The sequence below is a fragment of the Tetrao urogallus genome, assembly GCF_951394365.1.
Source record: "Tetrao urogallus genome assembly, chromosome: 23".
Taxonomy (NCBI): Eukaryota; Metazoa; Chordata; class Aves; order Galliformes; family Phasianidae; genus Tetrao; species Tetrao urogallus.
In genome coordinates this window covers 304,213-444,746 of record NC_136836.1, presented here as the reverse complement: position 1 = coordinate 444,746, position 140,534 = coordinate 304,213, and the positions used below count along the sequence as shown (strand labels likewise).

The 140,534-nt window shown below is 49.7% G+C and overlaps 9 protein-coding genes across 9 annotated transcripts in view; 7 read left to right on the top strand and 2 right to left on the bottom strand.

Moving 5' to 3' along the window:
• Positions 1–35,406: 35,406 nt before the first annotated feature.
• On the top strand, positions 35,407–49,351 carry LAPTM5 (lysosomal protein transmembrane 5; the record flags this gene model as incomplete). Its single annotated transcript, XM_079546026.1, has 8 exons — positions 35,407–35,487; positions 40,440–40,533; positions 45,100–45,176; positions 45,803–45,931; positions 46,417–46,542; positions 46,618–46,713; positions 48,608–48,700; positions 49,277–49,351. 8 exons carry the CDS (start codon positions 35,407–35,409, stop codon positions 49,349–49,351), a joined length of 771 nt encoding a protein of 256 aa, XP_079402152.1.
• Positions 49,352–57,529: 8,178 nt separating this feature from the next.
• MATN1 (matrilin 1) lies at positions 57,530–73,048 on the top strand (the record flags this gene model as incomplete). Its single annotated transcript, XM_079546019.1, has 8 exons — positions 57,530–57,617; positions 60,159–60,505; positions 64,934–65,156; positions 67,349–67,474; positions 67,746–68,159; positions 69,340–69,492; positions 70,053–70,151; positions 73,005–73,048. 8 exons carry the CDS (start codon positions 57,530–57,532, stop codon positions 73,046–73,048), a joined length of 1,494 nt encoding a protein of 497 aa, XP_079402145.1.
• A 3,300-nt stretch (positions 73,049–76,348) lies between these two features.
• Positions 76,349–77,405, top strand: ZNF593 (zinc finger protein 593; the record flags this gene model as incomplete). The annotated part of the gene is made up of 3 exons (XM_079546029.1): positions 76,349–76,545; positions 77,015–77,077; positions 77,188–77,405. 3 exons carry the CDS (start codon positions 76,349–76,351, stop codon positions 77,327–77,329), a joined length of 402 nt encoding a protein of 133 aa, XP_079402155.1. The 3' UTR covers positions 77,330–77,405.
• Positions 77,406–79,725: 2,320 nt separating this feature from the next.
• On the top strand, positions 79,726–85,642 carry CNKSR1 (connector enhancer of kinase suppressor of Ras 1; the record flags this gene model as incomplete). Its single annotated transcript, XM_079546017.1, has 21 exons — positions 79,726–79,777; positions 80,093–80,253; positions 80,898–81,088; positions 81,166–81,250; positions 81,442–81,483; positions 81,560–81,826; positions 81,903–81,962; positions 82,330–82,398; positions 82,564–82,683; positions 82,812–82,891; positions 83,219–83,331; positions 83,407–83,552; positions 83,716–83,746; positions 83,839–84,011; positions 84,092–84,165; positions 84,268–84,339; positions 84,421–84,494; positions 84,658–84,722; positions 84,797–84,899; positions 85,149–85,330; positions 85,405–85,642. 21 exons carry the CDS (start codon positions 79,726–79,728, stop codon positions 85,603–85,605), a joined length of 2,361 nt encoding a protein of 786 aa, XP_079402143.1. The 3' UTR covers positions 85,606–85,642.
• A 971-nt stretch (positions 85,643–86,613) lies between these two features.
• CEP85 (centrosomal protein 85) lies at positions 86,614–97,164 on the top strand (the record flags this gene model as incomplete). Its single annotated transcript, XM_079546136.1, has 13 exons — positions 86,614–86,668; positions 87,441–87,593; positions 90,688–91,403; positions 92,015–92,148; positions 93,016–93,133; positions 93,497–93,682; positions 94,030–94,182; positions 94,444–94,598; positions 95,092–95,212; positions 95,628–95,678; positions 95,764–95,871; positions 96,510–96,738; positions 97,001–97,164. 13 exons carry the CDS (start codon positions 86,614–86,616, stop codon positions 97,162–97,164), a joined length of 2,343 nt encoding a protein of 780 aa, XP_079402262.1.
• Positions 97,165–99,408: 2,244 nt separating this feature from the next.
• Positions 99,409–100,521, top strand: SH3BGRL3 (SH3 domain binding glutamate rich protein like 3; the record flags this gene model as incomplete). The annotated part of the gene is given in 4 exon segments (XM_079546030.1): positions 99,409–99,466; positions 99,469–99,575; positions 99,894–100,061; positions 100,456–100,521. Coding segments are annotated over 4 exon segments (399 nt in total).
• Positions 100,522–102,989: 2,468 nt separating this feature from the next.
• Positions 102,990–112,461, bottom strand: UBXN11 (UBX domain protein 11; the record flags this gene model as incomplete). The annotated part of the gene is made up of 12 exons (XM_079546020.1): positions 102,990–103,155; positions 103,741–103,887; positions 104,553–104,620; positions 104,831–104,931; positions 105,749–105,869; positions 107,157–107,234; positions 107,944–108,161; positions 109,520–109,631; positions 110,126–110,202; positions 111,154–111,208; positions 111,975–112,075; positions 112,440–112,461. The coding sequence occupies 12 exons, from the start codon at positions 112,459–112,461 to the stop codon at positions 102,990–102,992; spliced, it is 1,266 nt and encodes a 421-aa protein (XP_079402146.1).
• A 5,983-nt stretch (positions 112,462–118,444) lies between these two features.
• On the bottom strand, positions 118,445–125,601 carry CRYBG2 (crystallin beta-gamma domain containing 2; the record flags this gene model as incomplete). Its single annotated transcript, XM_079546135.1, has 18 exons — positions 118,445–118,533; positions 118,621–118,780; positions 119,125–119,283; positions 119,604–119,727; positions 119,813–119,952; positions 120,110–120,239; positions 120,349–120,461; positions 120,577–120,609; positions 120,713–120,839; positions 120,922–121,064; positions 121,180–121,306; positions 121,432–121,595; positions 121,674–121,800; positions 121,881–122,020; positions 122,096–122,252; positions 122,470–122,588; positions 122,668–122,715; positions 123,265–125,601. The coding sequence occupies 18 exons, from the start codon at positions 125,599–125,601 to the stop codon at positions 118,445–118,447; spliced, it is 4,437 nt and encodes a 1,478-aa protein (XP_079402261.1).
• A 7,469-nt stretch (positions 125,602–133,070) lies between these two features.
• Positions 133,071–140,534, top strand: part of LIN28A (lin-28 homolog A) — a gene marked incomplete at both ends in the record, with an annotated part of 10,179 nt that continues 2,715 nt past the window's right edge. Inside the window, 2 exons of the mRNA XM_079546028.1 lie at positions 133,071–133,101; positions 133,812–134,002. Of these exons, the coding sequence (XP_079402154.1) occupies positions 133,071–133,101; positions 133,812–134,002 (222 nt within the window). The remainder of the gene's footprint in view (positions 133,102–133,811; positions 134,003–140,534) is intronic.

Here is a 140,534-nt window from a genome sequence, read left to right as displayed (position 1 = left end):
CACTCGGGCTCTTGGCTGCAATTCTACAATCACGAGTTTTGACATCTTGGAATTTTCTGGAAGAATTTTTCCTCTTTTTTTATGCTGTCTCCAATCAGCGCCCAGATTAGAGGTCAGGACTTCTGCTCCCAACCCCACTCTTGCTTTGCTGTGTGTAGAGCAGTAATCCTCATCATTCTTGAACCTGGGCAGCTCCCCCCAAAATACATGCGCTATTTTGCAGGTGAGCTCTCGTCAGCAGCACTCCCAGGATTTTCCTCCTTGCTCAGAAATCATTTAGGGTAAGAATTCCAGTTCTCAGCCTCTCAAATGCATGGACCTTGTGCTATTAAATGACGTTCCATCCCTATCTCTGTATTTCTTGAGGACATCCAGTGTATTTCAGATTTCAACAAGTGACACTGTGGCTTCTTTCTTGCTCTGCATGTATCTGAGTCAGCTGCAGTGAGGGAAGCAGGTCTGAAATGCAGCTGGATGAGGTCTGTTGTACTCAGTATTCACTGTGATCTCTTTACAGTATAAATGATGGCGCACACATGTTGGAATTGGGGCACGTGAATTTGTCTATGCTCCACAAGCGATGCTGAAATAAGCCAGCTGACGTCTGTAAAAGATTGACTTTAAATCGATTAACTTCTACCACAATACTTTTCTCTTTTTTAAATGTAGACGAGCCTTTGTGTGCCTAACTGCCCCTGAACTCAAATGGCCAGAGGGATTGTGTTCAGATTATCCATTAAAAACAATCTCCTTGCAGAGACCAAGCATGAAAAATTCAGTCCAAAAGATGAAAGGTTTGGAAAATGTTAGGAGTTCATGGCAAGAGAGGATTTATAAGGGTTTGCAACCTATACTGTAGTTGCCATAAGCAATATATACCCTAGCACATATAGGGCCAAAGCTTCCATCGACTTTAAAGGAAAATGGATTAAAGCTTTAAGCAGAAAGACTCGTGACTAATCATCCCTGTGAGTAACCCACACATCACAGGACCCTTCAAGTGGCTGTGCGCGTTCAGAAGGAGCTGCTGCTGGAAACTCTGGATTAATTCCTCAGCTCAGGTGGCAGAGATGGGAACTTTGAATGGGAAAGGTCTGATATCCAATCCCTACTGGAAATCCAGGTGTAGCTGTGGTGCCCATCCCTGGCTGTGAGGTGGGCAGCACTCTGGAAGATGCTGACCATGATTTTGAGCTGTATCCATGCTGCATTCCTTCATTTTGAGCTGTATCCATGCTGTATTCCTTCATTTTGAGCTGTATCCATGCTGCATTCCTTCTGGACGGCACGCACAGGGACGGAGAGCTGTTTTCGGAAAGCCCTCCCACCACAAAAGAAAAAGAGGTTACAACAATTAATAAATGTTATTTATAAAGCACTTCCCACCCCAAGAGCCTTTTGGGAGCAGCATGAGCCATTAAAATGAAATCCAATTATAGAACCCAATCACAAAATCATTCATATCCCTCCGCGGGAGTCCTGTCTCAATCAGTCACTCTGTCTCTCTCCTATGGCCCTGCAGCAGAGGAGGTTCGTCTCATTTGTTTGTGGCACCAACAAGAGAACCCTCATTAGCTGCGTATTATAAAGCTGTACGGGCTAAAGTATTTAGATTAATACGAAATAATTAGCTCTGATGAAAGTCATACCTCACTCAGAACAGCTGGGACTTGAATAGGATGCAACTGAGACTTGATTACTATGTCATTACAGTATTAGTGCTGTGTACAGTCATTGTCATACAACTCCAAAATGTCTTTGATACGATTACATTTTAATTGAATACCAGCCATGCTGGAGCTCGATGGCACCGCAGCACTGGGGGTGGTAACTGCCTTGTGTGATGACTTTCCTTTTGTCTTTACAAGTACAGCAAACTCCTTAGCGTTCAGAAAGCCACCTTCACAGGGGCATTTCCCTCCTGGGAAAGCCTTAAGACATCTCTCGATGTTGTCTCTGCTCACCTTTTCTCAAGAAAATGGCAGATTTGGGATTATGATGGATTCACACTCAGCCACCGGAGAGGACACGTGGCCATGCCATCCCCTGGTTGATTTTGAAAATGTTTACCTTCAGAATTACTACTAGAAAAGGAGACCTTTTAGCCTTTGAAAGCAGATTTTAAAACAATTAATGTCAGATGGTTTAAAAAATATCCTAATTAGGAATTGCCCTTTGTAATGTCTGACTGACCGAGGCCTGGAGGTTTAAGGTTAACTCAGAATTACGCATAATTCATCCCTAGGTGCTGTTTGGAGGACAGTGGCTAAGGTTATGTTCTCACTGATGCATGCAACTGTGCTGTGATTTGCATACAGAAGTCAGATTTATAATTGTTTGAGGGGGGTGGGGGTTGGGGAGTAGTGCCTTTCTGGCAGAATACACCAAGCATGAATGGTCTTGGGAGTGGGAGGGGAAGAAAAAATGTGATTGTGACTAATTTAAAATGAAATCGAGAAAGATGGGCATATTCAGCACGCCCTGGCACTAATTAACTAATCCAGCTCTGGAGCTGAATCCCACAGAATTGAGGCGCTCTTGACTGCTCATCTCGAGGTCCCTGGAGGTTTTCAAGAAAAAAGTTGATGTGATGCTGAGAAACGTGGATTGCTGGGCATGGTGGGGGTGGGTTGGACTTGATCTTAGCGGTCTTTTCCAACCTTAATGATTCTATGATTCTATTGTCCCTGTTTGAATTTGGGAGCTGGCCCTGTGTAATGTTCTGCCTGAACTCCTGTTTCAGACCCTCAGTACAAAGGAGGCTGCACACAGCGCTCCAAAGATCCCATATTTGCTCTCAATGTGAGTCATCAGGAAGCATAAGTGCCACATGAAATGACATTGTTTTGTTTTGGTGGAGCCAGGAATAGAGCTGTTCCTATAAGAGTGGTCGGCTGCTTCCAGAGGGAACAAACCATGACATTATCAACTCAATTTTATACATCAAATAATTTAATTTGAGCTCAGATTAATCTTAAGCAGGCAAAGCTGCTTCCCTCACTGAGCTGAATAACGCAATCCAGCCTCTGTGTTGCTCTCCTGCATCTTGTTTGCCCATCACGTGAGACCACAACCTCATACTGCAGGACTTGTGCCCAGTCCCACATCCCTGTGGGATTGTGATAGAAATGCACATGTGCCCCATCCCATGACTTGCACATGATGGGAAGACCCACATCACAAAGCTCTGCTATTAAATCATCTCATTTCCTCAGCTGCAGGAAAACTGCTTTTAAAACTCATTGTTTAGAGGGCTGGGAACCAGGTGTTGCTTTTTAGGCCAAATTGTTTCGTGCTTGCTTTAGCCTGTGCCGTGAATTCAGCCTCCATCAGCCTTCACCAGCCTTCACCACCAACTTGCACACATCCTGTGTTTGTCTGCTTATCTTTTGGGTGATGGAGAAATGAATGTGGCAAACCTCACCCAAAAATAACAACAGGGAATACCCTCCTCCTTCAAAAGCCAGAGCAATTTTCAGGTGGTGCCTTCTGCCAGGATTCAGATGGTTTATAACAATGCCATCATCATTTTTGAAATGGGGTTGAAATAAATGTGTAGAGGTAACAACTCAGGAATGAACAATTGGGTTTTCTAGAGGCAAACACAAGTTATGAGTAAAATTTACTGCTTAGCTGGAACACTTCTGAATGCTAACAGTGCTATATGGACAGAGGAGGCAGACCACGTGTGTTGGTTTATTAGCTTAAAAATGAATATCTAGGCTTCCTGCACTCATCAAACATAGCCCAGAGGAAGATCAAACTCTTCAGCTTTCCAAACATAACTCAGCTGATGGGTAGGTGCAAACCCATAGGACTTTTCAGTGCAAAAAAAAAAAGAACCACAAACCTCACTCCAAACTTTATTTAGCTCATTCATCCCTGGATGTATTGGCTTCAGCAATTTTACTGCAGACATAGCAAATGATGCTTTATCACACCAAAAAAGATTGTTCTCTGAAGCACCAATAAAGAGTTACTTGATATGGTCAGCAGAGGGAATACTTCACTCAGCAATAATAAAGCAGTGAGGCCAAGAGGAGCAGGGCAATGGCTCAAGGAAGGGAGGCAGAGCTCTTGAGCTTCCCCCTTCTCTTCCCTGGTGCCCCCTGTGCTGTAATTTAATACATATCCTGCTCAGAAATGGGCTTAAAGATTATCCACAGAGCTGTGCTTTCCAATGCAAAGCAAGTGATGCTCTCCCCTACGGCTAAGCCATGCTTCCTGACTGCGTAGGGAAGTAGGGAAATAGACTCAAAGACTGGGAGGATTTTATTGATGTGTATTTTTTTCTATTTCTTTAGCTTTTTCCAAAGTCAGTCCCATTTAACGAACACAGGTTTTGCACAATCCAGCTTCAAAGGCAGAGAAGGGGAAAGGAATTGATTGACGTGGGAAATTGCAAGCTCTGGACTTTTTGCATTGATTGGAAGGTGCTGACCATTGCCCGGCCAGCAGCAGAGTCCGTGGGAGTGCAGAACAGCCTGGTGCAATGGGGCAAAGGCTGGATTCACAACAACATCAGAAACCTGAAGCCAAAACCATGGATGTTTCTTTTGCATAAGACTCTGGGTGGCTTTATTTGGAGTCCAACAGAGATTATGCAACACAAGGAGAAAAGACAGTCCCTCTGCACTCAGTTAACACGCTGACTCATTAATCATTTTTGCCACAGCAGTTTAGGGAAACATATGCAGTCCTTCTCCTAGGATACATGTGCAACCACGAGCTGTTGAGCCTTGATCTGACTCAACAGATGCGACTCTGTGCTCTTCCCACTGTGCAAATGACACCTCTAGAAACGTTTTCAAAGTTTCTGTACCTCCAGCTCTGAGATTTCAGAGCAATGTTCATGGAAGTGAATACTCATGAGAGCAGATGCTGCAAAATTTATCACTGGAAATGCACAGAGCCACCGTGGCCCTCGGATTGAGCTAAGCCCGCAGAAAAGCTGCAAATCTGGAGAAGTGATTTTTAGGGTGATGTCTGGAGGCATCCCCTTCCCGAAGGCTTTGGGAAGGGGAAAGCTGGTAAGCAGCTCCTCAGCTCGGAAGCTGTTAGTGGAGATGCTGAGATCTGAAGGGAACAGAAGATGTCCATCTACAGAAAGATGAAGAGAGACAACTGAAGCACAAGGGACACGCTTGCTTGGATAAGAAGCATCTCCAGATTAAGGCACTTTAATATACATTCTCTATACATGTCTCTGTGTGTGCTGAGCCACTCTCCTCCCATCAGAGCCAATAGAGATCTTGGGAGCAATTGAATTACTTAAGCATAAGCATTTTGTTTCATTTGGCACACGCTGGGGGCAGCAGTGGCCTGGAAAATGTGACACAGGACCTCAGGGGACCAGTAGCCTTCTGCAGGGACATTACCAGGCCAGGAGAGATACCACAGGGCAATTACTGTTGTAACCATGTATCACATTGAGCTCCTCATCAGTAACCAGTGGAGACCTGGAGAACCTTCTGCTCACCCAAATAGACCTGGGACTTGATCACCTCTGCTTTGCTTGTGTCCTGAGCACATCTTCATGAGCAGCACATTGGCATCTGGGTCTCAGGGTAGAGATGGGAGTGTGCATAGGGCTGGACATGGGCTTAGGCACTTGGATGTGGGCTTGGGACACTTGGGACATGGGTACCTATGCCATTTTTTTTAATGCAAACACCACAAGCAGCAAAGCAAACTGACGGCCTGCAGCATGCTGCCCTGCCTGCAGATGTTGCTGTGGGTTTTGGCTTGCTCCAGCCCAGATCCTGGTCTACAAGTTGAGCAAAGCTGGACCTCAAAGGCTGTGGAAAACCCACTGCCTGTGTCTTTGTAGGGGAGGCAGCAGTCCTAAATCAGTGCTTGCTTCTTAAGACTCTTTCTGATTTTAAGCAGCACAGCAGCCATCCTTCTGGTGCTTCCATCGGAGTATCTACAGCTCCAGTTTGCAGTGGAGATTTTTACCCTTTTTCCTCATCTGAAGTTCTCTGTATAGGAACCTAAGTGTCCTCCATGGGGAAAAGAACAGGGACATTAATGAAGGGATATTATGAAAGCACACGTTTGGTGAAAGAGATGGGGCCCAGCCAGTACTCCTCCTCCTGAAGATTTTGCTTCAGTCATGAAAAAACACCCAGAGACAGTTTGTTCTCCTGATCAGAATCCAGGTGCCATATTTACATTTTGTCTGAAATTAATTCAGTCAGATCTTTCAAATGCAAATAGCTGGGAAAGAAATAGCCCCAGATTATGGGGGAAACGATATATATATATACACACACACATATATATATTTATACATATATGCCTTAATGATGTATTGCAGGCAATTGCTTCTGTCAGAGAGCCGCTGTTTGTAAACAATCAAAAGCTATAAATTGCCAGGGTAGCAAGAGGTAGAAACGTTCTTTCCTCTCTTTAATCTTTAATAAATACTGAAAACTGACATTGGCCAAACCTGCTAATGCTGCTCTTAAGGCAGGTGCTTACTCTCATTCCTATTTTTCCTGGTTAGCTGCTCATATAATAATATGCCTGGGACAGAATTAATCAAATACCAGCAGCGTGTTTGCAAAACATGCCTAAAATAGGGCAAGATCTCCTTATTAGCTCTCTATACTAAACCCTGCAACAGAGCTCATCAGTTACAGGCACTTGGCTCACCCAGGACGCTCAGAGCACAGCAGTGTGGGCGTTGCTGCTCAGTTGGATGTGATCTTCCATCAGAGTCACACACACACTCAGCAGCAGATCTGAGTGGTTTGGAAAGGTGTAGGAAAGGCAAACGATCAGCCATTTTCCACACACAGAAAGTGAGGCAAAGGAAGGGGAAACAACGTGCTCCTGACCATCCTATTAGGAAGAATCACTGCCTCTGTGAAGACTGTTTTCTATCTTCATTCACCAAAAAATGTTGTGAAGCACAGCAGGAGCTCCTGCCTGGATGTGCTTTGCTAAGCAGATGCGTTTTAGCCCAACACAGCTGTAATTGCTGGCAACCAAACAAGTCTCACGTTCCTCAGTGTAATGGGATCGTTAGTGGGAAGAGGTGCCTTGTACTTGGCTGCTCCAGGGACAGCTCAGGGCACGTAAAGATCCTTGTAGCTGGGAATACCTGGTGCATTTGGCAGAGAAACAGATATGTTCTACCTTGTTGTTTCTGCCCTCTTGGTTCACAGCAGCCATTTCAATGGGCCCTGACTTTCAGTGAGAAATCAATCAGCTTATGGTGAAATCAGTGCATTTCATTTTTCTTGGCACAGGGCTGGAAAAGAAAAGGAAAATCTGGGCCCTGCCAGGAACATCATGACTTCACTCTGCCACTGAGGACCCGAATTCCTCAATGTGTGACAGTCCAGGCAACAACCCTCATCATTAACAGCGAAGGTAAGTCCCAGGAGTGCAGCATTATTCTCATAAATTGCTTTGCTGAGCAAGATGTTGGTAGATGCAGAGTTTTGGCTCAGGCTGACTTGCAGGCTTTCCGTGGTGCTGAGTGAAGGAGGGAGAGGGGACTGCTCAGCAGATTAAATCACTCCAAAACAAAAAAGTAATTAAATTTTAAAAAGGACCTCAGCTGGTAAACAAAAATAAATGTTTTGTTGTGCCTAGAGACTTAGTGAGGTCCCTATCAGGTCTGCCCTCAGTCTGAAAATAAACAACAGGCATATAGTTTTCCTCCCTATTGAAGTCAGCAGCTACTTGATGTTGGCTTTACCCATGGATGATAAACTTGATCGTGTTTGCAGCCATTCAGAGGAAATCTTTCCCCTCATGGCATCACCATCCCCAGAGGTGTCCAAGAAATATGGTGATATGGCACTGAAAGATGTGGTTTAGTGGGCTGATAGTTGGACTTGGTGAACTTAATGTTTTTCCATCCTCAGTGACTCCATGATTCTGTGGTGTCAGTAAATTTGGTGTCTGGAATAGCAGAGAGAAGGAACAACCCCAAAGCCATTTTCTTTTTGGTCATTTCTAAGACCACGAGCAATGCCTTGCAAGGCCAGACCAACGGCCCATGAAGCCCAGTGCTGATCCTAATGATGGCAAGACATCCCATCCATGGAGAGCAGGAGATCCTGACTCCTATCAAGTGGTTGTGAATGTCAGGGCCAGGTGGTGCCAACTGCTATCAGGGACAGCTTAGGGCCATCTGTGCCATGTTTGACATCTGGGCACTGGCAATGGCCCCTGGCAACTCTGATCAGGCAGAGTTGTCAATCTCTAGTGACTCCATTGGGAATTCAAACACCGATGTGTGGACATGTATTTTTATGATCCTTCTGAGAAGAATTTAGTTAAAATTACACCAGTTGAAGGTATGCAAAAGGATACCATGAGATCCAGGATTTTCATTTCAAGACTTGCATTTCCAGGATCTCACTCTATCATCCCAGGCTGAGCTGTGTCGTCTGGCACTGACTCCCAGAGTACTCACCTCTATTCTGATTTCAGCCTTCTCTAGTGATGGGTTTTGTGTTATGCTCTTTCCCTTCATCACATCCCTTATTTACGCTCAAATCCCATGCATGCTCAGCTCAATAGTGGGCCAGATCACAGGCTGCTTAAGACATCTCTGAAAATCTGCAAGAAGCAAAAGTGAGATTTGTTGATACATCTCTATCAGGATCTTCTCTGCAGCTAGACGAACAGGACACCATAGGGTCACAAACAATTGTGTGCTTTCTGTGAGCATAGGGCAACGTTCTCTGCTGAGCAACTACTTCAAAACCCTTTGTGTCCCAGTAGAGGCTCTCACTCTCCAAGGACACTGGCTGCCAAATTCAGGGTGAGCTGAGGTGAAGAACGCTTGATCCAAGCTGACCCTGGCATGAGTGCTTTGACCTCCCCAAAGAAATAGAACTCAGTCCAGCGGTGGGAAGAAAAAGTCTGGGAGAGGAGCCAGGAGTTCTGCAACAGACTTAGCATAGAGGCTTTGCTGAAAACAGGTTTTCTTCTTGTGCTGTTGTGTGCAATGCCTGCCCTTGGAACATGAAGCCCAGAATGTTTAATGATATTATTTTTCCTGCTGGAAGGAGGACAGGCAGTGCCATTCCTCTTCCAGGCCTTAGATACTAAGTAGTCTGTAGAGTTCATGGGATTCCTTTCTCTTGATTTTTGTCTCTGTAGAAACCTGAAATCAGCGCATTAACAATGGGTCTGCAGAGATGGTAATGGAAACAGACCAAAATCTTTGGTCCGTTTGTGTTACACATGCCCAGGACGTGATACCTGCCCTAACACAAGCACCAAACTTTCAGACAGGTTAAGTCAGGGAATATGAGTGCTATGAAAAGATATTTCTTAAGAGAACCTTTTGGGTTTGAGAGACGACTCCTAATGATTTCATTATGATTTCATTAAGACTTCTGCTTCCTTTCCACTATTATTTTGGTATCTTTGACTTCTGCCAATATTTTGCACTTATTTAAAAAAAAAAAAAATCATTATTGGATCATTTTACAGATATTAGGAGCCTGTGGCCTCACGCCATGTCTCAACCTTTACATCAGATACACTTCACTGACTTCAAAGTAATATCAGGCACCCTGCTAATTTCATAATGACTCTGAGATCGCTGGATGCTGTAGGGCCCTTTCTGCTGTCAGGGCTAATTAGGAAGGGATGGGACTGTGTCAGGTCTGTACCTTCACTGAAAAGCCTGAGGTTTCCAAACCTGAGCTATGTTGCAATATTCAGTGTAATCATCTAAATTTAACCACTGCTGGATCTGTTGCATGGGCAGAAGAGACAGCCCGAAACATGAAAATGCTAAAATACAGAATTTCAAGTAAATCTGATATGGTGCTGATGTAAGTTTGGGGGGAAAAAAAGAATTAAATTACTCATGCAGCTTCAAATGCTGCCTGACATCTTGGCAATGGATCTTCAGCAGCCTCTGCCTTCCTGCACTGGGGTGTGGGTATGACCTCCAAACTTGCTCTTCCAACAGCACAGCTGTCTGAACTTCTGCAATTCTGAAAGTGCAGAAAATCTCGATCTAGATTTGGATTTCATGGCTTAGCCCCAGAAGGCAGCTGCTTGGATTCTTCAGCAGTCATGTTGAGACAAATGTGAGGAGAGACAGAGCTGAGGTAAAAACAGGTAAGAATTTTAACGTAAGCTCTTGGGAAAAGAAGCCATCAGGTTAGTTATGTTCTTGATTACAACTTCAACTGAAGACAGAATTAAAACACAGCAGAGTGCTTAAAATACCTTGCCTGCTCTTTGTTGCAGTTCTTCTTTCCACCCAAGTGTATTATAGAGAAATGTGGCCCAAAAAAATAAAGAAATGAAACCTCTACCCAAAGACAGCTCAAGGAAATAGTTTTACTTGTGTATTGAAATTGCCTCTTCCATGGTGATGAAGTGGATTGTCTTATGCCTAGTCAGAATTTCATCATGTGGACTTCAACCCAGCACTTGGACCCTGTCTTTGCTTTACAGGAGTTCATACTTCCAGTTCATGAAGCCTCCAAGAACATTTTAACTGGGGAAGCACTTTGTGTGGCTGAGAAATGGGAATCTCCAGGGGTGCTGAGTAGCTGCACATGAGAAATAGCAAGGTTCTACAGGAAAGCTCTGATAGAGGTGTTATGCTGTGATCCTCCCTTACAGGGAGTAAAAGGATCCATGCTCATGTGCAGGCGAGCAGATGAGGAAGCACAAAGCCACCACGTTTGGGCTGATACATTGCGTGTGCTCACGGGTTCCTAAGGAGCTTTGTCCTGTGCTACAGCCCACTGGAGTGTAAGAACAAGTTTGTCTATTCAGCTGTGTCTCTGACAGTAGCCAAAACAATCTCCCTAGGAAAGAACGCAAGAACAGAATAACATGGCATTTTCCAATATTCAGCCACTCTGAATGTCCCCCCTTCCTCCTTATTCCCCCCTAGCTTATATAGATGAGCATGGTGCCATATGATAGGGGATGTCTCTTTGGTCAGCCTGGGCCAGCTTGTTGGCTGTGTCCCCTCCAACCCCTTGTGCAACCCCGGCCCATCACTCGCGTGATGTCTCACGGTTTCCTACTGAGCAGGCAGACAGACAGACACACCTACACCACTCTTGATGTAAAGGGGTTCTGACCCATCCCAGCAGTGTGAGCATGGTCTGTCACTGGCAATGCTAGACAGTTCTGTGAGAGTTTGGGGATTTCGCTGAAGAGTCCTTGAGACATTACATAACGCGTGGAGTTGAGGACAGACCAGCAGGAATGTGTTCCTCTCATGCACAGGCAGGTGAGGTGTTAATTCTTTAAGCAGATTTAGTATGGTAACAAGGTGTCCAGAGCCCCTTCCAAGCAAACACGGTGACTGATACAGATTCTCCTTTGTGTAAGTGTGAGCTGGTTGTCAAAAACATCTTCCTCGCACGTAAGGAGACTATATCCCCAGGAGATGAGTGTTCTTGGACCAGAGTTTGCATTTGTAGGACATACTTCTCTTCCCACAAATCCCTCAGAGAATGTAGATGTGATCTGTTGGGATCCCTACAGCCCCAAGCATTAAAGAGACCAGTCCCATACAGGAAAAAATAAACAGCCCCTCTCTGAGGTTTCATTCATCTTTCTTCAAATTCCTGTGAATGTGCAAGCAGCTTTGAGGGAAGGGCTGTTGTTTTCCTTTGAGTGCCCCAGAGAGGCTGCTGATAAACATTGGCATCTCCTCCTCAGGTCAGAGCCAGCAAACAGTCTGTACCTATGGTCATGATGCATCAAATCTTTGGGACTGGAAGGTGAAGGCTCACAGGAAAGCACAGCACCCTTCCTCAGTTGCTTAGAAACCAGTGTGACTTCCAAGCCACGTTCACTCTGGTGAATGAGGGCAGGAATCCCAGGACATTGCAGTGTTTGCCTGGAGATTTCGGGGTTCCGTTTCTTGCTGCTTTGGGTTTGAATCACATAATGTACTTTTTTAATGCAAGGAGTAGACAGGAAAAAAACACGACATGCTTAATGACTTCATATGAGCACAGTGTGAGTTAACTCTGGAAGACAGAGTCTGTAAGGGTGGATGGGGCAGTTTAAGAGGCTGTCACCCTGATATTGGTGGCAGCTCTCCTGGAGGTCGTCTCTTCAGTAGATGAGCTGATGGAGGTGGCTGTGCCATTGCTTCTCAGTCATTTAATTACAAAGCCACATGAGCCCTTTGCTTGGTCAAGTCAACTCAGTGTCAGCACAAGAAAGGCTGTGCAAGACAAGAGAAGCATTCCACAAAGTAAAGAAGTAGAACCCTTCTTCTCTGGTGTGGATATCCTGGGTAGGAAATGATTTTCCTTAATGTTGTATTTTTTACATTAAGCTCCTTATCAAAGCCAGACATTTATTGTCAATGGAGGTGCCTCTGGAGGGAGATTCATCTTCATATTTATTTAAATCTATCAAAACCTACATTCAGTATACCTAATTTGAACCACTTTTTCTTCATAACCCAGAAAGCCCTTGATGAATGAATGATACTGGGAACTTTGTCTCACATCGCTCTCACTGATGACATTTTCCTGACTGCAGGTGATGCACAACTGCTGCCACTTCCATATATTTGCATTTATGCAGTATTCTCCCTAATGAAAGGAGCCTAGACGTAAGACTTAGTGTCACTTCATGTCTACTGTGTGTTAAAACAGAGGTACTTCTAAGCCATAAACACTAATGCAAAAAGACACAGCAGAGAAAATGTATTCATTATATCATTGATTTATATGTTGCTTTTAGGAGAAGTATCCCATAATCTCAATAGTAATAGATTTATTTTTGATTGCTATGTTTGATTTTTTGCTTCATCATACCAAAAGGAAAAGAAAAATGCAGCAGGCAGTGCTTTGTAACAGAGTCTCTAGATTCAGTGCAAAGTGGGAAGGCATGATTTGTTCGTTCACTAAAATGTAGACAGCCTGGAAGAAAAACTCTAAATCTAAAAACCAAGATTTTAAACCTTTCAGAAACAATGATTTTGAACATAAAAACCTCTTCAGAAAAATACTGAAGCAACATTATTTATTACTCTGGCAACAGCCTTTACTAGCAGTATTCAGGATATGAACAGAAGAGCCATGCTTTAGCTTAAAGGGCCACGATGTAGAGAAGGGAAGAAGTCTCCAAGGCGTATCTGGCTGCACAGCAGGTTAAACTGCACTTGCAAAGCTGTCCATCGCTTGCACATCTGTCTACTGTCTTCCACTGAGAATGTATCTTTGTAGTTTTGCCAGGTCAAATGCGTAATCCAGCAAACTTTTCTCTCTGCAAGTCAAGTAGCACTTCTCAGAATGTGCCACACAGCTCATACCTCAGGCAGGAGTTGAATAATCTTCAGAGATGTGCTGTCTGCAGACGCAGCAGACCAAGCATTGCCAGGAGCATCCCAGTCCAAGCCTTTGGCCACCTTGGGAATTCACTGTTCAAATGAGAGCCAGGTCTGCTCTGCATTCCTCCTCTGAAAGTGGAGGATAAAAGGACTGGGTGTGGGGAACGATAGCCTGGAGACCAACACCAGGCGCTGGAATGTTGGACATGGACTTTCCAATCAAGCCACACACTGTCCTGCACAGTTCTAATCATGAGGAGACTGAGTGCACCCTCAGTAAGTTTGCAGATGACTCCAAGCTGGGAGCGAGCGTCGATTTCCCTGTGGGTAGGAAGGCCCTGCAGAGGATCTGGCAGGCTGATCACTGGGCTGAGGCTGATGGGATGAAGTCCAGCAGAGTGCCAGGCCCTGCGCTTTGGCCACAGCAACCCCAGGCAACACTACAGGCTTGGGGCAGAGTGGCTGGAAGACTTTGTGGCTGAAACAGACCTGGGGCTCTTCATTTACACTCGTCTGAACACGAGCCAGCAATGTGCCCAGGTGGCCAAGAAGGCCGATGGCATCCTGGCTTGTATCAGCAACAGTGCAGCCAGCAGGAGCAGGGAAGATCATCCCTCTGTCCTCAGCACTGCTGCGACTGCACCTCGAGTGTTTGTTCAGCATTGGGCCCTCATTACAAGAAAGACATCAAGGCCCTGAAGCGTGTTGATAGAAAGGTAGCAAAGCTGGTACAGGGTCTGGAGCACAAACGTGATGGGGAGCAGCTGAAGGAGCTGGGATTTTTCAGTCTGGAGAAGAGGAGGCTCAGGGGGGACCTCATTGCTGTCTAAAACTCCCTTAAAGGAGATTATAGTGAGGAGAGGGTCTACATCTTCTCCCGCATAACAAGGGATAGGATTAGAGTGAATGGCCTCAAGTTGCACCAGGGGAGATTGAGGTTAGGAAAAACTCATTCTCCAAAAGAGTGGTCAGGCACTGGAATGGGCTGCCCAGGAGCGTGCTGGCATCACCAACCCTGGAGGTGTTCAAGAAATGTTCAGATGTGGTACTAAGAGACGTGGCTTAGTGGGGAAATACTGGTGGTAGGTAGACAGTTGGACTGCATGACCTTGGATTCTATGATTCTGATTGCTTTCTCTGTATAATTATAATACCTGCCAGCCTTCACTCCAGTAATAGCATGTCATTCTGTCTGGCACTAAAATCAGTCAATCTGGTCCACTTAATCAAGATGCTGATAGGTTAAAACTATACCTAATTTACACATTGACCAAGTCTTTCATTTGAGGATGAGTCCCTGACTGACACTAAAGCTTTTCTCCAACAGCTTTATACTTTTTTGGTCTGCCTGTCTATTTATTCTACTTGTTTACAACACTATCCAGCTATCTCCACTATTTCTGAATTATACTTCTCAATGTGTAATTTTCACGAGGAAAGAAATAATGGCACATAATTTGAAGTGGATAAATTATTTTTAACACTCTCTCCATCCCTATTACAGTAAGGCTATATCCTGTAAGAAAACACAATTCACAAGAGACTGCTTTTTAACCCCAGAGGTTTTTAAAACAAAGTTATGAGGTGTTACCGGTGAACCATAGTTTATTTCAAAGAATCAAAAGAAAAGACCCAACGTCTTTCTGAAGTGACAGAGAGATCTCTTTGTGGCCACTGTGGGCTCATGAAAAGCACAGAAGAAACACTGACTCAAAATGCATCTTTAACACAACACATTGAAAACACACGAGTCCCCCGTGCATGAATTACTGAATCAGAAACTCTCTGTGTTGCATCACAGGAGCCCACGGAGTGCCTAATAATAACAGACCATTTCTTGTACTTGAACCTGCTGTAAGGACTGCCATGAATCTGGCAGTTAAATCAGTGGGATGACTCCAGTACAAATAAAATCTGAATACTGTGAAATCTGTGTGAGCCTAAATTTTGGTTGCACAGTCTTGTTTTGAGCAGTAGTGCTGATGTCAATGGAAGGAATTGTGATATAAGCCAGAGCGAGTGAGATTGGAAGTAAAAAGTGAAGTAAATATGCACACTTGAGTCAGTTCAGGACAATCTGCCTCATTTCTGACCATGTTCTGTCCACAGACAGACTCTTGGAGAATAATCGTCATTCAGTCTGTGATGCATCTGTGCACGCAGAGGTAGCTCTCATGTTTTCATACCTTTGTTATGAGCTGGGTATGCAAGATGAATTTTCAGCTGGAGGTGCAGAAGCAATGAAAGCTGTGAGAATTCATAGCAAAGCCAAGAACTGATTTCCAAACCTCATTACTTGAGCCCTTGTCAGTTGTTCAAAGCACATCAGGAAAGTCTGCAGCCAGGGCTCTCACCTCAAACACTTGCAAAACATCACTTAGGTGTTCAAATTCAAGGTTTTTGGTGCAGTGTCTAAGTGTGCCTATAAACCTGCAGACTGCACCACAAATGAAGTGCTTTGCTGCTCTCTCTGCTGTATTTTTCATACATTTTTCCCAGCGTGGGGGTGTTGCATGTCCATGGGATACCAAGTCATACAAGCAAAGAGTGTGATTAAAGGCTCAATGAAAAAAACAAGAACGAGGAGGAGAATAAACTTAGCAGCCTTCTCAAAGACAGTATTTAAATTTAAGATTTCTACAAATAGGAGGAAAGAGTCCCTCAGAAAAATCTCAGCAGATCTTAAATCTCTGCTTGAGTGAATGGGGAAAGTTTGTAGCCAGAATTAAAAAAAAAAAAAAAATGGAATAGAGGAGAAAAAGTGTCCATCGTTACTGACAAAAGTATCAAAGATGTTGTGGAGAGGGATGGAGATAGCACAGCTGTTGGGATCAAGAGCCAGGGTGACAGGAAAATCAGAGAGGCAAAGATCTCACTAAAACTGCCACCATGACATCTTTGCTTGTGTCCATGGGCAGAGCAACACTACAGACATCCACCTTTCCTGTCCTATCTCCAAAACTGAGAAACTCTAGGCAACACAATCCAGACCGTGATAAAGTGGGTACATGATTCCTTTTGCCTCACCACCCTGATCCATTAGGATTTTTCACCAGGATATGGCATGTTTCCAGCTTAGAGGAAGGTTCAGCATCGTAGGCTGTTGTGTAAGAAGTTTCAAGAAGTATGAATCTGAATGCGGGGTACCAAATTTTCCTTCGATTTCCAAGCTTTCTCCAAATCACTGTGCAGGCCAATGCTCACCACTCACATTTCTCATTGCTCCAATGTTGAGGTGACTTTGAAAGTTCGCTTCCAATGCAATGCAGTATTAAAATTTCATTATGCTATCTTCGCGGTTCTCCCTGCCAAAAATGCCTTACCTGGATCGCTATCAGTGATCTCTCATTTGTGAATCTAGGCCTGTTCTCTTTAATTAAATCAAAACTTTTTTTCTTTTTTTTTTTCTCGTCTGTCCCTCATCTGTGTTCCTTAGAACCTTTCCCTTTGGCAATGTCAAGCTTTACAGGCCTGTCGTCTTGCTTTGCTGTTCCCTACAGCATTTTCCTCTGGCAGCTGGTGTGCACACATCACTTCTGTCCGCTGTTAATTTTCCATTATCCGAGGAATTTTCTGATACACTGTCTTGCTAGCACTAGCTGCTCCCCTAGCACCTGTAACACTTTGCTTGGAGTCGGGAGATTTGACCATGTGCTGGTTTTCAATCCTACATTCTGAACAGTCTTGTCTCTTGACCAGCTCGATTTCAGGGTTGAAAGCCTCATTCCATGGCCTCCCATTTCCACACAAACTCTCATGTTGAGTGCTCAGAGTCCCATTTAGTGGCCCAAAACTTAATCTGTGGCTCCAACACCACCTTGTTAGTCCAAACCCCTCTTTAGAAGGCTCAGTGCCTCACTGTGTGATCCAAAGCCTCGCATGGGGGGCTCAAAGCCTCATTTGAAGGAAAGCAAATTTTCTTTTCATGTGGCAAAGGTTTCATTTTTGGGTCCACATCTGCCATTTTTGGCCCCAGACTCCTCACTTCTGGGGTTCACTGAAGAAACAAAAGCCCCATTTCAAGGGTCAAAGTCCACCATTATTAAGCATCAACTACTTTCTCTCTTGGACTACATCTCCCTGCATGTCTTGGAGAGCTGCACATGGCCAGTCAGCCAAGGGGAAGGGGAAATGTGCTTCTGTGAAGCAAAAAAGAGTGTCAGGTCCTCGTGGCTGTGTGTCAGCTCTTGGTGAAGCCTCTTTTTAGGACCCAGCAGCTCCTTTTGGGGATCCATGCCTTGTCTTCAGAGTGCAAAGCTTCCTTCTCGAGTCCACACTTTCACTTCCAGGGCCCAAATCTTAATCCTTACATCCCAAAGCATAATTTCAGGACCCAAAACTTAATTTGATAGTTACAAGAACACTCTTGTTGATGAGCAGCAGTTCCTTTTTAGTGTTGAAAGCTTGATTTGTGGGCCAAAACCATTTTCATGGTCTAAAACCTCTTCGGAGAGTTCAAACATCCTTTTTTTGAGGGCCCAAATTTTTAAGGTACAAATGATCATTTTTAGGACACAAACTCGCCGTTCAGGGTCCAGATTTCCCTTTTTGCAGATCCAAAATGTACCTCTGGAATGCAACCCCCTTTTTTTTAGGGCCCCAAATATCATTTGTGGGTCCAGAACCTCATTTTTATGTTATTATGTTCTAAATCCCAACGGCTCAGGCTTTTTTACAGGTGCAAAGACTCATTACAGAGATAGAGACTTTCCCAATCCAAAACCTCATTTTTACCATCCAAAGCCTCGTTTTCAATCAAAACCCCATTCTGAGGGCTCAAAGCCTGATTTTGAGGGGCCCAAGGCAAAAATCAGGGTGCAAAACCTCCTTTTTCAGACCAAGTGCCCATTTTGAGGGCCTCATTTTGATCAGTGTAGGGCTGATGGAGCTTCATATAAGCATGGAGCTCTAGGCTGTACTTGGGGAGCACTGGGGTGCGGTGGGAGCAATGATGGAGCTCTGGCTTTGTTTCAAATGGCTCTGGACCGGCAGTCGGGGCCACTGGAAATCTCTATGGTTATGGATGGCACTAGAGGGCGCTGGGAGTCTTTTCAATGTCTATAGAAAGCACTTGGGGGAATTTGGGGGCCTTTTAACTGCCGCTGAACAGCATTGGAGAGCACTGAGATTGTTGGGTAGCAGTGGGGATCACTGGCAGTGTTTTAAATGGCTCTGGACCATAGCGTGAGGGCTTGGGAGTCTTTTAAATTTGTCTGGACAGCAAAGGGGTGAAGGAGTGACGTGTTTTGAATTTCTCTGAGTAGCTCTGAATTATACTGACTGGCTGACACTAGCATAGTTTTAAATGGATCAGGACAGCACTGGGTGTCACTGAGAAGGAAGTGGGGCTATCCAGAGAGCACTGGGGAGCATTGTGAGTGTTCTGTAAGGGTCTAGATAGCATTGGGTGTCACTGGGAGTGATTCAGAAGGCTTTAGAAAGCACTCAGGGACACTGGGGGTACCTCTAGACTACATTGGTGTCAGTGGGTTTTCATTAGTCATCTTGAGACAGCGCCCTAAGCACCCTCCCAGTACTGTATAGAACTCCTCAATAATCTCCCAGTGCTTCCAGTATTGCTGCAGCCCTGAGCAACCTCCCAGTGCCCCACAGCACTGCCTCCAGCCTCCCAATATCCCCAATATCCCTAAAATACCTCGTCTACTTGACTCATTTGGGGTGGTGATGCCTTTCCACTGTATCCATCCACCTTCCTCAATCACAGAAAATCATAATTAAATAAGTATTGACACATGCAAACAAATGTTTCGGGAACATAGAACTATGACATACGATAAGAAAGACATTCTCTTACACCAAAACCTCGCTGGGCCAAGAATGACTGAGGTACAGATCTGAATCCTACTTTTGCCTTCCAGCTGCTGACAATGGATCTTTAGAGGTACAACCACTGCACGGTAAACGTCCACGTGAGGCTGTTGGCCATCATTGCCAGAGCATCCACCTGTTTCTTGCTTTATTTCTCCCTACTTCATTCAATAATCTCTACCCTAGAAGGCATGTATGATTAAAAGGCATTTATCTGGAAGAAAGCTTTGTTTCTTGTGGTTTGGTGTTCAAGGAGAGGATGTAGTGTTTTGCAGATGTAGAATGGGAGATGGCTACCATCGCTATGCACGCCAGATTGGGAATTATTGAATGATTAGTAGTCATCAAATGAAACTGGGAGAGAATCCATCCTCTGGTTCCCGAGAAGCAGACAGACAGCCTTTGAAACTTGACTCATCTCTTCCTAAATCAGTCACTGGGGTGGATGGGGCCAGTTGCCAGGAGATATCCATTCCTCTCCAGTGGGGATTAAGAGAGACAACAGAGCTCAGACTTTTACAACCAACAAAGACACCTCAAGATTCAGCTCTGGGTTATGACACTTGAAAACAGGTATCAGTGCATAATCTAGGAATCCGGAGCCTATTCATAGTTGGTGAAAATCCAAGACTTGATTCTACTTCTGATTCCATCCCATTCCAGCTCTTCAAGGCCCATTTCACAGTTTATAGAGATGTTTGGCCTTGTTTTCCTTCCAGCAATGGACAGATTTTGGAGTGTAGGATTTGTGGGTGGGGATATTTTTGCATCCAACCCACAAAGCCTTTGTTCAAGAATGTTTGTTTTTTTGGTTTTTTTTTTTTTTGTGCAATAAGCACAGCACGAAGACCTGGACACAGACAGCATTATTGAGTTGCTATTTATAGAGCTGTTGCAGTTTAGTTTTCTGAGCAGACAAAAGCCCTTCTGTGCTGTGCACTGCCCCTGCTTATGGCACAGAGTCCCTAATCTAAAGAGCTACAGCTTTCTTGGATATTTTTAATATTGCTTCATTTAATTTAAGAGAAACACATATCCACATGGAGGGATGTGAATGTGTAAGTGATTAGAATCTACTGAATAGTCATGCAAGCTATATCCAGACACAGCAACTTCTCAGAGTGCAAATTGCATGAATATATATGAAGTGACTTATTTAAAAGCACTGGTCTTTATTGCCACTTCTTTCAGCTCACTTCACACAAAAAGAGGAGTTTTAAGGTGAAAATCTATTCTTTTATGCTGCCATAAATCAAGATAGTTAATTCAAAAAAAAAAAGAAAAGATGAAGTCAGACCCTCGGGTTGTGATTCACCTGGGTTCTGCTGCAAAGCATGAAAGGATACACGAGAACAAAAGGTTGTGTGTTGTCTTTCTTTTTCATCTTTTGTTTTTTAATTGAAAAAAAGGAGTCAGGACCTCTGAATTTCAGAACCAGATTTCTAAAATTGCTCCATGAGAGTCTCAATGAGAACAGCCTGAGAAATCTGATTCCAGAAGTTGAGCAACATTTTCAAATTAAAACTTGCTTTTGTCTTTAAGTTCTGTACCAATTTCCAAGCAAGCAAAAACATGAAATAACTAGGAACGGATGTAAAGTCATTTGTTTCAAGATGAATAGGATGCTTCAGTCTGATAAAAATCCGAGATGAGTGATTTTGGATGGGGTAATGATCAAAAATACTTGACAAGTTTTCACCTTTCAATTAACCAGTTAAAAAAAAAGGGGGGAATCTTGGGGGAAAAAAATGATGTCTTTTGGTTTTTTCATAAGTGAGAGCCCAAGAACTGGCCTCCTTCGGGAATTAGTTGGCTCTGATGGTGCAAGTGATGACCTCTTCCTGAAGAGTCCTGTTCTGTTCCATTCTGCAGGTGGGAATAGCACCAAAGGTGCCTCTTCCTGCCAGGGGACATCCAGAGACAGGGACGGGGAGGTGTGACATGCATCAGGGTGGCAAGCATCCCCACTGACCTGCCATCACCCTGCACACAGATGGCTCTGTGTGGTGGTATTGTAGGATGCACAAACATCTGCCTGGGATCTTGCCCAAACCACCAAACGCATTTTCCAGCGTCGAGTCCCTGTGGGGTGAAAAAGGAGCATGGTGCAACCCACCTTCTTGCCACAGTTATTTGGAAAATGTTTAGTGGGCCTTATGTTTTCCTACAGCCAAATTGCCGTGGTTGCAGTTGGTTGTGGTGGGAATGTATGTACATACACACAAATATACATATATTTATATATTTAGGCATACTTAAGGCAGCATCTTCAAAGCACTTCTTGAATAGGGGTGTAGTAGGGGGTTCAGTAAGGGGATACAGCCAAGGGAAGAAACACATAAATTCAAATCATAGAATCACAGAATCATTTGAGTTGGAAGGGACCCTTGAAGGTCTTCTAGTCCAACTCCCCTGCAGTGAACAGGAACATCCACAGTTAGAACTCTCTGGTCTTACAGTGGACATACAGCCAAGGATATACGGATGTTTGGTGCAAACATGCAGAGAAAATCTGTTCTCAATGGGGAAGTGAGTGTGTGAGGAAAGTGGAGCTGGAGTTTTCTAGGGAAGATTTCTTTGGGAATGCCTCTCTTAGCTGGAATTTAAGGGTTTTGGCAAAATCCAAAGATTAAAAAATCTTCTTGGCTTTCACTGTTGTAACACTTCATCACCTCGTGGAAGTTTCGTGCCTGGCAAAGACATTCCAGCAAAAGGCTGGAAATTGGGAAACGGAGTTGGAGAGGGAACCCAACACTCCTTACCAGAGGTGAGACATTAGTCAGGGTTTGAGGAACACCATCTGGAGGAGGTCCAAGGCAAAAATGTTCTTCAAATGGACAAGAGGCAATGGCCTTAAGTTATGGCAGGGAAGGTTCAGATTGGATATTAGGGAGAATTTCTTCTCCAAAAGAGTGGCAATGCATTGTAACAGGCTGCCCAGAGAGGTGGTGGAGTCATTGTCCTTGGAGGTACTCAAGGAACACGGATATGTGGTACCGAAGGGCATGGTTCAGAGTGATCAGTGGCATGGCCTGATGGTTGGACTAGCCAATCTTATTGGTCTTTCCAACCTTGATGACTCCATGATTCTGGATAAAGGTGATCTCCGCTATAGAGGATCAGAACAAATCACTGCCTCAGGTCAGTAGGATTTTCTGAATCACTCCCATCCTAAAACTCTCCCCTTCCCCTGCTGAAGAAAAATCATCCAGTCATAGAAGCAAAGGGGAAAAAAATGAATGAAAAGCCTTGAAGCCAGCACACAAACACACTGTGTAAATGTGTATTTATATAAGCAGATGGGCTAAGGGAGCTAGAATCACTTTTAGGAAGAAGAATTCACAGGGGAGTCTGCCACGGATCTCACAATGGTCCCCAGCACAACGCCAGGGTCTGTGTTACCCAGCCTGAAAAACAGCAGCAGTGTTAAAAAGGTGTGCGGTGGGATTTATGACCTTCAGCACCTCGTCTGCTATGAAACAGGTCTTGTTTTCCTACAGCTGCAATCACAGAGGAGGGCTGTAGGCTGAGCGCGACAGACACTGCGCTCATGGAGATTGCTGCAAATTTTGTTTGTGGAAAAAAAAATACAGTGATTGTTGTGTTTAACGATGGAGTACTAAAAGCCATTATGTGTTACAGGGTGGGAAATGCACACAGCATCTCTCAGGTCCTTGTTCCAACCCTCTGGTTCTGTGCTCAGGTGCTACAACAGCATTTGAAATGCACGTGCACTTTTAATGGGATTAAAAGTAACAGTGGGAATTGGTCTATTGACGAGTAAGAGGAGGAGGAGGAGTACTTGGGAGAAAAGGATATAAAATGTCAATAATAATTAAAGAAACATTACCCTTTGCATTACCCTGGCTCTTGGCTACAGCTTGTTGCGAATGATCCATCACAGCTTTTTCAAAGGAGAGTCTTTTTTCAGTGAAATACAGATATTTTTCTAGACATCCTCAGCTTTCTTGAAAAAGCTTTGTGTTTGTTGGGTTTTTTTTTTCATTCAAACCAAAAGTGCCTGGATTCTCCAGCTGGAAACCTTCTTTCAGTGATCCAAGTGCAAACTGAGATCTGGGAATGGTAGACATGTAGGGAACCTCAGCCCAACAGAGAGAATGACAGTGTGAGATCTGCAGCAGAGTAGTGCTAGCAAAGCCCAGTATTTCTATCTTACAATCAAGCATTGAACAACCCGAGCTGGAAGGGACTCATAAGGATCACCAAGTCCAGTTCCTGGACACATCAGGCTAGGAAATACTTATGGAATGGGACAATTATGGGCTGCTTCACACGCATGGATTGGTGGGAGGTTTGCTTTGGCTCGCGATGCTGGGCTGACCACAGCCCCTGTGAGCTGAGAATTGGCACTGCCACGTGGAAACAACAGCTTCTCACTGCGTGCTCACTGAATTTGCTAAATTTTTAGCAAAGGTAGCGACATAGGTATGATAGAAATATGTATACAGTGTTTACTGTAACACAATGAAATTAGTATGGCGGAGTAATGAAAGCAGTTAATCTTGCATTCCACTAGCTATTAAATCTAGCGTGTGCGCAGAGGAGATAATACGCGATTGCAGCACCGAGTGTTTTTGTGAGCCATCAGCAAAGTGAGGCTGCGATGAAATGAGCATTCCTAATATGTCTGCAAATTCTGCCAATGATGCATTAGGCAGCCTGAATGCCACTGCCAAGGTGAAGGCGGCACGGATGTAACCTGAGCAGCAGGATGAGGCCTCACTCAGTGCATCTTATGGGATGGTCTGCTGCATCAGTAGTAAATTAATGTGTAAACTGGGACAGTTTCAGGAGATAAAAGGGCACATTGGAGGGCTGTGATCTGAGAGCTGTTCTCCTGAGATAAGGTCACTAACAGCTGCCATGCTCCTCCTCCGCTCAAATCAGCCTGCAACAGGGATCAGCAGAAGTTTCACTGTTTTAGAATTACTTCATCGCTTCAGAGTACAAAGGTGCTAAGCCCAGGTCCTGCCTCCTCCTTCTTTATTGCTTTTTTTTCAACAGACTTGATAATCTTCTCATGAATGTAGAGAGAAACCTGTATTTAATTGGCTTATGTTTTCTACCAGCCAACTATGGACTGAGTAAATTGAACCACGCACCATATGCAGGGATTTTCACAAAGTCCCATTTCTTTAGTCAAAAAAATGCAGTAAGTGTAACAATTAGAACCTGACCTCTTTGTGCACCTGGCTCATCATGTCCTTCAGCCCCACACAGCACTGTCCAAACACAGCGATGAGATTTCCAGCTTTGTGCAATCAAAGGGCCAGGAGATGGGGAAAAGAGGAGAGGCAGCACTGCCTTGTGGAGAACGAATCCCAGATGCCTGTCTGCATTCCTACATTGAACTAGATGATCTTTGAAGTCTATTCCAACCTAAGCCATTCTGTGAATCTATGATTCTACGTAGAGTGACTTAAGGCAGGGAACCTATTCAGCACCTCTTCCTCAGTAATTTCATTTTGCCTTTGTTTCTGTTACTGGCTGTGGTTAGAACTTATCAACAAAAAGGCAAATTAAGGATGAAAATGAAAGAGCAAAGGAGCTGAGGAGAGTTTTCTTTTGATGAAATGGACCCTTTTCATCCAATGGGAGGTGCAGTCTGGGGGTCACCCCATCCCTGCGTGGGGTGAGTGGGACAGATCAACCCCTGGCAGTATTTGTCTCTTCTATGCCTTTTCCCAGAGCTTAGGTACCATTAGGATTAATTAAATGCAGGGTGCTTTTAATAGCTAGGTAGGACGGATGAATCCTGTCCTTTGCAGGTGTAATTAAGACCTCTTCTAATGAAGATTTCTTTGGGCTTCTGGAGCATCACAAATCCTCTCCACAATCGTCTGTTTTAAGTGTCCCTTTTTCCCAGCGAGCCCTGAGAAAGGAAGATGACACACTGTAAAACATGAAGGACTTGGCATGGCAACATTATTCTTTGTTGCTTTATTTTGGATTTGCTTTTTGGAGTGCAACCTGGAACCAGGAAGTCTGACTGGGAACAAAACCTGTTTCATTATTCTTTCCATAGCCAAATGAGTTATGTTTATTTCTCAGCACCTTAACAGGCTAATTTATTTTTGGAGAAAGTTTGGAGAAAGAAAGATGTTTCTTTACACTGAGCTACAAAAGAGTGCCAGTCTAATTTCTTCATTTTAAAATCTAGCTCTGTGCAGCCAATATCACTGTTACCTTGGAGTAGGTTTCTCTGCTATTTCCCACAGCTGCAGAAGAGCATTATAGATATGAAATCGTGCTGGGCAGGAACTAGGGAAGAAAAGCTGGCCAGGAATATAAATTACTTTTCCTTTCATTCAAACTGAGTTTGCAGTTACTCTGCTGTAAAACTGGAGCAAAACCATCTTCATCAAAGGGTTTTCCCCTTTGAATCAAGCCGGGTTTCTTTGTGTTCACAATACTGAATTCAATGGAGATGGAATATGTCCAATAAAAGCACTACAACAACATCAATTAAAAATAGCAGGATTTGGCCCTTTAGGTGAAACCGTTTGATGGGTTGCAGCCCGGTGTGCAGGGAGCAAACGCAGCATTGTCCTCCTGGCTGGGAGCTCGGGGATATGCCCCAGTGGGAACCACTTTGCCCAGAGCTCCTCTCCGAGAGCTGTGATGTGGTTTCCAACCCGAGGTGTCTGTGGGGAGACCCAGGAGTGTCCTCTTATGGGGTTTTGAAGCATGACGCTGGGATGGGTGGTGGTGAGTCTGAGGCTTCCCATGCTCAGGCAATGATTTCAGGCTTGGCAGAGAGGCAGCTCACAGAGCAGATGCTCCTCTGACTCACGCAGGTGTAAATAAGGATTTCCTCCAACAAGAATTTCCTCCAAGGAAAGCTGTCTGTACACCCATCTGCCCTGTTGCATTGCTGATTCATGCTGGGAAAATTTGGCTCCAGGACCCAACCACTGCCCACACAGACCGTGCCCTTCCCCTTTCTGCAGCTCATACACAGTAAAGCACTTGTAAGGATGGGACATGTTTGCAGCAGATGTTTCCCATGTTGGTAGGATGAGCGAGCATCCAGACCATGGCGCTGCCAGAGAGATGTCTGCTAGGCTTGGACCTTGCAGGGTTGGTCCCCAAATGCAAGCAAATCCATCATCTAGGGAGGCTGAGAACTCTCCCCAAACCCAATGCAGACACATAAGTAGCAGTGGAAGAGTTATTTCAAGGAGATCTTTCTGTTCTGAAGTCGAATAGCCAAAGGATTATGGGGAACACAAAAAGATCCCATCTAGATATCATGGAGGAGAAAAAAATCCCATGTAGACATCATGGAGGGGAGGAGAGGGAATATCCCATCTGGGCATGGAACACAGGAAAAAAAGCTTTTCTTGCAGAGTAATTTTGTTATTAAAAATTTAAAGAGGTTTTCTAAACTTTTCTTTTCACTCCATTTGACAGCAGGTGTGAAGGTTGGGTGGTGATGCCAAGTGCTGTTAATCCCGTACCCCTCCTCTGCTCCAAAGGGGACCCTAAAGAGGAAGTTTTTCATCAGTGGGTGGTGAGGCACTGGAACAGGTTGCCCAAGGAGGCTGTGGATGCCCCATCCCTGCAGGCATTCAAGGCCAGGCTGGATGTGGCTCTGGGCAGCCTGGGCTGCTGGTTGGAGACCTGCACACAGCAGGGGTTGGAACTGGATGAGCGCTGTGGGCCTTTTCAATCCAGGCCATTCTATGAGTCTATGATTCTATGATTCTATGGTTCTATGGCTCTATGATTCTATGATTCTATGGTTCAGTGATCCTATATTCTGCCATACCACTGCTCTTCAGGGACTCCTGGCCTGAATTTCAAAGGCGTAACAGAGAAATGTGGCATTTTAGATCATTACCAGGGTCAAAAGAACATCCCAGCTGCTGAGGTTCCTTCATACTACTGTCAGACATGCAGCTGCTACCCATGTAGTACTCTTAAAATCCATGAGAACAGCAAGTTAATATGTAAAAATGTAATCTTTCTGTTTCAGTAGAGGTTTCACACTGAGAGCTATCACTCAGCCCTCCAAATGGCATCCATACAGAAGAGATGAAGTTGCCAGAGAACTGAATGGAATCTCTGCTCTCTTCTCCTACTGGGCTGCATAAAACTCTGCTTAGACTATTTTTCTTGGAGCGTGGAATGGAGAGGGATATGGTCACTGCACTTCATTCTGTTCTTGGTGTGTGCTGCTTGAGAAGATTGGTTTGGGAATTGCTGATCTGTCCCACGATTCACCACCACGTTGATGGATTTTGATGGTGGAGCTGCTGGGCAACAGATGTGCAGTGCAGACCTCGTGGCAAAGAGAACAAAGGAGAGCTGTGTGCACACCACCGAGCTCCAGCAGCTCCATTCAAAACCAACCCAAAATCCCATTCAAAGACCTCATTAGCCCAGTGGGAGCCTGCTCTGATCCGGAGTTTTAAGCTGAAGCTCTTAATAAGGACAGTCACAAGGGGACAGTGACAGCAGGATGTGTTCCATTTGTTTCGAACTAGGATGAAATTAATCTCTATGCAGAAAATCAGCTTAAGGACTCTACCCTACTTTAATTCCTGCGTGGCCTCTGTAGTTCACTTGAGTAATCATTGATTGGGTTCTTCAGATACAGAGAAGCTAGAGCTAATTACAGTGCATCTGTGAATAACTGCGGTTATGGCCCTTAGGCAGTTCTGAAATTTGGAAGAAAAGGGAAAGAAAAATCAGGCTGAAAGTACCCCCAAACATGTGGTGTCTTGCAAAATGACACTGCCAAAATCTGACCAAGTGAAAAGTTTTGGTTTTATTGCGACTCACTTTTTTCCATAAATAACACTGAAGCGTATTTTGAGGAAAAGTGAAGTGTTTGATTTTTGAAAATGGCAAAATACAACGTTCCCATTTCCATGTCACCATTTGGGGGTGGAGTTTTGTTGTCTTTTATAGCTCCACAACTCTGGAATACATTTGTGTAGGTTGTGAGCTGATCCTCATCTGAGTTCTGGGCTGGAAAAGTTTGGTTCAGACCCTCCGTGGACCTTTTGCCATGCGGTGCTGGAGGTGAGCACGGGGTGGGCTGTCGGGATGCAGGCAGATGGGGGCCATGGATGGGGGAATGGATTGTTCTCATTTTGGCAGAAAAGATGAATGTTTTGAAGTCTGTGTGCACAAACTGCAGCCATATTTTAAGATCAGTGGTAGTGAGGACAGTCACAAAAAAATACCACTTCACAAGCACATAAGATTGATGCTTCCTTCCAGGAATGGGTGGAAAACATGGATGAGTGGATGATCCCTCTCTGCAGCCTTCAAGATGCCCCTGGCCCAATCCAAAGCCAACGAACCCATCAGTGTTACCACAGTGACATCAAGAGGCCACTTTTGGGGACACAGCTGCTGTGCAGAGCATGGAGCAGGAGGGGAGCAGGAGCTGCTAGGGATCGAGGTGCAGCTGCATGGAGCCATCCCAGCACCCAGCTGCCCAGCATATGCTGCATCTGAAGCTTTCAAGGCTAAAAAAGAACCTGCAGTGCTATTTCCAGGAAAAAAAAATCACCCAGAGGCTTCTTTTTCCTGGGTACTCCAGATTCATACCCTGTCCTGCAGCTGGGGACGCATCGGGGAGCAGCAGCCTGAGATGCTCGCTGTGCATTGGGCTGAGCAGGAACATGGAGCATCCAGGTGAGGCACAGAAATGTTCTCATGTGGGGCTTCCAAGGGAATCAGGAAGGTGTTGCAGCTCAACAGCTGCTGAATTGTTCTTCCTTTTCTTGGGAGCTGAAGTGGTGCTCGCTCCCTGCCCACCGTGTCCTGCAGCTCTGCCTGCACTCTGCAGACATCCTTTCTAGTTGTAGAGCTGCTAAATCTCTCGGCTCTCCAGCAGAACTAGAACAGTATACTTAGTATTATAATTACAACAATTACTTCCCATATGCAGAGTCTAAAGTGCTTAGAAATTAATGAGGAGCTGAAGTGGAAGGAGACCTGCTCTTTTCTATAGCTCTCCTGAACCAGCACTGTGGTTCAGCTCCCAGGGAGGATGCTCCCTTTGTGTCCATTGGGTTTGGGGTGTGCAGGGCTGAGCAAGTTCCATTCCCTGCCTTCCTGCTGACTTCCAATGGCACATAGCCAACTGAATGCAACATTTTTCACACAAGAAGTGCAACCAGATCAATTTAATAGGATGCTCATCATGAACACAGCTGGGCTTTCTTTCTAACCAGGCCAGTAGGAGCCTCGTGGCCCACATTTCCCTTCTTCCCTACCACTCCTTGATCAGTGTGACCATCTCCCAAAAGCTCTGTGGGCTCAGCAGCTGCCATTCACAGCTCTGAAGAGGCTCAGCTCTGCAGTGCAAATTGTCTGCATTGTTCAGATATTGTTCTTGGCTTCCTAAAAACACCTATTCAGTGCTTCTCATCTGAGATTGGCTGGAAAGCCTGAGAGTGGGTGCAGGAGCAGGAGCAGCCTCCACGCAGGCTCTTATGTACACGTAAATATTGGAAAGGTCGCGCAGTTATTCATACAGTGTGTTCTGCCAGCTTTGTGCTGAAAACACCTTTTCTGGTGTCTCCTAATAAATCTTTGGGGGTTTGCAAATGTAGCAGCAGGCAGACGTGTTGTTCCCTTTTGCAGCTAAATAATCCATTGTTTGCTTGTTTGTTTGTTTCCTGAGCAAATCAGGGCACAGGGACAAAAATATCATTAATAGGAGGTGGCTGCAGATGCTCACAGTGAGCGATGAGGGCAGGTTCTGAACAAACCTGGGGATGGAAAATGCAAAAGAGGTGAAGTTTGTACATGGTGAGTACGTTCTAGAAATATGTTGTTTTCCTGTTGTGGCAAGCAGAAAGCCACTAACCAGGCACGCCTCCCGTAGTTTGCGATGGGCAGACTCCAGGAACGGTGGACAGGGCTCTCCTTTGCCCTCGAATGAGGTGAGCTTGGCTCTGGATGCGAACCGCTGTTGTGGAGCATGCCTCACTCATGGCCTGACCTGATCCTGCTGGAAGAGGACAGCATCCGCAGCCCTCACAGCCCTATGGGCGCCCTCACATCCGTGTGCTGATGCTGCAGAGTCCTGGGGACATCGTGTTCCTGAGACTGTGCTGCACATGGGTGCATCCCCCATGGCTCTGCCATCTCTCAAGCAGAGATTTGTCTGTGTGTCACATGAATGCATCTCCAGGTCCTTCTATGGACCAGTGTTCATTTTGGAGTTTTCCTGTGTTATGTTTTCCTCCATTATCTGTAAACTGGTCCAGCTGCCATTGCAGAAGGAGTTCTCTCTCCTAATGAGCAGTTTAACAGTGCTAATTGCTCATCCAGGTTCACAAAATCGTAGAATCATTAAGGTTGGAAAAGACCAGTAAGATCCCCAAGTCCAACCACCAACCCATCCCCACCGTGCCCACTGACCAGGTCCCTCAGCACCACTTCTACCCTTCTACCCAGGTTCCTATGTTCAGGGGAGGGAATCATCCCACAGACAGACTTCTATGGGACAGCTGAGGTGGGATTGAGCTCCAGGGGAAGGAGCAGTGCTTTGGGGATACCTCTGTGTGCTGGGTGGGGGACCTGAATAACTCACACCGTCTTCACCAGGTGTGGTGGGAATTTAGACACTGGCAGATGTGGAAACACCTGAATGTCAGCATCAGAATCACAGAATGGGTCTATGAGTGGTTCTAGAATCATAATCTGGGCTAGCTCAGGGTAGGGGGGACATCTCCGTTATCAGATCTACAAATAACAAACAGAAATGTTGGCTCTTTCATTTATCCTTTTTAACCCATGACTTAGACAGAATTGCTGCCTTATTTAAACCCAGAAGATGGCAATTTTCTTGTGTAAGTTTGTGAGTAAAAGCCAACACAGCCACTTCCTGCATCCAGCTGAACCGAAACAATGGCCTCTTACCTCTGTAAGCACTTAAATATACTCCAAGATCATTATTTTTTATGCCAGAATAAAGCAGAAGACATGTAAAGTAATGTGTAAAATATGGCAAGGTGCATCTAGAGGGAGGCTATGCAGTCACCAAGCATAGCAAAACTGGTATAAAATATAATGAAAGAATAAAGCAGGTAACAGGGCAGATATAAATCCTGGTGCAATGAATACAGCGTGGCACATAATGTCGATAAAAAGCAGCAAATGGCAAAACACGCATCAGCATGGACATAAAGCATAATGAACTGATGGATGAAAGTCACAAGAGTTAACTGAATGCTCCATTTTTTTTCCTGGCAGCAGCAGATGCTGGAGCCCAACTGGTTTGCAATGGGAATTTGTGGTAGCAGACCCCATGCCAGCCTCTGCCAGAGATTTATTGCTCTGCTGGCAATTCAGCACCTTTCTCATTAAGGCTCTCACATTGTTGTTTGGCTTCTTGTAGAGTGCAAATACATTAAGCCATGCTTTGGAGCAAGCCAATTAGGAAGGAGAAAACATTTCCTACTGGCTGGGGCCAGGATCAGGGCTGCATGGAAACTGGGAAATGGTTACAGGAGGCTGATGAGTGTTTGTGAGAAAGGAGCTGATGTCCAGGTGTTGTAGAGAGCCATCAAATGAGAGCTGCCACCTGGGATTGCTTCCAGGAAGGAGCTGGGGCAAGGCTCAAGGAGCACATCATATACAGGTCCATGGCAGCATGGAAGAAGCAGGGCTGTGTTCCTCACTCAACCGGCTTCCTACAACGCCAATCTTTCAGCAGGGCTGGGTGTCTGAAGGACGTGGTATGCAGTCTGCTGAAAGGGGCCACTCAGCATAATGCATTGGCATTCAGGCAGAGCAGGGCTATTTGAAGCCAATGGCCCAGCCTGGGCCACACTTTCTGTTTGTTTTTACACATCGTGAGCTAAGTTTGGGTATGGTATGCTCAAAGGCACAAGCAAGCCTCTGTCTGCCTCTGAAAGGATGGGGGATTGCAAAAGGAAAGTACACTTTTCAAGGAAAGTCAGGTTCAGATTATGAACCAGCTTTTCATATTAGCAGGAAATACTTGATCCTCCTGCACCTTCCTTCGGCTGGGCCCACAAACTGGTTTGGGGGGAGGCAACCCCCAAAGAAAATACATTTCATGTGGAGAAGGTAAAGCAAAGCCTGTTTTTGCAACTGATGTGTAAATGAAAGATGTTTAAGCAGACCTGTTTTTAAAACCCACTGTCGTTTTTAACCGTATTCCTCCAAGGATGCTGCAGACATCACTGCGGTTTGAGGCAGCATTCAGTTCCCAAGGGGTGCTGAGAGGAGCAGGGCTCAAATCTCGTGGTGCCTTTGGTCCCCATCTGCAGCTTTGTGCTTTCCCTGACTAGTCTGAAAATACTTCATTTTCATTCTCTACATTGGCCCACCAGTAAATGTTGGCAGCTGGATTTTACTTTTGTCAGAGGCCATTCTGAAATGCATTAAAGCAATCATATTTTTAGCCCAAAGATCACCCACCAAAAGTGGTGCCAGGATATACAAGATTTCTGTCACGAGAGACCTCAGGGTAGTAGGATTTAACCGAAACCTACTCTGGGGTCCATTAAAACACACAGCAACTGTTCACCATCCATCTCCCATGGCTTCCTCTCTCCACCTGATGGTTTTCTGGAGGTTGGGGGCTCCAAAATAGCAACAACTGGAGTGAATTCTACATCTGTAATATAGGGAAGTGATCATCACTCTGTTTTCGGTGTTGGTGAGGCTGCATCTCAAGTGCTGAGTTCAGTTTTGGGCCCCTCTCTGCAAGAAAGACACTGAGACCTGGAGTCTGTCCAGACAAGGGCAGTGATGTGATGGCCTCGAGTTGAACCAGGGGAGGATTAGATTGGGAAGTAGAAAAATATTTCTTCTCCTAAAGAGTGATGAGGCATTGGAAAAAGCTGCCCAGGAGGGAGGTGGAGATGTTAAGAACCGTGCAGATGTGGCACTGGGGGATGTGGTCAGTGGGCATGGTGGGGATGGGCTAACAGTTGGACTAGATGACCCTGGAGATCTTTTCCAGCCTTTATGATTTTATGATTGAAGTGAGAGGTGTTGTAGGTGCCTGCTGCCTGTCTATGGAACCCTGAAGGAATGGTGGCCATTTGGTGTTAGGCTCAGTGCAAGTTCTCCCTATGGAGACGCAAAAGACAGAGCAGTGTCTCATGGTGGAGGACAATTTTTAGGCTTGGGGGCTGGTAGGTACATTTCCCAGCTGCTGCCTGGCTTTGCCTTTGCATATGAAGGCAGGAAGATGCAAGAGGTCCCTTGTAGCAGGATACCCATAGCCATTCCCGGTAGAAGATACTTTATTTCCCACCCTGAAAGAAAAAGGCAGAATCTGTAAAAGCACATTCCAGGCAGGAGTGAGGCCAAACATATTTCAAATTTACTCTGTGTAAAAAAATGTATCCTTGAAATCCAGAGCTAGGCAGGTTTGGAGTGGGTTGCAGAAATATAGCTTACAGTGGTGGCATCTTTTGCTAACCCTGTAATTTCAGAGTCTATAAATTTCATGTTTTTCTTGCAATGAAAACTGAGCAGCCTGGGAATCCACAGGCACCAGTTACCTGCTAGCTCTCCTCTATCCAGTGGCACAGCCACAAACTGGGGTATTTCTCCATTCACTCACTTTCCCACCTGCCAGCTGGGAGTCAGAAAAGCAGCAGATGTGGGAGTTAATTGCAGTAGGCTCCATCCTGCCTTTGTTTCCTGAGCTTTCTGCAGACCTCCTGGGGTCCTGATCCAGCAACATCCCACCTGGCTGGTGAACAAGCAGTGGGAAGGCTGAGCTCTTCTGTCAAAGGGATGGGATGATGGAGAACTTTCTATAGAATCAAGCTATGAGGATATAAAAACTGTTATACTGCAGTATGGATTCTGTACAGAAGTGGAGAAAGAATGTGTGCTGACAGCTTACACTGTGAATGTGCTCTCCATGATGAAATACTACTGTGAATGTGTGCTGTTTGTGGTGAGAAAACCAGAATAGAAGTGCTTGGAATAGGTTAGTCAGAAAAAAATGTTGGCCTGGATGCTAGCATTGAAAATTACAGGGATGAACAACGTCTGGACACAACCTCCAATCAGTGGTGTTCTCCTTATTGCTATGAATATGAAGGTACAGCTAGTGTCTGTTTTCTTAAATTCTCATGCGGAGCCAGCAGTTGGACTCAGTGATCTTTATTGCGTCCCTTCTAATTTGGGACATTCTACGATTCTACGATTCTGTGATCTCTGTTGCTATCCAGACGTGCACTATGCCATGTCATGCCATCTAAAAAGTTACAAATTATTTATGCTTGAGTGGTGGCAGGCAGTGGGGGGTTGGAACTCGATGGTCTTTAAGGTCTCTTCCAACCCAAATCATTCTTTGATTCTATGATCCACTGCAGCACAAAGCTATGGTTAGGAGCTCATCACTGTAGAACCTCCACGAGCATCCACTCAACCATACTGAATTCTTCCAGTCCATCTCTTCCAGGCAGGAGAGGTTCTCTGGAAGCCTGTGCAGATGTTTGCATTGCCAGCTTTAAATTAAACCTTTGATATTGCCAAAACTCCATTCCTGAAGACATACAAGGTCAGGCTGGACCAGGCTCTGAGCACTTTGATAAGCCATAGGTGTCTCTGTTCATTGCAGGGGGGCTGGACTGGATGGCCTTAGAAAGTTCCTTCCAACTCAAATGATTCTTATTCTATAAAAATACGATTCCACCTCCACTGGACAAACTGCACAATGGCTGTCACCTGTGCTCAGGTCTCATTGCTGCTTCATGTTCCTTACCCAAACCAGGAGCAGATCCATCAGCCTGGTGGCCAAGGACCCCATCCCTGGTGGCCCCACTGCTGCAGCCCCACAGAACAGTGCTGCTCAGGATCGGTGCTTGCAGGGAGCGGTGTCTTTGCGGGCAAGAAATCAGATGCTTCATGCTCAGGAATTTGGATGCCTCACTGCAAAAACAGTGGGTCAAGTTTAAGGTGACATTCTTGGCCCCCTGCTCTTATTTCTGATGGTTTTTCTAGAGCAAAGCCCACTGCTCCCCTGCACCCTGCTCACTACCTGCCCGAAGCAGTTTTGTGCTCACATTTGCCATCAGAGATGTGAAAGCAATTAAAGATCTGTTAGAAAAGCAACATTATCTTTTGCTTTCTTTCTTATTGAGAAATCGAAGACCTCATGTGACCGTGTGGATGACTAAACACACTTATAGACCAGGAAGGAAGTTGAACTGCACTGCTCGCCCTGCTCTCCAGTGAGGTGGCTGCTGCAGACTGAACCGCTGTAACTCCCAGCAAAGCAGAGGGATCCCAACATGACTGCCCAAACCAAGCCCCCAAAATGCTGCTTCTTCAACATCAAGACGGCAACTCTTGCTCTGGGGATCTTTCACATGGTAAGTGACACAATGGGTGATAGAGGGAGACAAGAAAGGAGCAAGGGGGAAATGCTTGCAGAGGGTATGAGCACTGCAGATCATGGAGTTCCCTGACCACTGACCTTCAGGTTTTGCCAAAAACAAAAGACAAATAGTTTAAGGGGGATGTGCAAAGTGGGAGGTTAGGTGGGTGGGGAGGAATGGGCAGGAAGAAATTTATTACAGTTGTATTTTTTTTTAAACTGTTATCCCCTCTCTCTACCCATTGAAGCTCATGGAAACCACCTCTGCTTCCTGATCTTTCCCTTACAACTCAATTCAGGAGCTCTTGCTTGTGCAGAGAGGCACTTGGTGCAGCTGCCTGGAGCTGCTGGTTGCAGCTGGGCAGCACAGGGAACATTTGGGGACGTTTCTTCCCCTATTCAGAGATGTTTCTCCCCCCATTCAGGCTGCAGAGATGTGCTTTCAGGTGGCCTCACGTCATACTGAGGATGTGGTTTCTTGCACAGCAGGACTCACTTAAAATTATCCCTTCTGCTGCACTGGGTGTGTGCAGTCACACATTGGGAGCACACAGATAACATCTAACAGGGAGCTGACCTTTTTCTGTGCACAGAAGTGGAGCGAGGAGAACTGTCAGCTGCAAGGATGTGCTGGGCATGGGAATGTCATGGTCCCCACAGCATTTCTGGAGCAACTGGAGCAGGCATGCCCTCATTATGCCACAGCTCTCCTCTTGCTCACATAAAGCTGAGACTGGGGTCCAGCATGAGGTGACATAACAGCTTTGACTCCCATAATGCCATCCCTGCATCCGTTGATGGAGCACTGAACTCATGCAATGAAAGGCAGCAGAAACTGGAGATGGGTTTAGTTGCTGATTTGGACAGTGGGATAAAGTGAAAGCATTCAGCAAGGGACGATCATAGATCATCAAGTCCAACCTCAACCCATCCCCAGCATGCCTCCTGATCACAACCCTCAGTGTCACATCCCCACGGCTCTCGAACACCTCCAGGGACATTGATTCCACCACTCCCTGTGCAGTCTGTGCCATTAATGATCACAGAAGACAGCCCCACACAAGCTCAGAACAGCAGAGCTTCCCCCTGGCACGATGTGGAAGCCAGGTGCTGCAATGGCATTTCCAATGCCAATTTTTAATCATTTGGGGACCTCAAAATGTGATGAGATTGCAATTTTATATCCTCCTTTGCCTTCTGCTTTTTGAGCGTCTAGCTTACAGCCCAGGCAGGCTTCTCATCTTCCCAGCACAGACTCAAAGCTCATAATCTCACTGTTTTAAAGAAACAGAAGTTGCTGTATCTCTTGTGCAGTCTTATGACCCCAAGTGACAAAAACTGAACCATATGAAAGCAGAGAGTTTGCAGCAGAGCAGAAGCAATTTCTGATGACCAATTAAACACAGAGCCATCGTGGAGGGATGGTCATGACCTGCTTGGAAATGGGACCCTCATAGGAAGCACATCCAAGGTTTGAAGAGGAAGTGGCAAAATTAAAGGGAGGAAATACATGACAAAGAGCTACAGGCATGGCATGTGATGCAAGCTGCCTAGTGCCAGTGGAGAATCAGAAGCACGGAGAGAAAGGGAAGTAATCTTTCCTAGCTGTGAGGGTCAATCACAAAGCCTCCTTTGTGTTCCTCCAAACGCTTCGAAACGAAACACGTTTTTCTAACCACTGTTTCACTGTGGTGCCAGTAGGTATTCCTAATTTGCACCAGCCTTTACTGGAAGAGAATGAGATCAGCTCATGGTGCTGATGGCCAACAGGGAAACCTTAATTTCCAATAAGGTGGAAGATGTGTTACTGCAAAAATCATTGCCAGTCTGCTGAAGACTTTCATTTGAGTTTGAGCAGCAAAAGGCAGAGCCTTGGGGTAAGGCTTCACTGTGTTCTCAGGAAGGAGATTGCCATTGGATTTTGCAGTAGATGGTCTTGTCATACTGCTTTAACAGATAACACAGAAGAATAGCAGCAACATTTTATATTTCCTACCTTTTCCCTGCCTTTTTATGATGTTGCTGCAGCTTGGCAGAGGGAGGGAAAGGGGAAAAGGAATTTATAACTCAGTGGTGACATGGATGATTTGCCACATCAATACTGTTCATTTGTATCAATATAAATTATTGCTATAGGTCCCAATGATGAATCATAGTGATGCTGGGTGATAGCAGCACCGTCAAACAAAGCTCTCAGGCTTTCTGGTGATATCTTGTACTCCTATAAATTAGATCTGTCTTACTGCTGATCTCTCCATAGACAGCTGAAATAAATGTGGATGTTTTCAAACAAATGGGGAAGGAGAAGGAGGGGGATGAAGAGGGGACAGTTGTGTGATTAACTAAGCTTCAAGAGGCATCGGGTGGTGACTTAGAAAGGAAGCATGGAGGAATTTGTCCTCCTGCTCACTGACGAGAAAAGACTAGAAGTAACTTGGTTTTAGCTTCAAGAGCAAAGCCTGGCTATTGCTTCGTGTATTGCTTCTGTGCATAAGCAGAAAAGCTACAGTTCATTTGCCACTCATCCTTAATTAGAGACAAAGGTCTTGGAAAGTGGCATCTCATTGGGTTGACCTGTCGCAGCTGAGCTTTGGTACTTCATGAGCAGAGCTCCATCTCTGGGACCTTCCCCAGGTCCAGCCCTCACTGTGGCCATGGTTTGTGTTGGCATGGAACTGTGCTGCCAGCAGGCTGTGACTGCCCTCATCCTCCCAGAGCATCTGTATCACATGAACAGAGAGGAAAAAAGAGGCAGCAGGAAGGAAAAGATAAAATGCTCTGAACCACAGCAGCCACTTTTAAATTAAAGTAAGAAGAGGTGAAGCACTGAAGGAAAAGCACTTACATGAGGCACCATTCGACCTCACAGTGCTAGGTGTCACCACCCTGCATGCACAGAATCAGGAACCCTCAAAGCACATCTGTGTCCCCACTGACCCCTGCTCATTGCAGCTTCAGGCTCTTCGCAAAGCCTGGGTGTGAGAAAAGCAGCACGTGTCACACCAAGGCCATGTGCACACATATAAATAATTTGGAGATTAGTCAAGCTGCACAGATTTCAGCAAAGAAAAAGTACCTGACACAACCTCTGGCAGCAGTTTAACCCTACCACGGCTGCAGCAAATGCCCCCCAGGGAATGGGGGTTGCATGCAACATGCTGTTAAGTTTCTGCCTTACAAGATACCCTTTGCTTGCCCAGATTATCTGCTTTGGGTTAGCGGCTCGCTATGCCTCTGTCCTTCAGTGTTTGACGATGGTCACCAACCTTCCTCCAACTTCTCAGCTCCACTGTAGGGCCTCAATTACCTTCTGTTCTCTGCAGAAATAAATGGGGTTGTCACGGGCCAGGCAGTGGGATGCCAAACGCAGAGGTGGGCGATGGAGGGATCTCTTGGCCACGGCTTACCCATGGGATTGAGAGCTCAGACCCCCAGAGCTTTGCCTCTTACCTCGTTGCAGTTCAGTGGCTCATTCTTTCTATGCAAAATCTAATGCAAAATAAGTGGAAACTTAAAGCCAAGTTTCACTTAAAATGTCTTCTCACTAACCTGCTTATGCTTGGTTTGGCTCTCTGATATGGGACTGCCATTCCTTTGGTTGTTTTTTCAACACTTGCAAGGATTTCAGTGTCTTTTTTTATTATTGTTCCCCTGATAGGCAATGGGGATGGTCTTTTGTGCTGAAACTTTGGCTCTGGCTGTAAATTCATCTGGGATTCCATCTCCTGCTCTCATTCACTTGTCTTTCAGGAAACATGTAGATGCTTTGGACTCAGATCTTACACTTTTCTCCAATTAATGAAAACATGAAAAAGCAGTTTCTTTCTCAGTTTCCCATGCTGCCCTTTGAGGAGTTTGACCAGCAAATAAGCAGCAATAAGAAAAGAGAAATCTCTTGGAGAGCATGTGTTCATCAGAAAAGAAGGATTCCAAGGACCTCCAGCTTTTCTGGAAACAGCACTTGCAGATCGTGGCAAAGAAAGTTGATGGATTTTGTTCTGGGGATAGTTTCTGGTTTTCTCCAGCTAACACTGACACTGGGAGAGGCTGCATTTGGTTCCTGTCTTTGCCACATAGCAGTGCCCTCCTAGCCTTGCTTCCTCATTTCTGGCCCAGTGCAAAGCTGTGCCTCTTTCTGTTGCTGCAATACCTACTGTAGTGCAGGAGGCAAATGATAATGCATTACTGCAGCCTGAGCTCTCTGTGGAAAGAACAAATCATCTCTTCTGCTTGCTTAACCATTAAGCTTTTTCTCATCTCCTGCAGTTGCTTGTTTTGCACTGTTGCCCATACACAAAGTTTGCAAGCAGGAGCACAACCACAACAGTTCAGTTTCCTCCTTGCCTGCGTCACTTCTTTAAGTGAGTCTTAACACAGAAGCCTCTGGCAGCTTTTGTGCTGATTGTGGTGTCAGATACAGACTTCCTTCCTGCATCATCATGGGGTTCCAGGCAACCCCTGTGCTGAGCAGACAAACACTTTCCCTCACTCACCTCTTCCCAATGACTTCTTCACTGATGGTCCTTTTGTCAGTGTCTCAAGCATGAAGAATATGTGCTCCCAGTGCTGGACTCGGTGGGATGATGGAATCATGTTTGCACCATTTTTTATTTTCTTTGGTGCAAAATGAGAGAAAATCAATCCAGTTAGGTTCAATGTAGAGAAAAAAAGAAAGAAAAGAAAAAAAAAAAACACACTTGGAAGATTTTCTCAATTAAATAAAAGAAGGAAAATGATTTGTCAGTGAAAGAATATAGCAAAGAGTATAGCAAGACTTACAGAAGGGTCTTAATTTTTACTGCATTTCTTTTAGCACTTCAAAATGCTTTTGGAGAGCCACCCTGCTCTTAAGGGCTGCAGCCACTGCGTGCTCCTTGGACACAGGTTTGTTGAAAGCAAGTTGGTCAGCAGCGGGATGCATTGTGCCTTTTGCCTTTGTTCTCCTAGGTGATGAGCATCTTGCTGCTGATCGAGTATTCCCTGGAGGTGGCAAGTGGGAAGGGCTACTGCAAAGACCTGGGCAAGGATTACTACAGAATTGGTAGGTGGTTGGGATGCTGGCAGGGAGCAGGGAACACTGGGATCTTCCACTGGTTCCTCTTTCTTTTAGGTTCCTCTTTTATTAAGGCTTGTAAAGACCACTAAGATCACCACGTCCAACCCCAGCCCAGCCCCAGCGTGGCCACTGACCACATCTCCAAGTGCCAAACCTCCACGTTTCTTGAGCACCTCCAGGGATAGGACTCCACCACTTTCCTGGGCAGCTATGCCAATGCCTTTCCAACTCCAGCCCCTTTGTCCCACGTCCCTGGTGGTTTTGGCACAACACGAGTTGTCTGCAAGAAGCATCCAGGCTGTTCCCTATCTCACATGCAGTGCAAGCATTACATTTGTCACAACTGATTGAATTCCTACTCATATGGGGTGAGAAAAAGAAAATTTAAAAATTTAAAAGAAAATTTAAAAATTTAAAAGAAAACAGCTCCCCGAAACTCAAAATTTACTTAGCCAGAAAAAAATTTGCATGAAGCTGTTGGGGACAAAAGATGCAGGGCGCTTTTTCCTTTTCTTAGTCACTTTCTGCTGTAAAACCACAGGCTGAGATAACCCTTCTGTGCTCAGAAAGGCAGAAATCTGAGTCCTCCGCCCTGCGGTGTCTCACCCTACAAAGTCATGAGGATCTGCATAGGAGAAAAAGCCCACAGCAGCAGGGATTTGCCCATCTCCTGCTTTTCCACTGTTTCCTTTCCCAAGCTGCAGAAGTGCACAGAAAGTGGAGGAAAGTCTGTGTGGGTCGGAGGGAGCTCAATACCTAACTTGCACGACGAGTGCTTTTGATAATGCTTTCTGCACAACTTCCCCCTTCCACCTGGCTGCTCCTCCCAAGTGTTTGAAAGGGCTCTGCCTGGAGATGGAGAGCACTTTCTGATTATATTGGGAATAAACACAGTGCAACTCTTCTATTTCCAAAAACAAGCAGGGAAGCAAGGCAGATAAGAAGTATAAAAAGTTCAATTTGACTTCAGAACCCAGATGGAAGAGCTGGAGAACAATGTGGGAGAGGTTCTGCGGCTGTCCTCAGCATATGCTGCTCTATTTGTAGATGACAGAATCACAGAATGGCTTGGGTTGGAAGGGACCTTAAGTTTAAAACCATTCCCCCTTCTCCTGTCACTGTCCTCATGAAAGGTTGATTTCCCTCCTGTTTATAATCTCCCTTTAAATACTGGAAGGCCACAATGAAGTTTCCCAGCAGCCTTCTCTTCTCCAGACTGAATAAACCCACCTCCCTCAGCCTGTCTTCATAGCACAGGGGCTCCAGCCCTCTGATCGTATCTGTGGCCCTCCTCTGAACTCTCTGCAAAAGCTCCACGTCCTTCCTGTGCTGGAGGCCCCAGACTTGGATGCTGCACTCCAGATGAGGCCTCACAAGGGCAGAGTAGAGGGGAACAATCCTCTCCTTGCCCTGCTGCCACTCCTCACGCAGCCCAGGATACCGTGGGCCTTCTGGGCTGCAAGCGCACACTGCTGGCTCATTAAGTTTTTCATATACCAGGAAACCAAGTCTTTTTCAGCAGAGATGCTGGCAAGTTCTTCTCCCAGTCTATATACATACTGGGGATTACCACAGCCCAGCTGCAAAACCTTGCACTTTGCTTTGTTGAACCTCATTAGCTTCATGTGGGGCTATCTATCAAGGTGCCTCTGGATGACATCTCTTCCTTCTGCTGTATCAGCTTCACCACTCTGCTTGCTGTCATCAGCAATCTGCTGAGAATACACTTGATTCCATCATCTGCATCCCTGGTAACAATAGTAAAGAGCACCAACCCCAAGATAGACCCCTGGGGGACATCACTGGTCACACCTCCAGCTGGACATGGAGTTGTTGACCACTGTCCTCTGCCTGGGACCATCCAACCAATTCCTTATCCACAGAATAGTCCACCCTTCAAATCCATAGCTCTTCAATTTGGAAATTAGGATGTGGTGGGAGTCCTTGGAGGCCTTGGAGAAGTCCAGGTAGGTGGCATCAGTTGCCTTCCTTTGTCCACCAATGTCGTCACTCCACCATAGAAGACCACCAGATTGGTCAGACACGACCTTCCCCTGGTGAAGCCATGCTGGCCGTCTCAGATCACCCGCTCATCCCTCATGTGCCTTAACATGTCTTCCAGAAGAATCTGCTCCATAATCTTCCCAGGCTCAGAGATGAGGCTCACCGACCTGTAGCTACCCAGGAAGGAGAATTGGGATTGTTTTTGTCATTGCTGGGACAATGGGAAGAGTGACAGGATCAGCAGTCTTCAGGAGAAATGCTCTGTTCCTAGCAGCCTCTCCTTGCTGCCTTGGTTTATAAGATGCTGCAGGCAGGGTAGCACCAAGAGCACCCCTCTGACAGCTGCTTTTCAGTAGAAGTTCATCAAGAGATTAGTAAATCTACTAAAAATATAACATTAAAACAGGAAGAATATCCAATATCTTCTCTATTCATTCTGAACCTTTGAGGATGACTCATAGCGGGGTCAATGTCAGGATGTTAACTGGTCTAAAGCAAGTCTAACTTTACTACCTGATGTTTAAGAAATACAACAAGATTAATCTGGCCAGGCAGAAGGAACAGGAGACAAATGGCCATGTGGCATTTTGGGACATTCAGTTGCAATTTGGAAGAACCAGTTTATATCTCTATGCTCTGTTAAACCAGAGCATATGAGCCCTGCTCGCATTTCCCAAACCAGTTTATTGGGCCATAAAACAGGAGTTTCTTGACATTCATCAAAATTATTACAAGTCACTCAAAGTCCCTCCTGGCTACATACAGGACATAAATCCTGATGTGAAGTTAACCAAATATAGACATTTGGTAAATAAATTCTCTGCTTTTCTGTTTGCTGGGAGGGCTTATTTGGTTGGCATGAACTTTTTGGCATTTCTTGCTGGCAGTGCAGATGTCCAGCACAGCTCTACAGAGGCTCTGCCATATGGCTCCATTCTGGTGATATCACCAACCCAAGGGAAATGGCATTTACTTCATAGCACATATGAGCTCTTTCTCATGAAATTCCCTGGGATCTCTGGGACACAGCTCATCTCAGGCTTGTTACGAGAATCAAAAAATCACAGAAGAGTTGAGATTAGAAGGGACAACTTGGGATCCCCCAGTGCAAATCCTTTGCTTCAAGCAGGGTCACCTAAAGCACATTACCCACAATCACATCCAAGGGGGTTTGAATATCCCCAGAGAAGGAGACTCCACCACCAATCTGGACAACCTGTTCCAGAGCTCAGTCCTGGGTCTATTCCCACTACAGAAAACTGGAAAAGCTATTGTATAAAAACTGCCAATGGACACACAGTGCAAAGCCTGCTAAGGTATTTGAGCTCTTCTTCCCCCAAACTCACGTATTATAAACTTGAGCAACAACTAAATTTTGTTCTCACAGAAGGAATTGGATCTTTTCTTTAAGAAAGATTAACTTACAACTTTGTCCTAAATTACAGTTTAGTCCTATATTGAGCCATTTTCTGAGGCCCCTTATGTACAACAGTCAAACATTCGTCTTACAGAAGCCAGCTAGGCACGGAGATAAGTACTAAAGGGACTTAAAAAACACTTTCTTACATTTTTCAGCCATGGACATGGGCATGGAAAGGGCCTGTAAGTCACATCGATCCCAGCTGTGGGGTCTACCATGGTTTTGAGAGGCTCCAGCCTCATTAACCCCATTAATTCTGGTCCTGGAAGGCACCTCAGCACTCTGCCAGCCCTGCTGGGACATTTCAGGTGGCACTTTACCTTTCCAACAGGCCCTGTGCTCCCACAGATACTCTGTAGATTAATTGGAAAGTTCATCTGGGCAATTAGTCAGCAGAGGCAATGGCCAGTAGTCCAATTAATTAGCAAGCCCAAAGCATGAAGCCAGACTGAGAGAGGCAGAAAAATGCAGCTGCCTTGTCTGAATCTGTGGAAACATCCTGCTAAAGGGATAAACTCTCTCTGATGGGTGGTTCTGGAAGGAGAATCAGGGAAAGTGGCCTCAGGCGACTGGGGCTTAGTGGGACTAGGACTGTCTGCAAAGGTTGAGATACTGGGCTTGGGTTTCCTTTCTTTGCTGTTTCCTAAGTCTCCTTCCATGTTTCAGTTCTCATTATGTTGTGGCTAAAAAAAGAAATAAATTCAGTATTTATTTAACAAGACATAAGTACAAGCAAAGGCCCTTGTTTCTCCTCACACATCTATTTTTTATAAGGAGTGTGTTGCATTCTCAACTACGGAGAGTGGATGGAGGCATTTGATGGAGGTATTTCACCCTGCAGCTCTGTGCTCCATGCCACTGTTGGGTGATTGAATCTTCTTCCTTGCTTGAGTATCTCATAGATCTCTCCACAGCTTTTGCTGTTGATCAGTTTATCTGAGTCTCAAAATAATTTCCTGACCAGAGTTGTTGATCATTGCTTAAAACTTCACTGCCTCTTTTCATTTTGTTTTACTTGAATATTGTAGCCCAGAATATTTAAAACTTCAATCCCATGTGCCTGAATGCAGGAGGTGGACATTAGGCTCCAGCTTTTAGTAACGTGAAATTAATGTTGTCACTTTCAGCTGATGTCACCACCAGTTTCCTGTTGATCATCATGCTGTTTGTCATCAGCTTTAACCTCCTCTTTGGGGTGGTGAAGGTACGTTCTCCACACATGTCATTAAGCTGCTTGCTGTGGGCTCTCTGGTACGGGGGACTAGAGGATGCTGAGTGCTGAGGCATGACCACAATGATGCCAGCCTCACCAAGATTGAGTGACGTTTAAAACAAGGTTATTTGTTGTGCTGTGGGATGGAAATACTCTTATTTGTAAATTTTGGTTGCTCTATTGCCTCATTTCCATACTCTTGTGAAGGTCAGATCTTGGAGGGAAACCATAACTCCCCCTACACGAGGATTCCCTTCCTATTTCTGGGGGAGAAATGACCATATGCTGATCTGGGAACCTAACCTTCTTTGCAGCAGAAAGCTTGGGGATGCTGAACAACTAATGGAAACTGATTTGATCACATCAAACATCAAGGTCATGTAGTGAAAGTTCACAAAAACTTTAAGTGCAGAGTGAGAAAAAGAATTAAAATCAATGTTGTTGCCCTTCACCGTTGCTGAAGCTACCATGGTCATCACAATATCTAGAATCAGATGCAGAAATTCCAGGAGAGGTTTTGTTCTTGAAGTACCTTAACACATGTAATTTTAGGTACTGATGCTTGGGCTCATTCTCCCATTCGGAACAGAAATAACTCACACTGATTTTTCTCACAGAAGAGGGAACGCCTCCTGATCCCGTTCCTTGTTCTACAAGTCATGGACTTTCTCCTCAGCCTCCTCACAATGTTCAGTTCCTACATCCAAGTCCCAGCCATGGTTTCAGTGTCATCCCTCAGACACACAGTAGGTAACAGCTTATGTCAGAATGCTCTTTGCTCTTTATGGGATGGCTTTTTATGGCGAAGCTGTTCCTACAGTGTCTGCAATTCTTGGGAGTTAGAAGGTCCGCAACGGCAACTGGGGACAGCTGGGACAAAATCGGGTTTCCCACATCTGGGACTTTTCCTGTTGGTTTTACTTTCTGCTCAGGGCTCTGGGGATATATCTGTGAGATAAGTCAGGAACATCACTGCAACAGCTAGAGACTTCGCCAGAGGAGCTGGTAGAAACCAACCCAACAAGATGGTTTGCCCAATATTATGGTTTGTATAAATGAATTAAATCATAGAATGGCTGAGGTTGGAAGAAACCTTAAATAACATTGAGCCCCAATCCCCAGATAACTTAGGTTGTAAATGATGACGAAGCACAAGCCCATGTAAGTAGGGAAAATCTATAAGGTCTTACAGTCATAACCAAACCCTGTCCCTTGCTATTTGTCTGCACAGAAGGAACACCTGAAGACCCCTTTCCTGGCTCTGCAGCTGCTGGACTTCTGCCTGAGCATCCTGACCCTCTGCAGCTCCTACATGGAGGTGCCCACATACCTCAGCCTCAAGTCTGCAGACAACAGGGTAGGTGATGAGCACATTGCGTGACCCTGGCGGAGGGGCAAGTGTTTGACTGAGACCCTCTCCCTCTTTTGACAGGGCTTTATGCCAGCCCTGGAGAAGTTACCAACAGAGGAATATGCCAAAGTGATGGTCACCTTCACTGTTGCATTCATTGCTGTCCTCTTCTTGAAGGTAAATGGCTGCAGAGTGTGGTGAGACGTGAGGGAAGAAAGAAAGCTTTGCTGTACGAGGGATAGGAGGAGGTGGTTTTTACTTCTCTCTCAAATCTGCCAGAGCCATAGAAAGCTGCTTGGGTCTCCTCTTGAGTGCAATAGGAGCTATGCCTCAGTGAGGGTCTGATAATCAGATCACTCTCATGATTCTGAGGGTGTGAGTTATAAAGAAAGCTCTCCCTGTGTTCAAGAACTATGACTGGCCATTCATCTCTAAAAGGATGTTTGAAAACAAATTATAGGAAACTTCTGCTATTGATCAATGAAATCGTTAAGCAGCAGGTTGGATCTTCCACTTGGGTAAGTTGCTGTGTCTGCACTGATGCAAACAGAGTTATGCAGTCAGATGTCCTGAAACTTAATTAAAAGCAATGAGCTACTGGGTTCTGCTTACATCTTATAAAACTGCATCATACGAGACTTTCTGCACAGTGAGATGGTTTCTCTTCTTCTTGCTTCAATGGATCAGAGAACAGATTTTTCACCACAGGGTTTCAAAAAGAAAACTTCAGGTAGAGAGCAGATTCTGCACAGTGACAATTGCTACTTGTTAGCTGGAAAGCATTTTTTTTATCTAGACTCTTCCCAGGTGGCCTGAAAAGCAGCGTGGAATGGAGAGACCTGTGTGATGCACTGCAGATGTGACTCCAGCATATCTTAATGTTTGCATAAACTGAGCAGTAAGAGTGGAGGTAACTCTGCAACCCAGCTGGCAGTGTGACCTGGCAGATCAGTTGGTCTGAATTTCCTACAGGACTAGCTATAAAAAAATCAAAGAAAATATACGTAAATATATATATAAAAATATATATATACATATTATATATATATATATATATAATATATATAATTACTGTAATTTTAAAAAATTTATTCGGGGATTATTTAGGAGTTGAGTGGGGTTTTTTGTACAGACAGTACGATAGCTTCAGTGTATTGCATGTTTGCTCTTCTATATGAAGAGGCTTTTGGAATGGGAAGGTGTTTGCAGTGCTCCCTGGAGGCGGTCAAAGCTGACTTCACCTCCTCGTCTTCATAATCCTATTTGAGAGACAGATTCCTTCAACTCAGATACTCCATTCCTTGTTCTCATTCTTTGTCTTGGCTTTGTGTCAAGGCAAACAGTCCTCATTGTTCTGGGAAATCCTAAGCTACAGGGCTTGTTCTGGGGACATACAACTCCCTGTGTTCCTTAGAAAATGCCAGCTGTTTTTGAAGTACAGCCTTACTCCAATAAAAACAAGAGGCACATGACTTCGCCTCAGTGCACAGTGCAGGGAAAATATTTATTTCATATGGTATGCTTCACAGGCCTTGCTTATTTTCTTGCACCGCAGTCTGTCAATCGGTCCCCTTTTCTCAGAAAATCTCTGTTTACCACATTGTGTAACGCCACGAGGCGCGAGGCAGGCCTGTCAGAAAAGCAAAGTGAATGGAAACATGAGGTTTTCTTGAATGAGCCGTCCTTTGAGGTCAGTCCTGGTCGACAAGGGGGCCTTGGATCCCTGGGAGATGGATGTTGTGCCCATCCATGTGTTTCTGAGACACCCAGACTTAGTAGCCTTCTCAGAAGAATAACAAGAAAATTAATGCTTTCCTTTCCTGCATGGTGACACTGGGCACTCAGCAGCTTCAAGCGTGTGCCTACAATCATACTGACTTCACTGCTCTGAGCAGATGGAGTTGCACCCCTCCAACAGGACAGACTGATTTAAGGCCTTGGAATGTGTGGTGTCAGGCTAACCTCAAGGCTTTCACCTGAAGAGAAGGATGGTGGTAGGATGATGGCAAGAGCATAGAAATGCTCTTGTTGACTTGCAGTGCCAAGGCTTCCCTTTCCCTTTCCTTTTCAGGCCTATATGTTCAAATGCGTCCTGAGCTGCTTTAAGTATATTAAAGCCAGTAAGAGAGAGGAGGTGAAAGTTGATCCGAAAGCAGTTGAGAAGGTGAGTAAAGGTTGCTTTAGGTCTGTGTCATGAAAGGTCGTGGTTCAGATGGTGAGATGCTTGATGATCTTTGCGCTTGCTGCTTTGGAGGTATGAGAGACACTTCAACACTTCAAATGTGCATTAACAGCTAGTAATAACCAGTTCCCAATTACATAAAATTCCTTTAAATTTAATCTTTTGTAAAAACTTACAAAGACAATGTACTTGCAAGGAAGGTGATACTCAGACTTTGGGCAAAGTAAATAAATGGGAATATATCACTCTTAATGTCTGGCTTGAAGGCTTGCTTTTAATTTCAGATCAACTTTTGTTTCTGTGCCTGAAATTAAGTTCATCTCACTTTGCTGGATCAGTGTCTAAGAGATTTGATGCATCACTCTTCATTTTAATGAATGTCCTTATGTAGATTACTGATGATCTCCAGTATAGCATCCAACTGCTCTGACACCATGAAGGGATATTTAAGACCTTCCAAAAATCTGAGATACTTGAGGAAGAGAAACGTATCCAAGATCAAGGCCATTTGGAACCCTTTCATTTATCCAAAGCATGACTATTGGTCTTCTCTTTCAGGCTGTGCTGCCATCTTATGAGGAAGCCTTGGAGTTGCCTTCCAAGGAATGCCCACCACCCTACGTAGCAGTCTAAGCTCTACTCGTGGAGAGAAGACAGAGTTCTGCTGTTGGAGCCTCCTACCCCTTCTGTCAGATACTCAGCCTCACTGAGAAGCCCTTACTTTACAGCAGCATCAAGCTTGTTGCACTCTAGCTCACTTTATGAGCCTATGAAGAGCAGTGATGAACCACTGAAGCTGGTGTCTCATTCCACACTGGCAGTTTTGAGCTGGTACTACTGAGTTACAGTGCTGATTTTAATAAACTTGGCACCAGGCATCTTAGAGGTTCCCATCACTGGGCTCTGACATCTGCCAGGCATTTGGCCTGGATCCCTTGGTAGGCTTATTTACCCCAGCAGGATGCTGTTTCTTATCTGTCTTACATCTCTAACCCAGCAGCTGAGGCCTTTAAGAAGTAGAATGAGGGGAAAAACAAGCAATAACCTTTTTTCTGCTTTCTGAGGTAGCCCAACCCTGAAGTATACTATGCTTACTAGCATCTTTTAATGAGGACCTAAGGGAAAGGAGTTAGCAAAAGAATGAAGTTCTCAACAACACACTCTCATTCTATCTGCTTATGATCGTGATTGAGTTTGTACTCCAGCATGCTGGAATTGTGACAGCATTGCTCTTCCATGTTATACCCAAGAGTTTGCTTTTTTTTAATTATTTTTTCTTTTTTTGGCTTTGACTGTGACTTGACAAACGAGTTTCAATAATAAAAAACCTGTTAACAGCTTTAATCTTTTACTGTCTGATTTCTGAAGGGTTGGCACATCCATGACCCGTGGTGACTGCACAGGTTAGTCTGTGTAAATGATGGTGAATGATGTTGCTGATAACTGGTAGATGGAATTTAGCATCTGCTTACTTTCTTGGATGGATCCCTGCTTTTTGAAAATGTAATCTGCTCAGAAACAACTATTCCAACATCATCTACACTGTAAGAAAATGCCTAGGATTCTTGATCAGCTCTGAAACATCAATGAATGATTTGCCGATGTTCTTTTCATTTGATGACTAAAAGAGATGGTAATGATAGTGATGTTGACCATATACTTGAGCTGCTTTTCATTGTTGAAAAGCAGTGATTTCCTTGTTGTACTCCTGAAAACCAGGCTGAACGTTGATGTGATCAGTGTGATCATAGAATCATAGAATCCTTAGAGCTGGAAGGAGCTCCAAGGGCACCTGGTGCGACTGCCCGCAGTGAGCAGGGCCGTGCACAGCTCCAGCAGGCTGCCCAGCGCCTGATCCAACCTCGCCTTGAAAGCCTCCATGGATGGGCACCACCACATCTCTGGGCAACCTGTGCCACTGCCCCCACTGTAAAAGGCTTTTTCCTTACATCTAACTTAAATCTTTGAGCTTGAAACCATTTCCCCTTCTTCTATCACCACAGCTCTGCTCTCCCCTTCTTTCCTGTCACTCCCCTTTAGATACTGAAGGTTGCTCTCAGGTCTCCTCAGAGCCTTCTCCTCTCCACCTGCACAGCCCCACTCTCTCAGCCTGTCCCCATACAGAGGTGTTCCACCTCTTGGATCCTTTTTCTTGCCCTCCTCTGCTCACGCTCCAACAGCTCCCTGTCTCTCCTGTACTTAAGACTCCACATCTGGATGCAGTTCTCCAGGTGAGATCTCACCAGCACAGAGTGGAAGGGCAGCATCACCTCCCTAACCTGCTGGCCACGCTGCTTTGAATGCAGCCCAGGGTATGGTTGGCTTTCTGGGCTGCAAGAATTCATTGCTGGTTCATGTCCAACTTCCCATCCACCTGTACTCCCAGGTCTTTTTCAGCAGGGCTGCACTCAATCCCTTCATTCCCCAGTCTGCATTGGTAGTGGGGGTTTCCTCAACCCAGGTGCAGACCTTGCCCTTGCATTTGTTGAACCTCATGAGATTCTCTGCTCAAGTCAGTCTAGATCCCAGTGGACAGCATCCATCCCTCATATCTAACTGAACAGTGTTAAAAATCCTTTTCTTAACCTCTTTAAGTGGTTCAAATTCCATTCTGTATTTTAACCAAAGTAGCTAAAATAGAACCATAGACTCATTAAGATTGGAAAAGACCTCTAAGATCATCAAGTCCAATCAAAATAGGCTCAACACACCACCTGCAGAGATGGGGCAGGTTACAAAGACAATGTGGAGTTGAGCCCTCAGGTACACACCTGATCTTTGCAATGAACCTGATGTTTCATAGCTCTTAGCAAGCTCAATGATTTCTCTGCTTCATTCAGCATTTCCTCTGTTGGGCCCAGAATAGTTCCCTGTGAAAGCCTGACTCAGAAAACTGTGAAACCTGATAAAATGTATAGATTTATTGTGAGTTTCCAGCCAGGTTGGGATCTGAGTTCTAGACGGGAAATCGTTTGGGTTTTCTGAAATGTTAGAAGATTCAGCCAACACAAACCAAGCGTGAGGTGTCACAAGCTTTCTAAGAAGCCAGACGATGGCACTATCAATGCCGGTCCTGAGTCTGATAAAAGACTCTTTTTAATATGTTACTCTTATGCAGTTTTCTCTCCTTTAAATTGATTTACTGATGTGAGTCTCCAAAATAGGTTGAGAACCAATTCACATTCATATGCTTAATGCTGCTCCACACTTCCTCTTTTTCTTTAATTTTTTTTTTTCAGCGCAGAGGAAAAATGAGCAGCAATTCTTTGATACAGACAGAAGATTGGGCAGATGATGTCAGCGCTGACAGTTAGGTGTGAGAGGGACAGGACCTCCTTTAGAAGCAGCATCTCGTGGAGGCAGATGTGCTCTAGGAGTCAAGATATCCATCAGATTCCCCATCTGATTGTGATTTCCCTCATCTGACCTGAAACAGGACTTCTTTTGTTTGGGTTTTGTTTACACTACTCCCGCTTCCCCTTTTGCAGAGAGGAAATTAAGAAACTTGCTGGAAAAGTGTTTCACATGAGTAGAAATAGGTCTGTATTGTCTTTCACATTGCATTGGACACTTCTCTTGGGTTCAATTTATTGTTCTTCTGTAGGCATCCTCATGCCATTGCCTTCAGTTGGTGACATGCCTCAGTCTGCTCTAAAAGAAGAAACTAAACCTAACATACGTCACTGCTCTCCCTATGCCACAAAAAGGGAAACTGAGGCGTAAATAAAAATGAAACAACTTTTGCAATAATCACGGACATAGAGAAGGGAGAGAAACTGCAAAATGGTTGAGTGCGATCCTGGTCTGCTTCAAAACCATACTCAGTACTCAAGGCTGCAAGAAATGCCTCTAATGGTCCACACAAATCATAGAATGATTAAGGCTGGAAAGACCACTAAGGTCATCTAGTCCAACCATCAGCCCCTACCTGTGTCTATAAAGACTGCCTGCAGGCAGTCCTCATGGCTGGAAGAGACAAGGTTGTGCTCACTGTCACTGCAGAAGTATCTGTTTTATTGATCAAATGTAGCCTCCTTCATTGTGGAAGTATTTGTTTTATCGGTTTTCTTTGGTTTTTCTTGAGGCTCTTTCCCTCAGCCTTGAGCTGGTCTTGCTGAATCAATGCTGCAAACTCAAGGGTGGTGCTGGAAGCCCTCCCATGCACCATTCCCAGCCTTGCAGTTGTGACTAACCTGTCCAGTGATCAGGAATGTTTTCCAGTGAAGGAAACCCGTATGGGCAGCCCCAGAAATCCAGAAATTTTGTCAGAGACTTTGAAAAAGAAACTCTGGTTCTACAAGTAGTCATAGAGGGTAAACTCGGCAAAAAACATGCATAATGCAACAGGAACGACAGCACTCAAAATCAGGCAGATCCAGTTGTGGCAATCCACCATTACGGAAAGGTCTCCTCTGTCCCAAGAGTTTTCTGATGTCCGTAAGAGAGCATAAATAGACCTTGAAGAGAGCAAAGACAGCAACTTGGCAGAATTCCCTGGCACATCCTCAGGCTGATTCAAGCCCATGTGCTGAGCTGCTTTGGAGCAGCTGAGGGAACCCTGGGTGATGGGTGTGTGGCAGCTCTCCAGGACTCTGTCACCGCAGACCGCCTTGCACAACGCAGGGACCGCACTGCCCTGCCTGCCTGTCTTGCTGCCTTCATTCCTGCTGCTTTGAGTGGCACCTACAAACCATCCAGGTTCGGACTTAGAGCTTGGGACAGCTGCCATGATAATTGCATTAATCAAACATCATTACAAGACGTGTTTTTCTTTAGCTTTCCTGCAGACAGTTCATTAAAGTAATTATTCGCATCAGTCGAACGAAGTCACTGCGATGCTGTTCCCAGTGGTTGGCCCAGAATGAGGGAAGATGACAAGTGTGGTCACTCATCAGCCCAAAGCCTTTCGTTGCCTTTGGCTTTCTGTCTAGGTGCCCATCCATCAGACCAGACACTTCATGGACAGCAGCCAAGGATCTCCCTCATCCCTCTGTCTGCCAGTGGTTTGTAACACCACTGCCATTGAGAATGATGTTACACAGCTCTTCTTAGACCAGTCTGCAGACTTTACCACTTGCCTTTGTGCCACAGTCCATTTGTACGGTTTGCCTTGGTACGTTCGCTCATTCGCTGGAGAAAATGGGCCGCATTCACAGTGACCTTCAACTTTTACAAGTCTTATATTGCTGCTCCATCCAGGCAATTCAGCAGAGCAGCTACGACCCTCTGGGCCAGGCCAATACCGCCAGTGCAGAATTTGGGGCCTGGAGGCAGGGCACGAGCTGCCCAACCCTTGCAGGTGGCCAACATCAGAGCTGGGAATAGCGCCCAGGAGGCGACTTGGCCCCAGGGGATGTGGGCAAGGTTAGCACAGCAAATAAAAAATGATCCCTCTGAAATAAATGTGACCCATAAAATACATAAACACTGACTAGTCGTAAACAGCACTTACTATTTACAGCATCAGAGCAGAAGGATATTTGCCAGCCATTTGCAGCTTAAAGGATAAACAGTACTTCTTTTGATCTTGACTTGTCAAAAGGGTTGTATTTAAAGCCATTCGTCTCTCCACAGTTTTTCACCATTTCCATAATCTGTTTTGTGCTTTGCACCAGTTCCTTCACTGCAAATATCACTGCTGCAATACAATAGTGGTGCAGTAAATATCCTTTCTGATAATGAAGCAGCCAGGAAGAGCTCCTCCACTCCCCATAACTGATACAGAAACATCATGGGGATGAAACATGAGAATTGGAGCTTTGACTAAATGGCTGCTTTGGTCACTATTTCTCTGAATATTTGAAAACTGGAGGCCTGGAAACACATGGGAACATGAAAGCAAGCCTGAAAAAGAAAAAAAGAAAAAATTAAAAGACAAAACTGAGTATTTTACTACACATAGGAGTTTCCTGGTTGCTCGAGGGCAAGAAAGCTGTGTTTACTATAGCTACCAGGTTTGTTTAGAATGAAATACAACTCAACAGTAAACTACTCAGGATTTGGCTGCTCGTCCCTCCCCAGGCCCTCTCCTTGCTCACTGCCTCCATGGCCAACTGGCGCAACTCAACCGCATCGCCAGACTCTCTCTAGGAACCATTTACAGTCCAGGACCACAAACACTGTGCTTTCTTCCTATGGAAAATCCAATATTTAAAATGCCATCTGATTGGGCTCTAGCAGAAATTTGGAAGTGTCCTGACATCATGGTCTGATTTCCTTTTTCTCACAGGAATCCATCGCCTTCTTCTGGCTCACTGACATGGATATGACTCAGGGTCAGATTCATTTTGATTTGGTCATTTCAGCTCATTGCAGTGTGACATTTATACAAACATAATAAATGTGTTTATTGGAAACATAGATATAAAACTAAAAAGTTTTTTTAAAGAGAAAATGTGAGCAAAAGAAATTGGAAAAAGTCAAATGCCACATCAAATCAAGGCATTTCTACATTATCAGAACTAAAATGTCATTTTTCATGTCCTTTTCCATCCAATCCACTCTCCTGTGAAATATTATGTGTATATTGATAAAGAATCTACATTTACATAGCCCACGCTATCAGACATGCTTGTTTTATGGCAAATGAGAAGCCAGCAACTTTCCTAGCTGACCACATCCCTTGTATGTCTTTGCTTCACTGTATTTCTTACTCTTAAACTGGGCAATAGGCTTTCCAGCCCCATCACCCCCTGGCAGATGTGGCAACCAAAGAACAAAGGCAGCGGGTATTCGAGGATTGACCCCTCCAGGCCCTGACACAGCAGCCAGGCTCACTGTCTCCAAACCATTTCATCTGACGATGGGCACCAGAGAGCACAAGAGCCCATTAATGGTTTGTCTGTTTACGTTGCAAGTGGGCTTGGGAAGAGCTTTAAATGCATATTTTCCTCTTGGAATATTGAGTCCAGTGTTTTCATTTTTGGAGGCCTGGGGGAAAATTATGTTTCATATTTTAAAAATAAACACTGCTTTTACAGAGGTATAACTGCAGACCTACAGTATCCAGCACACCTTTGCCTCTCGCCTTATTTTCAAAGCTTTAATGTTGCCTGTGTGCCCCAACCTCTGCTAGAGAAAATATTCACCTGAAATGTATTTATCCTTCTTTATTAATTAGCAGCAAAATGACACAGAGAAACTTTATATTTTCTTCAGCAAGAACAGTCATAGAGACTTCATTTACAGAGGGCTCTGAATGATCCTATTCATGGCAAGCACTGTCTGCACCAATGGGTCCTTGTATGTATGGCAGAGCAAGAGGAGAAACCCCATCACAGACAGGGCTGGAGGCTAAATCTGCAGGACTTTATGCTTGCATTTCACTTTGTTCCCCACTAATGGCCAGTGTGTCTGTATCTGTTCTACTTATCTGTGGGACAAATTATATCCTATAAACACACACTGGATTTATACATGTTTGAACTCACAGAAATCCATGCATCTGTGCACACACCATGCAAGGAGGAGTTATGTCTGCATGTATGTGCACACATACAAATGGATACGTAAGCACATATGTGCAACCATATTTGCAAGCATGTATTTTCATTTACACATACATCTTCATGCATCTACTCACAGCCTTAAGCTTTTGTGAAGTTTTTATACAAGCGTCCTTGTGCATGCAAACGTCCACACAAAGATCTGATTGTGTTTTCTATACTAATCCCTCCTCACCTTCTGCAATACCTTTAAATATTTTGATCAATGCTTTTAATGTTGAATGAGCAAAGAACAGTCTGGCAGCACCACTAAGAGCAGGTCCCCTTCTGCATAGTCAAACAGCCCTTCTCTCCAGGAGCTCTCAATCTGTCAAAGCACTTCTGGAGTAATATGGACTTGAGTGAGGGAAGAACAGCCCTTTGGATCACGGGTGGTTTGCCAGTGCTGCACCAACACAATGCAAATGCAATGTGTGAGCACTCTGAGAGTGCAGCTGAAAAGTGGGCAAAGACAACATCAACATCCAGGGCTTTAATCAGTGTAATACAGCAGTTAATTAAAAGAAAATAGATGCACAGCTTTGCAATGGACTCATCATTAAATTCATCTTACTCTAGTAGAAAATCTCCCTGCTGCTCTTCCAGAAAGGAGACACTGGATTTCTGCTCTCTTGCAGCATCATTGGTCTTATTTGTGGATTCAGATTATTGGCTTCTTGTGGCTGGAGCTGCATGGACCTGATCACTCCTCTGTTAAAAATAAATCAAACTTATAATCTGCCCGTCTGTCCCGCGCTGCTCCTCTATTTATCTAACTCAGACTGTTGCGTTCTTTCTCCCTCTGCCTCTGCTCACAGCCTCATAGAGCAGCGACTGTTCCCCTCAGGAAGGAATTTGCTCTGCATCCCACGCGTTGCCCCTGCGCCTGCTCTCCTCTTCCTCTCCCTTCCTCCCGTGACAGAGCTCCAGCCCACAAATTAAGCAAAGGAAGCGAAGATATGCAGATGGGAGCTGGAGGTCGACAGGCTAACCCCAGCTCCCCAGGGCTGCCCTCACTGCTCCCACTGTTCCCATCCCAGATTGCCCACATACCGCATGGCTGCGGGTCCCTTTATAGCTTCCCATCCCCTTCTCCGAGCAATGGAGCCATTGTGGAGGGGCCGGCAGGGCTGGACATCCACCTCCTCCCCACCTTCATGCAACATTTTCTCCCAGCCCTTCTCACTCGCCCCTCAGTGCCCCCCCGGCCCCTCACACGTGTCAGGGGCTGGCCCCTTGCCTCCCCAACGAAGGGCAGGTTAATACCTCAGGGCCAAGGCTCCCGTGTGCCATTCCACATCCAACCTCCGGCAGCTCCTCCGCAGCCATGGACAGGATTTTCACCACCTTGCCACTCTCCTTGCTGCTTCTTCTCCAGAGCTGTGGAGTCTGGGGGGCACCTCCTCAGCCCAGAGGTAAGTGGGAGCTGAATGCTTGTGGGCTCTGTCCCCGAATCCTGGTCACCAACCTGCTGGGGAGTGCAGGGCGCTGAAGGAGGAAGCAACACCCAACTTCTGGCCAAAAAGCAGACAGCTTCCTCCACTATTTTCCAGGCAGACAGACATAGAGATGAACTCCTTCTGCCTGTTTCATTGCTTTGAAGCAAAGCTGGGAGGTTGAGCTGAGCACAGCAAAGGCAGCACTGGGTTGGCTCCGGCCCTACGGCAGCAGCTCTGGGCCCACAGTAAGTAAAATAGACGTGCCAGTGACTGTGGCATTTGCTGCTGCTACGAAGGGCACTTCCCTGATGCACTGACCATCTCTTCTGATGAACAAAGGGAGAGTTATATTCGCTGCAGAGCTGCTAAGCACTGCTGCAGTTGGCATGGGTTGATGGTTGGACCTGATGATCTTAGTGATCTTTTCAACCTTAGTGATTCGATGATTCTATGAAGCCAGGAGACCGAACAGAGTGCTCATTCAACCAGCCCTACTGTGAGCAATCACTATTTCTAAAATAAACAGCATTTCATTCTGAATTACTAGGTAGGTTTCCTGCTCTTTTAATTAATGTGGCAAGGATGCCCTGAGAGAGATTTTCTGCTAAATTGATGCATGAAGTTCAGCTGCTCCTGAATAGCTTCAGGTGTGGATGTTTTTAAAACCAGAGGATTTCAGTTCTGGTTTCATTCCACTTTGAAGTAAACTATGCTGAGTCGGGACGTCACCCAGAGCTGTCACCTCCTGGGGATCTGTCTGTCCTGCAGAGCCTGATGTGTGCTAAATCCCAGCACTTACATCTGATATGTTCTATTTCCCAGGAATACAATACACTGCACTTTCATAAAATAAAATAATAATAAAAAAAAAAAGGAGATTCAAAATGTTATCACAGAGCTTCTACACAAAAAGAAAACACGCTGTAAAACTCCTATTTGATCTGACTATTCCTAAGGGGAAAAAAAAAAGCTTTTTTTTTTGTTTGGTTTGTCACTCAAAGCAGATGTGACACATTAGCCACAGCAGCAAAGGGGAATCCATGCTTTATTTGTAGAGGAGCTGATTGCAAGACCTTGCATTTTTCTTTGTATTTCCTGTAAAATGGGCAAAACCAACCCCTGCTGAAGGGATTTGCAATGTGAGGGATCTGCCAAGTGAGTTTTCCCTTCCTCTGAAATGAATTACAGTGGCAAAGTGAAAGCCACCCCTATGGGAAAAGGTAATATTATGTTTTAGTGGAAACTAGAGCACCTGATGGAGCAACAACTGCCCTCTTCTCTTCTGCACACCACATCGCTCAGACATTTCTGGGAGCCAGAAGCAGATTCAGCATTCATGTCTCCCAGGAAACTAACCTGATTATATTCTTTATGGATACATCACAGGGTATTTATTTTCATGTGTCTGAAAGACTGAGAGCCACATTAGATTTCACACTGAGGACTAGCTGTAATATTTATGTCATAATTTAGAACAGATTTGTTGGCCCAAAAGCTCACATTTAAAAATCTGTCCACAGAAATCTCTTTTATGATATAACCTATATCATCCCTCTCTGCGGAAATCAAATCTTAACAGAGCTCTTGATGACCCTACAGAGGCAGGTTAAATGATAGAAAAAAATAAAGACCAGAATGCTATAGATCTGGTGAGGAAAATGGATCAATTCATTCCAAAATTCATAAAAAATGTCAGTCCTTTTTATGTCTTGTCACAGCTGAACATTAGGATGGAAAACAGCATGAAAATGAGAAATTGGAAAGAAAAATATTAGTCAGCTGTTTGCATTGCTAATATTTCCCATTTATACTATTTATCTTTTAGAGTGGATATTCATGCCTTACGAGTGGCTTGTAGAGATTAACCATCAATTGCACGGTTCTACATCTCTCTATTGTGTTTTCCCTCACCAGCTCACAGACATAAAGCCGTGCTGGTCTTTGCTCTATTTCATTATTAGTGCCACTAGCTGAAAAACACAAGACTGGATTGTTACATTGGTTAGTTAGCCTGGGAGTCGTGATTCGCGACTGAATCTGAACTGCTGAGTTTCATTCCTGCTTCTGGTCATGCATGACAAAGACACAAGCTCATTAATTAATACCCACGTAGCTTGCTTATGCACCACAGTGAGTTCTTTTGAGACCTTCTTTGATACGGGAGCGTATATAACAGGCTTTAGTTCAGCTAAATTCCTCCTTCCATTAAGTTTCCTATAGCCATTAGCAATAGCCTGGTGTGACAAGTGGGAACCCGCTCCCACAAGTGCAGAGCTGCTGTAGGAGTACACATTGTCAACAGCTAAATGTGTTTCTCTTACAGAAGTTTTTATGAAAGGCAAAAGAGCATTTGGAAGTATTAGGTTAAACTGGTCTCCCAGGGCCTCTCTGAGACAGGGACAGAAAGGATCGGGGCTCGCAGGTCATCTAGCCTCAGCTGCCTGCTGTAAGAGGAATTATTTTGTCCCTCTTTGCATATTTTTCTTTTTTTTTCTTCTCCCTCCTCATCCTTCCCAGGCACCCTGTGCAGAACCAAACCCACCGACCTGGTGTTCATCATTGACAGCTCTCGGAGCGTGCGCCCGCAGGAGTTTGAGAAGGTCAAAGTCTTCCTGTCGCGCGTGATCGAGGGGCTGGACGTGGGCCCCAACTCCACGCGGGTCGGGGTCATCAATTATGCCAGCGCAGTCAAGAATGAGTTCTCCCTCAAGACTCACCAAACCAAGGCTGGGCTCCTACAGGCGGTCCGCAGGATAGAGCCGCTCTCCACGGGGACCATGACCGGCCTGGCCATCCAGTTTGCCATCAGCCGGGCCTTCAGTGACGCAGAAGGGGCCAGGCTCAGATCTCCCAATATTAATAAGGTAAGAATCGTGGAATCGTGGAATGGCTTGGGTCGGATGGGACCCCAAAGATCACCTAGTTCCAATCCCCTGCCATGGGCAGGGCTGCCAATCGCTAGATCAAGCACGCTGTCCCTTTATTGGAAGTCTTGTTTCACATGACACACTGCGGAATGGTTAGGAAAATCAGAAAAGGAGAAACAGTGATTGTCTGTGTGTAGGACAACAGTGGCTCTGCTCACTGAGGGCAATGCGCCGCCCTGAGACATTGATTCAGCCAAGTCCGCTAGGCATGAGCATGCTCACAGCCATCCTCCCCAACAAGTGGTAACAAAAATGCTTCAAATCCACCATAACGAAATGTGAGACAATCTTCTGAAAGTTTCCTTTGACATGGGCCCTTTCCGTTCTGTGTACAAAGCAAAGTGCTGTTTCTGAACCCTCCAGTGCTCTACTAGTTTTTCATAGGCTGGCTAACAGCTGTGTCTTCCATTCTGGGTATTTTCTTCATGTACACAGACTTCAGTGACTATTTAACATTTCAGACTGTGGTATAAAATCAGATTAATTCCACACTTGGCTGCAATGGGCATCACCACTCCTGACCCAGATTCCCCATCCAGGAAACTCAGCCTTTAAAGAAATTTTCCCCAGATACCTCATCCATCCCTCTGGATTTGTCCCTGAAGGCAACCAGACCTCAACCCAGTGATGGTCATCAGGAAAACTCCAATCTGAGCATGTGGAAAATGTTTATTATTGACAATATGTGTTTTAGCTAAACATCCTGAGCTTCTCAGGACTTTTTGTCCTGTGCCAGCTCCACTGGCTGTCTGCTATGAGATCAGACCAGAAAAATAAGCAAAGGCTTTAGCTAGCACTGACAGCTTTCCAGCAGCTGGACGAGAGCCCAGCTGATGGAGCGAGGAAGCCTAGGATTTTTCTCCTGACTACAACATTTTTGGAACATCAGACACTTTCAGTTTTCCTCACTGATAGTAAAGCTCCAAGGCAGGCAGAGCAGTACATGGAAAAGATGCTTGGGGATGGCAAGTCAAAAATATCACCAAAAAATGAAACACCGCTAAAAATCCTCCAATTCCAACAATCAGCAACCTGAAGGCTGGACTGGACTGGAATTCACAAAAAAAATACGAAAAATGAGTCTATCTCCTAAAAATACCACCCATTGATTGTCTCTTGTGCTCCTTCACCCTGCTGAGCTAAAAGGAACTTGCAAATGTTAATGAATCCGATTTCACATTGTCTTTTATCATGAGATTCTCTGTATTTTAACCTAATTGTATTTTAAGCCTAAGTCTGGCTTGACACAATAGGAAGAAAGCCAAGAGTAATAAGTTGGGAAAATCACATCTAAGAAACTTTCATGAAGTTTTGTTGGCAGTTTCCTGCAGAGAAACTCCTCTGATCTGCCATCGCCATCACATCACTCCTCAAGCATAGGAGCCACCAGCTGAAAATCCAACAGCAAGAGACATTTCCACTGAAACCATTCCATGCAGCCAGTGGAAGGGAATAGATTTGGCCAGAGCACCCAGTGCTGGGAATGCATGAGCAGAGCGGGAGCTGCAGGTGACCCCCGAGGAGGATCATCCATGGCCACGCTCAGTGACTTTCCATCTGGAAGAAAAAAGTTGTAGGAAATGTCTGTCTTGTTGGGTATTGCGTGGCCCAAGAACAGCAACTTAACTGCAACAACAAGTATCTGAATGATATCTGTTTCTGCTTCTCAGAAATTCTTACCCTGCTTGAAATGAGAAGGAAAAAAAAACCTAATATGAACAAAATAGACATTTTGCCTTCCACACAAAAAAAATCCCAGCAGTTTGAATGCCAGACCACTGCTGAATATCGAAAGGCAAAAAGGCCATTTATTTCTCTATTCTTCCAATACACCCTTGCAAAAAAGCTCATTTCCTTTCTCACTGCACTAATTCTTGGCCAGTACCTCCAGCCCAAGGTATCCCAGTGTAAAACAAGCCCAGTAAACTCTTCCTCCTCAGACCTTCATTCTGCTCAGGATGAGCCCCTAATTTGCCTTGGATGATGAATAGGCCACGTAATTTCAGCTGCATACATCTCTTGCTCCTTTACACAGCAGAAATCCAGCATGACCTCATGGAAATCAGCACTAGGATTTCCAAACACGTGGGATCGGTCACAGCACCAGATCATTCATTCAGTCTTGCTGTGCTCTGTGCAGCAAATAATCACCACAGGACAGGGAAAAAAAAACTATTTGTTTCTGCAGGAGCTCCAAGTAACGTCTCTTTATACCTCTATCAAAACTACAGGGATGCCCAATTACTTTTATCTTTCTTCAGGAAGAACAACAAATAGATTGTCAAATTGCTGAGCAAATCAGGGGGCTATTCAACTTCCTTCCCAATCCCCTGCTGGTGCTGTTACAACGTTCATGTAATGCACTGCATCAGGAGATGCTGCTGCCTCATTAGCTGCTGGATTGCCTGCACACGGCACATGAATTATGACCTCCCAGAGATGCCCATGAACACTTGTGTGTCTTAGCAAACGAGGTTACACTCATTTCAGCCGTGGGCTCGCTGATAAATTCCCAGTGCCTGATCCAGATTCTTTGTGCCTCCAAATGTTCTTCTCCCCAATTCCAGCAGCAGCTCAGAAAGCAGTACAACTTCTGAGCACGCTGTGTTTTATTATGAAAACCTTTCCCATCAGATTCAGACATGGATGCTGCTGCCAGATGTCTCCTGGGTTGTATCTGGGGCTCAGCCACTCCAGTGTGAAGAACCTAAGGAACTGATCAAACTGGGAGAATCACTTTCTTTAGACAGATGCCAGCAGGACACAGAACACCTCTGTCCTATGGCAAATGCTGCGAGAAAGACACACAGTGCTGGCAGAAACCTGCTCATGGGTAGTGCTCCTCGCAGAAGCCACTTGATAGAACATCTTGTTTCCTGACAGGCTTTTGGCTCCAGATAAGCCCTAATTGGCAGCGCATCCCAGCGCTGCTGCTGAGCCGAGGGCTCTCTCTCCTGGCAGAAGGAATGGTTGCACGGCTGGCTGCTGCTTCACCCGACTAAAAGCTCCACATTTTTCCAGTTTCACCCATCTCTCATTCAGAAGGAAAGCTCTGGACAGGGCAGCAGGTTGAGTACTGGAAATGCCCGGGGCGCAGCATTCAGCCACCCCACTGTGGAAGGGCGGGCAGAGAGGGGAAGGAGAAGCTTCACGGAATCACAGAATCAATAGGGTTTGGAAAAGATCACTAAGATCATCAAGTCCAACTGGGCTTCTTGGAGACATGAGGTACGGAACCCCACTTCTGACCTTAAAAGATGATTTCTCCCTGCTAAGGGTGCAAAACAGCTGTCACACTGTCCTAACTGAGCAGCTGGAGAGTCTTCCCAGTTGCATCTGCAGATGATGTTTTCTGTATCCTGCTATTTGCTTGCACTGTGGATTTTTGTTCTCTGCTTGCAGCTAGCTGCTCCTGCTGATTGTATTGACAGTGATGTCACAACGAAACAATTGCAAGGAAAAGTGGCAGGAGCAGCTGAATTGCTAAAAAAGGAGCATGAAGATTTTGTGACAATGTCACTTAGCAAAAGAAGAAGAAAGAGGAAAATAGAAAGCCTAGCAGCAGCAGCAGGACTCCTAGAGGCTTTCCTGCAGTTTAGGGTTCCGCCACCCAGGGCAGAATCCAGTTCCCACCTGCACCAGCTGGTATTTTAATGATGATGTCAGTCAGTGCAGGATCTCACGCTGCTATTTCTGGTGGAATCAGGGATCATGGCTGGCACCGACACATCCGGACCTCAGGCAGACCCCTTCCCCTCTCTCAGCTTCAGTTTCTTTGTCTCTAAAAAGGGGAGATGCCTTAAACTAGTAGTCACTGAAAAGGACCCTGAAAGGCCATCTGGTCCAACTCCCAGCACTGAGCAGGGACACCCACAGCTCCATCAGTGCTCAGAGCCCTTCCAGCTGACGCTGCCTGTCTGCAGGGATGGGCACCCCCGCCTCTCTGGGCAGCCTTAGCCTCCTCACGTTGCCACAACATCTCTTGAGACTTTTAGATGGACAAAGGCGCCATAAAAGTCCGGGAGTCGTCCTTAGTGTTGTCTGAGGTTTCACAAAGAGAGCTGAAGTTTGGGTTGGGTGTTAGTTTGCTTGTAGAGAGTGCAACCTTTTTGTTAGGGCCGAGACACACCAGATGTCCCATAATTAAAGCATGGCAGTTTAACCTTTGCAGCTCAGAAAGACACAAGCTACACATTAAGAGAACGGCTCCTGTGATCTCGGGAGGAACAGGAAGAGGGGGAGGAGGTGGCATTTCCTTCTTCTTTAACTTTAGAAATGTGAAACCTCCTTTAGTAAAGCAGTAAGCCACAAGCGATGGCAGAACGAGCGCTCATCCAGGCCTGGTCTGTGCTCTCCTCTGTGTAGGTGGCGATTGTTGTGACTGACGGACGTCCCCAGGACGGAGTGCAGGACGTGTCAGCGAGGGCCAGGCAGGCTGGCATTGAGATCTTTGCCATTGGGGTTGGCCGGGTGGACATGCACACGCTGCGGCAAATCGCAAGCGAGCCCCTGGACGACCACGTGGACTACGTGGAGAGCTACAGTGTCATAGAGAAGCTGACCCACAAGTTTCAAGAAGCGTTCTGTGGTAAGTCCTTGCCACGCACCCCTCGGGTTCCTAGCCAAGGAGTACAAGTGGCTGCCAGCAAGCTTTTCACGTGGAAGTCTCCCATGTCATCATCCTTCATCCATCTGCTTCCTTCTGCCAAGGATTTGGGTGTGCAGAAGAACAGAATATGGAAGATGGATGCTCTTCAAAGTGGCCTTTCAGGAATTTGAGGTTTTGTTTAGGGAATTTTGGGTTTTGGTTAAAGATGTCTCTTTAAAGAAGGCTTTATTTGTTTGAAGAGTTTGTAAACATGATTCACATACTTCTAGAGAACCTTGAAAACACAATTTTTAAATAGCTGAAATCACTGCCCTCAGGTTTAACAAAGCAGGGCACTACTGACGATCTGCCTTGCAGTTTCCCCTGCCAGTTTCATCTTCTGAGTTCCTATTTAAACAAGGGCTGGTTTCACTCCCCTGCCGCCTCTCCCTGACTGCTGTTATTTTTTTGGAAGCTCTGTGGGGTGGAAAACTCTCCTGGTTGGTGCAGTATCTCATAATTTCTGCATAATATGTAAAAAGAGCCTGGCTGTTCTACAGTCACTTACAGAATCACTAAGGTTGGAAAAGCCCCCTAAGATCATCTAATCCAACTGTCCACCCACCACCAATATTGCTCACTAAACCACGTCCCTAAGTACCAGATCTACACATTGAACAACACACTCCTACACGAAGCAGTGAATGCAATGAGAAAGCTTTATTGCTTTCAAATGTGTAGGAAGTGGTCTATAAAAAGCACCATGTGTTGGGAAGGGGACTGGGGGCTTCGCACACCCATCCTGCCTCAGCACAGCGTGGCAACGCTTCTTAAAGCTGTGATGCACCACAGTGCTTGCAGCAAGGCATTGCAACCCAATACACGCAGATGGACGTGTAAAACTATCTGAGAACAATTCTTCAAGAGGTGTAATGCTTCATGATCAACTTTCAGCTTGAAAATAATGGGGGGAGCAGCTTTCTGTCAAGGAAAACTTCATCCTCTTGTAGGAAGGAGGAAAAATTTGAATACAAAGTGAGTCATATATTATAATCAGGTGTCACTGCAGCAGAAGCTCATGAAAGAAAGGAACAAACGCTACATGCTAAGAGGAGCAGAGACAGAATTCAAGAAGGTGGAAGGCAAGGCATGAATATTCGTGGGAGTTTGTGTTGGCTGCCCTGGAGTCAGGAGTCAGCTGGAGACAGAGAGGCCTGACAGCGTGTTTGGAAGCTCTGGCATTGGTGTCATTCAAAAAGACAGAGGGGAAAAAAAAAGTCCTTTCTGTGCCTTGCTTTTCAAATGTGTAAATGCAGATGACAAAGTTCTCCCCCTGGTAAAAACCTTCAGAGATGCATCTGAGGGAAGCACTGTGCTAGGGATTATTATGGCTAATGGAGAGCAGCACCGCATTAACTGCCAAGTGGGATGTTATCATGCTATGCAAGCAGCTGCACAGAGCTGTCCTTGGAGATGTACCCAAACACCACCTGCTATTGAAAAGCAGTTTGTGGCCACCAACAGCAGGAAGAACTGCGCAGCACTGTCCAGCTGCTTCCCATAGTGTTCAACAGGCCCAGGGAAAGGGAGACCCTTATTGATCCAGCTACTAGTTAGGCTCATCAAAACTCTGCAGCCTTCAAAGAACTGAGAGCCCAGTGTTGGAGCCAACTGCATGGTTGCAGAAATATTTGGAGAGAGCGATTCTGAGAGTTGCACGTGCAAGGATAGCTCTGAAGTGAAGTCCAAGTGCTTTTGGGCACGAATCCCACCCAGGAATGGCAGCTGCACATGGCACTCACGAATCATAATTGCACCATATAGCTGGAAAAAAATGGGTATTGGCCAGACCAGATGGTAGTTTGGGAACCAAATCTCACCTCATATATTTGGAGAGGGAATTACGTTGTGATATGCTTGACAGACAGATGGTTTTTGCCCTCACTGTAGAAACTACATCTAGCCCTAGCTGTGCCTTGCAGTCTGGAGACTTGTCACTACTTCTCTTTGCTATTTCTACTTCAATTACTATCAAAGAGTAATGACTTCCTGCTGCTTTATATTGCTGCAGGGTGGGTTTAGTTACTACTGAGTGTATAGAACAAATATGATGCTTTCTTCGTGGGCAGTGTGTGCTCAGGTTGAGAAGCCTTGGCATGGTGCTTGGTTTCGATCTGCACTTTTTCTTGCAGTGGTGTCAGACCTGTGTGCCACTGGCGACCACGACTGTGAGCAGATCTGTATCAGCACCCCGGGATCATACAAGTGTGCTTGTAGAGAGGGCTTCACGCTGAACAATGATGGGAAGACCTGCAGTGGTACGTAATGATTTCCATTTGCACTGAGCTGCGCTGTGGTCTGCCATGGTAGGATAGGGGTAAGGTTGAGAGAATTGCATGTTCTGTTCAGAAAAGGAGGAAAAAGAAACCATGAACGTACAACCAAGGATTATTTTGAAAACATGAGTGTGAACTGTTGTTGATTTTTGATTGATTTAGCATATTAGCAGTGAAGTGGTATTAGGATTTCATCTGCTCATACAATTAAGAATCTTAGTTGCCGTCTCTCCCTTCTCTCATTTTGCTTCAGCTTGCAGTGGTGGGTCAGGATCTGCCCTGGATCTCGTATTCCTGATTGATGGCTCCAAGAGCGTTCGGCCTGAGAACTTTGAGCTGGTGAAGAAATTCATCAACCAAATTGTGGAATCCTTGGAGGTGTCAGAGAAGCAAGCCCAGGTTGGCCTGGTTCAGTACTCCAGCTCTGTCAGGCAGGAGTTTCCTCTGGGACAGTTCAAGAACAAGAAGGACATCAAAGCAGCAGTCAAGAAAATGGCCTACATGGAGAAAGGCACCATGACGGGCCAGGCTCTGAAGTACCTGGTGGACAGTTCCTTCTCCATTGCTAATGGAGCCAGGCCTGGCGTTCCCAAGGTGGGCATCGTCTTCACAGACGGACGGTCACAAGATTACATCACCGACGCTGCTAAGAAAGCCAAAGATTTAGGTAGGTCTACTGAACTTTCAGCAGCTCGTTTCTCCCTTGGATCAGGCACTGCATCTACTATCAGTTGTACAAAGTGCAAATCCAGTGAGATCTGCCCCTTTGCTGGCCTCCTGCTGAGGGTCATTTCCCAGTCTTCTGCCATCACTGCATTAAATGGATGCAGCCCATGTGAATAAGTTCATGAATTGCTAAATCCTTCATTTCCTTTTAGATTCGGTCTCAACAACTAGATGGGACTAAGGGCTAGCACATAATAGCAGGTCAAGCACAAGGTCATGAAATGCTGATGCTTACTAAACAAGTTGACAGGCTGTGTGAGTGTTCAGCCTTTAGAAGACAAAAGGTCCTTACAAACTGTATGCATAGAAACAAGACTTCAGGCCTTATTTTCTTCTCCTCTCTTCTCCCTACACAGATATCCCCAACATCAGTTGGTAAGTGATTTCACAGAGATAAATAAAAAATACTTATCACTAGATTCCAAACATGTTCCTTGAGTTGAATGCTGGGAAAAAAAAAAAGAGAAAGAAAAGCTGAAAAGATCCAGAAGAAGAAAGACAAGGCAAAAAGGGGAGGGAGGGAAAGCATTACTAAAGTCTAGACCTATTATCATCGTTCAAGTCAAGGCAAACTGCAGTTGGGTTCAAGAGAAGCAGGATTTAAGACAAAAGCAGCAATCAATCTCTGGTAGTGATGCATAGTAACTGGGCCCGTGTTCTTAACTCATAGAATGTCTTGATAGACAATGAGTTGCAATATTGGAAAGCAATCCAAGCACACTTTTACTAAACATGCAGGTCTCCATTGCAGAGGGGACTTTGCTATGAGAGGGGCTGATGAATGGTGGCTGCAGGCTATTTTGAAAAATTCCACTGTTTCCTTTTGCTGTATCATTGCTTTCCTATTAGTTGGATGCATTATCCTGTCAAGGTGTTGTAATGATCTTTTGTTTCTTGCATCTCCAAATCATCGTTCTTGTGGTGACAGTGATCATTACCTAGATAAGTCCAGTAAAACTTTGCCTGCATCCGGAACCCCGGATGGCGTGAAATAAGTCAGTAATAGCAGAGAGAAGTTTTCAATTTAACAACTGTAGAGTTGCATGGAGGTGCAGAAGGCAGACAAGAATTTAGAAGTTGAAGAGGATTGGTGCCAACTGACAGGTTCTTATTGGTTACAGGCTTTAGGATGTTTGCTGTGGGAGTTGGTAACGCAGTGGAGGACGAGCTGAGGGAAATTGCTTCCGAACCAGTAGCTGAGCACTACTTCTACACAGCCGACTTCAGAACCATCAGCAACATTGGGAAGAAGCTGCAAATGAAAATCTGCGTTGGTGAGAGTGGGGGACTGGGTAGAGGGGGAGGTTTACTCACAGCATTTGCAGAACTGATGAATGCACATTGCTCTGTCTATTCAAGAAACGGAGCCCTGAAGCAAAGCTCCAACACTTCTTGACTCTTAGATTGCAAACAGTACCTCCAAATTTTTATTTTGCATAAGTTTATGAGCAGCAAAGAGTACAACCCACCATGGTGATGTTATTGGGAAATGAACTCACAAACAAAGATTGTTTTGGGCACGTTTGAACACATCTGTTTCGATCAGATTCAAATTTTTAGGGCACGCTTTAAGCATTAGTAGTAGATCTCAGTGGGTATTCAGGGAACTGGAAGCCCAGGAAAGATTTGAGCCTGTCCTGGATGCAATGAAGTGTAAGAGTCCCTAGTCATTTGAGGTTAAAGGCAGAAGTGATCAGTCAGTAATTAGGATGAATGGTATTTTTATTTCCTTCCTGTTTATGACAAAGAATATGACTTGCTTTACTTCACATCTCAGTGATTTTAATTCTTTTTTGTGTCACTTAACACATCTTCTTGATACTCTGGTCCACAGAGGAAGATCCATGCGAATGTAAATCTATTGTGAAGTTCCAGGCAAAAGTAGAAGAACTCATCAATACATTGCAACGGAAATATATCCTTTGGAAGCTCTGTGTTCAGCACCCAGTGGGCTGGGTTGGGCTTTCGGGAGGGACCACCTGAGAAAGTCTATCCATGGGGAAAACAGTTTAGATAACAGTCAGGAAGCTGGGAAACTAGACAGTTAGGTTCTGAATGTGTCCAGGAAGAAGAATTCCTGTGCTAGAGCTCAGGGTACTGGCCTGACACAAAATAAGAAATAGACTGAAAGCAATAGAATCAAAGTAGAATATGCTAAATCATTGGAGGCAGTAGCAACATGCAGACATCAGATCCTAAGTCAGTTTTTAGGAAGATGCTTAAACGATGCCGATGCCAGAAGTGTGGAAGCAAGGTTCCTGTATCGGATATTGCTGCTGCCTCTGTGTGCTGCAGGTCCTGTGATGCAGCCAGAATGTGGGCTGAGAGCAGCAGTGGCTGTCATCGGCCGGCGAGCAGAAAGAAACAAAAATGCTGGTGCCTGTGTGCAAATGATAAGTCATTAAAACTCTGTAGATGAAATGCTTTTTATGCAACAGTAAATGTCTACAATACAAATACCTGACCTGGCTGGCTAAACTCTCCACAGAACTGTTGAAAAAGAGAGTCTTCTACAGCACAACACTTCTGACCATGTAGTTGGTGGTCTTGGTAAAGTCAGGGAATTGCACTGTTTAGGTCCAATTTCTCTCCAGTGGTCAAATTCCAGTGCTGAGAAACTGCTCACTGTCTCACATAACTGCTCACTGCAAATATCTTCAATGAGGTGAGTTTGATCCCCTGCGTCTGTGGGATTCTTTTTTGTCACAGAATCATCATAGAATTAATAAGGTCAGAAAAGACGTCTAAGATCATCAAGTGCAATCATTAACCCACCACCACCATGCTCATTAAGACATAAAGGATGTGTCCACAGGGAGTTGGCTGGGCTAGGACCACCTGTTTCCTTCTGGATTCTGTCGTATTCTGTTGCATCCACCTGAGGTGTGAGGGAGCTGGCAGAGGTGATTGTGAATCTCCTTTCCACCATCTATCAGCATTCCTGGTCAACTGGAGAGGTCTCAGATGATTGGAGACTTGACAGTGTGGCACCCATCTATAAGAAGGGCTGTAGGAGAATCCAGGGAACTGCAGGCCTGTCAGCCAGACCTCAGTGCCAGGGAAGGTTATGGATCAGATCATCTTTGAGTGTGATCACATGCCACGTGAGGGACAACCAAGGGATCAGGTTCAGTCAGAACCTGGGGAAGCTGGCAGCCCTTGGCTTGGACAGGAACAATCTTTGCTGGGTTCCAGGCCCAGAGAGTGGTGATGAATGGCGTTACATCTGACTGCAAACTGGACACAGGTGGCGTTCCACAGGGGGCTGTGCTGGGGCTGGCCCTGTTTGATATCTTTATTGATTATTTGAATGAAGGAATTGAGTGCATTCTCAGTCAGTTTGCAGATGACACCAACTAGGGAGGAAGTATTGATCAGCCTGAGAGTAGGAAGGCCCTACAGCAGGACCTGGACAGGCCGGTCGCTAGGCTGAAGCCAGCAGGATGAGGCTCAGTGAGACCAAGTGTCAGGTCCTGCACTTCAGCCACAACAGCCCCACGCAGTGCTGCAGGCATGGGGCAGAGCAGCCGAGAGCTGTGTGGAGGAGCAGGACCCTGGTAACTGCTGAGCATGAGCCAGCAGGGTACCCAGGGGGACGAGGAGCCCAACAACATCCTGGTTGTGTCAGCAGCGGTGCAGCCAGCAGGAGCAGGAGGTGTCCATCCGTCTGCATGGCACCTCAGTGCTGTGCTCAGTGCTGGGCCCCTCACTACAAGAAAGACCCTGGAGTGCGTCCAGAGAAAGGAACGGAGCTGTGAGGGCTCTGGAGCACAGTGCTGTGGGGAGAGGCTGAGGGAGATGGGATGGTTCCATGTGGGCAGGAGGAGGATCAGGGGAGACCGCATTGCTGTGGCGAGGGAGGGGCCAGCCTCTTCTCCCAGGTAGCAGCAATAGGATGTGAGGTGTAGGAAGAATTTCTCCTTGGAAAGTGTGGTGAGGTGCTGGAACGTGCTGCCCAGCACAGTGTGAAGGTGTTGGAGGAAAGGGTAGGTGCAGTACTTAGGGATGTGGTTCAGTGGGCAGGATTGGTGGTAGGTGGACAGTTGGACTAGATGATCTGAAAGGCTTTTTCCAACCTTAATGATTCTGTGATATTGCACAAAGACTGGGAATTCTTGGAAGAAAAATAAGAAAAAGAAATGTGAATAAACTTCAAATGCCTCATGCAGAGAGGAATTAGTGAAACATTGGAGCAGCTCACAGAATGGTCAGAGAGAGACTTCATTACTGAAAATTAGGAGAGAGTATCATTTCAGAAACATTTTAATTTATACATGCATTTCTGTGGCTTGCTCTTTCAGTTACACAGTATGTTTTCTCCTCTTTACATCAAATAGAGTGAAATTCATGACTTGTATTAAGCAAAAGGTCAGAGTAAATCAGTAGTTCTCACCCAGTGGGTTGCAGGCACATCATGAAGAGCAATTAGTGAAAAGAGCAGAAAATTGCAAGACAGTGTAACTCTAAGAAAAGCAATGTGCTCTGCTCTCTGTGCAACCCAAACTGCTCAAGGTCAGGAATTCTCTCAACCGGTCAAAACACACACCAACTATTCTTATATTTAAATTTATAGGTACATGTGAGTGTTTGTGCATGTATAAACATTTTCCACCTTCAATAGAAGTTCATCAGCCTGAACAGCTGTGGAAATGCCAGGTAGATGATGGCAGCACTCCTCTGCTACCTGCTCCCAGCAGGCAGCTCCATTCACTGTGCAGGGAAGATTTGAGCAATGAATCACTGATATGCACTGTCATTTTTCACCTTAACTCTCGCTCACTGGAAGCTGTGGCAAAAAGGATTGAAGCCCTGGAGAATAAGATCATCTAAAAGCCCCCAAAAGTTCTATTCCCGTCTTTCCTGATGTAACAAATCTAGAATTCCTTCCTTTGTACGGAGGGCAGCTCAGCCACAGCACTATGGCCAGCTTGTATTTCTTTTAAAGAGTCTAGTCTACCTGCATTTGTTTAAAAAGGAAAAAGTAGAGCAGTACAGCAGACATTGTATAACAGGCAGAGGACCGCGTGGCCGGGAGCTAGACCATGCTCATGTTCACTGCATCATATAGAGTGCATATATAAAAAAATGGGGAAGATTTGTTTTTGATTTAAAGCTTAATATATATGTGTGTTAAAAAGTACTTGATTACTGTGAATCCTTGCTGAGTTCTTCCATATCTTCTGTTTGTATGCATGAGGTAATTTAATTTAAAAGTCAAAGTGACTTAAAATCAATTCAGATGCTGTGTAAAAAGTGAACCGGAGTAGCTGATGGGCTTATTATTGTAAACATGAACCATTTGTCAGTTAGTAGGTGAAGTATAGTAATGATCTGCATCACAGGTAAGATAGATTAGGATGCTGCTGCTCATTGGGTTTATCCATAGCTACTGTAAAATACAGAAAGACAAAAAGCTCAGCCTTCCTAGCTAGCAGCTGTTCTCGTGATGTTTGATTGAAGGAGCTCCTGTCTGAGGTAGACCCGTTCTGGTGACGTCCTGAGATGGTGTACAGGGAGCCTGCAGTTGTGGCTCTGCAGCACAAGGCAGCGCTGTTAGCAGCAGCCCAGGTGTGCTCCTCAGTTCTCTGTCCTCCACCCACAGCTCAGCTCCTCCCGAGAACCCAGGGAACTGCTGCTGAAGTTGCTGCCGATGGAAGCGGTGCCTTCATCACTGCAGTGACCACCAGCTCCTTCCTCAGCCCACACCTCTTCACACCTCAGCAGCCAGTCAGCCTATTTCAACATCTTCAGACATCCTCTCCTGGATGCTGGATCCCCAGCGCTGGCAAGAAAGAAATAAAAATAAAAGCGCAGTGCGGGCCAGAAGCATCCCACTGCCTTCTGCTAGAGATGTGGGGTGGCTGGGAGCAGAGTGAGGAGGCCATGATTACACAACACGATGCTGCGCCACTGAACGTGAGCACAAGGAGTTGAGTTTGGAGGGATTTGTTTTCGTTTTTTGGGGGGGAGGGGGTTGTATCAAAATATTTATACTTGACACTATGTGAAAAGCTTTCAAGGATGACCTGGCCTGTTCAGAAATGATGCCATTGCAGATTTTTTCTGGGTAAAGATTAAAGTTTGCTAAAAACTTTTAAAATGATTTTAAATTTATTTATTTCTATAAGGTTTGATTTCATTCCTGACACCAACACCTCTCCATAATCTTGGCAGCAGACAGGAAAGCCTCCATTTCAAGTCACAACCTTTTATTTCAGCACTAGAGAAGAATCAGGTCTGTAGAGATACTGAGACCTTTCTCTCTAAATAAAAATCTTCTTTACCAACTTGGAGGAACAAGTCCTCACATTTCCAAGCATTATACCGAGGACTGCAGTCAGGATTTGATAGCAAAACTTAGCAGTCTCAATCCAATCTTGTGTAGCCTAGATCCCAAAATAACCTCTAGCAACTCCTCTGCTTACTTATTTTCTCTTCTGCTTGAAACTAGGGGTAGGATATAGACCAGAAAATAAGGACAAGATTTAACAGTTCTTATCATGACCCCTACTGGCTCCAGTGGGAAATTGCCTGGGCTCAAAAATGCCAGTATCTCCAGGGACGAGAGGTGGGTAAACCAGGAACTAAAAGATGGATTTGATTTTAATCCATCTTGGCACCCACGGAAATGTCTATGTGAAAAAAGTACTACTGTCGTCATTCCACTACTGTTTGATCCATCTGGCTGACTTGGTAATGTGATAAAGGTACGTAATGTGAAGGATGGATCCTCACCTTCACAGAAACTGCATCCCTTCATTCTACATTTCTTACTGCCAGTTTAACCCAACAACTTGCATCATAAAACTCAGTACTGCGCATGTCTTTGGAGGTTGAACCAAAGTCCTTTCTAGGTAGGACCATGTCCAGGAGCCACCACCTCAGAGTGGGACATGAAGGGCAAAGGTACCAAGCATTGCTCCTTCCAGTCTATGCAAACCACACTGTGGAAGGCCCCAGGAGACACAGTGTCTTCCAAAGTCACCCGGTTCCTTGTTTCAGAGCAGTCCTGGATGCCCCTTCATGCAGGCATGGCAGCTCTTGTGTTCAGTATTGCAAACGGTGTATCATTATATACCTTTCCAAAATGTTACTGTCCATCCCTGCATCCAAGCAGACAACCAATCAAGTAGTCTTCATATTTCTTTCTCCTATGGTTCTCATTCATGGAAAAACTCAATTCAAGCTAACCTTTTGGTGGCAGCAGACCCACCTCACACAGTAAAAGGAAAAAGGAACACAAAGTATGAGTGCAACATAAATTATTTGCAAGTGTATACAGAATGTACCCTAGAGCACATTGAGGAGCTCTGGGAGCACACTGAGGTACCCTAAGTTAAAGTGGGGAGTTCTGGGAGTCCTCTAAGGATCACTGGGAACCTCGAGGGCATTGCAGAGCACTCTGAGGAGCTCTGGGAATACGCTAGGGTTCACTGCAGCACACCAAGGGGTCCAGGGATTCTGCTGAGATACACTGGGAGGACTCTCAGAAATCCCAGAGCAAACTAAGAAGCTCTGGGAGGATTCTACGGTGCCCCCAGAACACACGGGGTGGCACCTGGAAGCCTCAAGGCTGCACTGAGCAGTCACTGAAGCTCCCCCGATGAGAGGAGAAGTGAGAGGACTCCAGCGCGGCCTAGAGCACACTGGGGGCCTTGGGAGCCCACTAGGACACGCTGCGAACCCTGGAGCACGAAGATGAGCTGTGCCACCACTACAGGGCGGCCCACAGGATACAATGGGTGGCTCCTGAGTTCCTACAAGGCACACTGGGAAGAATCCGGTACAGCCAGTAGCGCTCGCAGCGCTGCACGGCGCCACCTCGCTGAGCGCAACGCGCTACTGCAGCTTTCAGCTCGCTCCGACTTCCGCTTGTCTGTGCGCATGCTTAGTACGGCGCGGAGGACCTTTGACCATAGAGTCTGGCAGCACAGAGCGGCCAAAGCACGAGGAAGAATGACTTCCCCGTGAGCAGGAAGAGAGGGGGCGGGGATGGGGCGGGGACATGCAAATCTACTTCGGCGTCGCGCCAATCGGCTGCACACGGGAGCCACTGGGGGCGTGGCCCAGAGGCGCGGGGCGGAGCTTTTTTCTCCCGCGCCTGCGCAGTGCTTCTTCCAGTCGGCCGCCATGTCGCCGCGCAGCAGTCGCCGCACGGGCGCGCACCGGGCGCGCTCGCTGGCCCGGCAGGCGAAAACAAAGCGGCGGCGCCCGGACTTGGATGAGATCCACGCGGATCTGGAGCCCGGGCGGGCTGCCCGGCTGCTGCGCCAGGAGCCCGACCCCGACCTGCCGGGCTGTGCCCAGTTCTACTGCTTGCACTGCGCGTACGTGGGGTCGTGGTGGGGAGTCCTGGTGGGGGGTGGTCCTGGTCTGTGAGGTTCTTCTGGGGCGACTGGGGAGAGAGCGGAGGTCAGTGGTGGTCGGTGGAGGTCAGTGGAGGGGGATGGGGATGGGGTTCCTGGGGTTGGGGAGGGGAAACGCTTGTCTTGGGAGTGGTTTTTGGAGGGGGCGCCCTGGTGTCTCGAGGTCCTGATGGGGAGGCTGGGGGTCCTGGCTTGCGGGGTAGGGGATCTTGGCGGAGACCTGGTGGGGGAGGAGGGATTCCTGGTGTGGGTTATGGCTGGAGAGGGGTCTGGGTCTGGGGAAGCTCTACATTCTGAGCACTGATTCTGCACTCTGGTGGGACCCCAACCGTGGGGGTGCTGGGTCTGGAGGTGGAAGGTTCCCAAATCCACACAGGCTCCCGAATCCATACTTCCCCTGACCGTGGCCTCTTGCCCTTCTATCCCTCAGGCGCTACTTTGTGGACCTGACAAGCATGAAGGAGCACTTCAGATCCAAGGTGCATAAGAAGAGGTAATAGGGGGGTGCTGAGCAAAGCTGTGCCCAGCCCCATAACTAGAATAAGAAGGACAGTGGCGATGCCCTTCATCCATTTGCTTCCACCCCATTTCTGTCCCCCACAGGCTGAAGCAGCTGAGCGAGGAGCCCTATACACAGGAGGAGGCCGAGCGTGCTGCTGGGATGGGCTCCTACATCCCTCCAAAGAAGGTCCATGTGCAAACCCAGCCCCTGGATGAAGTCGTTGAGATGGAGGCATCCAGCTGAGGGTCCCTTTGCTACTGTGCTGCTGAAAGGACTCTTTGTTCAGCTCTTTGCCAGGCGCTAATGAGGAGAAGCAGCCAGCGTGCTCCTGGGTGCCCTGGCTGCGTCCCCATTCCTGGGGGAAAGAATGGGTAGCTGTGCAGTGTTCCACTCGCCTCTTTGCTTTCAGAGGTGCCTCTGCTGGAGTCAGAGGTTGAGTTACCATTAAAATATGTCAACCAAACGCTGACGTTGGAGCTCTCTGGGGCAGGATGGCAAAGCCCCTTTGTTCTGCCCTCCTAGGGAGGAGGGATCCCCACCTGCTGGGGGTTATGCTCCTGAATGAAGTCTTCATCAAGCACTTGGGCTTATTGTAAGCAGCTCACTGTGGGGCTGGCCCTGCTCTTTTGGGCCTTGAAGAGGGCATGCTAGCGTTCCCCCCCCAGCAGGTACACTTCTAGGCTTATAAAAAATCAATGTCATTGAGTTTTGGTCTGGTGGAACTGTGCAAGTGAGGGGCTGGGGCCGTGCATAGGGCATGATGTGGTCCCCTCATTGCATCCCCTCACCTGCTTCTGATCACATGCATTGTGTCCCTGTGCTGCTGCTGGTGGCAGTACCAATACTGCATGAGCCACTCATCAGGGGTTTTTCCTCCCTGCTGCTTAGCAGTGTGACAACAACACAGCTTTGTTCAGAGGGAAAGGATTTATTTCCATGCACGCTGCCTGGATTTGTTCCCCCCTGCCTTCAGAGATCAAAGCAACCAAATCCAGCTGTCAGCATTCAATCCTCTGCCGGGGGGGGAGCAGCCTCACTCTCCGCTCAGGGTCAGTGAACATGGGGAAGGGGAAGGCTGTGGTTGCACCGGGAGAAGCACTGACTGCTCTTTACCCTTGGGCAGGAGGCAGCCCCATGTCCACACGTTTCAGAGGCTGTTCCTGGTCCCAGTGCTTTATTACCTAATGCCATTCAGAGCTGACCTCCTTTCAGCCTCTGAGGGGGAGTGAATGTGGCACTCGGCTCCTCAATCCGCTCTTCCAATTTATGGTTTTGTTCCCAATCCTGGGGCTTCAGTGAGGCCTGGGGCTGTGCTGGTGGCCCTGGGCCCTGCTCGCTGCATCCCTTCATGTTGTTGAGGGCTTGAATCAACTTTATGACCTATCCTGTGGCATCCTGGCTCCCAAGACAGGGATAGATGTATGTTCCCCAGCTCCAAGGCATGGACGGACAGGATGGGGCAGTGGCGTAGGTTGGCAGGGGGGAGTCATGGCACCATCCCAAGGCCTAGATGGGGACCTGGGGACTATCCCCATGGCCCATCAGGGCTGTGGGGGGACCTTGGGTGTCCCAGCCATCCTCCAGGCGCTGTAGAGGGAGAGGCAGAGCCCAGCAGCCGCCAGCAGCAGGGCCGTGGGGGGCAGCGCCCGCTCCCTGGGCTCAGCCCCCCGTCCCGCTGCCAGCTGCATCTGGAGGAGATAAAGAAGGCGGCAATGGCAGACCCCAGCCCCAAAACCCCAGTAGGGGGATTACGTGGCCTGAGCACCCCATCGCACCCAGCTGGTGTCTATTGGGGTGCCCCCCAGCACCCTCACGGCCCGCTCGGGGCGAGAATAGGGCCGAGTGCAGCCCCAAGGCCTGCCGGCCGTGTGGAAGGGTTACGGCTCCTCCACAGCCTGCAGATCTCACAGGCAGAGCTCTGTGCTCCCCATGAGCCAGGACAGGGCCGAGCACGGCTCTGCGGCCTTCGAGCCACATGGGCAGGATCTTGGCGTGCCCCTGAGCCCCCTCCCAGCCCCGTGAGCCCCTTACCTGGAGCAGGCGGAAATAGCCCGGGGTCAGGCGGCGGGGGCGGATGATCATGGTGCGGAGGGAGCAGCAGGTCGGACCCACGGCCCCTCGCACACAGCGGCGCGGCGCGGCTGTCAGCAGCGATCAGTGCCCGCTGCTCCCCCAAGCGCACACAGTGCGGAGGGGCGGCACGGAGGCGTTTCGGGGGGGAACCAGGGCGGGTTTGTGGCTTGTAAAAGACGTGGTTGGAGGTGAGGCCAGCGCCTGGCCTCAATTTCCCCATTGCAATGGAATCGTGTTCAAGGGGGGACTGCAAAATCCCCATCGGTGTGGCTGCGTCAGTGTTGTGAGTTGTGCCGGGCCTCAGCTCTGGTGCATGGGGAGTCACAGCTCAGCAGGGGGAGCAGAGGATGGAGCTCCCCGCAGTGAGGAGTTTTGATGGCCGCATGTCACTGTCTGCAGCCTGAGTCACTGGGGTGCGTCGCAGTGCCTCACCCCACAGCGCCATACTGGGATGGAGGGAGGAGAGCAGGCAGGAAGCTGTGGTGAGCAGCACACAGGTGCACCAATGGGGCTGCCCTCACCTGGCGCAGGTGAGCAGTGACGAGGGCGGTTCCAGCCCCGCCGCCATGGAGCCTGTGGGCGCTTGGGGCCCTGCGCAGACTGCGGCCTGGCTGCGAGGTGAGAGCCCCCCGCCCCGAGACCACCAGCAAGGGAGGAGCTCAGCCCCCGGGTGGGAGGGTTGCGTCCCTGCTTTGGGACCAACGCTGTGGTGGCGGTGGGAGCCCGTTCCCCAACCTTTATTCTTCCTTTTCCCAAAACCCTGAGGGATTTCAAAGGGAAAGAGGTGGGGGCTGTGAGCATGGTGCTGGCTGAGGTTTGGCGTGCTCAGTGCATGGGCGGAAGCAAGTGTCACCCTCCACCGTGGGGTCATCCGAGCCAGGGGACAGTGGGTGGGTGGCAGGGTCTCCCCCTCACCGTGTGCCTGGCTCTCAGCAGGGCTGGATGCAGCCGTGCAGGGGTATCCCTTCGAAGATTGGGGTATGGCAGGCACTGAGCTGCTGAGGCTGTCAGAGGGAGCTCTGGAGGCGCTGGGAGTTTGGCGTGTGGGACACCAGGAGCTGCTGCTGGAGGCCGTGGAGCAGCTCAGAGCCCTGGTGAGCAACGGTGCGATGGGTGGTGGAGTCTGGGATGGATGGAGGGGGCACACAGAGACAGTGTGGGCCGGATGGAAGGGGGACATCAGGTTACTGTGGGCTGCTGGGAGAGGGGGCCTGGGGGACACTCTGGGATTGATGAATTGAAGGGGGATGTGGAGACAACTGGACTGGGTGGGACATGGAGGGTTACCCAGCGCTGGATAGAGCAGGGGGACATGGGGACATCCTGGGCTGGTTGGAGTTTGAGGAGGGGAAAAGAGGACACCTGGATCTCAACAGAGTTGGGACATGGGGACACTCTGGAATGGACGGAGGTTGAAGGGAGACACGGAGATAGCATGGGCTGGATGGAATAGGATATTGGGGTACCCTGGCTGCATGGAGAGGGGGATACTGGGACACCCTGCACTGTATGGATGTTGAGGAAGTGACATGGGGACACAGTGGGCTGGTTGGAGGAGGGATACAGTGATACCTGGACTGGATAGGACATGGGGGGTTACCTAGGGGTAGATGGAGCAAGGGGACACTCTGGGCTGGATGGAGGGGGGAACACTGAGATTGCCCTGAGCTGAACAGGAAAGGCTGTGGAGGAATCCTGGCCACCTCTGACCACTGTCCTGGCCATGTCCTCACTGCAGGACACAGAGCTGGTGAGCACCAGCCTGCGAACACTGACAGAGAGGCTGCGGGAGCTGGCACAGTGCACTGAGACCGTGGTACTTGAGGGCTCACCCGGGGGGACCACCCCACAGCCACCCCTCATCACCCTGCTGACCTGTGTTGTCGACCTGATTGGAGCTGCCAAGAGGCTCTTCTCCTGGCTTAACAGGTCTGGGGCAGGCAAGGGGCACCCATGGGTGCTGTGCACACATTCCCTGGTGCTGAGCTCTCAAACCTCCCTTCCAGATACCTCTTCTCCACCCTGAATGACTTTTCATCCACTCGGGACATCGTCCTGCTCTGTGCCCGCCTGGTGGAGGTGCTACAGATGGTGGGTGGCCACACAGCCACATGGCCATGGTGATGGGCACAGTGTGGGGAAGGCAGCCAGGCAATCTCCTACCCCCAAAGCCCCTTCTGTGTTGGAGATGAGGGAGAGATGGGGTGAGGGAGGAGGTGGTGGGGAGGGCTGGAAGAAGCATGCTGATCTGTCTCACTCATCCCTCTTATTTTTCCTCCCAGGACTGCTCTACTGCAGAGAAGAACAGCCAGATTCTGTGTATAGTGAGTGCTAGATAAAGAGGGGGCTGTCGGCATAGGGGTCCCAGCAGTGCTCCATCTTCCATGTTTTTACCCACAGTGCCAGCACATCATAGGCATCTGTGAGAGCATCGTGGGCTGCAGTCCCCCAGCACTGCTGGACCGCAGGGCCATGCTGCAGCACGTGGAGCTGGCACTGCCCCTCACACCATGTGATGGCCCTCCAGATTCCCCCAGCACCCCCACGCTGCCCCCTGGCCTGTGGGGCAGCCCCCCAACATCTCCCAGCATCCCAGTGCTGCCTCCTGAGACTCCAGGGAGCCCTCCAGCATCCCCCAGCACCCCGATGCTGCCCCACAACCCACTGGTGAGATATCCACTGCCCTGGTGCCCCTTACCCCCCCTCATCCCCCCTCACTCACACCTCCCCCACTGCCCTGCAGGGTCTGGAGATCACCTCCACCAGCTCCTGCCTGCACTTTGTGTCCACAACCAACTCGGAGGTGAGCTGGGGCCCGTCCCCTTCTTGTCTGTCACTGTACCCTGGTGCCACCTTGTCCCCCCTTTTACCATTGGCCATTTGGGACATTGCAGCCTGTCAGGCTGGGTCCTGGGAGCTTCTTAGGCCTTGTGCCACTCTCCCGTCCCCAGACTGCTGGATGGCTGCACGTGGCTGAGTCTGGGCAACTCATGCCATGAGTGGCTGCAGCTCATCCCATCATCCCCCCCACCTGGACCCTTGCAGCTGCCCAATGCCGGGGTCAGTCCCCGGGTTAATGGTTAACCCCACTCTCTCCGAGCCACCCCGTCCCCAAGTCCTCCCAGCCAGGAAAGCTCCATAAAGCTCCCTGCTGCCTGTATTTGCTCCAGGCCCTGGCTGTGCACGGGGGTCGCATCCTGCCTGGGGACGAGATCGTGCAGGTCGATGAGCAAGTGGTGGTGAGTTGGGGACGGGGACACGTGGGGATATTGGTTTGGCCGGGACGGACACCAGTACAGCTGGAGTTGAGGGGTGCTTGCCTCTGGCTGGGAAGGATTTGGGGAATGCAGGAACTCAGATGCAGGGGTTGGGCTGTGCCCCTACTCACCAGGTGCCCTTGGCAGGTGGGTTGGACACGCATCAACCTGGTGAAGAAGCTGCTGGAGAAGGCAAGCAGAGCATCACTTGTGCTGAAGAAGCTGCCCCTCTGCCTGGCTGGTTCCCCCCTGAGCACCAGGCAGCAGGTGAGCATTCCCAGTACTCCCAGTGCCAGACAGGGCTGTGCTGGGACACAGCCAGGTGTCTACAGCCCTATGGGAGGTCATCCCAGAATGTGGCAATGCAAGGTGAAGCACTGAGGCTCCATCTACAGGTGCCGGGTGCTTTTCTGGATGCTGTGGATCTCCCCAAAAGCAGCGAGTGCCCCAGCAGCCCCTCGTCCCCGGCATCCAGGTGAGCTTAGACCTCGCATCCCATCACCGCAGAGCAGAGCCTTCATGTGAGCAGCCCGGGCAGCTGCCAGGAGTCTTAAGCAACACACATACACAGAGAGAAGTGCCTCTGTTTGTAATTAATTCACTTGGTAACGTTTTAATGGGGAGGAAACTATATTTAGAAATGACCCTTCTCCTCTCCCGGAATGGAAAGAAGCGCGTCAAGCCGTTGGCTCCGCAGGCTGAGCTCACTGCCGCTGGGAGCTTTTCTGGGTGGGAGCAATACTGGGAGCTCCACGGCCGGGCAGGGGGCACTGTGTGGCTCAGGGGGCCCTTCTCCCCCCAGCACCACTGCCGACGCAGACTCAGGGCCGGAACCCAGCACTGACAAAGACAAACACAGCACAAGCCTGCGCAGGGAGGACGTGGGTGAGCTCCGGCCGGCAGCACTCAGTCTCGGTATGGAGGAACCGAGGGGAAAGATTCACCTCTCCCCTTGGGACAGGAGGCTGCAGCCTCGCTCACTGTTTACAGGTGCTGGGAAGGACGTGGTGTGGGAGGCCGGCACCCCACAAGGCATCGCAAGCTCACCGTGTGCCTTCCAACCCTGCACAGCAGAGTTCAGCCCCACAACAGCCCCCCGGGCACAAAGTGCAGAGCCCAGCCAGACCCCCGGGGAGGTGAGAGCTGGTGGGAGCATGGAGCTTTGGGGGGCATCGATGGGGGCACGAGGATTGCGTTGGGGGGCAGCCTGCTGAGTTTGCTGCTGAAGGGTGAGTGAGGTGGGGGCCCCACGGGGCTGTGGGTGCTGTGCTGCTTCACCCTTCATCTGTCTCCTTCCAGGGCAGCCCTGAGACGGGACGCAGAGCCAAAGGTGAGTGGGACGCCAGTGACAGCAGGCTGGGGTGAGGCAGGCTGGGGGCTCGTCCCACCGCCCCACACCTGAAGCACCCCAAAATGCTGCAGGAGTGGCGACCAGGCTGAGCCGCCGGCGGGTCTCATGCCGGGACCTGGGCCGGGCGGACTGCGATGGCTGGCTCCTGAAGAAGAAGGACCACGTGGGCTTCATGGCCCAGAAGTGGAAGCGCTGCTGGTTTGTGCTGAAGGGCCACACGCTCTACTGGTACAACCACCCCAATGTGAGTGGGGATGCCCTCACACTCTGCCACCAGGCTCTGTGCCAAGGCAGGCAGTGGACAGGACCGCGTGTCCCCCACAGGATGACAAGGCTGCAGGTCTCATCAATGTGGCCACTTACAACCTGGAGAGCACAAGGGAGCAGAAGAAGAAATAGTGAGTGGGCACTGCGGTGCTGGTGGGGTCCCTGCAGAGCAGCGGGTGCTTTGACACGGGGGAGGCAGGACGTGGGCTCAGGGCAGCTTGTGTTCCTCGCAGTGTCTTCCAGCTCTCCCATGAGAAGTACAAGCCCTTTGTCTTCGCTGCGGAAACGCTGGCAGATTTGAGCATGTGAGTGATGTGGCAGCTTGTAGTGGTCCTGCTGCAGTGGGCTGTCCGTGACCCACTGTCTGTCTGGCCTTTTTTCCCTAGGTGGGTCAGCCACTTGATCACAGCTAAGACAAAGCATGCACTAGCCCACCAGCCCGTCCCACACAGGGAGGAAGGTAACATGGAGGAAGGAGATGGGGAGCGGGGGGGAGCGTTGGGAATTTTGTCCACAATTTGGGGAAAGTGAGAAACGGAGAGGAGGTGCATGGGGGTGGTGCTCGGCGCTGCTGCTGGGACTGGCCCAGGATCTCTGCTTCTATCCTCCCCCATGGCCTCCAGACTGCTACAGCGAGACAGAAGCTGAGGACCTTGATGATGAACCTCCCCGACCTGGCTTTGACTTGGTGAGCAGCCCTAAGGGACACCCCAGGGTGGGACAGCAGTTCCTTATCTCATCCCCATCTCATCTCTTCTCCAGACAAAGAAAAGGCTGCAGAACGCCCCAGAGAAAGCCCAGCTCTTCCAGACCAGTGGTGAATCCAGCAGCCCGCAGAGCAGCCCTCAGCCCCATTCACCTGTAGGTAGGTGCTGGTCGGCATGAGGGACTCTCTGCCCTGTGCTAAAAGGGGCGCATCCCTGTCATCCTGGGTGCGTCCTTTAACCAAATTCACAGCTGCCGTTTTGAAGTGCAGAGGCTAATCTTTGTCTTTGCAGCTCTAAGGGGTTGTGTTTTGGCGTCCAAACTCCCCTTTGGATGTGGGCTATAGGTGAGGGTGCCCCAGCAGGGTTTCGGGGTTACCCTATATCATGGTGTCCATCTCCACACTCAGAGCCCTGCGAGGAGGATCTTGAGAGCCTGATGTGGTGCCTGAGGCAGGGCGGGGTGTCCCTCATCGGGCGGCAGCGCTTCCTGACACAGGAGCAGTGCCGTAAGTCCTTCATCCGGCGCAACAAGAACCCCCGCATCAACGAGAAGGTGCACGCGGTGCGGGCCCTGCAGAGCACACTCAAGGTGGGATCCCACAGCCCTTCCCCAGCCCCTGCTCCTGCCAACACAGCCCCAAAACGCATCCTTCCCCTCTGCAGGCGAAGCTGGCGGAGCTGCAGGCCCTTGAGCAGCTGCTGGATGATGCCACGCTGACCTCCGAGAAGTTCCAGCGCTGGAAAGAAGAGCACCAGGACCTGTACCAGGAGCTGCAGGAGTGGTGGGCACGGCAGCAGGGCCAGGACAGCGGCGGGGGTCACGAGGCTGAGCAGAGGCCTCCAGCAGGAGCAGCCGAGCCCTGACGCCCCCCGGGCCCCAGCAGGAATCATTCCCCATTGAACTCACAGCACTGCGGGTGCTCTGCCTGTCCTGGATCGGTGCGTGGGGGTTTGGTGACGTTTCAGAAGGTTTAGCCCCCCACAGTGGCTTCTGCTGCATCGCCCACAGGGGTGGGACACCGCAGGGCCAGTCCTGCTTTTTTCTGAGGACGCTTCACATTGAGGACAGGGGCTTTCTCCAGGAGGAACGTGTCCCCAATGCAATGCCTCCAGCCGGGCTCTCTTCTGCAGCTAATAAATCGCTGATAGCTGTGCCACGTGCCGAAGTGTCCCTGCGGTGACATCCGGCCCCCCACACCACGTGCCGCCGTGCTCCCGGGGAAGGGAGGAGCCGACAAAGCCCTCCAGCACCGCTGAGCACCCGCATAGCCAGCATGGGAGGATCCGGCTGCTGGACCCGGAGCGGAGGGGCAGCGCGGAGCTCCTCTCTCTGCTGACGGCCACTGCGGAGCTCCCCCCCTTCGGGCCGGGGCTACCCACACCTCAGCACACCTGAGCGCACCACCCGCACTGCGCACGCGCAAGAAAACAGCGAACCCCACCCCGCGGTGGCGGCTGCCGACACTTTTCCTCCACCGAACGCCGCGGGGCGGGGCCATCTTTTCGCTCAGCCAATCGGCGCGAGCCGGGGGTGAAGCTCCCTCTTCCGATAGGCTGGGGGAGAGCGGCGGGGAGGTGCGTCCTGCTGGCTCCGCCCCCCGCCCGGGGCCGTAACGGTCGGGGCGCGCGGTTGGCGCGGCGGGCAGGTGAGCGGGACGGGCGGTTGGCGCGGCGCGGCGTGGTGCCGTGCCGTGCTACGTGTCGGCTCCCTCCCTTACCGCTCCCTCCCTTACGGTTTCCTCCGCCTCTCTTCCTCCATCCTGGGCTGTTGTTCCCTCTCCTCACCTCAGGGCCCGGCCGGTGGGATCGCGGTTTGCTTTGCGCTGATTAAAGCCCTGTCTCTCGTCGCCCCGCGGTCGTGCAGCACGTAAGATGGCTGCTCTCCAGAAACAGCCGGAGCTGAGGCTGCAGCGCGGCGATCCGCTGGGTAAGGGCTGCCGCACTGCTGGGGATCCCGTTTCGTTTCTCTGGGGGAAAAGCGACCGAGAGGAGCTGCTGGCCCAGAGCTCTGCTGCAGCACAACGCTGCTTCCTGCAGAGCAGGTTTATGGCTCGGCCGTCGCTTGGTAGCGGGCCCATCTGCTGGGTAATCGCTTCTTAACAGTTAATATGAAAGTATATATTGCTGTGTGCCCTCGTTGCTGCTCCCTTTTAATCAGTATCACAGCACCACCAGCCATATTGCTGGAAATATTCATTGCTTCTGCATTCTGACTTCTATAACAGGATTGGTTTTCAACCATGTAAGTGTATTTCAGTTCCTTGTAATTGCAAAAGGAATTTCTTTAGAAGCAATATGGGAAGTTGAGCAAGCATCAGTTTATTTTCTGCTACAAATGACAAGTTGGTATGGCTCAATAAGATACGTATAGAAGCATAGAGTCATGGAATTGCTCAGGTTGGAAAAGACCTTAAAAATCAAGTCCAACCACAACCTGCTACCCTCACCTTAAAAACCCTCTGCTAAATCATGTCCCTGAGCACCACATCCAGTTTTTAAACACTTCCAGGGATGGTGACTCAACCACCTCCCTGGGCAGCCCATTCCAGTGCTTTCTGTAAAGTTTTTCCTGATATCCAACCTAAACTTACTCTGGTGCAGCTTAAGGCCATTTCACCTCGTCCTGTCACCAGTGAGATATATTAAAAGGCTTTTCAGTCTGCTGGCTAAACACAAACATACTGGCTTTCTCTCTCTAGATCCCAGTGCTGCTCAGAAGAGTCATTTCTCAGAGACTGACTGGAAAACACCAATGCTATCTGTGAAGTTCCAGAGCCGCACCAGTCGCTGCTCCAGCGTGGCCGACAGCGGTGATGTGGGCATAGGGACCTCCTGCTCCGACAGCACAGAAGGTGATTGTCAGCATGGGATCACACAATAACTGCCTGAGGTGTTCTTAGAAGACCCACAGGCATTAAACAGTTACTGAACCCTAGTATGTGCAAGTTGGAGGGAGCAGAATCTACAATGAAATCTGGTAACTATTTCAAAACCAGAGCCTCAGATACTACTCAGATTTACTGCCTAAAACATAAACTAGTAATCAGGGAAATTACTGTTTCTCTAATGAATTGTTGACTTTTGACTAATAAGCATTTTAGCAGATTGTAAGAGCCATCTTGGTGATGTGATGTTTGATACCCATATATACAAGTGATCTACCAGCAAGTCTCGTGTGTGCTTTGTGGAGGCTGTGGATGCCCCATCCCTGCAGGCATTCAAGGCCAGGCTGGATGTGGGTCTGGGCAGCCTGGTCTGCTGTTGGTGACCTGCACACAGCAGGGGGTTGGAGCTGGATGAGCACTGTGGACCTTTGCAACCCAAGCCATTCTGTGATTTTAGGGATTTAAAATCAGTGTACCTTTGTGTATAAGTCTTATCAGTGTGAAAGCTGTGTGCTTCTCACTGGACAATGACAGTGGCTTGCACTCAGCTAAAGCCCTGAAGGTGAAATTTCTTGTCTCTTAGATCTTTCCTACTTGTGCTTTCATTCATAAAAGTGACATAAAACATTATTGATTAACTGATGCCTGTTCCAGCAGAGAGGAAGTTTGTGTTATTCTTTAAAACAGTGCATTTTATGCATTTCTACATCTCAGCCTTTTATGTCTGTCCCTTTTGAGCGAGCTATAGATCCTAATGTGTGAGTTGAAATTAAGGCTTTTTTAAATGGTTGTAAAAAAATTTGGGATGGCACCAAAGTTGGCATAAAGTGTCGATTTCCCTGTGGGTAGGAAGGCCCTCAGAGGATCTGGCTGGCTGATCACTGGGCTGAGGCCGATGGGATGAAGTCCAGCAGAGTGCCAGGCCCTGCGCTTTGGCCACAGCAACCCCAGGCAACACTACAGGCTTGGGGCAGAGTGGCTGGAAGACTTTGTGGCTGAAACAGACCTGGGGCTCTTCATTTACACTCGTCTGAACACGAGCCAGCAGTGTGCCCAGGTGGCCAAGAAGGCCGATGGCATCCTGGCTTGTATCAGCAACAGTGCAGCCAGCAGGAGCAGGGAAGATCATCCCTCTGTCCTCAGCACTGCTGCGACTGCACCTCGAGTGTTTGTTCAGCATTGGGCCCTCATTACAAGAAAGACATTGAGGAGCAGTGGAGGAAACTGGGATTGTTCAGTCTGGAGAAGAGGAGGCTCAGCAGAGACCTCATTGCTCTCTACAACTGCCTGAAGGGAGGCTGTGCTGAGATGGGGATCAACTTCTGTGTAATTAGCAATAGGACTAGAGGGAATGGCCTCAAGCTGTGCAGAGGAGGTTCAAGTTGGACATTAGGAAATACTTTTCTGAAAGAGTGGTGAGCTGCTGGGAAGGGCTGCCCAGAGAGGTGGTGGAGTCAGCATCCCTGGAGGTGTCCCAGAAACATTTAGATGTGCTACTAAGAGACCTGGTTTAGTGGGGAAGTACTGGCAATAAGTGGATGGTTGGACTGGATGATTTTGAAGGTCTTTTCTGGGTGATTCTGTGATTACTGGAGATATTACTAGAGCATATGTTTATGTCTCTCATTTAGCCTCTCTCAGGATAACAAAACATCCTATTGTTTGCTGAGGGCAGGAGAGAGAACAAGGATGTTTCTTCAGGAAATTGCCCTTCTGAATGTCTGCAGTGCCGCAGTCTTTCCAAGAGCTGAGGCCGAATTGCAGCACTGACAACTGGCTGAGCCATGCTGACTTTCAAATCAGCTCATCAGTTACGTAGAAATGTTGTTGTGATGATCCTCAGTGCATTCAAGGGACTGATTTCAGCGTCCGTGCGTGGCGTGCTGGTCAGAGGGCTCAAGTTCCTGACAGTGATGCTGGGGTATAAATACAGAGGCTGTAAAAGGAAATTGCACTGTCCCTTCTCTGTTTGCCAACGTGTTCTTGTGACTGCTTGGTAGCATGTTGTTCTCCGGGATTCCTGGACACAGCCAAGGAATGTCTGAAGAGATTTCTTCCCTCAAACACTTTTCCTGCTCGTTTTGGAGGAAAGGATCTTGTCCTTTCACATGGTGGTTTTCCACTGTTTTTATGATGGTATTGAAAAGACCATATTGAAAAGATCATATTGAAAGTGTTACCTTTCATTACTGCTTGCTGCAATGCTTTGAGGCTACAAGCATGTGCGAGTGTGACCTTGCAGTTCTGACCTTGGATCAAAGGAACATCCGATGGAGATGGGCCTCCAGCCAAACCAGTTCAGCTAAGAAACGAGAAAACAAGTTTGTGTATCTGTAGGCAACCTGGCGTCTCTGAGATATGCAGTGTGTTGGGAGGAGGAGAGGGAACAGGCATTTCGGTGTTTGCCTTTCTCAGCTCGTGCTGTTGCTGCATTGAAATCTGAGAGTTGCTAAGAATAACCCTGTATTTCCATGTAGCCAGGTTTGGTGCCCATCTGACAGGACAGGCTCACGTTGGGGTGCTTGTGCTGTATCATTTCCTGTAGCAGTAAGGCGACAGCCATTACTGTAGCCTCGGGAAGGAGTTCCTTTGCTGCTGTGTCCTGGAGGAGGTGGAAGATCCGCTGCTTGGTGATGTAGTGCTCTGGTGATGGGCCTAGCAAAGGCTCCCATTGGGTTTGGGCATGGTTCAGAGTCACTGAGCTGTGGGATGGGCAGAGCAGGATCAAGGTCTCAGTGTTCAGCTGAGTAAGTTTCAGCCTTTTTATTTGATTTAAAGGGTTTGATTTCTAAAATTAGTGGAAGAGAACCTTGTTTATCTAACCTTATGCTGGAATAATTAGTATACTGGAGTCACTTAAAAATGTGTACTGAACTAAACTTGGATTCTCCCTGTAGTTCACTGTGGTAAACTTGTCATGGGGGGAGCCTTCATTGTGCTGCTGCGTGGGGTGGGGGCGAAGAATTGCTTTTTTAGATTCTTGAGGAAAAATGTTCAGCAGAGGAATGGCTGTTTATGTCAGAATGTTTCCAAGATTAAAGTATGGCTTATCTTTTTCCAGACTTCTGCAGTTCCAGTAACGGTTCCTCATTCCAGCCCATTAAAACCCAAGCAACCATCCCAACAGCCCATGTTATGCCATCCACACTGGGTGCCTCACCCTCCAAGCTGTCCTCAGCAGGAGAGCAGAGCTGTTTGCAGAGTACTTCCAAAACTGCTGTGCCAGGGGCTGCTTTGGAACATTCAGGACTCCTGAGAAACGGAGACTTTAATGCTGGGAAGTCATCTCAGCTGCCACACAGGGATCTGCTGCGCCTCTGTGGGACTTCAGGGGAAAATGGATTTGAGAAATCCTGGCGTCCTGTTTCTGATCACGTGAGAACAGAAGATACTTGGAAGTTTGACACCCCTGCCATTGAGCGCACCCTTAACCAGTCTCTCTTTCTGGATAGTTTGTGTGCTGACCCTCTCCAGAGGTTCCAGAAATTCAATCCAAACTCTGGGGCAGCTGAGGCAGGGGGAGACCATTATAAGGTGCTGCCAGAGATCAAGCAGTCTGCAGGGGCTAATGGAGCCTGTGACGGGACGTGGCCAAGAGGCAGCAGGCTGATGCCAGCGGGACTCCAGACCAACAGTTTCTTTCCAAAACCTGTAACACCCCCATCTGTGGCATGGATGCAAGAGACCTGCACGCTGCATCCGCACGAGAGGGTCTGTGAGCTCAGTGCTTGGAAACAACAGCTGGACAGTGTGCGACTGCAGATAGAGCAGATGCAGGTAGGGCATCGTGTGTGTGAGTTTAAAACCTGTCCTTTCTTTTTACTCGTGAATGATTGTTTTGGACTTGAGAAGTGAGGGAAATAATATCTTCTGCTTTTCCTATCTTACACAAACAGTAATTTTCTTAATGGTTTGTTTTACAGTGTGGTGTCACAGGTATCATTTGCTGCTTACTCTGAGCAGCACTGCATTGTGTTAAAATACTGCACAATAGTTCAGTGCAGATGCAGAGGTGAAATACCCATCGGCCAAAACATGCCAGTTCTTAGCAGTTTATAGAACAGTTCTATTCTGTATGTTAGAAAACAGATCTCAGAAGGTGTGTAAACTGCAGTTCGTTTTTAGGAGGGGAACTGCTTATTGCCTTTGCTACCTCTACCCTGATGGAGACAGATTATTTCCAGTGGGCAAGCACAGTGATCTAAAATTATTTGTTAATCTCCAGTTGCTCTTGGGTGAAGTTGCTTGCTCTTGGACATCAACAGAGACTGAAATAGCTGTGTCCTGGCATGCAGATGAGCACACGGTGTGCAAAATAGCTCTAGCAATGTTGCAGTTACCTCTGTGGAGCATAAATCTCTCCCTCCTTATTTTGTCTCCTCTTTCAGTTACAAAATGGAGGTGCCTGCCACCATCCCTCCATGTATTCTCCTTCACTACCTACACCTGATCCAGCCCAGTGGATCAACATCCTGAACTCCCATGAAAACCTACTCAAAGAGAAAGAGCTCCTCATTGACAGGTGAGAGCTTCCTACTGACACTGGGTTTAAGGGCTCCAGTGTATTTCCTCTTGGGAAGGGACAGTTTTGAAAATACAAAGGAGACCTGAATGGACTTGCTTTATTCTCCTGTAAGGAAGAACATACCTTTGAAAATGGCCGTTTTGTTTTGTTGCTTTTTCCAACATGCTCTTCTCCCCTTCATCGTGAAAATGAGACAATGATCCTAAGGAGTTCAACTAAACCAACTTCAATTACGGTTTTCTGTGTTTTGTAATGGAAAAATATTTTTGTTTACATCACAGTTATCTAAAATGTCAGAACTACCCCCTCTGTGCTTGAGGACTTTCTGGAAGCTCTTGGGGATCTTCCTGTCAAATTTGTTCATTGTTTCTGTGAGTTTAGACCAACAAAGAGCACTTCCAATAGATAATGCTAGTGACTGTAAGCTTTTTGAAAAAGTTCTAAAGAAAGCTGCCTTCAGCATCTGAGCTGTAAGCATCCTTTCTGCTTGCTCGTCTCGAGTCCTCTGATGTCTGTTTTACTCATAAACTCTGCAGTCAAGCTGGATCTTCCAGAGCATGCAAGGCTTGTGTGTTTGCTGTATAACCAGTGCTGTGGGGGTGGGCAGGGAAATTTTGAGAGGAGGAGAGAGAAGAAAAGTTTATGCAAATTGTAGAAAGGTCAAAATGAGCAGCTTTCACTCAGTGCTCAGTGCAGGCCAGCTCTGAGTTGTCGAGCTGTCTTTCCACTGTGCTTGTTGCCATATCAAGCGTTAGTTAGAGTTGCTGTGGCACTGTTTGTGGCATTGCTCTGCACTGCCATTAAAAAAAAAGGGATACATTGGAGAAAAGTGCTTCACCTGTTTTTGTCTTTGTTTGTCTACAGGCAAAGGCAACACATATCCCAGTTAGAGCAGAAGGTCCGGGAGAGCGAACTGCAGGTTCACAGCGCCCTGCTTGGCTGCCCAGCACCCTATGGAGACGTCTGCATGCTGAGAATGCAGGTGCTGCAGGCTGCCAGTGGGAAATAGTATTGAAACGTCGGGCCCTACCACTCCTCACTAGTTGTTTCCCAAGGAGGAGAGCCGTGCAGAGTAAAATTATCCCGTGTGTGATCCTTATTATGTCATCTCTGAGAGCCTCTGACTCTTGAGAGCCCTGAAGTGCAGGGTTTGCTCAGAAGCTGTGCTTTTGATCCAAGTGCTGCCAGCTCTGACGAGTGCAGCGTCAGAGACTGTAGTGTATAAGATGTGCTGAACGATGGTTGGGGATTAAAAGCACACAACTGTGAGACAACTCATCTGCTTCCTGCCAGTTAATAACCATTGGTGTGGTGAACAGAACTCACGGGCTGTCTGTGTTTGTAGGAGCTGCAGCGGGAGAACACGTTTCTCCGAGCACAGTTCGCAGAGAAGACTGAATCTCTCAGTAAGGAGAAGATTGAATTGGAAAGAAAACTGGCTGCTGCAGAGGTGGATGCAAAGCTGATCCAGGAGACGCTGAAGGAAAATAAGCAGAAATATGCAGAGGATTTAAAGAAGCAGGAAGAAAGGGTAAGATGCCATCGATGTGGAGATGGGAAGATGTCTTGTCTTTGAAAAGTCAAAAGGCAGTGTAGAGAGGTGCACAAAAGTTTTTCACAGCTATGCGCTGTATGTGTATTCTGATCTCCTTAAAGAGTACTTTGGCTTTATAAGGAAAAATCCTTTGTCCTGTAGTTACAAGTGCTTTTAAGCAGAGAAGAAGCCTGTCTTTAGCTAAATGAGCAGAAATACTGCCGAGGCAAGGTGGCATTTTGGTGCTGTGTGCTGAACAAACAGATTAATGAGTGGGTATACAGATGACTGAAGAATGGACAAGAAATCATATAAACTAATCTCATATTTAACCATCCCTGCAGGTAAAGGGAAGAGACAAACACATTAATAATCTTAAAAAGAAATGCCAGAAGGAATCTGAACAAAACAGGGAGAGGCAGCAGAGAATCGAGACCCTGGAACGATACCTGGCTGATCTTCCAACTCTTGAGGACCACCAGAAGCAGAGTCAGAAGGTAAAACTTCCTCTGGGTAATGATGATAGCTCTTCAAACAGTTGCTCAGGTGGCTTTTCTGCAGCTGCAAATAAATCCTTGTGCAGCTGCCCAAGTAAAGTTACAGCCCTCCCTTTTTTGGGAAGGGTGTTCTGAGCTACAGCTGAAGGGGGGCACATAGGTAATGAAAATCTGCATTGCAAGGGTAGTTAGTTGGGACATGTTGTGCATGTGATTGGAATTCCTGGGAGATCTCTAGTGTTGTGATTGTCTTTGCTACAGCTAAAGGAATCTGAACTGAAGAGTACTGCTCTGCAAGAAACAGTGCTGGCACTGGAAACAGAGCTTGGAGATGTACGAGCTGCATTCAGAGAGCAAGGGATGCAGCTAGAAACCCAGAAACATAAAGAACTGGAACTTCTTTCCACTGTGCACAGGTAAAAATACATGGGATTACATCTAATCTTCACCTTAGGACTGAAGTAGTAACTGCATGAGACCAGTGATGATTTAGCTCATCTGCTGTCCCACCTCTGAACTGGGTTGCCATGAATTTGTGAAGATTATGCGACCACTCACCAAAGCACTGCTCAAATTCTATATGCCGAGAGTAGGGGGTGGAAGAATATCAAAATAGCAGGAAGAAAAACAGCTTCTCTTGTCCTCCTTAGTTTTTTGTTTCTTCTGGTTATTGGCCTTAACCATAATTCCTTGCACAGTAGATCTTTGTGGCCTGCAGTGTCTGAGGCTCCACCAATATTAAGCTCAGGGCTGTGCCCAGAGAATGGGATTCCTTCCCTCACATCCCTTTGCTGGGATGCAAACTGAGAGCACTGACATCTGCTATGGAAATCATTTGCCTCCTCACATTATCTAGAGGGAAACGCCCCAAACAAAGCTGGTTTTCCCATGGTGTTGTGCTATTTTCAGCTTGCAGGACAAGGTGCAGCAGTGTGTAAAGAATGCAGAGAGAGGAACTCCTGTACAGGATGGGGAGAAACAGAAAATAGAAAATGACTCTCTGAAGAAAGAATGCGACTGCCTCAGGAAGGTAACAGGCTCTCCCAACTGGGAACCATAATTTTTTTTTTTTTTTTTTTCCAGGGAGTCACACTGGGCACAAGAATGAAATCAAGGACTTTTACATCTATAGGTAGTTACAACTGCACTGAAACAGCAGTTCCTGTAATTCTAATAACCATGCACTACAGGAGTACTAGTGGAGAAAAGCTGCAGAATGTAGAGAAGAAAACCACAAGAATGTAACTTTGCTGGTCTGTTTGTAGCTGATGTTTCTGATGTGCCTTTTATCAGGGCACCTTAATCTCCCACTGATGTAGGCAGTAATTAAAGCAGTAAGTGGACTGGAACAAGGAAGAGAGGGATTGTCCTAGTGAAGGAGGAGTCCTGGTGGCATTGCTGAAATTCCCTGTGGCTCATAGTTACACCTGTGCTTTTGATTCCAGATTGTGGAAAAACAGCAGAAGAAGATGGAGCAGTTGTCTTCGCAAGTGAAGGTGAGAAGGTGGCTGTGGAGGTACCTAGAAATTCAATTTTCTATAAAGCAAGCTAGACTTACCATTTTCCCATGGTCTTTTGCAGAACCTGGAAGAACAGGTGGCCCAGGAAGAAGGAACAAGCCAAGCTCTGAAAGAGGAGGCAGTGAGAAGGGAAAATGCGCTGCAGCAGCTGCGGACTGCAGTGAAAGAGGTCAGAGCAGTGCAGAGTACCTGAGCATAGCAATTGAATGATTGTGGTTTTTAGCAGGGCTTCTAATTTGCAGTCAGCAGCACAGTCTGTCCTGCTTTCTGCCTGTCACTTGTCCTGTCAGTGCTCAAAAACATGAGGGGAGAGGCAGTTTCTGCTTCCGGAACTTCAAATGAGGCTGTGGATTGTGTTGGACAACACCAAGCTGGCCTGTTGGGGGCAGCAAGGCAGTGAACATGAGTCCAAACTCAACTGCAATCCTGGCTGAAGGGCAGGACTGAGCCTCGGTCTCAAGCCTAAGGAACCGAAGCACAGTGGCAGCCTTTGAGGGAAGAGATGGCTAGGGTGGGGATGAGATGGTGGTATACGTTTCCTGAAAGCTTTTCTGTTTGTCACACGCTGTCAGGGACGGCACAGCATCACAGTGCTTCCTGTCAGCCAGGAAAGTAGGCTGCTCAGACCCTGCAGGGCTGACACTTGCTCACTTTCTCACTCACTTGGAGAGAGTCTGGAGGGCTTTAAATATAGACCCGCTCCTCCTGACATCGGTGCTCCCATCATCACTGAGCAATTGTGTTAAGCTGCTTTGAAGTGTTCTTGTTCTGTACCCAGTGACCACTCATCTGCTGCCACTTGTTCAGCTTTCTGTGCAGAACCAGGATCTCATTGAGAAGAACCTGACCCTTCAGGAGCGGCTCCGGCAGGCAGAGCTGACAGCTCAGCCCCTGCTTGCTGAGACTGCCCGCCTTGCCCAGGAGTTGCACTGTGAGCTGGCCAGCTGCCTGCAGGATTTGCAGTCTGTCTACAGCATTGTCACTCAGAGGGCTCAGGGCAAGGATCCTAATCTCTCCCTACTTCTGGGCATTCGCTGTAAGTATGCAGTGATGGCATAGCGAACCCTTTGTTGCATGTGCTGCAGCAGAATTAAGTACCTCACCTACAGTTTAGAAGATTCTTACCTTCCTGAACCTTCTTACTGCAGTTAGCAAGCTTTAAGAGTGCATACAGTAACAGCTGCATGTTACAAATATGTCTATTGCAAATGTGCATTGATTTTTGTCTCACTTACAGATGCATGGGACTGTTGGTCAGAAATGCATACCTGAGGTAACGCTTTTCTCTGATTCCACAGCTGCGCAGTACTCAGCTAAGGAGAAGGACGACTTGCTGAGCCCCGATGCGCTTGCAAAAAAACTGGTGGAGGTAAAACAGCTTCACAGAGAGGTGGAGGACTTAAGAACGGCAATATCTGACAGATACGCCCAGGACATGGGAGACAACTGCATCACTCAGTGAGGAGAGCTCTCCCCCCAAAGTAAGACAGGAAATGAAGACTTGAACTCTCAGGAGACTAGAACTCCTACAATTGAAAACCTGTTCAGCACTTTACCATCCCAATGCTTGGGTACAAACGTGTGGCTTATCCAGGAGAAATTGGGGGTTGTTGCCAGAAGTGTTTATCTGCTGACTGGCTAACTGGAATCATTCAGGGCTTCAGTGTCAGGCTTTGCAGTAGCTTTGATCTTATGGAATGTGTTTTTTGTTGTCTTTGCTGGAGCTGGTGCACTCTCTCACTCTGGGAGATGAATTCTGAATAGCCTCCCAGGCATGTCAGACACTGAACATGCAAATGTGACAAAAGCTAAAACCAACAGTAAAACAAAATGTATGCCCTGGTCTTTCTGATAAATTCTCTGCACAGATCCTGTGCAGCTTGTAAGAGTGGAGTGCTATCAGAGTGCTCAGGGATATCTGTGGATTCTGTAGGCAAGCAGGTGTGCTGATTATGCTACCACTAATTACATCGCTGTGCTACAGGCTTGTCAGGTGCTATGTGCAGTTCTGGCTTGGATGCTTGTGTAGCCATTCATGCACCAGGACCTGCTTTGCTCAGGTAAATGCAGCCAGTCTTCTGGTAGCCAACAGGTGTTGGGGAATAAAACAACACTAACAGAAGACTCAAAATGCTGCCCCTGGATCCTAGAAGCCTTAAACCTTTTATCCCCCTGAAAAAGCACGCTGAGTGTGTGTATGACCCAGGCTACAGAGGAAATGGATTGATGCTGAAGTGCCTTAATGTGCTACAGAAGCTTCCTGTCCACACACTGCTTTGTGCCTAATGCATCTGCTGGCAGGGTGAGGAATTACTATTTCTTGTAGCAGCCTTTAGAGCCATTGCAAACAATCCTGCAGGGCTCTGAATGTACGGAGCTCCTGCCTGAGCTGTAGGGACCCTCTGCACAGGGGGACCGTGCTGCAGGCCTGTTAGGAGAACCTGCATGGCTCTGCTTGCCCCTTGTTGAGGAGAAAGCCCTTCTGGTCCTAAAATGGCAGCAGGATTGTACAGCTGGATCTGAGAGCTCCTCCTGATGCCAGTGAGGCTGCAACTACTCACGTTTTGTTCTAGTTCTGCCTCTGGTTCTCTGGTTGCTCCCCACTCCTGTGCCAAATAATTGGAATCTAAATTGGTGTGGGATACAGTTAATTTTGTCACAACTTTCTTAATCTTAGTGGCAACTTTACAGTCCTGAGTGTTGGCTTGAGACAGTGCTGTGGTGCCAAGGGTGAAACTTGTGTTGGTCGCTCTCTTGACCCACAAATGATGAAGTCAGTGGTAAAACGGGGAACGTACTGCTGAAACTTCTGCCCCTTCAATTGCTCTTGGTTCACACTGGGGCCATGAGCCCTAATTTTGAGAGAAATGCTGTTGTAACTTTTGTGTTAAGATTTAAGACCAAATCTGTTTTGTTCTTGAAGTTAGGCCACGAGTTGGTTAGTGTGCCGTGCCAGCCAGCTCCGGGATGGCATGCAGAGCTTCCAGCATCTGCTGTGTTACATCTCAGGCTCTGTCCCCACAGTGCTGGTGCCACGTCCTGAGCTCGCTGTGGGCCAAAGCTTGTTGAAGTCCCGGCCGCCGGGAGCTCTGGCACGGAAGGCTGCAGGCTGGGATGTGCTGTTCAGCAGCAGCCGCGTTCTGCTCAGGGTGCGGTGGGAGATGTGACTCTGGGTGCAGGGCCGCGTGCGCCTCCTGCCTGTCCACAACCAGCTGCGCAAATGGGATCGCGGCAGAACGCCGCAGCCCTGAGGCTGGGTTAGCTGCCCCAGCCCTGCGCCCGTACTGAGCCCCGGCTTCCGTGTCACCGCTTTGCGGGTTACCCTGCAGGAAACGGCCGTGCTTTTTTCCTGCAAAACGACCTCTGGGCTTAACGCAGAGCCCGGCTGGGCGCGGGACTCGGCCCTTCCTTCGCGAGCACCCTGCGCAGCGTGCAGGACCACGTGCCTCACCTCCCTGCTGGTTGTGCAGTTCGTATTCCGACGGTTGGCGTTCAGCCTCGCGTTGTTTTCCTTCGTCGAGTCGAGCACGGGTGTATTTATATCGGCGTTTGTCTTTACCCACTTGTTTGTACCGAATGTTTTGAGTATAAAATAAAGCTGCTCTGCTCCACTCGTGCAAAGCAGTCCCGCGTGGCGGCGTGAAGCTCTTCGGGGCCCCCGGGACTCCGAGCGCTCCGGCCGGGCCCTCGCCGCTGGCAGCCCCGCATGCCCGCTCCCGCCGGCTCCATTGGTCGCCGCAGTCACATGCGGGGCGGCGCCGGCCCGCTCCGCCCTCCGAGCGTCCACCGCCCGGGCTGTGCGCAGGGAGCGGCCGCGGGCGCAGCATGAGCGCTCTGAAGGTGTACAGCACGTCGGTGACCGGCTCCCGGGAGGTGAGGGGCTGCGCGGTGCGGCGGGGGCAGGGCTGGGCGCCGCGGGTTCCCTTCCTCAGGCGGGCGTCCTTTCCATGGGGGTACGAGCCTCCCCACCCCGCCCCATCCCGGCGTTCCCTCCCTGCTCTCCCGCCGTGTTTCTCCCGGTTCCCGTCCCCGCCCGCTCTGCTCTGCTCGCGGCTCTGTGCTGCGTGGCCTCCCCTCCCCCTCCAGCAGAGGCCCCCCCGGGCAGGTGTAGGCTGATGCACTGAGCGTGCATTCATCCTTCGGAGCTCCTCCCCGCATCCCGATAACGTTGCTTTTGCCGCCCGCTTCCAGATCAAATCCCAACAGAGCGAAGTGACCAGAATCCTCGATGGGAAGAACATCAAGTACGAGCTGGTGGACATCTCCCAGGACAACGCTCTCCGGGAGGAGATGAGGGCAAAGGCAGGCAACCCCAAAGCCATCCCACCCCAGATTGTCAACGGAGACCAGTACTGCGGGGTAAGGCTGCACTGGGGGTCGGTGCTGCGAGAGCCGGATTGGAGGGCAGTGACGTTATCCCCTTGGTTTTGCTGCAGATGCCCTCGGCATGCTTTTGGAAAGGTGTTTCCCCTTGAGGTGCACGGACAAAAGGCAGTCGGTGTCAATCTGCATTTGGAGCACAGTGCAGTGCTGGGGTGGCTGTGTGTGCCCACGGACAGTGGGGCTGGGCTGTGTGGGGCTGTCGTAACTTTGCCCCATCATCTTCCACGTGACCTCCTAGCAGCAGCGCTGTGCACATTTGTGTTGGGTGCTGGGAGGGCCGCACTGCCTGCCTGGAGGCAGCGTGCAGCACACGGGCGCTGGGGCTGCGTGCCTCTTGCTTGTGAGCAACCGGGTGCTTTGTTCCCTGCAGGATTATGAGCTTTTTGTGGAAGCAGTGGAACAAAACACCCTGCAGGAGTTCCTGAAGCTGGCCTGACCCGCAGGCTCTCCGCCCATCCTGGACTCTACCTGCATTCCTGTGCACCCCCATCTCCGACCATCTTCACTTCCGTGTTGTCAGCGCTGTCCTGGCACCGCGACTTGTATTCCAGCACCAGGAAACCCGTGACCAAAACCACTCACTGCAGCTGCCTACGATTCCTTCCTACCTAACCCTGATGTCATCTCAGAGGGATCCAAAGAAAGCCCGATGCTCGCTGCGCATGGCCTTAGAACAGAGCTGGGCCCGGCTCACACCGCAGCTTTCAGTGCCTCTGTAAACAGCAAAGCCTCTCAAGCTGTGCGAAGTGCAGCTGCCCATCAGCCTTCTCCTCTACAGGGAGAGCTTCTGCTTTAGGAGGGAAGGGCTTAGGGTTGCATGTTACTTCCACTCCTCCCAGTTGCTGTTGAAATTGTAAATCCTGCTGCCTCACTTCTTTTTTTTTTTTTTTTTTTAAAAAAAAAAAAAAAAAAAACTTTCATCTCAACTGCACAGATCATGGCAACTAAGTTTTCCGTTTTGTTTTTTAATAATTTAATGCAGAAATACTGCACAAAGCTGGGTATGACCACCCACTGGGGAGCAGGCTGGGGCTGAGGCATCTCTTAGCAGGCTGGGAGCGGGTGGGCCTGGAGCTGGGACCTGCACTGCTCCATCAGTGCTGTGACGCAGTTTGAGGGCTCTCTGGTGAGCGCTGATGGCTCAGGGCTGCTTCACAACAGCTCATGCTCCAGCTATCTCATCCTTCCTGTTTTCTGTTGGCTTTTTGCAACCTGGACCAAGTGCATTTTGTTTTCCTGCCAAAAAGCGAGTTTATAACCAGCGTTGTCTTCCGAGATGCTATTAAATGTTACTGTACCTTTTGTGCTGGTACTCGTGGGTTCCTTTTAAATTGCTTTTTTTTTGACAGGTTAAATAGCCTACATAACGATTCTAAGTCAGTTCCATCTTGGAGGAGCTGAGGTGCTACTGCAGCCTGACACAAAGATCGGAATGCCTCAGACCGCTGCTGCTAATGAAGGGCTCCTGGGACTTGTCTCAGTATCCAGCAGAGCAGCAGTGGCAGGTTCCTCTCTTAAGCAGCCCATGCGTGGTAAGAACAGCCTGGGGAAGGGACAGCGGCAGCCAGACCCAGGGGCAAAATACAGAACTGGAATTACCTGGTTGGTTATAGACCAGCTCTATGCAAAAGGGCAGTGCCCTGTAGGAGGGGGCCGTTAAAGCAAATACAAGCGTGTATGTGAAAAGGGAGGAAACCAGCAGACAGCTGCAGGCATTGAGTCACTGATTGCAGGGAGGCTGTGGAGGCAGCTGGCCCGAGCTTGTGGTGCTTCCTGTGTGAGCTGTGCGTGGCTCAGCTCTGGTCAGAGGGGACTGGGAAAGCAGAGCTGCCCCAGGAAGCGCTCAGACTACCCTGCCCTATTTCTGCGTCTAGCTGCTGCTTTGAAACTTAATGAAAGTGGAAATTGCAACCAAAGAAATGTTTTTGTCAAGAGCCTTTAAAGAGGGCTGGGTGATGGCACGTGTTGGGCTTCTGCTAAAAGGGAAGCTGCCAGAAGGCGCTGCCTTGCACATGTGGGAGTGTTATCAGCTGGGAGTCAAGTGGGAACTTGTCAGAGCTGAAATGGGAAGAATGTGCACAGAAAGGGGCCTGCAGAGCGTTGCCCCAGCCTAAAGGAGGGGAAGATGCTTTACTCTCAGGGTTCAGCAGAGAAGAAGCAAAGGGATTATGCTCTTCTCCAATGACACGGTGTCCTGTTGCAGCAGAGCGGCGGGCTGGGATGGAGGAAGGCAGCAGCTTGAAGCCGCAGCAGGCTTGGCTCCGTGTGGCTGTGAGCCTCGGCCCCTCTGCAGCTGGGGGCTGTCCAAGGAAAGGAGCTGCTCACGTCCAGGAAACCCAGCAGCAGGATCTCCTGGCTGGAAGGAGGCTGGCTCAGTCCCAGTACTGCAACGGCCCAAGGCCGTTGCTCAAGACCGTGTCACTGAGCCTGCTTTACTTTTGCTATACATACAGTTGAAATCTCCGGGCAGCAACTCTGTGGAAAGGAGATTGACCCCTTGCTGTTTGTCTGTCCTGCCCAGATATCTGCTGCTGTAGAGAATCCCTGAGTCCGGCTAAGCAACTGCCCTGGTACCAGTGCAAAGCTGGCAGCCTTCCCTGAGCAGAGATCAGCCAATATAACCTCCAGCAGAGGTGAGAAACCAGGCCTCTGCCTTGAGCTAACAGAAATCCCTGTGACAGCAGCCCACCTGATCTGGGGAAGAGCAACCATCCACCCGGGGGGCAGCAGAACACGGGCTGGCATGCAGCACTCTGCTAAAGGGAGAAGGAGCCCTGCTCTCCATCCCAGGTAACGGCACAATGAAACTAGATCTGGAAAGACAACTCTGCTCTCTTCCAGCCAGGGGGATGTTGTAATTCAGCTAACAGTGCAAGATAGCTCTTTCCTCCTGCAGAGGAGCCGCTAGGCTGTTTGCAGACCCGTCCCCTCTGGTGGGAAGGGGTCTCTTCTCCGCAGCAGCAAGGAGGCACTGGGGATCAGCCCACATTCCTGCAGGCTCCTGGAGTTGTCCGCGTACAGCCTCTGGGGAAAGGTGCTGATGATCTCATATGAGTCGGAATCTCCACCCCTAGGAAAGAACAGCGCAATCTTTTCCTATGCACAGCATCCCCCAAGATTTTGCAGAGATGCTGTGGCTCATCCAATTGCAGTTACTTAAGAGCAGAGGGAGAGGCTGCCTTGCAAGTGCAGGCCAAGCAGAAAAAAAGGCTTCCTGCCCAAACTGCGCATAGCCAGGCACAGAGCAGCCATTCCAGGCTTCACAGCTGCAGTGGGAAGAAGGCTGTTCCGTCCCAGCAGAAGTGAGCTCAGCATGAGCTTGGATAGAGGCAAGGGCTACAGCCTATGATGAGTGAAGACCAAAAAGGTCCCCCAGCCGTCCAGAACTGTTAGTTTTGAGAGGATGAAAGGCATCTCTTGTGATGCGTCAGCTTTTTGTCAAAGATGTGTATTAGGTGCTCTGAGCAGATCCCTGCCAGCTAGAGAGCAGCTCTGGTGTCAAGAGGAGCCAAAGCAGCAGAGAGAGCCCAGGACCCAGCTCTGCTCAGTGCAGGCTGCTCTGCTCCAAGCATGGCTCCAGGGCCCTGAGCAGCAGCAGAACCTCCCCTAGAGTTGGATGGAGCAGAGTGGGGAGCAAGGAGGGCAAGAGTCCTACCTGGTGTGGGCAAGGTGTTGGCGCAGGTCCCCTATTGTCTCTGAGAACAGCATCTTTATGACATACGTCTGCTCCCCGCTCTCAGATTTGATGCGAAGAGTGCAGACTTCAGGGGCAGAAGCTCCAGGCTCTTCAGCTCTCTCTAAGCTGGAGGTCAGAAAGCTGTCTCAGTTAAGGAGTGAGGGCTCTGGTGTGCTGGGGTCATCGGAACTGGGGAGAAGAGCTTTCCATCTGGGAATGTGCTTGAGATGAGCAAGGCTTAGCCTGCGCACAGGCCCAGCTGCCACTTTGCTTTCACTGCTTAAAAGCTGCCTTGAGAAGAGGATTGCTGACCTTTTTTTGCTTTATTATTTTAGATCAGGGTTGTCTGGTAAGATCTCTGCCCTACTTTTTTGATTAAAAATAATCTGCTTTGGATTTTTTCATTAGCTATTTGGGTCTTATCTTGCCTAGAAAACTGAGTGAAAATACACTGTTTATGTCACATCCCACTTGCACATCACTTTCCTGGAGGGATTCTTCCATTTAGTTAACAGCTTCAGGTGGCTTTAAATTCTTAAATTCTGTCTTGCTGTCAGGAAAAGTATTTCACTGCCGTAAGTTACACTGAACAACAGAAATTTTGTTAGAGGTGTAAGAGTTGGCAGGTTTTTCCCAAAAAAAAACAAATATGGCTTTTTTTTTTTTTTTTTTTTTCCTAGTTATTCCCAAGGTTCTATTTTATTTTATCAATGGGCAGAAACTCCTGGGGAAAAAAGAAAAAAAGTGAGATAGGAGGGAGAGCTGATGGGCAGGGATGTGTGCAGCCATACCTCTGCAGGGCAGGCAGCCTGGGTGTCCCCACCACGATCTCTTTGCTGCTCCGCACCCCATCAGAGCCCTGCAACCAAACCCAGGTGAGTATCACCACCTGTTCTACCCAGAGACAAACCAGAGCCAGAACAGACCAGGAGCAGGTGCCAAAGTGCTGTGCTCTGATGGAGCATCTGGGGAAGAGGAGGTTAGGAGGAGGTGTGGTTGTGTGCAGAGCACTGAGCCTGAGGAACCATGCCAGCCTGCTCCTTGGGGTGTTGTTTGGGCACATCCATACCTGCTGCACTGCTCCGACTGTGTCTTGGGTGGCCATTGCTTCACTGCACAGTGATGACTTAGAATACTTGTTCCAAGACTGCTCCAGAGAGGGTTTGGGACCTGCCAGAGAAGAAGGAATATGTCAAAAAGCTCATACACCTACAGAATTCTCCCTCCAAATAAACTGGTTTAGTGAAAAGGGAGCAGAACATCTGGCAGAGAGAGCTCTACCCTCTCCTGGCCGTGTGGATGCTGGCTCCTGGTCCCCAGCTGCAGCTTGTCCCACTTTCTGGCCCACTAACGTTGTGACTGCCAGTGGAACCAGAGAGCAACTGTGCAGCTCACACCTGCAATGTGTAACAGGCAGAAACCCTGTTATCTCTGCTGCAAACAGGAAGGTCTGATACTGTGGCAGTTCATACATGCTTGGAAAATTGCTCATCTTGCAGTTGTGTCGGTTCCTTTTGGTGGTGTCAGTGGGCAGCTACTTTTTTCCCAGTAATAAAGGATAAAGGGAACTTCTCTGCTTGTGAATGTCTCTGAGATAAGCAAGAGTATTCATGTATATAAATATGAAGATGCTGCTGAGGGCAGTGCATGTGTACAGGTTGTTTAGTTATGCTTGCGTAGCTCTGCTGTTTTCTGCCTACTTGGCTGAGCACGTTTGGCTCTCCAGCCAGTCAGAGTATCTCAGCTTTGCTTATGCAGGCTGCTGGAACGCAGAAGCAAAATGAGGAAATATGAGGCCTGACCTCATTCAAAGAATGCATGGTTCCTTGGCGTCCTCTGATGCTGAGAAAGGTGAAGCTTTGACCCGGAAGTGTTGCCTTCCTCTTTGAGACCCCACACATTCTCTTCTTGCTAGCTGGACTGCCCCACTGAGGTTTCAGTTCTTCTCTTTGGGAGATGCATTTCTGAGATAGGTGTAGGAACTTACCAGGGATCTCAGTGGGTTCCTCCACCTTGCTTAGTTTTGAATGGCCAACAACTCGGCCGTGGCCAGGAAAGCTCCCAGGAAGGTCTGTCTCCCGAAATACCACATCTCTTTTGTCAGTGACCTGTTGGTTAAGGCTGATTGCTATAAGCAAGGCTCACTGTATCAAGAAGCAATAAAATAAGCAACCTAGAGCAGTAAGTCCCAAATGGAACTGAGATACTTCCTTGGGAGCTGCTCCAGCTGTCCAAACCCAATGAAACACATCTCCAGTTCCTCTAGGCTTTCTAACAAAGCAAATCCTGCTAGATCCTGGCCTATCCGGGCCTCAGTGTAGTTCAATGTCTCGACGGGCACAGGACAGCCATCCCCTTTCCATAAGTTGTAAAAAATGTGTGCAGGCCTGACCTTTCTTGTCTGTTTCCATGCTTGAAAATGCTCTCTACGATGTGAAAGCAGCTGTTTGGAAGTGGAGGGGGATTTACTGTCACTCATGCTGCACTGCAGAAGTTGCAGTGGGATCTGATGGATGGCTCCAACAAAGGGACAGTGCCAGACTGAGGCCTCCAGCAGTGGGAAAAACTGTATAAAGAGGGTCAGTCTTTCTGCCTAGGCTTCAGCGTTGTCCTGTGGCCTGTAGCTGTGGTTGCAGTAAGCTGGCTACAGGCACCACATGAGCAACAGCCCCGCACAGTCCCTCCCATTCATCTGGTTTTCCAACCGCACCCCCTCCAGCTCACGCTGCTCTGACCTATTTGCACAGATGTGCCCTGCTTTCTTCTTGGTGGTGCAGGTGCACCCCTCTGCCTGCGCCCGCTTACGTTTCAGAGGCACTTAGAGACCTAAATCAGAGTCCTGAGGCTCTCAGTCTGAAAATGTGGCCTTGGCTTTTTGCCATCCCTGAAAAATCAGAAAGAAATTGGGCCCAAAAGGACTGCAGGTGGCCAAACCAATTTAAATTACTGCAAATTAAACTCTCTGCAAACTGTGTGAGATATACTTCTCCAATCTGCTTTTAGAAACTCTTCCAGGAGAACCAGTTGAGATGTTGATGTTGTACAGCTCTTCAGGGGCTGCATATACCACCTATTATACCACTGCTCTTCTGCAAAGCCTATTGGTGCTCTCACAAGTCTTGATCCAAGCCAAGATTCAGCCAGGCAGAGAAATTGTTCAGCCCTGACAATTGCTCACCTACATCCTGTAGCGGCTCAGGCAGGTGTGCTCCTCACCACTGCCATACACGCATGCACAGAACTTAGCTGCTCGTATGCTGCGTTCAGAAACCTCAACCAGAGATTGGTACAAGGAACATGTAGCTTGGTGAAAGAAATCTGAACAACTTCCTTGGGGGAAAAAGAGAGCCGTTTCTTCCAAAAACCCCATGAGAGCAGAGCTTTGCACTGCTTACCCGCAGAGGGACACCATCTGGGTAGCGTGCCTGCAACTCTGAAGGGAAATAACCATCCATAATGTCCTGCAGGCATTGCTGAAACAAAAAATGACAGCTCGTTCATGGTCATACCTCTGATTTTCTATTTATCTGATGACTAATGTTTACATCCTGGGCTGCTCCTGTTTGTAATATTTCTGCCGTGCAAAAAAAAAAGAAGTCTGCACCCAGACTCCCCCTCTCATAAAAAAAAAAAAAAAACAATAATACAAAAACAAAAAAATGCTGCTCAGTTGATTTTTAAAGGTGTGCTGGGAACAAGTTTAAGGTTTGTTTATATATATATATATATATATATATATATATGTTATTTTTTTTTTAATGTATAAAGCACCTATCACCTGATTGATACCCAATCTTTGGGATCTTTCTGATGGCAGGGCTAAGAACAGGACTCACCCTGTTAGCACCTCAGCATTTCTGTTTCCAACCAATTGGGAAAAAAAAAAAAAAAAAAAGCCACAAGATTTTGCTGCCAGTGTTGAATACTGCTACTCCAACAGGGCTGGAGGAGACTTACTGTGAATGGCAGCAGTTTGCAGTGTGATTTCTCCGACAGATGTGCAGAACAGCACAGGCATCCCAGCAGGGCAGTGGGATGCGAAGGCCGGAGGTCTCGTTAGCTGCTCGTTTTGGGGACTGAGGTGATCCCACTGGCCTTGTTCTTCTGAGTTCCCTTTGCTGATACACTGTGAATCACAGCAGGGTGGCTCCACGTCTGACTCCTGCACAAACCTTTTCGTACCTGAGCAGACTGTTCCTCATAGGAGCGAAAGGCTCCTTCCAGCATGATGATCCCATTCTGATACAGGGTCAGAGGGAGGGGTTCTGGCTGCCTCAGCCGAGCTCCTCCTGGTGTGTGCTGCACATGAGAGACGCCATCTCCAGCCAGCATGTTCAAACTCTTCACGTTTTCCAAGATTAAATCAAAATCAACCTGGTGTTTGGAAACAACTGCCTCACCTGTGGCAGGAAGAGCAGAGTTATGGGGGGAAGGAGATGCCAGCTGAGCAGCTTTCGCCTCTGTGTGGATGTGCCTGAGGGGTCTCTGCATCCCAACAGTTTGGGGCTGTCATTGCTGCCTTTCATGTGCACGTCACTTTGTCACTTTGCGAAGCATGGTGCAACAATATCGCCGTGGTTCAGGGCTGCCAGATCTACGTGGGTGTGTGCAAAACTGCAAGGGCACGGTAGCAGAAAAACAGCCTTCACCTAAAGTGAGCATAGCAGCTGCTAGCCAAAGTGCAGCCAACTGTTCGGCAACTTGGTTTTGGTTGTAATTTCTTAAGTGTTGACCCTTAACGTGGTGCTGCAAAATGCATAGAGAGGAATGAGTAACCTAAATTGGCTAAATGGACCAGGGCAGATCTGCTGAAGAAATGTCAGTGTGGCTGCATGCTCTGAGCCACCAGCACTTCTCACTGCAGCAGATTTATTTCTCTCTTGCTGAGATGTTGCAGAGGGTGTTTGAGGAGGTGATAGGGCGAAGCAGTGAGAGCATTACAGTGGGACAGAAGAATGAAATGAAAAGAGAAAATGAAACAGAAGGTAAGACCTTTGGTATTTCTGTTCTGATTTTCTGAGATTTGATTAAGGGTGGGGGAAAAAAGCTTTAAATGAGAGGGAGGGAATCCCCCTTGAAAAGGGCAAGCAATATGAAAAGTATAAAAATATTTCTACTGCTTTTCACGTCTTCTTCCTTCCTTCATGTAAGGATTAGATTAACAAGCTCATATTTGCGCAGTTGTTAGTTAGTAGCAACAGTTACATAGCCCAAGCAGTGCTCTTTTTTTTTCCTCTGTTACCACTCCACCAAATATGCTTGGACTCCATACAGCACAGTCAGGTCCCAGTTAAACCACTCACATGGTGGCTGGGAGGAAAGGCAAACAATACTCTGAGGGAGCCAGACAATGCGGGTAAGTTGCTATGGCTACTAAATACACAAAGCATCTGGTTCTGTTTTCCACCCATTTTACGTCAGTGTTTTTAGAGCAATCAAGCTTCAAACATTCAGGGTATGTGAACTCTTCAGGAAGCAGCTGCTGTGAAGGTATTCTTCCAAATGGCTGGGCCACCAGGATCTCTCGTTTTTCTCCAGATGAAGTTTATAAAATATAGGTGTATAGAATACCAGTGCTCTGCCTGTCCCAGTTCCTGTTAAGTTGTTCCATGTCTCTAATCCTGAGATGGACTGACATGAAGACCTCAGAACAGGATCTCAGATTCTGATCACCCGCTTATCTAAGGAGTATCAGACCTTCCCTAAGCGTGCAGAGGAGCTGGGATGGCTGCTTTAGCAAAGAGCACGGATGCTTTACCTGCCTTCCAGAACCTCTTTGCCAGCAGTTCGTCATCTCTCAGCGACTCCAAGTCTTCCAGCTCTTCGTGTCTGTCTCCAACCCAGATGAGACCATAGTCATTTAGAAACCGCTGTAAGAGGAAAGGACAAGTCAGCGTTGTAGACCAGTGCTAGAAACTAGACAGAGAAGCCTCGCAGTGCTTGGCTGCAACAGTGAGAAGCAGAAGTGGAGGTGAACAAGGTTTACCTCAGGGTTGGGAGGCTGCCAACTCATGGCAGTAGAAGTAGCAGCTCTACTAGAAGCAGGTAAAAGGGAGGAAGGATTAAACTATCTGTAGTGATACAGCAGTCTCCCAAGAGTCTAGTAACTGTGTAAGTTGTTTCCACAGCCCTGGAAATCAAAATGATGAGGCTTGCAGCAGGCAAGTGTATAAAACCTGTAGTGTACAATATAATAATAACATACTACCCTGTCGTTCACACTCAGCTTGTTATTTTCTTTCAGAGGAGTGAAGAGAGAATTTGTAGTTATCATAGAGGCAGCTTGAAAAGAACCAGGCAGTCTGGGACTGCAACAATCTGAAACCAAAGGTGCAAATGGTTTGGAGCAAGTAAAGCATCTCACCTCCATCTCCCAGACCTGAGTCTGCAGCTGAAGGCACCTCCTTTCCAGATCCTCTGCTGTGGATGAGTCAGGAGCAGCTGAGAGGGAAGATCTGCTTTTACTGTGCATAGCCTTAAAGAAGAGCTACTGGTAGCCCACGTCACACAATGTGGAAGCCCCAGCAGTCTGCCTGCACCGTCAGTAAACTGTAAAACACTGCTGAAGTTTTATGCTATAGGAAGCTGATGTGAGTGGTGCTGTCCACTGCTGTACACTGAGAGCTGCTTGTCTTGGTCCTAAGAGACCTATTCAACAATCAGCAGGTGTCCACCAAAGCTGGATCCAGAAACCTAGGCTTCGTAGCTGGCACAGTGTGTGATGAGGTACAAAACACAGTTGTGGTTTGACAGGCTTCTTTGTGTTCTCTGCTCAGGAAATAGAGATACAGCACAGCTTTACACCAACAAGGTATTTCAGCCATGACAGAAAACGTGTCTGGGATCAGCAGGAGAGTTACGGATTCCAAGGAAATGAGGAGCAGAAGAGCTTCAGTGACTCACTTAAAGCTGAGCTTATTTTAGCATTAAGTTGCCTTGCAAACGAGTGAGCCTGGACCTGTAGGTGCTGTTTGAGATTGCAAGTCAATTTTTGGTTTCGCTTAGCTATGAGTTGCTCTGTTTGTTGGTTTTTGTTTGTTTGTTTGTTTTTCCCAACCTATTTGAACTGTATGGTGTATATTGTTCTTTTTTTCTCTGGCCATCTTCAGGTTTGTGGTTATTCTGTGCTCATGGAAACTTATTAAGGCACGGAAAATAGGTCAGGAAATAATGCCTAGTGCTGCGCCAGAAAAGCAGAACAACTGAAGTGAGGATCTACCTTGGCAAACAGCACCGTGTGTGTAACTGATACCACCATGGAAGAGGCTCATAGGCTTTTGAGGCAGGGATGGCTGAGAAGGAAGGTCTCCAAGCCTGCTCTGCAGCAGTACCAGGAGACCTGTAACTCTCCCGTGGGTAAGAGCAAGGTACCAAGGGTCCAACAATTTTTACCTTCTCCTTTCTGAAGAGTCTTCATCTTCTCCTCAAGCTCCGCAATCTTCCTGTCCTTCAAGATCAGAACGAATAAGGACCTTGTTAAGATCCTCTGCTTTCAGGACCTTGATGCAGTTTGCATAATTAGTCCTGGCTGGGTGAGGCAGTGCTGCACATGCTCTCTCTCAGAGAGGAAAAATAAGGCTCAAAATGGCCTCACAAATGTCTTAATTTGTGACTCAGCAGAGGGGTGGGATGTAATACACTGCTCCAATATTAGACTGGGGACATTGCTAACCTATCTCCCCCTTCCATCTGCACAAGAATGCAGCTCATACTTAGGCCTGTTAGTGGCTGATCTAGAAAGCAGACCAGCATTTCTGTCACCACTGGTTAGAAAAGAAGACAAAACCACCAAAAAAAAAAACACCAACCTATTGCTATTTATTCTAAACTAAACAGTATTTATTCTCAACAGTATTACAAAAAGACCTGTTCTAAGATTACTTTTCTTGTCTAAACCACTGGTTGCTTTGTTTTGTTTTCAGAATGCAAAAGAAAGAAGAGTCTGAAGCCAAATAGATAGTAGTGAAAGGATGCTGAGAGTCATTACTTTGTAAAGTCACAGGATCAGAGCAGTAAGGGCTGTCCAGTCTTCCATGTCAAGGGCAGATATGACTGCTCTGCTGTTTTACAAAGGCTAACCTGTCTAATTAACAGAGTAGGCTATGGATTAACTTGTTGTAGCCCAGACTGTGTCTAAGTGAGTGTATCATTACCCTGGCTTGAAAAGTTAAATCAGGACACTGAACAGGCCTGGTAAGGGCCAGAACTTTTACCTTCAGTTGGATTTCTTGCGCTTGTTTATCTATTTTTTGTTCCAACAGACTGATTTTTTGCATCATGGATGACATGAGCTCCATGTCAGTGGGAACTGTACCTGAAAGCACAAATACAACGTTACCTCTAGAAAGGCAATTCATATTGGAGGCTTATCTGCACCATAAGGGAACCCACACATGAGCTCTGGTTCTGCCAAAGCAGGTGAAAAAAGGATACCTTTGGCGGGTGTGGGGTGGAAATCCCTCAGCTCTTATCTTTGAGAGCTCTTGGTAGGGAGGTAGCTATGTCAATGGCAGCATGCTGTGTATGTGAGGGGGAGACAACACAAAATAGCCCTCGCCTGGGGTACTGAGTCCACCAGACTGTTACGGAGAGACTATGATGGTCAAGAAACCCCTTATCTTTGAGGGACTTCACCCTGTGAAGTGGTGAACTAGATGATCTTTAAGGTCTCTTCCAACCTAAGCCATTCTGTGATGTCATATATTCTTTTTTAGTGTTGTCCCTGCAAGGGAAGGCTGCCGTAGGGGACAGGCTGAGTCATCTGTGAGGAGGCACAAAATGTATGAAAGGTTAGTATTTTGCATATGACTTCTCCAAAAACAGGTAAAGAAACATAGGTGTTACACTGAAAGTGAACTCCACTGAAAGTGGAGTGGCCCCAGGCTATTCACTCCCAGGAGCACTCTCAAAATCAGTGGGTGAGAGCATTTATTACTGCACAGAACCAAAAGGATCTCAGTTCGCTCAGAGCGAACACAAAATGGGGCTGGCAGAAAGAGGCTGTGACGCTGGTACAGAACATCCTGTGCCACACAGAGAGGCAGGAAGTACCACAGAGCTGCCTTAATGAAAAGTACAACATCTGGGAGTAGCACAAACAGGAAACTTCACTGACAGCAGAGGAGCAGCTTTTGTGCTGTTTATCTAACAGGCCAGCTATGACCTAAAGTGAAACTGTGAAATGAAATGAAGCTCTAATGTGCTCCACGGGTTGCCGAGGATGTCGAAACTCTCCACCACTTATCTGATGGTGGGCGTGTAGGAAGAAGAGCTGCGCTCACCATGAGAGGTGTGGATGGTGAGCACTGCCTTGCCAGCAAACAGCTCAGCTGGGCCCTGCTGTGACAAGTGGTGAGGAGGGAATATATAAAAAACGAGGATACGTTTGTTAGCTTTGTGGGGGGAGGGATTGCTTGATGAGCAAGTTTCCCAAAACGCAAAGGAAGAGGCTGTCCCGAAGGGCCCAAACTCTGCATTCCTCACCGGCCCACACTGCGCGCCTTTGGGCAGGGCGTTCCTGCACCTCTCAGTCAGCGCAGTGCAGAAATGGCCACGAATGCTCCCGCAGGCATCCTGAGGGCCCCCCACCACAACGGGACTTGAAACAAAGGCCAGAAGCGACCCCGGCCTCTCGGCGTTGGCTCCGCGGGGAGGCCTGAGGTAGGCCGGCCGTCCCCCAGCACTCACCCCGCTCTCAGCGCCCGCACCGCCATCTTGTTTATCCGCGGTTGCCACGGCGACGCCTGGACGCTGTGATTGGCTGAGCCGCGGTCACGTGGAGCGGGGCGGACGGGCGAGGATTGCAAGTCCCGGCGTGCACCGCGGCAGAGAGCGCGCATCGCTTTGCACCTATTAAAAGGTGACCGTAATGAAGTGGGAATGAACTCAGGGGACCTCCACAAAATGGGAGATAAGAGAGTGGACGAGAAATAACCATGGGACACCGTGCCACCTTAACAAATAATTCCAACGCTGCTCAGGACAGAAATATCACAAATGGGAACAAATATTTTCTTATGGGTACCATAAGGAAACATATGAAGAAAACAAGAAGGAAAGTTGGAATTTGTCTATTAGGCATTCATTGGCTGCCAGAGAAAGCTGCAAGGCCGCAATTTGGCTGGTTGAGAAATAGCAGTCTTTCAGTTGTGTACTCAGGCAAAATGGCTATTTGAATTTCTGCATTCCAGATTTTTTGGGGGTGAGATAGGAGATGCAATGCCAAGAGCATTCAATGTGCTGCACTCTGAGCCACCAGCCCCCGCGCAGGGCTCACTGTGATGCACTCACAGAAATGAAAGCCACAGCAACAGGTGTAGCTTTGCTCGTTTCAACCTGTCCTAAAATAGCCCGTTCTGTTTTCTGCTGTTTGCTGGCATGTGGGTGGGGCAGCTCAGCGATGTGCTGCAAACGCTGTTAGGGCTGAAGGGAGCCCTGCCACCGTCTGTGATGTGGATCAGACCACCCTGCCACACTTGTGTCTTGGGCCTAGCTCCTGTCCTTCACTGTGGGGTAGGAGGTTCATTACACGGTGCAGTGTTTGCAGACCCTCCTGCTGAAGCAGAGGGTTTGAACCTGTAATTGGTGCTGGCCCTACACAGGCATGGGGCGCAATGTAGGGAGTGCTATATGGTGTTGGAAATGGGAGGGCAAGGGGCTCACTGCCTTTGCTGGAGATGGTGGCTGGGATGTCCTGTTCAGAGCATCATCCCCACCTGCACATCCCTGCAGCATCAGCAGCGCCAGTAATGCCTTCCTGGCGCTTTTCCACGGATCCGATTATGGTGTCCCTTCTGCGTGATGGGTTGTGCTCTGCAGAAGCAGCATGAGGAAGGAAAGTGTGATTGGTGAGATGGGGCCACGGCTGCACTTTAAAAGCTCTGATAGCAATCACCGCGAGCAGATGAGGAAGCATTGCAGCAAGCTGCACACTGAGCTTGGACCATGCAGCCTCTCCAGTGTGCCCACCTGCTCCTCCTGATTGCTCTGCTAGCCCTCTGCTTGGTAAGAAAAAGCCCACTGCTCGGGCACCCCAAAAGTTGGGGAGCAGCCAGACCCATCCCTGGGGTGTAAGAGTGGTTAGGGGTCTGGGATCCAACCGGTGGGGGAATTCTGCCTTCAGCTGGGAGCCACAGCAATTTATTTTACTTTAACCATGCTTGTTTTAAAAGGAGCTTTGCACTGCAGGCTGCAAAGTTTAAATACTTCTGTATGTTGCTTTTTGTTTGAGGTTTTTTTTTTTTTGGCTTAAGAGCTTTACGCATATCCATAACCTTATCATCTCTCAGCTCTCCCCCCCATTGTGCAGCTTCTCTTTTGCATGCTGGCCCCTTCCCTATCCCAGCTGCTGCCTGGTTCAGGGTTGCTGCGCATGGCTGTAGGGACGCTGGGCATAGCAACAGGGTTCCCTCCTTCCCTTCCCTTCCCTTCCCTTCCCTTCCCTTCCCTTCCCTTCCCTTCCCTTCCCTTCCCTTCCCTTCCCTTCCCTTCCCTTCCCTTCCCTTCCCTTCCCTTCCCTTCCCTTCCCTTCCCTTCCCTTCCCTTCCCTTCCCCCTTTTTACTGCTGGGAGGCCCTTCAAGGGTTCCAGCACCATGCAGGCAGATAGCAGCTATCACTTGGGTGGGGACCTTTGCTCGGAAGTGGGCAAAGACCTCCAGGGAGGGTGATGCTCCTCAGAGCAGCTCTTGGGTTGATCTTATTCTTTTCTGCTGTATGTTGATAATGAGGCCAGATGAGCTGGCGTCACTCTCAAATGCCACACAGATGTGACACGTTGCAGGCTCCATGGGATGCATTTACATTTGAGCATCTCACCCCGTGACAACAAGCCTTCGCAGCTAGAAAGAGTGCCTGCAAAATGAGGCCCATCCTAATCGTCCACTACAGCTCCAGAGGGAACCTGTGGGATCGAGGAGCAGTGAAACACAAAGCAAGTGGCTCTGCACAGCCATGGCAGGAGTGTTCAAGCAAGTGCCTTAATTTAGAAGGGGCTCTTTAGAGAGGGAAGGAAGCTGCCCTGAAATTTCTACCCCAGCTGCATTACTAGTTCATGTAACAATTGCAGTGCCCCTCGCAACAGGAAGGTCTTGGCTCCCCTCCCCCTTGGTTCCACCAGGGACCTTCCCAGCTCTGTCTCTATACCCCACATCCTCCAGCACTGGCCTCGCAAGCTCCACATCCCCAGCCACTTCCTCAGAGGCCAGCCCCTCCCTTCTGCTTTCCTACTCGCTGTTTCTAAAAGCCTCGAAAAAGGGCGACGGCATGAGGGAGCGCCCGCTTTGCTTCCGGCATGGGAAAACCCGCAAGTCCTCAGCTCTGCTGGCGTGTGGGGCCTCAGGAGAGCGCACGGCACTGAGACACTACGAGACAGGAGATCCCGCCTCTCTGCCTGACTTTGCAGCCGTCGCCAACTGCCCTCTCTGCTTTTCCAGCCCTTAGGCCAGGCGGAGGACAACAGCACCATGACAGAGTGGATCGTAGCCCGGAGCCCGCCCTGCGGCAGCCCTGCTCTCCTGTCCCTGGCCCTGGGGCTGGCTGCGGCCTTCCTCCTGCGGCTCTGCTGAGCCGAAGGTCCCCGCAGTCCAGCGCTTCCCCGCTCCGCCGCCGGGCCCGGCCAGCTCCCGTCCCCGTGTCCCCACAGTGCTTCCCTATGGCCGCAGCCTCCAGGAGGATCAGCTCCAAGCACGGTCGTGCTGCGAAGCTCTGAGAAATAAAGTACGGAGGCTCCGACGCGTTTATTTCTCGTGCTGTTACGGGCCGGCACCGGGACGGGCTCGGTGAGGGGAACACCAAGCCCGCCCGCGTCTCCGGGGCGGCCGCAGCCGCGCCCCGATTGCCGGGCTGAAGCAGCACAAGGGCACAGCGCCCCCAGCAGGACGGGAGGACCCGAGGCACCGCCCTCCACCCAGCGCTAGCCAATCACAGGCGGTCTTCGCCGAGCGGACCAATCACCGAATTCAAATCTCCCAGCTCTTCGCCAATCTGGAGCTGCCAATCGCCGGTCCTGGCCTATCCCGGCCCGGCGGGGTTTATATAAGGGCGGAATGAGTGCGGTGGTGTTGCGCTGCGGCGGGCTGCTGGTTGTGCGGTGCACTGCAGTGCAGTGCAATGCGGTGCGGTGCGGTGCGGTGCTGTGCGCCCGCTGCCGTTCGCCTCACACGAGGGGGCTGACCCGCACCGGCAGCGTCCCTGCCAGTGACGGACCACGCGTGGCGGCCACGCAGCGGCCGGGTACCCTCAGGCCTTGGCCAGGCCTTTCTCCCAGGTGATCGCCTCCCGGCCGCAGCTCTGCTCTGCTCGGCGCAGCGCTGTGTGTGCGCTCCGCCCCTCCCGCTGCTGCCTGCAGGGCGTTGTTGGGCTCCAGCCCCTGTGCTGCGATCTGTGTGGTTCTCTGACCTCCTTCCCCAGTGAGCCTCACGGCAGCTCGGCATGTTTCGCCATAATCACTGGTGTTTGGGCACGGCTGCTGCCGACAGCCAGAGCAATCACTGGCAAGCTGGAGCTGCCTGATGTCAGGACTTAAGTGTACCCTGTCTGCAGGAGAGACCCGCAGGGAAGGCGTTGTGCTGCCTGTTGCCGCCAGAACAGCCCGGTTTTGCTGCAGGGTTGGTAACTGATTGCTTCCCGCATGACGCGATGTCCCCAAGCTGGGTCCAAACCTGCTGAGCAAACCAGGAGTGCTGCTCTGCCCAGCAGCGAGGACAGAAATGTCTGGGTGTGCAGACATCCCCCACCGTGTCTCCTCCAGCTCTGCATCGCGTTCCTGGGCAGCTCCGGCCCTGCTCTGAGCCCTGCTTGGATGGAGGGCAGCTTTGTTCTGGAGACTGGAGAAGGAGCTGAGCTGCGGTGGGGATGTGCAGCGGGGCTCACGTTGGCAATGATTTTGGCAATCCCAAGCCTGCAGCAGAGCAGGGTGCTGATGTCAGCCCAAGACCATCACCATCCCCATGTGGGACTGAAACCATTATGTCCTGGAGCACCTAAATGCTTTCTGATTCCCACATGCTTTCATGTTTCTCCATGGCAGGGCTTTCCCTGGTTAAACACCCTCCATCTGAAGGGCATGAGTGCTCTGCTGTACCCATCCCTATGGTACAGCCCAGCCCAGTCTGGCAGTGCCAGGACACATCCACACGGCATCTCATCCTGCTGCACTCAGGAACGAAGGACCCAGAGCCCCCTGCCCTTACAGCAGCATCCAGAGCCAGACACACTGCCACCTCAGAAGTACAGCCTGTGCACCTTGCTTTTCAGAACCAAGGGCTCGGATGTTGCTCACAGCACTTGGACACTAGAAGGCACTGAGCTCCCGCCTGGGAAGCAGGATTGGGTCCTGTGCTTGAGGAGCACTGCACAACTCAGCAAGGAGGACAAGGAGAGCAAAACCAGGTAGGGCTGGCCCCCTCGAGTGGGGCCGTATCTTACACACGTACATAAATACAGTTCAGAGAGGGAAATGGGGTGGGGAAGAGGCTCTGCTGCGTTGCACTCAGTGCGTCCCACAGCAGTCAGCAGCACGTGTGTCCGTGGTGCTCCAGGAGGGAGGTGGGCAATGAGAGTGGTCATGACATCCTTCATGGCAGCTGCTCCCAGGCAGTGGGGCAGGAGGCAGCTCCCACCACTGCAGGGTGTTCCTGTCCTTCCCTGTTACACTTGCTGGCACCAGGGCCACATGCTCCCTGCTCATAGCACCTGTATCTCCCAGATCTGTGTGGGGCGTTCTTCAGCTACCTCCCAAATGATGGCATGGTCCCGGTCGTATGATCGGCCGCCTGCAAAGAGGAGAGTGGCCCCATCTGACACCTCATTTCCACGGGGTGCCTGGGACAGCAGCCCCTGTGCTGGCACCACAGCTTTACCTTTTACATCGAGAATCATATCCTCGAACATCTGGCTGTGAATCCGTCCCTGAGAATTGATGCTCCAGGTCTGACGTGGCATCCGGGTTTCGGACCACAGCACGGCCTTTGCTCCCTTCCCAGCTGGACCGATGACCTGCAGGCTCATGGCGGGGGCAACCTGCAGTGGGAGGTGGTGGACACGTCAGCTCCATCCCCTCCATTGCCTCCACCTGGTGAGGCTCAGGGGCTTTGGGCTTGGAGGTTTCATGTCAAAGGCATCTGGTTCTGGGGTGGGACATGGGGTAGGCAGGAAAACAATGAGGGGCAGGCATGATCAAGGTGATAAAATCCTCTGGTGTGGCAGAAATGCATTCATGTCTCCAGAAGAGACCGGAAGAAGGGAGAATCAATGGGCTTTGGTGACGAGGCTGAGGTTATCCTGGGAAAAAAACAGGTGGAAGCCCTAAAAGGTCTGTCTGGGGCATTCCCAGGTCCCCTCCATCTCCAATCTGCAGCCCTGACCTGGTTTTTCAGCAGCCCATCCTCGTAGTACCAGACAGAACTGCTCTGCTCGCTCAGGCTGGAGACCACCACGCGCCCTGCTTTCATGTCCTCCACATCATCAGGGACAGACAGGTAGAGCTGCAGCTCCTTGCTCCTGATGCGGAAATAGATCCGTCTCTGGAAGGAGAGAAGCTCTTTTTGCTCAGGATCTCTGCAGCGCCCAAGAATCACATTGTGCATGTCTCCACAGCGCCAGGGTGATGGCTGTGGCCCTGGTTCATCTCACAGCTGGCACAGCATGGCTCGCCATGCCATGCTGCCAAGACATTGTGCAAGGTGCTTGCCCGTGGGGAGCATTTCGCCACGACAAATTGCAGGGAGGAGCAGGGAGCCGAGGAAGGTTGGCGGCACTTTCATGGTTGAGCACTGCCAGCAGCGTGCTGCTTTCCCCAGCCCCATTGCACCAGGGCTGGTTTGGGGGCTCCCTGGGTGCTCACCTGGCGGATGGGGTAGAGGGACCCCACGTGCTGCAGCCCGCTGTAGGTCAGCCAGTTGGTGATCTCAGTGCACTCCAGCAGCCACTGGCGGCCTCGGAAGTCACCGTGCTCACACAGCACCCAGCTGCAGAGATGGGCAGAGTGTGGTCAGCCTCAGTAGGCAAACAGACCTCAGCTGGGATGGGAACAGCAGGGCTGGGCTCACTTACATGCCGCCTTTGACACGCACTGACAGCACATGGTTGTTGAAACCCTCTGCCTGGAGACTCCGCACTTCACTGTTCAACTCGATCTCCTTCCCCTCGAAACACTCCAGGCCGTGCAGGAAGATGGAGGGCTCTGAGAAGAACTGCAGGAGGGGGCAAAGATGAAGGTGTAAAGGGGGAAAGCTGGGGGAAGCCAGCACCCATGTGTATGGATGGGCTCTGGGGCTGGAGAACAAATGCTGCAGGAAACAAGGAGGCTTCTGAGGGCTTCTGCCTCAGTGATGTTGGATGGACACTCACCACTGGGACTTTCTTCAAGGAGCGGATGGTGGTGGAGGAGAGGCAGCCCATGGCACCCAACGTGGGGTACTCACCCTCGGACAGCACATGCTGCTGCCCAGTGAAGGCCTGGCTGTCAAACAGGATCCAGCTGGCAAGGAGCAGAGGAGCATGTTTGAGATGATGCAGCCATCGTGGGGGGTGAGTGTCTCCCAGGACTCCCCGTCCTATCCCCCACCATTGAGACCCCAGTGCCCTACCTGCCCCCACGAACCCTGCAGGAGCGGGGCACAAAGCTGTCAGGCAGGGCACTCTGCTCGTCCTCAAAGGCAAGGTGCTCCCCCAGGAAGTCAGGCTCTGAGAAGAGCAGGATCTGGGGAGGGGCATGGAGAGGCTCAGTGAGGCAGGCAAAGCAGCACTGTCACTATCCCACAAAGAGTGGTGACACCAAGATCGGTGTGTCTCCCTCCCCACACACCACTCCATACCTTGGAGACGAAGTGCAGGTTGTGTTCCCTAACCTGCAAACAAACAGAGTGGGACTGGTTGCCAGCTCACCCAACCATGGGGCACCCATGGGTGTGCAGAGGGGGATCCAGGCTCTGGGGGTCCATGCACACCCACCTGCAGGATGGGCTGTGCCGAGGCAATGCGGCAGTTGGTGGCTCCCCAGTCCTCAAAGTTGCGATACACTCCCTTCTCCAGGATGTATTGCTCTCCCGAAAAGTTGGGGCCCTCGTAGGCCACCCACCTGCCAGGGGGATGCAAGCTCAGGCTCAGGCTTGGCCATCCCTATGTCCCTTCTGTCCCCATGTCCCAGGTTCCATACTCACACACCACTCAGCACATGGATGGACTGTGTGACGGTGCCATAGCCAGCCAGCTGTGTATCGGGCAGTGCCTCACTCAGCTCCACGCTGGGACCCTCCTCAAAGTCCATGGCTTCGAAGAGCACCAGTGCTGGGTCAGAGAAATCCTGCAGGGACAAGCCCCGAGCCCTCAGTTTGTTGTGGGGAAGGGATTGGAGAATGGCTGCTCTCCGTAATACATGACATTATGGGACATGGGATGGTGGCACCCGATGCTCTCACCGTCCGTATGAGCCGTAAGGACATCAGCTCCTTGCCGTAGCCACCCCACTGCCGCCAGTCCTGGTACTCTCCTTCTTCCAACAGGTACTGGTGGCCACGGAAGCCCTCCTTCTCATAGCCGACCCAGCTGTGTGCAAGACACTGAGATCAGACAAGCACTGAGATCCCCACAGCTGAGCATCTCTGAGATGTGCCACCTCACTGCGTCCTGCAGCCCCCAAGCCCTCTCCTGTGGGTCACTCCACTGCTCACCAGCCACCCAGGACACGCATTGAGCCCACGGAGGGCAGCGGCAGTTCGGGCAGGCGCTTCAGGTCATAGACATCCCGGCTGATGATGAAGTTGTGTCCCTGGAATCCCCTGTCCTCATAGATCAGCACCTGCGGCTCGCCAGGACGCTCCACCACCGGGCAGCCCTGGGAAATGGAAGTAGAGGCAGAGCGATGTGCTCACACACAGAATACGGCCCCAGTGCTCCAACAGCCATTGCTTACCAGCCTGATGGGATGCATGGAGCAGATGGATGGATCCTTCGCTCCCCAGGCCTTCAGGTTGGGGTACCTGCCAGGCTCCAGGACATAGGGGTCATCATCGAAGAAGGGCTTGGAGTAAACCAGCCACCTAGGGAGGAAATGCCCAAATGCTCGTTGGTGGCTAGGAGCGTCCCGTGCCAGCAGCACCCCACACCCTGTCCTGCTCACAGTCCCGAGTGCACAATGATGGAGGAAGCAGTGAGTGGCTGCCCCTGCACGCGGGTATCCTCGGCCGAGTCGCTGAACTGCAGTCTGGCGCCTTCTCCGTTTTCCTCAGCAAACAGGCTGATCTCAGGCGTGCAGTAATCCTGGTGTGGGGAGAGCACAGAATGAAGGGTGGCTGAATTTGGGAGGGCTCCGCACCCCATTTTCCAGCTGCTCACCTTCACCACCCTCTTGAAGGAGCCGATGCGGAAGGGCCGACTGCCACGTGACTCATCGCTCTGCCCATACACTATCCAGGGGTTGTCAATCTCCACATCCCCCTCTGCCAGCACACACTTGCGCCCATGGAACCGTGGTTTTTCATACATCACCCACCTGCCATCAGGGAAATGCCCATTGCTATGCTTACCAGTCTCTGCCTAGTGGCAGGGTGCAGAACATGGCCATACAGAGCCTCCAGCAGCATCCTGTCACCCCAGTATTGGCTCATGGCCATAGCCATTGCCTGTGGCACAATGGTGACCACTGAACATGGGTTGTGACACAGCCTCCTCCCCAGCTGCCCCCAGCCTTGTCCCTGCGTGGTCCCTACCCTCCACGGATGACCCTGATGGAGATTTTGTGTGACAGCTCCCAAGATGTAGCGTCGGGGACATCACCCCAGATCTCCCGTCTGTGCCCTGCGAAGCCGGCCTCAGAGAAGAGGATGATCTGGTTGGGGTGACAGCAGATTGCTCAGCACCGTGGCCCCAGGGCCAGCCCTGCCCAGCCCCGGCCCCATGCCCCATACCTTTCCGGGTCTGGCGTTTATCTTCACAGAGCCCTCCTTGTCATCCTGCTGTGCGCACCCGAGGACACATGAAGAGCGCAGGACATCAGCCGCACCAGCCATTGCCTCAGCCCAACAGAGCAGCAGCCAAAGCCTCGCGTCTACAGCCAGCAAATCCCTCCCACTGCCCCGAGCAGCCACACCTCAAGCATTCCTGCACCACCTGGAACAGCCTCTGCCCAGCCCCTGCCCTCTGTCACCCATCCCCACACCCTCCTATCCCCAGCCCTACACCTGCCCATCCCAGAACCTTCTCATTACCTACACTGGTAGCCTCGTAGTGCTCATTCTGATACCTTCCCATCACCCATCCCAGAACCCTCCCGTCTCCAGCTCAACACCTTCCCATCCCAGTACCCTTTCTCACTGCCTATGCTGGTACCCTCCCATCACCCATCCCAGCACCATCCCATTGTACTGGCAGTTATGCAGCACAGCTTCCCCCAATATAATGCACCATCTATAGGCTGGAAGCAGGGGAAGATGCTCAGGGGATTCAGATCTGACACCCCCTATGTGCCTCAGCACCCTCAGGCACTGCTCCAGGGCTGCACTCACCGGGATGTCAGTGGGGTATGGGGCTCCGGCGCTCTCTGGCTCTTCAGGAACAGAAGGGTTGTGGTCATGACTCAGTGCTTCCAGCTCAGTGCTGGGCTGGTCACCAGCACCTATACCATTGGAGACCCCATTGTGGGTGCTGGCGGAGGACACGAAGCGGCTGTAAAGCATGCTGTTGTCCAGGCGTGAGTAGGGCTTGGCCTCATCTGCTGCAGCTGCACGGTGCTCCAGGAAGTCAGAGAGCAGTGCCATCCCTTTGAGGACATTCCCTCGGAACAGAATACTGCGCTCACCCGTGGCCCTGCCCTGCATCGGCCCCCCCAGGAGCGAACCCAGTTCCCCATTGCCATTCTGAGCCTTCCTCAGTGCCTTCTCCCCAGGGCTCAGGTAGGGGTTCTCAATCTCCTCCTCCTCATCGTGGCTCTCAGTGCCCTCTGGGGGGGTCTCAGCTCGTTGTCCCCCCCCTCCCCATGCCAGCAGCTCCTGCAGGGCAACAGGCAGTGAGATGTGGGTGCGTGGGGCCACGCGGTCCTCATGGATGGGTGGCAGTGCTGTGCAGCGACCCAGTGCTGAGGGCCGGGGCTGGCGCGGAACCTTGGGTGCCTTCCGTATCTCTGAGGGCTCCATGTTGCGCAGCGTGTCCACGAAGATTTCCATGTCCACCACCAGCTCAGGATCCTCCTCGGATGCATCTGGGGGACTCTCTGATGGTGGAGCTGGGGACTCATGGGAGGGCTCCGGGATGCTCTCACTTTGGGGCTTTGAGATGCTCTTAGATTGAGGTTTGGGGACACTCTCAGGTTGAGGTTTTGGGATGCTCTCACCTTGGGGTTTTGGGTCACCCTCAGATTGAAGTTTTGGGGCACTCTCAGGTTGAGATTTTGGGGTGCTGTCAGGTTGGGGTTTGGGGACACTCTCAGGTTGAGGTTTTGGGGTGCTCTCACCTTGGGGTTTGGGGACCCCCTCTGGTTGGGGTTTTGGGATGCTCTCACCTGGGGGTTTTGGGTCACCCTCAGATTGAAGTTTTGGGGCACTCTCAGGTTGAGATTTTGGGGTGCTGTCAGGTTGGGGTTTGGGGACACTCTCAGGTTGAGGCTTTGAGATACTCTCACTTTGCAGTTTTGGGACACCCTCAGGTTGAAGTTCTGGGACACCCTCAGGTTGAAGTTTTGGGACACTATCAAGTTGGCATTTGGGGACACTATCAGGTTGGGGTTTTGGGATGCTCTTGGGTTGAGGCTTTGGGACACTCTCAGGCTGGGGCTTTGCAGTGTTCTCAGGTTGGGGCTCTGCAGTGCTCTCCATAGGAGGCTCAGGGATGCTCTGGGTGTCCTGGGCCACACCCTCATGATTCTTCACCATCTCACCCTCCTTCATTTCAACTTCTGTGTCTTTTGGAGATGCTCGTGCTCCATGTAACAGCTCAGGTCCATTGCTTGCTTCCTTGGAGATGTTTTTGGAGGTGCCACCAGTTTCCTCAGAGCTCTCTGTCTTGGGCTGTGTGGCTGAAATAGAGCCATCCCTATGCACTGCACCTCCTTCTCTGGCTCCAGACTGATCTGTCAGAGGACACTGGGCACTGGTTGTACTGGTTCGCAGGTCCTGGGGTTTGTCTCTGCCTCTTGGCATTGCATCGGACATGGATTCATTTGGCTTTGGACATTTCTCCCTGGAGGATTCCCTGGTATCCAGGGTGTTCGGTGAGCTTTTGCCACGTGCTGTGATCTTGGTGATGCCACCACCATCCGGCTTACAGCCTCTCTGATGCGATGGGGGCACAGTGGTGGCTTTGCACACTCCATTTTGGGTTTTCCTGCCCTCCTCCGCCTCCCTGCCCTCCCGCAACACAGTGACGTGCCTGGCCCTGGGCTTGGGGTCACGTGTTGAGCGCTGGCAGCGGGGCGCAGTGGGGAGCAGCACGCCGTGCATGTAGCTCTCACGGTGCACAGGGACATCTCTGGGCGCAGGCACTGTGTCATCCTCCCGCTTCTCCTCCCGCCGCCGTGGCGAGAAGACCTGTGAGAAAATGGGGCCGTGCGCTGCAAAGTCCTTCAGGATGCTGACAGAGGATGAACAGCTGCGCTGCGTCACCGCGCTCGGCCCCGACGCTGTCTTCTCCACGATCTCCCTCTCCCAGGCCTGCAGCAGCAGGGAGACGCGGGAGGGGCTGCCATCCCGGCCCCCCCCTCCTGCCGTGTGCTCCAGCCGTCGTGACACCAGTGAGACTTTCTGGAACCGGGATCGGCTCTCGGGTCCGGGTGCTGCTGTTTGCTTCATGCTCAGCTCGGCACTGGAGATGAAGCCCTTCGCCTCACTGTGCTGGAACGGCAGATCCATGCGGGCCCTGCCACCACGCAGCAGGGCTGGTGGAGCTGCAGGGAGAGGCACCGGGATCCAGCTGAGCTGAGACCCCAAACCTTGAGCCCATCCCTTTGGACTTTGGTCCTCCCCTCCGTGGTCCCTTAGAACATTCTGGGGGTCTTGAGCACACAGGTGGTAACTTTGTGTTTCCTTAGAGCACCTCTTGGGATGCTCACCCATGCATGACCTGGGGTACCACCATCCCTTCATTGCAATGAAATAAAATTCAATGCAATGCAACAACACAACGTTTCATGCAATGCAATGACATGACACAACATGCAGCACAATGCAACGAAATGCAATACAACTGCATGAAATGTAAGAAATGCAATGATATGCAATGCAATGCATTGAAATGAAACGCAGTGCAACAAACTGCAGTGCAACAAAATGCAATGCAATGCAATGTCTGCACGTCCCAGCGCTCTGCCACACCACCTGGGCAGGATCTGGCTGTGCTGTGCTCTGCCCCGAGCTGCAGGATGAGTCAGGAGGGCGCAGGACTGCACCGAGTCAGCAAAGACAGCAAACAAACAAGCCCAAAAAATAACAGGGAAGCAGCTCCATGAGGTGAAAGGGCCTCAGTGGGGCCGTGCCACAGCACCCAGGGGTTTTGCTGGAGGCTGGGGCCAGCAGCATCTTCCCTTGATCATGGCAGTTATTGCTCAGCAAAGATGGGATTGCTCCATCCACATCTGAGGCCCCACTGGCACAAGAAAATGAGCTGCATTAATTACCCGCTGCTTGCACCCTGATCAGAGCAGGCACCCAGCACCCTGTGCCCGTGTCCCCATGCTGGGCGGTGCTGGATGCTGCCGGGGAGGACATGGGCACCCCGAGGCCGCGGCTGCCAGAGTGACGCCATGCAGGGCTGCGTGACTGCCCCAGAATGGTTTTATTGCTGTGTTTGGGAAATGGAAAGCAGCTGACGAAGCAGCTGTGGATGAATGAGCCAGAAGTGTGGCAGCATCTCAGCATCTCCCATTTAGGGGCTGTTTGGTGTCCCCAACCCAAATACCAGCTGTATGTGGGCTGCAGGGGCAGCGAGAGGGGCTGGGACTGGGGTATGGCCCAAAGAGTGCTAAAATTTAGCACTTTCTTGGCTGGGGATGGGGAAGGCGCTCCATGGGCTGATTCCTCATGGATGAGAAATGGATTTCTCCCATGCGGCCACTTCCCCCATCCCTGGGGTCAGCGCTGGATGCTTCTTGTTGTGGGGTTCACCCGGGGCTGGGTCCCTCTAAACCCCATCACATCTGCTCTGCCCTCCACCAGAATGTTTCACTGATGGCACGGGAACATTGGGTCCTGCCCGCCCGCCATGCACCCCAGCCTGACAGGTCTTTCTGGTCTATATAGGAGGGATTGGTGTCATTTTGCAGTAGGCTATGAGACCATGTCTGGGATAGTGAGCAGGGCTGGATGTAGGAAGAGCTCAGGCAGGGCCAGGCATCTGCATCAGCAAAGCTACATCTGGATCCACGGAGCCACAGCTGGATCCATAGGGCCACAGATGGCTCTGGCACACAGTGGGTGCTGAGGGCACACCACCCCCATGCTCTGCAGCCCTGCCTGGCACCAGCACCCCAGATAGAGGCAGGTGAGGATGTGGCTGTCCCTGCACGCCGGGACACGCTGCAATGAAACCCAGCTGTATTGTTGCAATGGGCACTTGGCACAGCAATTAATCACCTGTCCCACCCAAGCAAACCCGCTCAGCTAATTGTTGGCTCTTGCTATTCAGAAGGGTCCCTAAGTAGCCTGATCAGGGCTCCTGGAACCTGATTAAGATGCCTGCAATGTAATGAAGAGACCAAGGGCTGAGTGGCAGCAACCTGTGGCCAGCTTTGAGCTTGTGGCCATGGGGAAATCTGGCCTGCAGACACACTGGGATGTTCCCAATGTCTGCAGGTAAGAGCAGACCTGCTACCTCCAGGAAAATCGAGAATTTGGTTTGAGCGGCTGCTGCACAGATCAGGACTAATAATTAGGGGAAGGGCAATTTCCATTTCCCCTTTTGTTACCGGTGCTTCCGCAGCCACATGCCCTGCAGAGAGGAGGGGATGTGGGTGGGCATGGACCCTGCTATCTGCTAGCCACAAGGCCACTGGGGCTGGGTGAGCACTTCTTTGTCCTCAATGGGTGTGAGGATGTGCTTTGGGTTGGGAATAGGGTTAAAAGCCTGAAGGAGTTGAAGCCGAGTGGCAGAAACGGGCTTTGCAACCCAACCCGTGCCGACATCAGCTCAGTGGGGACCAAACGGCAGCATCGGCACACGGATCTGAGCACGGCCCTGACTGGCAGCAGGTGCCCTACAGCTCCTGGCCCCCACAGCATCCACGGGCCCCAACCCACACCCCACGTACCTGCCGCCCGAGGGTCCCGCCGCGCCGGGTGGGCACCGCACTGACCAACCGCACCGAAGGCACTGCGCAGGGCTCGGGGTGCTGCTCCCTGCGCCGGCACGCCGCGGCTGGGCGGACCGGCAGAGTCACCCGGCGAACACCCAGCCCTCGGTGAGCACCCAGCCCTGGCGAGCGGAGGTTTGGCATTCCTCAGGTGCTGACAGCCGGGGAGCCGGTCGGGCTGGTTCCCCAGCAACCCAGCTCCTCCATTTCCTGAGACTCAGCAGCGCCGGTCGGGGGACCGGCCCGCCTGGGTTGATGAGGCCCCCAGAGCCCTGCCGGGCCACCTTGGTGGGACCTTTGTCCCATCCGCCGCCTCCTCCCACCACCGGGTCCGTCCCCAGTGATACCGGGTGTCCCGTGGCTGTGATCACAGCTGAATTCGCTGCCAGGGCTCAAAGCACGTGGCACAAAGGGACAGGGTGATCACGATGGTCATCCATCATCCCTGTGCCATAAACGCTCCGCTGCCCCCAGGGGGACAGAGCAGTGATCGCGGTGGCCCTGGGCCACCACAGGAGACATGGCCCGGGGTGTGGGCTGCACTGTCCTAGAAAAGCTCGGACAACGGCACTGGCCCTGGCTCCTCGCCTTGCCTCGGCTCCCAGCCTCGTCCCGGGTCGCCACCCCCGAGTCACCACTGGCTCAGTGCACACAGCCACCATCCTGGGGACGCTGGGGCACCCTGCACCTCGGCCAGTAGTTTCAGGGTGGGATCTGAGGAGCTCACAGTCCTGCTGTCCTCCACCCGCTGACACTTTGCCGGTTCGAGTTGGACTCTGCCCTGCTTGTCCCCATTGCAGAGTTGTGAAACCCCTGGGAAAGCCACACTGTGGGGTCTGGGATGGGGTCCCCAGCACAGGAGATTCTGGGAGCAAAGGTTGGTGCTGTGCTGGAGCTCCTGGAGGAGATCAGTGCCGATATTTGGAGAGCAAACAGGGCCCTGGGATAGGGGCAGCATTGTTACAAAGGAAGGAATTTTTATTGAATAAAACTATAGGAATAATGCCAGCTGCCTTCCCCAGCTCTGCAGTGGGGGGAGGCGGGGGGGGGGGCGGGACGAGCTGTGGCACTGTGACGGTGGCACAGTGTGAGCTCAGGGTGCGAGAAATGAAAGCAGCCAGGAGAAAAGCGCGGGCATGAGTCACATTTAACAGGTAAGGAAGCTGAGGCACAGCTGGAGAAGGGATACGAGAAGGGGAAGAAAGAGAGCCATCTGGGCTGACCTAAAGCCCAGCCGCAGTGAGTTTCCAGCTCTCGAAGGGGCTGAGCACAGGGCAATGCCTGCAGCAGCCATGGGGCTTAGAGGCGGTGGGCTGTGAATGGTCTGTGGGGTAGCACCTGGAGGAGGAGGAAGAAGAGGAGAAGAAGAAGAAGAAGAAAAAGAAGAACCCCTTTTGCCATTTAGGAGGAAAGGACAGGGCTTGCTCTGGCCTGCTGGAGGCTGCTGCCTCTGGAGGGGCTGCCTCAGAGGACAATCTCTTTCAACTATTGATTTCCCTTTATCAGAGAGCAGGAATATGTATGGGGCTGAAGTCCTGATCAATCCCTGCTCTGCAGCCAATCGATCAGAGCTGCCCTGGGGCTTTTATCAAAGGGAGCTGGGGTGCAAAGTGGAGCCCATGGACCTGATCAGGACCCCTCACTCCGGTAGCATAATTCTGTTCCCCTCCCACCCCACGCAAAAAGTGGGAAGTGTGGCATGACGACAGGCCCTGAGCAAGCACTGCTCATCCTTGCATCAAAGTATACTGATGCCAAGGGAGTGCTTTTGGAGTGCTGGGATTCCCATGTAGAGCATCCCTGGGAGCACACCTGTGCACTGCGCCGGTTGATACATCCCCACCATTGGTGTCCCCACCAATGGGAGGTACCTGACAGTCCCTCAATCACAGCGGAGCTCATTAGGGGCACCAGCCAAGGGGGAGGAGCAGCACCACAACCTCAGTTATTGATTGCTTCATAGCCAAAGGTCAGCGGCATGTGCACAATGCCCGGAGGAGGGAGGTGGGTGGCACCAGGGTGGCCGGGGACCACGCCATGGTGGCAAGCACCAGCTTTGGGATCCCTGATGTCCCTCAGTTTCCCCAACAGAAAACTGGAAGAATTGGGGTGAGTTGGCCACACAATGGTTGTCAGCACCCACTGGGGCTGTGCTGATGGGGAGAGAGGTGGCAGTAGGCTCTGTATGTGCAGCCAGGAGGGCTAAGCCCAATGGGATGGGCAGGGGGACAGCTTGATTCACCCCAAAGCGGGCTCTGTACCTTTCTGATCATCACATATTGGTGCTGCCAATGCTGGGAGGTGACACCACAGAGGCAACCATTGAGGCCAGCCATCAACCTGACCCACAGCACCAAAAAGACACCAGTCCCCATGTTTGCCACATCTATACCCCATACAACTGGTTTCACATGGCCCCCAGGCCTCATCCTTTGGGGCTGGGAACCAGTGGGCTGGGTGGCTCAGTGGTGCCTGGCACTGGGTCGGGCACTGCTGTCTCTCACCCCAGCCGTGTGCATAGGGGAAGATTTACCGTCTGTCAGAGCCGGGGCCAGAGGTCAGCAGGGGTCAGAAAGTCCATTTCAGAGAGGTCACTGTCCACTTCTTTCAATCTAATGAAGCCATTATTTGTGAAAGCGGACGCTTTGCAGGCTATTCCCTTGAAGCGGAGCCAGGCGCAGCGACTGGCTCTGAAAGAACAGGAAGGAGTCCCCTTCCCGTTCACATGTGCCATTCAACAGGCCCCAAAAACAAATACACCACACACGGAAAGAGGACGCCAGGACAGGGGGCGGAGAGGACAGATCCCAGTAGGACACTGCCTGGAGGTGCTGTGCTAGGGGTTGTGTAATTGGGCGGTCACCGAGGATGGGCAGAAACTGGGGACTGTTAAGAGATGGTGTTGGCAGGAAGCAGGGGAGGAAAGAAGTGACAAGAAAGAGCACACCAATTTTTTATTTTTATTTTCTCACTCCACACCCATATCCAAATTATTCTGCAAAGGAAAAAGAGAATCAAAGCGAGCTGCCTCAGGTTGGCCAGGAGAGGGTGCCAAACGCTGCCGCTCCCTTGGACAGTCCCGGAGCGGCGATCCCAGGAGCAGGGAATGGGGAACACAGCAAACCGCTGCATGTTGGTGGGAAGCGGGGATGGAAGTGGCACAAAGAGGTCCCCAAAGAGCGGGGGGGGGGGGGGGGGACAGGGAGCTTGGTCGCTTATGATGGCACATGGCGAAGGAATAGAAGGACTCTCCATCTGTCCTTTCTGTTGCCATAGTGGGTGGGAGGAAGAGCATCCAGCCAGACTCTTATCTCCTACTACAGTAGATTGCTCGCTGTCTCTGAGGACTTGACTCAAGAATGGTGTTGGGATAAGAGACTTGTTAGTGTGGATTCCCCCCACCACGTCTATCCCCCTTGTCACTGGTGTAAAGATGATGGACAACCTATGAGCATCACTGCATTATTAACACCACTGCGTGCTGGTAGCAGTGCCTCCTGCTCTGCCCATCCCCGCTGCAATGAGGTCATCGAGGCTCAACTGACTGCGGGCACCAGGGCTGTGTCCTCACAACCACCAAGGCCCAGTTCACCCACCTCCCTGCCCTCGTCTGCAAAGAGGAAAACCGACCTCCTCTTCCTCCTCTTCTTCCTCCATCCCCTAAACCCAGAAGAGCTCAGCAGGGATGGGGCTACGTGGAACTCCGGGGAGTGGAGGGGTCCGGCGGTGAGCGGGGCGAGAAAAGGGTAAGAGGAAGAGAAGGAGAAAGAGAAGGAGGATGAGGAGCAGGAGGAAGAGGAAGAGGAGGATGAAGGCAACCTTCGCGCAGAACCCTGGACAGTGCGCGCTTCAGCACTGCGGACAGCTCCACAGCGCGCGGCCCGGCGGCGCCCCCCGCGCGGATCCCCACGCGGGATTTTTCCCGCGGCCCGAACCTCCGCTCCCCTCCACGGCCGCCCTCGCGGCTTTCCGTGCGCCAACCCCGCGCGCTGCCCCTTCCCCACGCAGTGGGGCCACGCAGTTCGGAGGCCCGCGTGGGGAGGCGGCTCTCGGCGTAGACGATGCTACATCGACCTCCCGTGGAAGCGCCGGGGACTGGGGGGGGGCTGGCAGAGGAGATCACAGACAGCTGGGGCGGCCCACGCGCTGCCCGCACCGCGCGGGGCCGCGGAGGCTGCGGGAGGCGCTGTGCCCCCGCGGGGCGGGGAGGCCGCGGGCAGTGTCCTCCCGCCGGAAATGGAGCTGCGGTCACTCGGCCCTTTGTCCCGCCCGGCCCCGGGCCCGCTCTCCCCTCAGCCACGCGTGGGTGGGGGGGGAGCTGGGATGAAGTCGGGGTCTCGGGTTGATCCCGCGTGCAGCAATTGGGATGAGGCTGCGGGAAGGTCGTGGCGTCCCCAAAAAGCGCTCGCTTTCCCTCGGTGCCCCCTCTCCCCCCCAAAAGCCCGGCCCCACGCGTGACCCGAGCGGCTCGCAGGTGGCGAAACGGCGTGGGGAACTCCCGAGTCCGGGTATGGGTGGGGGGGGTCCCACCTCCTCCCCGTGTCTTCCCCTTGACAGGTGGCCTCGCCCCTAAGTGGGGGGGGTCACACCGCCCCCCACCCAAATCCCTCCCGGAATGTGTCGCTATTAGCGGGGGGGGGAAGGGGGGTTAATTAGGATCACGTGGGGGCGGGATGGCGGAGCGGGGCCCGGCGCCCCCCAGTCCCGCGGGTGGGTCCCGGCCCGGGTTGGGGGTGGGGGGGGGGGCAGCGGGGGCCGCTATTGTCTGCGAGAATTTGGGAGCCTTTGAAAAAACCCTCCCGCTCCCTCCCACCCCTATTGTTGGAGTGAAGATGGAGTCAAACCTCTCCCGGCTCCCTCCTGTCGGGGTCTAAGCCGGGCTTTTTTGTTGCTTTTTTTTTTTTTTTTTTTTTTTGGTTTTTTTTTTTTTTTTTTTTTTTTTTTTTGGGCTGATACCCTCAAAGCTGGCCGAGGAGGAGGAGGGAGGAGGAGGCGGTAACAGCCACAACTCGGAATTTGCAAGCGAGTGTCGGGATGGGGTCTGTTTCCAACCAGCAGTTCGCAGGTTAAGTTATATTATTGTCGCAGCCCTCCTCGACTCCGCGATTATTAATAACGGCGGCAGAGTCCGACGGTGGTCTGGGAGCCCCCCAGCCCCGCTGTGCCCCGCTGTGCCCCGGGCCCGGCGTGGGGGGATTTTTTTCCCAGCCCAGCGCCGGGCTGAGCGCAGGAGCTCAGGGCTGCCGGGTTGGGGTCAGTGGGGAGCAGAGCTCCCGGTGCTGCGGGGAATCCTCATAGCAGCGCGGTGTGCTGGGCTCGGAGGGTCGGGTCGGTGTTTTAGGGGAATTTTTCCGCTTTTGTTCTTTTGGGATTTTTTTTTTTCCAATATCTTTTCATTTTTCTTTTTCTTTTTTTTTTTTTTCTTAAATTCTCCGTCTTTGTTTTTTGTTTTGTTTGTTTGTTTTTAGCGATGCATTTTTCTTTTTATTTTTTTTAATTCTTTTTTTTTTTTTTTTTTTTTTAATTTTTTCTTGCCTAAACACTTCAGGCTGGAGAACAGCCCCAGCGCTCCCACCCGGTCGCACGGCGATCCCACACGCACACACGTGCGGGCGCAGCGGATCGCCGCGTTTGGGTCACGGCGGTCATTATTTTGCCTTTCCCATCCAGCAGGACCCAACCTCGGGCTCTTTCCGTTCCTTCCCGGGGGGGGGGGGGGGGCGGGGTACGGGACCCCCCCAGCCCCACTCAGGTGCTCGCTGGCTCTCTCCCCAGGTGCGAAGCCGGGCGAGGAGCCGGGCGAGGAGCCAGACGGAGATTCACCCAAAGCCGAGAATGAGTCCCAACCCCTGCATGGCTCCGGCATCTGTAAGTGGTTCAACGTCCGCATGGGCTTCGGCTTCCTCTCCATGACCGCCAAGGGCGGCGCGACGCTGGACTCGCCCGTCGATGTCTTCGTGCACCAGGTGCGCTGCGGCGGGTTTGGGGCTGGAGGTGCTGGGATGCAGCTCCAGATGCTGCCCTGCGGATCTCCGTACCGCCAGCACGGCGGGGACCGTTGCTACTGCCATCCCAAATTGGTGTCCTGGGGGTGATGGGACCCCCCGTGTTCGGGAGAGGAGGGCAGAGAAGGGCAGTGCAGCCCTTGGATTGCTCTCCAGGGAGCGACGCCGTAAACTGATCCTTGGGATCGTTTAATTTTCTCACCGCGGTTCACTGGGGAGCTCTTTGGAGGGCTGGATGCAGAGAGGCAGGTGCCCGTTGGTGGAAAAAGGGGTACATAGGGCACAGCGGAGCAGGGATGCTGCTCACCCCATGGAGGGAAAGGGAAAAGAGCTGTGTTTCCCCCACTGCCAGGTACAGGGTGCTCGGTGCCCCACACAGGGATGCAGGATGGGGCTTTCCCAAACTCATCCTCTGTGGGTGGGGGTTCAGTCCACGTGAGCCCGGGGATGCTCAACCCTGGCAACTGGGGAAACAAAACCACCCCTGACATGATGACATGCACTCGGTCCCTCTGCTGCGTTGTGGGGGGCAAAGTCCTGCTGCAGTGTGCAGTCAGTGGGCTAGGGCTGCACTTCATCCTGCATGGCACAAAGCATGCGGGGTCACGCATGTGCCCCTATGGATTCCATACCATAACTGTGGTTTTGTGTCCGGGTTTGACCTGCATGCGTCATGCTGGTGTCCTGAGCCCAGGGAGACTGCAGCTTTGGAGCTGTGGCTGCTCAAAGACACTTCAGTGGAGAATGGATCCAGCCCCGGTGGGGACCATGTGCAGGAGTTGGGGAAATGGGACTGGAGATGGAGCCTGAACTGGGGCCACGTGGGCAGTGCTGGGAGGGAGATATGGGTTCGGTGCTGGGTGCTTGGCAACAGGGCTGTGCACTGAACCTGGGCTCCCGCTCCTCCAGGAAGCAGGGAGAGAAGAAGCTGTTGGGGATGGGAAGCAGTATGGGAGTGCAGGGGATAAGGATGTCTTTGGAGCAAACTCGGGTGGTTTTGTGCATTTGATTGGGCGCAGGATGGCGACGGAGTGATGCTGGTGATAGGTCCTGAGGAGCTCCCAGCCCTCCTTTGGCAAAAAGGGCAATAGGGGAAAACCGAACCCCTTCTTTGGAGGAGCCACTGTGCAGAAGCGCTGTTGGATTTCAGGCTGAGGTCTCCAAATCTGCCAGAGAAAGCTGAGCTCCGGGTTCTTCCCAGGGGCAGCAAATGGGTCTTTGCATATCAGCGCTGTGTCAGTGGGGGGGAGCCTCCCTCCTGCCCCTCTCCCCAGGCTTTATTGCCTCCAGGCAGTCTGGTTTCCTGATTGCTCTTGCTCACATTCCTGCAAGAAAAGAGGATGAGTGGGGTGTCCTCCTGGCACTCCCCATTTGTTGGGGCCACAGAGACCAGAGCAGGGTTTGGTGCTTAGAAGGCAGCGAGCATTGGGCAGTTTAGGGTACGGGGTGGCACTGGGGAGCCCAGAGTGAGTGCGTGATTCTCATTGCCCGGATGTATGCAGCAGAGCCCGGATGCTCCTGGCGCACGCAGCCGCCAGCAGTAAGGCCATTTGGGGTTGATGCAGTGTTTCCATCACCACTCCATTTGCTTTTGGTGTAAAGTCACTGCTTTCCCGCAGTGAAGCCAACTGGGACTGTCCCACTGCAGGGCATTGCCAGCATCGCCTCGACCCTGCTGAGCACCCAGGGAGAGCAGGTCAGACCTAAAGGGCAAAAGCCAGTATCGGGTCAGGGTGCTGCACCCGGCACCCACCCAACCATTGGGGTACAACAACCAGAGCCCCCCCAGAGCCCTCCCCTCTTCATTTACATATGTGAATGATGACCCACAGGAAGTAATTGTGGGAAAAAGAAGGGAATTGGCCTCTTTAGATCTATTAAATCACTTTATTACAGGAACCAGGTCTGAATGGCCCCGCTCTGCAGGGAGCGCGTCTCCATCTCTCTCCCCCTTTATCTGATCACAAAGAGATTAAAATCTCGGCAGGACAGGAGACTAACAGGGCTCCTCCAGGGCTGCCTTTCCCTCTCATTGTGAGCTCAAAATGAGGCATTTGGGTTAAAATGCCTCCCCTGGACACTGGAGATGGATTCATTTGGGGGCTGTGGTCCTGGGCTTGCAATGGTGCAGGGATGAGAGGGGAAGTCTGAGTGCCCCATTGCAGCATTCCCAGAGCTCAATGCCTGCAGTAGAGCAAGCACTGCCCCACAGCCCTGGCTGAGAGCAGAGGGGATGAGGCTGCTCCCAGCCTTTCTGCATCTCATCTCTGTGTCTCAGAGTATTTATCCAACCTAACAAGCTGAAATCCTAGATAAAAGTGAGAATGTTTGGTAGTTTTGCTCCTTTTCATGATTTTTGGCATGGAGAGCTGCTGGGTGCAGCTGGGACTCAGGGGTGCTGCAAGGGTTCATTTTTTGACATCTTGGTGACATGGTCCCAAGTGGCCATACCAGAGATGTGGCCAGGACGTGGCCATCGTGTCCTGCCCAGGCAGGGGGCCGTGGTTCCCCAGGTGTCATTGGCCTCAAGGGGGCCGATGCTGAGGGCATGGGGCTCCATCCCCACCAAGGGGTGTGGGGAACAGCACAGAGGGGCCACCCCTCTGCTGTAGGTTCCATGAGGGCTCCCTGGGTTGGCGCCGTGCCCCTGAGCACAGCCAGGACTGATGCTGATGGGAAGCAAGCACGATGGGAGGTTTTAAGAAAAGCACGTGTTGGAGGGCAGCCCCATCCCAGTTACTGCAAAGGCACACACAGGAGGCTTCTCCCTGGAGTGAGGGGTTCTGCCTTTGCAGGGCTGAGCTATGGGGCAGGATGCAGCCCCATGGGAAAGGGAAGAGGCAGCACATTGGAGCAGCGATGCCTATGAGGGCAGAGGGGCATAAAAATCTGTTTTCCAGTCTGGTGTGCGATGCTTCCGCGGGTGCAGGATGGAGCTGTGGGATGGGGCACGTCCCCTCGGAAGGGCTCCATGGGGCAGAGATGCACTTTGGCCTCTGCTTTCGAGGGGAGGAGCGAACAATCCCTTTGTTTTTGTTTCTATTATTATTTTATTTTTATTTTTAAATAAGTGCAGGGATAAAATTACATCGCAAAATACACTGCCGCGTCCTGGCAATGGGAATTGTTGGGAATGCCGCGTCTGTCTGATGGCAAATCGTGAAAGAGAGCGGCTTTATCCCAGCCTGAAATCTCCCTCAAGATGCACACACACAAAAAAAAGCCTCCTGTCTCTGTCTAAAGATTAACTGATGGCTGCAGGCACCTCCCTTCCCCCATCCGCTGCTCTCGAGCCCCCAGGGTGACGGCTGGGAGTGAAAAAAACCCTTACATGGTCTGCGAGAGAAAATGGTCCAAATGAATGGGATTTCTCCCATTCTCTGAGCTCCATCCCTGGCCACCCCTAGCTCCACCATTTCTGAACACCCCCCCAAATTTGTTTACTCCTAAAAATAACCTGGATGGAGACTGAGGGAAGGTACTGCGCTCTCGGACATGCTCCAATATGGGAGTATGAAATTAATATGCAGCAGCTGATCCTAATTAGCCTCTGCGTGGCCACTGCCGCTGCCCCCTCCCTGCAGATGGGAAGCACATAGGTTTGGCAACCTGGGGCTGGTAAAAGTGAGTGGAAATGTGGGTTTAGGGCAGGTGACTGTTAAAGAACCTTATCGAATGGGTTGTTTTAACCCAAATTAACCTAGTGTTTCATTTCACTTGCTTATGGTGGAAAATGAAAAGAATGCCTGATTATTTTGGCAAGAAAATGCATTTATTTTGGATTTACTTTGAGGAAATTGGGTAGGAATACAGAGCCTGGAAAGCCCCAGTGATGTTTTGGTGCTCACTGTGCTGGGTTCCCCCATCCCTGTAGCACCCTTTCTTTCCAGGCTCAGCAATTACCCAGCGTTGGCACCAGCGCTGGGCTGCAGGCAGTCGCTCCCTGCTCTGCTCCAAAGCTGCAGCACCAGGAAAAGATTTGCTGTGGAATTTGGGAAGAGGGAATTCCAGACAGGAATCACAGCTGTGCCAGCCCAGGCTGGGCAAGCGTTAGCCCAAAGTGGGTGAGCGCAAGCCCTCTGCTCCCCTGGCACAGGAGTGAGGAAGGATCTGCTCTCTGCCAAACCCAAACTGGGGAAACACAGGCTGCCCCAATTGCCCAGGCCAGCTCAGCTCAGAGCTGCTCCTAACGCAGCATCCCACCAGGCTTGTTTGCCCAAAGATTTCGGTTTAAAGCAAAGCAATTCCCGTACAGATAAGGGCGAGGTGCAGCGGCTGCTCCGCCCGAGGCCCCTCTGGACACAAAGATGATTTGATTGAGTGGCCGGGGCTGGCTGGAATAAACGTCCCCTTGTGTCACGCTGGGGAGGCCGCGGGGACAATGGTGACCCTGGGGCCGGCTGAGCCCCTCCAGCGCCCAGCAGAGTGGGGGCAAAACCAAGGCTGCCACAGAGCCTCTGCCACTGCCTGGGGAGCAGTGTTGGGTTTGGGATGCTCCAACCCCAAAGGGACACAACGGGGGGTTTGTGGGATGAGAAGAGGAGGTGGGAGGTGCAGGTGGGGAAGGGGGAACGGGCAGAATTGGGATGCGGGATGCACTGGGGCAGTGGGCAGCGTTCAGCTGCTCTTGTGCTGTGGCTTTGTCTGTATTAAATAACGGTGGTGGGGTTTGGGATGGGTGGAGGGTCCGCAGGGGGGCTGCCTGGCAGCGCAGGGAGTGGGGACAGGCAGTGTTGGTGCTGCTACTTCTTCTCGTCCTACTGGTTAACTCTGAATCCTACTGACAACGAGCAGAACCCCATCAGTACCTATGCTTCAAAACACAGTTTTATTACACATGCTTTGTGTTTGAGAACCGGGGGTCACTCCACACCCTCCCCACCAAAACCACCTCCCCAAGACCATCCCCAGACCCCAAACCTCGGCACCATGCCAGTGCATGGGGAGTGGAGCTCAGGAGGGCAACCACAGCACAGCAGAGGGGCTGCCAGCCCCCACAGCCAGCGAAGAGGGTCAGTGGGGCCGTGTCCATGCCGGCCACCCTTCCTCCCCCCGTCGTGGCCTGGAACTCCTGGAATTTGGCCGGCGTGAGTGCGGCCAGCCCTTTGTTCTTGCTGGCCAGCCCCAGTGGCTCCCAGCCCAGGCCCTCCCCTACACTCCCCCTCACCAGCATCCCCAGCTCGCTCTGGGCCCCCCTTCCTCTTTATTTTTTGGGGAGGGGGGGGGTGTGGAGGCCTGGGAAGGCTCCCGCTTTGTGTGTGGTGTGGGACAGGGGCTCTGGGCCCCTTCCTTTCAGATGCAGGAGGTATGCAGCTAATTCAATGGGCTGCAGTTTGATTACCTATCTGATAACAGAGGAATGCCAGCAATGTGTGTGTTTTGGGAAGGGGGCAGGGGGATGCGCAGGGACCACCAGCCACTCGCAGCTCACTTCAAAAGGCCGCAGCGGGGGGAGAGCTGGGGTGCCCTGGCCGCTGCCCCCCTCCTTCCCCGGGGAGAGGGCGTTTCCTTTGGCCTTTTGGCGGAGGGGGCCGGGGGCTGAGGAGGCTGTTGTCATCCTCACCCGCTGCTGGAAAATAAATAGCTTCCCCATCATGTTGCGGCAGCTTTGGCTCCAGTCCTCCTCTTCCTCGTCAGCCAAAATGCGGCAGCATTGGGGAGAGAGATAGGGGAAGAAGGAGATCATGATCATGGATGAAGAGTGGGACCCAGAGAATGTGCCAGGGTCCCCCCTGCCATGGTGCAGCTTTGACCCATTGCATGGAGCAGAGTGCTGGTGAGATTTGGTTGCTGGCAGTGTAAACACAGCTGGGCTGTAAACACCCCAGTGGAGATCTCTGCCGGAGATGGAGGTCTGCACAGGCAGCTGCCTCGTGTCCCCCAGCTTCCAGCAGTGCCTCCAGTGCCACCAAGCAGAGCTCAACTCCTCCATGCCCTGAACAAGTCTCCTGCTTAGGTGGTACTCAGCAACCTCTGGGTGATGATGCCCAGCACCCCAGAATCATTAAGGTTGGCAAAGACCACTAAGATCATCTAGCACAACCATCAGCTCATCACCACCATGCCTGCTAAACCATATCACCCTCCTGGTGATGCTCAGCATCCTCACCATGATGCACAGCCTGGGGAAAGCTGAGCTGAGACTGGGTACTGATGTTTATGGTTACACTCAGCTTACCAGGGAGCTGACTGGTGGCAGGCCCTGTGGAGCGGGTTTTGGCACTGTTTTTGGCAGCAGAGGCCCTCAGACAGAAAAGGTGGTTCCGTCTGGAGGGTCCCCCAATCCCCATGGGTGAGCAGATGTGGGTAATGTGGCACTGCCCATGTGGTTTGTCCCACCCTGAGCCAGACTCCAGGATGTGGTGGTAGGGACTAGTATGGAGAAAGCCCCATGGGGGGTTTGGGAGAGGAAACAGGGAAAAATCAGCAGGAAAAGGGGCAGTTCCTCAAGCCCCGTTGCATTTCCACTTCTTCTGTGCGCTCACAGATGCAT